We start from the raw sequence: 140,845 nt of genomic DNA on the forward strand, positions 1-140,845 counted from the left end.
TTCAATCGCCTCCTCTTCGAAGTTATTCAGTTGTGTTCTCCTACAGGCACAACCATCAACAAATTCACCCCCACCAAAGGCAGACAGCAGAAGACCTTCAGGGAAGCACGTCCTCCAGGAGACAACCACTCTGGAGCAGGCCATATCGAGGCAGAAGTACAGTGGGGAACTTCCTTTTCCAGGGAAGTCACACATTTCAACTTTTCCATCATCCTCACAACTGGTTTCCATGGCAATCTTGCCAGTTGCCAGCGATGAGAGAAGAACGCATCCCAAACAACATCTGCTCAAGATCCTGATGCATTCTCCCGTCACTGCCTGACACGGGAGACCTCAGGCTGGTTCTCCACAGAAAGGACTCCAAAAGCATCCACCAAGAACCAAAGGACTTACGGAATTATGAAAGTTCCATCAGGATGGAACGCAAAGGGTAAAACTAGTGGAAGTGATCACGAAAGAGGAAATGCCGAGTTTCTAATGGGCAAACAAGCCTCTTACTTTAAAAAAAAGGAAGTTTTCAAAGCATAACGTAGCTTTTTTACATCCCTTTTCTCTGCTGTTTCCCTGCCTTGTCCACCTCACGCATACATCCATCACGCTTCCCGTTTCGAGTTCAGCTTGTAGACAAACATCTACAGGCAACCCAAAGCCGAAGCCCGGTCATTGCATTTATTTGACAATGAACAAGGTACAAACGAACAATGATCAAAGCTGCTCTCACTTTTTAGAGACAACTCAACAGGCAACCACGCTGTCCTTCCCCAGTTTTGGAGACAGCACCCACGACAGCTGGCCTTTCGCCGAGACTCAAATGTGCATTCGGCATCTACACCACAATCATTGTGCGGGGCGGGCATGGCAAATGCTGATCGAAGAACGTTTCTGACTAAGAACTAAAGCCTGCTCCTGTAGGGTTAAAAAAAAAAAAATAGTTCTGCCATGTTTACGTTTCCAAAGATTTGCAGAACTTGCCCTAAAAGTCTTTGTGTAGCAGTGGATTAAGAGGAGATGACACCATGCTGGAATCAACACAAGACAAGCAGAATTTCCCGAAATGCTGGAAAGAAGTTTTGCGTGTTGGAACCAATGACTCCAAACGTCAAGAGCCTCCTTCCTCAGAACTATAAACACTGGATGCTTTGCACCCAGCACGAGCTTTATCTGACCGGCTGACAACGAGGAATGGTAGTGGAAGGGGTGTGAGTCAGCTTCGCCAGCATCCCTCGTGAAGAAATGGAGAGCGGGATGGATGATAATGCTGCCGGAGCGCAGAAGACCTGCCTCCTTTAAACTTGGCCACGCGGGACCTAATTTTCAGAGGTTCTGAGAAGTTGCAGCTCCTCTTGATCTCATCTGGAACTGCAGGTCCTCACTTCTCTGTGGAGAAAAGTCCAACAATCTCATATTGTTCTACAGAACTTTCTTTTTCCCCCCCCATGTGCAAAGAGAATGTTTGCTTTACAGTATTTCAGAAAGCAGGGTGGAAACTTTGTGTGACTCCAGACCAGCGTAAAATATCCAAACGCCGTCTTCAGATCACACGTTCTGATATATTACAGCATGCCCAAACAGAAAATCTTTACCAGAAGTAAACACTTCCCCCTTAGCAGAGGAAAAACACTACAATATTACCACCAAATAAGGAATTACTGCCACTTGTCACTAAATCTCTCAAGCTGCAAGTTTGACAGCTCAGAGTGACAGCGACTGTCAATTACCTTGGTAGCTGGTGAATATTTTTAAGTAAGTTAAACATAAAAAAAAATAAAATTGCAGCAGCTCTTCCTTTGTTTTGAAAGGTTCTACAACGGGTAGAATGAGGATGGGATGAGGATGGGTGCTTAAACAAGTTGAAGCGGACTGCCACTACCTTTCTTTGATTTGAAACACGCTTGATCATTGGCCTCTGTGCTTCTGTTAGGGAGCCACACAGGCACACCACGGATATTTGGAAAAAAACAACCCTGGGCTGCGTTATCTGACTGTAAGAAGACTCCCAAGCATCCCCTGAAGCATCAGCACGGCCCTTAAGCTCAGTTGAAAGCTTAAAAGCGTATTTAAGCAGCTCGCTGGCTTTAAATGAGCACTCGGCGAGGCAAGATCTTGTCATGACTCCAACACAACCCGATTTCTCGTGGCAAGGAAAAAGTCTGTTCCCGTGTATATTGGAGAATCTCAGTACCAGCAGGTTTTAGCACCTTCTGCTTCAGCAACGTAGGAAGCTGCTTTCCAGCCCTAGAAGAGCGCTTGGAAAAGCAAAGCGGCAACTTGCATCTAAACCGATCCCAAGGCCAAGACAGCGGAAGGAGCAAATAGGTAGAAAAAGATTTAGAAAAGTGGAAAGGTCTGAGATAAGCCATTCCCTGAGCTGATTTATCACAGCCGTGCGATGCTGGATTCTTTTTTTTTTTAACCTGCACTTTTAAATGCAGATTTCCAGCACATTAGATCGTGGTTTCATGGTGGTTGGGTACATCTAGATAAATTATAAATCTTACATCCGGAGATAGTCTCACACTTCATTTCCTCCTGGCTCCGGGGCAGGATACAAGCTGCTTTGCTAGCATGTGGTACCAGCAGCACAGGAGGCTGTTTGAAAAACACTATGTCAATTCTTTGTCTAGTGTAATTGAGTGTAGTTTACCGACCTTCGAGGGAATCACGTCGTTTCCCACCATTTGAAGATTTGACTCACTACATCCCAGTGCGAACTCCAGCGGTAACTGGCAGAGCTGGAGCGTAGCCACCGCTTCGCCCAGGGGTGAAACCAGAAGTTCTGTGAAATTCTTAGTGAACACAAAAGGTTAAAATATCGGAGTTGTGCCTCACCCTCCACAGAACTGAGCGTACCGTTACAGCTGTTCTTTGAACTAAACCGTTAGTAACATCTCAAACACCGAAAATAAGAAACCACTGCTCACACCCACCTATGTTTTCCTCAGATGTCTTTGCTGTTTGTACGTTATGCGAACTCTACCGTGACACGCTCATCAAACTCAGACTTCAGGTTTCTGCCACCGAGAAGCAGAATCTTTACATTTCATCTTTTACCACTCTGTTGCTAGTTCAGCGTAGAACCGAGCATCCTGGCAGAATGCAAGCAGCTAATGCAGCGGAGGGGACTCTCCTAGGCAAGGCTTAAAAATTCCCAACATCGTTACAAATTTATCTGATTAGAAAGATAGCAAACCAAGCGAAAGGACAGGGAAGTTATGAGTCCTACACTCTTTCAGGCGCTAAAAACGTCCATTTTAAACAGCCGCTACAGTTATCTTGTAATTTCTTAAGTTCTGCGTTGTGTAGAGCAAGAGGTGATTACGGCGCCGTTGCTTTAGATGTTGTCCGTACAGACAGCAAAGACACATTTCATGGTTGCTGCAAGGATTACTAGAAACTGATCTGATGTTATTTATTTCTTTTCTGCAGTACAAAACATTGCAAGTAAGTATTCTACATTGAGATAGAAAATTAAAAAAAAAATTAAATCATTGTTAAAAACAATTTAAAATAAATATCTAAAACTGCTGTTCCAATCAGGTAGTTATAAATACATCATGAACCAAGCGCTTCCAAACTATGTTACTCTGGAAGTGCAGAACACCACTAGAAAACCAGTCATTTATTTAAAAACCTGTCATTTGTATCAAATCATTGATTCTTAAATACAGCGAGGTCGTATTAGTACAAAAGTGACACAATTGAATACCACAAAAAGTACACTGCACAAGTATGTACGGCATTATTATTTTTTTTCACATCACAATCTCCTCTATGCTGCAGGTTTACGAAGCGGCATCCACCCTCGTCTGAGCAGATCTTTATCAGTCCCAAGGCACCTTCCTCCCCAAGACACGACTGGTGATTTTCTGAAAGACAAAAACAAAGCCAGAGAGATGAGTTGCCTCGAAAAACGCTCAGCATGAATCACAGAATCACAGAATGGTTTGGTTTGGAATGGACCCCTAAAGCCCACCCAGCCCACCCCCCTGCAAGGAGCGGGGACATCTCCAACCACATCAGGTTGCTCAGAGCCCCGGCCAACCTGGCCTGGAATGTTTCCAGGGATGGGGCATCCACCGCCTCTCTGGGCAACCTGGGACAGTGCTCCACCACCCTCAGTATGAAAAATTTCTTCCTAATATCTGATCTGAATCTGCCTCCCTCTATTTTGAAATCATTACCCCTCGTCCTGTCACAGCAGGCCCTGCTGAAGAGTCTCTCCCCACCTTCCCTGCAGCCCCCTTTGGGCACTGGGAGCCGCTCTCAGCTCTCCCCGGAGCCTCCTCTTCTCCAGGCTGAACAGCCCCAGCTCTCTCAGCCTGAAGATAAGAAGTTTTCTGAAGAGAATATCAAGGGGTAATACAACACTAAAAACGTCAGTTTACGCCTTTGAGGACTGCTAAAGCAGCCTAGTTGCTTCTCACTCATGGGTATGAAAAAAAAGCAGATATCCCTGTGCTGGCTGCTGTGGAAACTGTCAGAAACAAGGCAAAGAGTCGGAATTTGCTTGATATTAGCTGGCAGACTGTTTCCCCAAGCAACCACGATGCGTGTCTCTCCCTTCAGCTTCTGAACACCAGCTTCTGGGAGTCATGCACTCCCCGGGTCACGGCACATTTATGAAAGGACACAGGAAAACTAGAAGAGTTACAAAGGAGAGTAACGAGTAGGGTGGAAGATACAGAAAGTGTTTTCTGCAATAAACAACCGAACAAATTAGGACTCTTCACTGCACTGGGAAGGATGAGCCATGACTGAAGGGGAAGGGATCAAAGTCCATAAAATCCTAAGCAGCCTGAAGCAGGTGGGAAGGTAATGTTATTTGCAGACTCTTCCAAAAATAATCTGGAGAGGGATTCTACAAAATAACTGGTAATAGATTTTAAAGAAAAAAAAAAAAACAAAAAGGCACAAAATGCTTTGTGTGAAAAGTCACAATGGTGTGCAGTTAAACCATGGAACTCTGCCCTGCGGTGCTGCGAACGCGGGACGCTTACACTTCACAAAGCAAGTGGAGGAAGTAATGAAAGAAAAAAAAAATTGAAGATGGGGAGATGGATTCAAAGCCCCTTGGACACAAATCACACCAGGCTGTCAGAGCATCTTTGATACGCACTGCTAATGCTGGCTCCGTTACGCATCCTTCCCCGGGCACCTGCAAGCCTGACCCGTTCTTACGGCCACGGGCAATCCGGATAACGAAACACCACGTCATTCTGCTGGCTCAGCCGGCGCGTCGCCGGCGGTTTGAAGCATGGAATACGTATTACACGGCTTTACAGAAGTGTACCATAAAGTAAAAGCTTTGGGTAACTCATCTATTACTAACAGCAGCGGGAATGATACAGCCATTACCTGATGGGACCTTTTGCATCACACAGATGAAGGCAAGGCGCAGCACAGCTCTTTATACACGCAGAGGATGCAGCGTATGTGTATACAGTACACACACACACACTATATATAGTGTAGGGACCAACACAGCTTACACACACATATATAAAAAGCAGCAAAGCTGCTGAGGTGAATCTCAGCATGATGTCTATCCCAAATACTACATCACGGCTCACAAGGGCTCAAAACGCCTCACGTCACAAAACCTCTGCTCAGTCCTTCCAGCTCACAGGCCCTTTCGCAATCTAATAAGCAAAGCCAGTTAGCAATTAGATGCTATCTCCTCTCTGCTCCACTTCCTGGAGGTGACTACAAAACAAAAACCCCTGACATGTTAAAAATGTCCCTGCTCCTTGCAGGGGGGTTGGAGTAGGTGGCCTTTAAAGGTCCCTTCCAACCCAAACCGTTCTACGGCTCTACGACGCTGACAGAGGGGAAAATGTAGCCAAGGTGATGAAAAAAAAATATTAAAAAAACCTAAAATTACTGTAAAGGAGCAAAGTGCAATTCAGTTTCACGCCTCTAGAAGCACGCGCTTTTTCCTTTGGGGTAGTGACACCTTGTGGCCCCTGTCCTGCATAGGCTCTAAAGGACACGTCCCACCCACAAAGAAAATAGTGTTTAGTGCTCCTGAATGCTAATATCTTTTCTTTTTTAAGGGGCAGAGGGAAATACATAAATTAACTTTGCTATCCCCTTTACAGAGGTTTCTCTCATGCCCTCTATTTACAGAAATTACAAACTCACCATGTCTAATGGAAAAGTCTCCGTAATGGAACAAATTTATATCTGAAACTCATAAAATTCATTTTCACGTCACCGGGGTTGAAAGAGTTCTGATTTACGCTGCCATCAGATCAGAAATCTGTCTGGCCTATACAGTTTTCAAAATTAAAGGGCGTGCACCATTCCCTTATCTGACTAGTTAAATTTTTCGCTCTGTTTGAAATTAAAAGTACAAAAGCAAACATACTGGGACAGAACATCAGCCCAGACCCATGTGCATCCTGTGATAAACCAACTTTGCTATCTTAATAAAGTTAAGCATTTAACAATTGGAAAAATTAAGAACGCCTGTGCAACCCTCAGTCTCCTTCTAACACAGGAATTTTGATACCTTTCCAGTTATATATTCCGTATACATTCACTAATTCGGGGCCCTGTTTCGAGCCAAATAAACTTGGTTTCATCTCATCCCTCAGCCTGGACGCTAAGATCACCATCCTTGGTTCCCTACAGCTAACGACGAGGGACGCGCTGCCTCCAGAAAGCAGCACGGCCCACGTAGGAGCTGTTGTAGCTCACACTGGACATTGTTTGTCAGTGTTCCCCCCACAATGCGTTTCTAAGAAGCTGGTGTTTATTTTTCTTCAAAAGCGCCAGCCCGTAAATTACATCACAATGCAGTTATACCTAAGAGATCGTTAAATTGTGATGTGAGGATACTTCAGCAAACGCTTGTTCACGTACACACAGACAGGAGTGTGTGTACACGTGTAATTCATGGCTTCCTTTCCCAAATTTTAATCACCCCTCACCTGTGAGCCCTCAACGCCCCACAGAAACGGCACGTGCTCATCCTCAGAGCCAGCTGTCCTGCTCTGCGTGTAGGTGTATGCCTAGTTTTCCTTTTACATGTCTACTCCTTTGGTACCAGAGACAGAAACAGGTCCAAGCACTGTCCCAGCGCCGTATCATGGCTGAGATGTGCTAAATTTAGGGTACAAGCACACAGAGAATGAGTGCTATGCCCAGTGCCACCACTGACCCACACACAAACCTGAGCAAGGCACTTGACTCTCCGCTTCCCTCTCCCTTCCCAAGCTTTGTCTGGATACAGGCCAAACGATCCCAGAAGGAACTGGCCCCTGCAAGGTTTGTGTAAGGCACAACAGGACTTCTCCAGGTGACGGCAACCTAAAGAGGAGTCAGATCTACTCCAGAGGTGCTCAGACCGCAGCTTGGGTTCAGTGCTACAGAAAATTTAAACGACACAACCCTAGATTAATATTTTTAGTCTAACTTTTGCATCAGCCGTTTTCTTCTCCTAATACCCCACGTCATCTTTGGAGTCATGCCACAAAATCTGTCATTCTTTTTTTCATCCATCATCAGATCTGCTTAGAAACTGATGCTCTCAGCAACACATTAACTAAATTCTAAACAAACCATTCACTGTATTTGGAGCTACCCACTGCAGCTATTCTGTATCACCAAGGAAGACAAAAAGATTACAATATTTACGGCAATGAATCATCCTTCTTCCAATCAAAACCACATTTGTGTACGAAACTCCTGATTCGATTCCCTCCCTGCTTCCAGGTGACTACGCTACTTCAAGTCAATGACTGCCAGAGTTCGTTAACTCTTAAGGCCTTACTGTACTGACATCAGAGGTTCTCAGCCTAGTGAAAAAAATACAGCCTGAACATACTCCGCAAAAGCACAGCGTCAAATTCAAGTAATTCGAGCGGTAAGTACCCGCAATCAGATTAGGAAGGTATTCTGGATAATACATTGCGTTACAAGCCCTGGCTTTTAAATCCAATTACTGCACTTCCCAACAAATACCCAACCCTACTACTCCAGCTCTAGCAGGACAACTCAGCCAGGGATGAGTTGCAATGCTAAAACTGAAGTGCGACCTTAAGATTCAGAGGAAAAAAAAAAAAAGAGATGAAATTAATTTTTAATGCATGTTCTTAAACGACTGAGGCTTATAATGATGCACTGGTCAGTTCTGGAGATGCGTTTCTCACAGGGGACAAATGGGCCTCCTCTGTTTTATCGGGACATTTATCACATCTTCTTTCAATATCCTCCACAATCCCTCCGTTCTGCGTTCACAACTCTGCAACAGCGTTTTTGTCTGCTCTAATCAGGACCACGCTTCCTTGTCTTTTTTCCATGTGTAGGTCCTGGAAGGATTTCAGGTTACACAGGAGGATTTTTTGTTCCTCGTTTTGCTAGGCTTGACTGCTTTCACCTTGATTAAATGCTAATATATCCTAGCCACCTCAAAGTTGTAAAATAATACCACAGAATTAACATGTAGTAAATATTACTATAATGCTTGAGACCTCAAGAAAAAAAAAAAAAAATCTAAAATGTTCCAGTAGAAACACTTGGCCAGAACACCCACCGTTTTGTAAAGCCGCGCCTTCAGGCGGTACGAGTTGTATTCCAGTTTTCTCTTCTCTTCCTCTCGCTTCTTCTGCACCTCTGGCAGCTGCTCATAGATTCTGAAGTGTAAATACAAAAAGTCAAAAATAGTGACTTGGAAGGAAGGAACTTACTGATATAAAAAGAAAAAACCCTGCTCTGGTTTATCTTCATGTTCTGTTAAAGGCTACTGGCCAACCACATCACAGGAACATTGATTTGGGGGTTTACCAGTAACGCACAGGGAAAACGTGGAACACAGTAGTCGTGTTACCGGAAATTCCCACATCCCATAATGCCTTTCTCTTACAAGCAGCACCTCCTAAAAGCAATATTTATAACATTAAAATGACCAGAGAGCTGATATGATTACCCAGCTGTAAAAGGCAGAGCTTCAACATCTTCAGCACAGAACAACCCCGTTGCTTTTCTGGACTGGTTATGCTGACTCCACGTAACGTGTTTATCCATCGACAGAAAGATCTTGATCAGAAAAATAACCCGATTTAAGCTATTTAGGCATCTTTTCACCACAGCCAAACAGCAAGGGATGCTTCCAACTGCACAGGAGGTGACTGGTGCTCAGCGCAGAGTCAGCGCGCTATTCCAGTCTATTTTACATCCCACCATGGAAAGGAGGGACCAGAGAGCGGGGATGGCAGTGTACTGCTCACACTGCCTTCCCCAAATCTTCCTCTGAGCAAATAAAGCTTTGCTGATTTCATGAGAGTGGTTACCAAGAAATGTGCAGCTTCAAAAACACTGTGGTTTACAAGGGGTGGAAATGAATGATGTTCAAAAATTTCAGTCCTGTAGTATTTAAAGCAAGATAGGTCCTACTATAACTCCTTTCTTAACATGCTGATTTGATAACCAGCAAATAGAAAGAAAAAAAAAAAAAAAAGACTTGTTACAGATACAATACTGCATTACACCCTTTTAGAGACTTTCATTCTTATGTCAGTATGGTATCTTTCCATAATTACTGTTGGCACATCAAATCTTTTAAAAGACACAGCTACATTCAACTCGTATTATCTCTAAGTACTTCATCACTCTCCAGTTTGAACACTGCAAATCATTCCAGCCCACCAGGCAGGAGGGGTCATCTTTGACAGCTGTCTGGGTACGAATTCCAGCAGGAATCACAGAATGGTTTGTGTTGGAAGGGACCTTCAAAGCCCACCCAGTCCAACCCCCTGCAAGGAGCAGGGACATCTCCAATCAGATCAGGTTGCTCAGAGCCCCGGCCAACCTGGCCTGGAATGTTTCCAGGGATGGGCCATCCACCGCCTCTCTGGGCAGCCTGGGCCAGCGCCTCAGCACTCTCATAGTGAAGAAATCCACCACGAAGAAGTTTTAGAACAAGAGGTGGGCAATGCAGAATTGTAGGTAAATTCATTGAAAATTGTTTTCATTACCTCTAGCTAATTTGCCATGAGAAATTCCATTTATATCCTCACAAAGAAAAAGCTTCTGCACTCATTACAGGTGTGGATTTCAAGAGAATGGTGGAGAATAAACTGTTTCTCAGCTCCAACCAAGAGCTGCAGTTTGACAGCAGCAAGAAGGAAAAAAAAGAATATAACCAAGTGACCGCCTGAATCAGTCTCCATAGAAGTCCTGCTGACTTTGGTTATTACAAAATCAGAGTTTCTGAAAACGTAAGAGTTCTGGTACATTGATCTCACGGCCCAAGTGACCCAAACTCAAAACCTTCTATGTCCAGTAAAACCTGGGGTGACTCATTCCTTGAGGAACCGGCATATTTACCACTTCTGCCATCGTTCTCTAAAAATACTTTTAGATGCCAAAGGATGATGAAATAAAACACGCTTTATGGACTCCCCCAGCATATACATCAAGGGGACTATTTTCTATATTGCATATTCCAGTGGATATTTTATGGAATTACAGTACAACTTAGGCTGGGAAGGACCTCTAGAAGTCACCTAATCCAACCCCCTGCTCAACGCAGGGCTAACTTCAAGGCTAGATCAGGTTGCTCAGGCCTCATCCTGCCAACCTGTGACTGTTTCCAAGGATGGAGATTGTACCACCTCTGTGGGCCCTGGTCCAGCACTTCATCATCCTCCCCATGAAAACCTGATTTCCTTCTCTCCAGTTAAATGTCCCCTTACTGGAACACTTCTCTAAACCCCTCTTCTGGCAGGGAAGCACCACTGCCAGATTCTCACCATCACCATCCTCCTCAGGCCAAACAAACCCAGCCTCCGCAGCTTCTGCTCATGCACCATGTGCCCCCTGACTGGCCTGGTGGCCTCCACCAGCCTAAGGCCACTTTGTTGACCTCTCCCTTGCTTTGGCAGCCCAGGTGACAGGATCCAGCTGTGGGCCCACGAGTGCCAAGCAGAGGGAATATCCCCTTCCCTCCACCTGCATGAAACACAGTCTGCAGCTGGCCTTCATCCCTGCAAAATCACGTTCAATCTGCTGTCTACCAGCTGTCAGGTCCCCAGGGCCTTTCCAGAAGGGCCACTCCACAGGCAGTCTGTCCTCGGACACTGCCAAGGGGGCTGTCCTTGGCAGGGTTTTTTGTCCAAGGAGAGACTTGGTATTTATCATTGCTGAACTTCGTAAGATTCCTCCTGGTCCTTCCCTCCAGCCTGCAAAGATCTCTAGAAGCCACAGACCCTCCAGCATACTGACCGGTCCTCCCAGTTCAGTGTCACCTACAAGGAGGTGCGCTCCGTCCCGTTGCTCCTACCGATGAAGATGCTGTGAAATAGTCCTGGCGCACAGCATTGTCCCTTTCACACAGCACAAACCCTTCCCCGCACGTAGCACGTACATTCCAAAACCTCAATGCAACAAAGCACTTGCATCTGTGCTGAAATCCCAAATACTCAAAATATCCCTTGCCTCAAGGCACACTCTTGACCTTTGTTTTGTTTTGACTTTAAATAACTTACAGTATCACTGTATTTTTACATAATTTTACAAGTTATCAGAGACAACTTCATGAGTATCTAATTTACTTTTAAGTATTTACGCTGTTTCTCAACTGGTACTCTTCCAAACCACCTCTTCTTGATCCCACTACCCTTTCAGAATCTAGCTGCAATAAATTCAATTTTTTATTATACCTTCACATGCTCTCTCTGCAGCATTCCAAACGTTTACTACGTTGTTAGCATGCTGTGCATTTTATATATGAATTACTTGAGTCAAAAATCAGACAAAATCCCTCATAAGGTGGTTTTCTTCAAGGGTAAAAGCCTCCATAATCCTTTGAGGGCAGTTATTTCTTACATAAAGCTGCATTCATTTGGTGAAATGATACCTCGCTTCCCGCACCAATTAACTCTGTTAATGTTTAAAACTATACAGATGCTCCAGGGGTCCACACTCTACATCTCCTCTCTTTTCGGGATCCGGTACTTGCAGAGTTGCTGTAGTGCTTGGATTGCAGATACTGCAGCAGAATACTCTGGTTTAGTTACAGAAATAGTTTCAGAAATAGTTTTTCCAAAATCTGTTTCTCAGATTTTCTAAATAGGTGCTTTCTTCCTCTGATAAGGCGTCTACATCCTGCACCAAAAAAAGCTGAGTTATCCCCAACGCCCAGTTTTCTGACAGCATCCATCTCTCCCACCCACTTACTCAGGTCAGCTATCTACCTGAAAGAAAATTTTCTTAACCTCACCGTTTAGATCTTTGAACCATTTCACTCTTTGGAATTGCTCTTTTCTTTTCTTGAATCGGCAAACCTAAACGAAAAATTTGGAGATAAGAGGATGGTGAACAAGTCTACTTCTCACAAAGAATATTACTGCAACGATATGACTCCTTTACAATTTAGGGATTCTTATAGACAATAATGTTAAATAACTGTAACACTTTTATTGAAAATACACACATTCTTAAGTATAACGTGGAAATTAATTAATTCCTACAGACCACAAAGAGCAGAATGATGAAGGTACCTCTGTCGGTCAGCACGTGATTCGCATTCCCGTAGCCCTTTCCCTTCTCCGGAGGATCAAGCAACCCTTCCTGTTTGGACTGCGCTACGCTCTGTATCCTCCTCTCCTCCATTACAAGCTTCAGACGCTTCACACGCTCTCCGGAGCGGGAGATGAAATCAGGGCGATGCACTGCAAGAGCTTCCTAAGACGGGATGAGAAAAAACAAAGTCTGAAGTGGCCACGCTGTCTCCCTGCAGCTGGAGGGGAATAATCAAAATATCTAACACTATTACCAAAGCAAGGGAAAAAAAAAAATCCCAGCAAAGCAGTATTTGGCATAACATACAAAGTGTTGTATCTTTAATGCTGGGTAGATCCTCAGAGACCTTGTTTAACAAGCTATTTGTCAACAAACAGAAAACTAACTGGCCAGAAAGAAAAAAAAAGAAAATCTAAAATAATTCAAAATAATTCAAAAATATTTCTGTACTTTCCATCTCTATTTCCATGTGTATTTTTCCAGATATTTACAGTGATCACACCTGGCCCGGAGCGCACACCGTATGTGCACGTACGCACACACACAATGTTTGCACTGTATGAGTGAAAGCCCATTTTAATCACATACTGTACACATCACACAGTATTATTTCTGCATGGAAGCAAGTTTGACTTGATTTAAGCCCTAAAATATACAATTAGGTCAATTCAAATATATCAGCATATTGTGGAAACCCAAATTACCAGAACGAAACAGGACTGACAAATTCATTTGTTTTCTTGGGGTGTTTTTTTGGTTGGTTAGTTTTTCCTTTTTCCCAGCAGGAGTGGTCTGTAACACGATGATAAAGGTGAAATAACAAGACAAACAGGAACAAAACGTGTTTCCCCGAGATTCAGCGTAACTCCTGAAATCCTGCCTTTACCTGTAGCGTAAGCTTCACAAACGGCCGCACAGCCCTGTTCTCAGCATCTCTTTCCGGAACCGCTGGCTGAATCATGTTGCTGTGCTGCTGCTCCTGCCAGTTCTTCTCTCGGAGAGGCTCTCTCCAAGGCTTTGTGCTGGTAAACGGTTCAAACCAAGATGGACCAGGACCAGGAAAGGAACTGGAATGGTTTTCTTTCCGAGATTCAGATTTCAAGTCTCCTGCTTGGACGAACCACGAAATCCCTGCTAAAAGACACAGAAGAGAATAAAGATTTGTAGAGAAAATGTGTTCCTATTTTCCATCCCCATCTGTGGCCCTTCATGCCCAAGGCCTTACCTAAATAAATCGGGGGCCTAACACTGCAATGAACAGTCACCTCAGTTTAACAACAGTGAGACTCCGTACCCGACACCTTTGGCAGTTTCAAAAGAATTCCCCTGCCAAGCATCAGAGAAACAAGTCTTTACCAAACAACACTTTTTTGAAAAGGCACAAAATGGCTTAGTTTGCAAGTTTCTCTCTTTATAGAATGAATTTATCAGCAATTACACATTTTTAAGGAGCCTCTGCACTGTCCTACGCCCTATGGTTTTTTATAGATGCTTTACATCTTCCAAATGTTAAATACATACACAAGAATTAGATTACTCACAGTTTACATACAGAACAGGATTGGAATATATCAGCTAAGTACTCTGAGCAGATATTCTCAATTTTCTAAGTTAAACGGGTATGAGAGAGAATGATTTGTCCCTACAACAACAACAATGATGACTAAGGAAAATATTTTTAAACATTTAATCACGACACTGTGAAGATTGACAGGAATTTTTTTTTTTCTTTTTTAAAAAAAAAAAGTCTGGAGGCCATCAGCTCAAAAACGCAACTCTAGCTAAAAGAGGGAAACAAGTCTAGTTTTTCTGGTACCACAATCTTCCCTCAAGTACTCTCCCAAAAATACTTGTGCTTTGAAGGCTCAGTGCATCATAATAGAACACTAGAGAGGTCATTGACATAGTGCTTCTGTTTAAAATGTCATTGATTCAAACCAGAATACAAACGGACTGTACTAGTGACAGAGACTACTCTGTGCCCCAGCTAATCCTCCTCACGTGTTTTGCTGGTTGCTCTTGAGATGTACAGCTTCCCTAGTCCCTAGAGAAAGTATTTTGGGACTGACCTTGTGGTAAATGCAGCTTGCTCCTTCTGGTCCTTTTCTCCACAAAAAAATTGCCTGGCTGTCCCTTCTGCGTACCCTTGCTTCCTGCTGCCTGCTGATCTGTGACCACACCATCTGAGTCTCCGAAAATACCACCAACACACTGCCAGGGTTCCTGGGGCCGTTGACTTGGCTGGCTAGGTCTTGGGGTAGGAAAAGTCACACCAACATCTCGAGTGTTTTTCTTGGTTGCGCTGTTCACTATCTCTAAGTCTCCTGTAGTTGAAAACAAAGCGGTAACATCTTATTCCAGAGCAACTGGAAGCACTTCAACATCGGCACGTGTGATAGGCATAGCCCAGGGGGTGGTCCTTAACTTTTATTTTTATATATTTAGGGGATGGGAATTAAACTTGAACCAACTATACCCCTTCCTGGGGACCTGAGCTGAGCTTCTGAAAAGTCAGCTTAAAATTTGCTGTCAAAAGACACAATGGCAGGTCAACACACATTTTGGACAGTGGAACTGCAGGTTTTTCTGGACCTGTTAGTTTACGCAGTGTGTCCCATCGAAAATTACGTTTTAGGTATAGAAGATTGGTTTGCTCACAAGATTACAAATATTTAACAGAAACACCACCACAAATATTTAACAGAAACATATAAAGCGGAAGGTGTCAACTTGGGCTGTATCAAGAGGAGCGTGGGCAGCAGGTCGAGGGAGGGGATTCTGCCCCTCTGCTCTGCCCTGGTGAGACCCCACCTGCAGCACTGCGTCCAGCTCTGGAGCCCCCAACATCAGAAGGACGTGGACCAGTTGGAGCGAGTCCAGAGGAGGCCATGAAAATGATGAGACGGCTGGAGCAGCTCTGCTGTGAGGCCAGGCTGAGAGAGCTGGGGCTGTTCAGCCTGGAGAAGAGGAGGCTCCGGGGAGACCTGAGAGCGGCCTCCCAGTGCCCAAAGGGGGCTGCAGGGAAGGTGGGGAGAGACTCTTCAGCAGGGCCTGGTGTGATAGCAGAAGGGGTGATGGGAAGTAGATTCAGACTAGATATCAGGAATAAATTTTTTACCATGAGGGTAGTGGAGCACTGGCCCAGGTTGCCCAGAGAGGTGGTGGATGCCCCATCCCTGGAAACATTCCAGGCCGGGTTGGCCGGGGCTCTGAGCAACCTGATGTGGTTGGAGATGTCCCTGCTCCTGGCAGGGGGGTTGGGCTGGGTGGGCTTTAAAAGGTCCCTTCCACCCCTAATGATTATATGATTCTAAGTAACATTCAAAAAGTCGTAACACGATCTTGAAAACAAGTCATGAAAATACTTTTCTGATTCAGTCTACTTGCACATGAAAAAAGCAGTAATAAATAAATAACTGATATGTCTGATGAATTAAACAAAACCATTGGCCAACCTTACAATGGGAACTCAGCATGTAAATGAAAGCAATGGAGAAACTGGTAAGTGCCACCAGAAAAACTCAAATGCAGAACTGCACTAGTCCAGGATCAGCTTATGCTTTAAACAGAATAAAACATCTAAAATATTACCAAGAAGAACACGAAACACCACGGTTGCCTTCTGAAATAGCATATGCCTACAAAATAGATTCTGTGAGTAACAGATGTCTTGCAGAGAAAACAATATATAAAAAATACAGCTAGTCCACCTTTGCTGTTGAAATGGATTAGAAGCTTAAGTTAAGAAACTTTTAAGTGAGAAAACTGGCTACTAAAAGAAACCAAGAAAGGAAATGAGAAGGCTAATTTTAATTAGAACATAACGTCCTTCTCTAAAAGCATTTGAAGTGAATTTGAAGAGTGCTGCATGTACACGCCCATCACCAGAAACACGCAACAGACTTCGGAGAACGGCTTCCAAAGAGATGAAAGGCAAAAGCAAACCCAGAAAAGACAAGTCTGGAATTCAACAGCTCACCTGCCTGGATACCTTTGTTTAGCATCCGTATCCGTCGCTTGTTAGTAAGAGCAGAGCTTGGCCCCCAGGAACTGCCGCTTGCAGAAGTTGAATCCGATGAAAGGGAGACTGCGCTCTAGAAAAAAAATATATATAAATAAATTAGTAAGAAGAGTGCATGGTTTCTGCAGGCAAGAGCAAATTCTGTGCAGTGCGGAGCATCCTCCAATTTGTTTGTCGCAAGTTCGTGAGACAACGTGACCTGTCAAGACAGACTTACAAAAATCCTTTGCTGTGGCAGGATCATTTGGTGGCTGTGCTTTCATGAAAGACCACAACGTGTGAAACATTTCTGCTTTGGAAAGAGGGAGAATAAACAGCTACACTGAATCCCATATTCCTGCCCCCTCAAACCAAAAGCCTTTAAAGGTTGCTGGGTTTGCTGGAGGGACAAACTGCTTTGAAAGATTAGTAGAAGAGTAATGCATCTGTTTCACAAGCTTTTTGGTTACATAAAATCCAGAGGTTAGCGCTATATTAACAGCAATTAACTGACAGCGCTTCCCCAGGCATCAAATCCAACAGTGCAGCACAGACCAATCTCTGCAACTCCACTGAATTTCATGTTTAATTATGAAACGGATTTTTTTTTTTTCCTTGATCATAGCAATTAGTATCCTATTAGTAACTCATAACGCTGGCCGCGATGGAAATGAGCAGAGAATTTTTATTACCTTTTTACTATCCCCACTTCAATGCCAAATATAATTTCATTTCAGCATTAAAAGGAGGTAATTTTTACCCTCACGTGTCCTGGCAAGAACTGGTTTTTGGTTTCAGAGAGCTATTTCAGCGCACTAGACAGCTGTAGTAGATATCTATCTTCTTTTCAGAGACCAGGAGCAAATCTGAATGTGTGCTCAGCAAAAGGGAAAACAGTATAAGGAACAAAACCCCAACACATTTACACGCGCGTGCATATCAGCCCGCAGAAATAAATATCAGGAGCCATTCAAAGCTGGATACTGATATGGATATTCCTACTTAAACCAGAATATTCAGCGCCGCGCTTTCAAAGCCCTTCAGCAGCCGAGCAGCGCAACCTTTCGCTTTGTACCTGCTACCAGATGGCAGCTCGAAGAGCGCTTCAGCAATAACAAACTGGAATAGATAAAACCCTTCTGGGGTGGGTTCAGCATCTATATATAACGAAAGCTGTAAGCAAGTTTTCTGGAAGCAGAGCTGACAATAGGCTCTCATAAGAAAAAAAAAAAAAAACTGAGCTACAAAATGCAGCACTTGCCTGAAAGATTTGTACAGTCTCTCTAGGGGTAGGGCTGCCGCTATAAATAAATATCTGTCTCTGAATCACAGATAATTTGCAACTAATTTTAAAAAAAAAAAAAATTTCTCTTTATTTCTGTTCTGCCAAGCATCACAGAAATTACCAAAACCTGGATTTTAAAATTAAGTTCGCCATTTTGCCATCAGTTTTTTCCTCACTCCTTATCCGAGTTGGGTCACGTGTCTGTATGTATTTTGAAAAAGAACATTACATCAGCAGGTAAAGACACCGCTTTCTAAAGCTTGATGTCAACGCGACATCCAGCACCGGGAACAGCGAGCCGTCATGTTGGCTCTAAGGTCCAGACAGACACTGAAAGATTCTTCTTATGAATGGAACGTGGAATAAAATCACCTGCTGAATACTACAGCCATGCTAGAAATGTTGGATCCTCAGTTCGTTGATAGATGGGCGGGGTTCTGATTAATGGTCCTAATGTTGCAAAGTTTATGACAGTTTTATTTTACCTCTAAATAAATATTCTAAATTAAAATGTCACTTGAAATCTTTTCAAACCATTCGTAGTCTTGAAAAAGACTTTCTCCCTCAGAAATGCATTCATCAGCTTACCTGACACAGACTGAATCCGAGTTGTTTCTTTCAAAAAAAGCTAATTTCAATGAAATCTATTAGTAATGATGGCACTACCACTTTCTTCTGGTAACAAAACAAAAAAAGAGAAATTTTTCTCACTTGTTCCTGTACTTTTCAGCACCAATATGTGTTACAGAACACCAAAAGTCTGTAATTTCTTACTATAATCACCAAATTCATGCCAAGGCAATTAATTTCAGGAAATTAAATGTTCATTTTTCCTTCAAAGGGCAATGGGCAAATTCAGCTGAAGTAATTAGAAGGATTTTCTTGACTTTAAAAGCACTTTACTCCAGACTTTTCACCTAGAATCCTTAGGGCTGAGACTTGGTCTTTTAATATCCCTGAACTGATTGCTAAAGCCCAGAACCTGCAGGTAATGAGAAATCAGAGACAGCAGGATCTTGCTTCCCAACACAAATAAAGGAAGAGGGGGGAAAAAAAAAAAAAAAAAAAAAAAAAAAAAAAAAAAAAAGACAAATAGGAACAAAGAGAAAGAGCACAATTGATGTTTTAAGATATTTTGATCTCGTCTTTATTCCTGGAAAGGCAGAGAGACTACCATGTAAACACCATTCTCCGGGAAATTTTTAAATGATTCTGCAAATAACAAGCTCTACCACTGTACAGCAGCTCAGGAGGTCCTGTAAAGATTAATTAAAATTGTCTTTTGGTCTAACTGACCACATACCTGGATCTCTTTCCTCTTCCTGTGTCTCTCCGAAGGAACCTGTGGATATCCTACACCCAGTGCTTTGCCACTTCCCTTGTCCCACTTCTCAGAGCGACTTTTCTGGTGGTCGATGGTACGATAAAGCTGGGACAGTCTTGGTGACACGCGCACTCTTTCCTGCCCAAAAGCCCTGATCAGCCTGGCAGTGTCAATGGTGGAAACGGAGCTGCTCACGTCAGTCTGAGTAGCCGTTTCCATCTCTGTTTGGGTCACCGTATCCGATTCTGAGGTGGTGGAACTGATGGTGGTGCCACGATCTCTACCGAGCCTTGTCTCGGAAGAAGTGTCACTAGGAGTTTCCAAGTATTGCTGGTCCTCCAAAATTTTGTTCATGCGGCTGATGATTTTTTCTCCTGATCTTTTTTTCTTGAGTTCAACAAAGCTACTTTTATCATGGCTGATGCATGGTGTTTCTTCAACATGTGTTGCATTAGCCTCAGACATGCTCTTTTCTGGCAGCCTTGTTTTCTTCTGCCCTCTTTCCTTAACTTTCTTTTCAGAAACACTCTTTTCAGATTTTGTTGGTATTAGCGTATGCTTAATGGGATTCTGAAGGACCTTGGCCAATCGATCGAGGCGTTCAACGAGGGACAGCTCACCATTACTCCTAAAATCACAGTGCTGGTGTCTCTTCTGGCACTCCAAGAACTTAATCCAGAGTTCATCCAAGCTACCACAGGAATGGGTTCTCTGTCTCGGCGGTAGATCCTTCTCCACGTTCTCATTAAGGCGAGTTGTTTGGCTGCACGGTAAAGGATAATTTCTAGTCGTCTTGTGTTCTGCTTCTCTTCCGCCACGCTGAAGCGGCTCGTCTCCCGACATTTCAGTCCCCAAAGATGCGCTGACATTTAGATCCTCATTCTTGCTGTAATCTGCCTCTGCAGTGAGTGGCAAGAATTCATTTTCACCGTCCTTTTTATGATGAACAGAGAAAAACCGTTGGTGAGGATGTGCTCTTTTCCAATTCTGCAAGCCAGGGCCTGAGGAGAGTTGAGCACGTCCGACACCCGGCCCATCTTCCGGCAGCTTGTTGTTAGATAGGAAGTAGCTCTCACACGTGGGCATTGGATGATGAAGGTAGAACTGTGCGGATTTGAAGAGCGAATGAGTGGTTTTTACAGACTTCGAATGGTCTGTGCGTTCTAGAAAAGAAGAAAACACTTCAAATTTGGGGGTTTTTACACAGAAGCAAGTAGCAAACAGCAAATCTCACACAGGATTACTTTCATCCTAACACTTTCCAATCGCTTAAAGGATTAAAAGCGGGACTCATTCTACCCATTCGCAAAATGCCACAAACTTAGAAATGAAGTTTTGGCATTATTAAAAGTACACACATAGTATTTTCTATCATTTGGAACACAGAATCCAAGCGAATATTACATCCAATTGAATCTGAAGGAGGAATCTAGACACACCAGAGGTAATTACCCAGACTAAAATGTGGACTGAGTCTTTATATTTATGGAAAGTCATGACAGGCAGCCACAAATCATTTTGCTTCTTCTCAGACAAACGGCCAGGGAGTACAAACGTCCCCTAAGGCTATGCCTGAACATTGTCTCTTAACCAGCTCAGAACAGGATTATGTATAATCCGACAGCTCCTAAACCATCTCCGATAGCACACCATGATCTAGCCCTGCTTCGCTTTCAAGCTCAGATGACACATTTTAGTTCAAAGCAGCAATGAAATCCCCCCCAGAACATGCTACTCTCCGAAATTACAAAGCACTGTATGCAAAAATCCAATTATAAACTCATCCGTAACAGACACACATTAAGTACGCACGCAGCATGTCCTACAAGAAATACACTCTACAATAATTTTGAAGTCGTTTGTAATATTCTGGAAAAAAAAAAAATCAAATTTTAAAAAGTAAAAATGTTTCATGTTATGTTCTTTGTACAATGGACTGATTTATATAATGAACTGAAGGCAGAAAGCAGTAATCATAGATGCTAGTGCCAGAAGGATTTCCCAAGTCCCTATTGCTTATTGCAAGATGTTCCATGTCATTTTAGCCATTTCACCATGCCTTACAGAGCAGTAATAGCTTTAATATAAATGTAAAAGTCAATACAAAGGAAGAACAGTCCCTTTACAAGCACTAACACAAGGGACTAGGCAACGGGGAGCTGTCAACAAACGCGTATCGAGCTCCATTAACGGCAGGAATCACGCTCGTGCTCGTTTTCCTCCAGCTCTCCAACATTCCTCACAAGTTTGTGGGTTTTCTGTTTGTATTTTCTGTTGTTCTGTTTTGAACAGCCTTCTTTCCGTGATTGTGATCTATTGATGAAAAGAGAACTGGAAATCAGTTCTTCCTTTCCTCATTTGAGCAAGCTTTGCCACTGATTCAGCAGAAGTCCCACAACCAAACCCGGCCCTACGCCAGGAGCAAACACCTACCTACCTCACAAGCTATGCTTTTTACAAAATCTCAATTACAGACAGAAAAAAAAGTGATGCAAGATAAGCTCAGGAAGGGTTACGATCGTGCGAATTCACACCGTTAACACTGCCTCGTAAACTTTATTTTTATTTAGTCACTTGTTTTCCTTATATTTTATACATCTCTTCCCTTCCCAAGACAGAGACGCTTCAGTGTAATATCAAGATCATGAAAAGCATCACCAGATCCAGTCTCACTAACTCTAGAAAGAAAAATTCCTCCAATTTCAGACAAGACCAGTATTTATACGCTCATGTAAGAGGATTCCTCCATGTTCTCCTGACAAATGAGATCAGGCTTGGGAATACTACGCAGAATTTTTGCTATTTCTGTGGGTTTTTTTAAAGTTACCAGCGAAATGGAAGGAATGCAAACAGGCAAAAAAATAAAAATAAGTTTATATCGAGAAACTTTTTTTAAAAAAAATGCATAACTTGCATAATTTTGAGCTCTAGACAAGCTCTGTGGGTAGGGGTAATCTTCTATTAGACCATCTAAAAATATAATTGAAGAAGTCAGAGAAGATTTTAGACGTGCGAGTCTTCCTTCAGAAAGCTTGCTTAAATTCCCAGTTGTACTGGCTGGTTTAACACGGTATTTGGTTTGTTACTGCAGATTCTTGTTGCGACAGCTCACTTCTATACATGTGCTTCTTCAACTCTGCCACCGTGACCCAGCATTCTTCTTCTGAGTCACTCGTAGTAAATAAGGAAAAGGATTTTTCTACCTTACTCCACTTGTTTCTGTATCGCTGCATTTTACAAATGCTCATAGAGAATTACTTCTTCCATTAGAAAAACGAGGTTAAGACAATATTGTCTTCATTGTTGCACTTATTCAACTATTGCTCCTATATGCACTTACCAAAAGAGTAAAATGAGCGTAAAATAATCAAACTCAGTGTGTCTTATGCAATCATTTTACATTATCTTCTGGAAATAGCAAAATCTTTCCATTCTGAAGAGAAAAGCTTCAAAGAAAACCTCTTCTAAAGAGAAGAATTAGAATAATCAGAAGAAATTCCTATCAATACATCAGCACAGCCCTGTGGGGTGACCTTACCCCAGGCATATTGAGCTGGCTGCTTGAAAAGGACAAAAATAATCTCCAAAAATCCCCAAAATCCTATATAGTGACTGCCTAGAAGAGAGCAGGAACTCTCTAAACTAGAATCCGTTATTCTGTTCATGTTTCAAGTCCCATCCCTCATTAACAGCCACAATTAAATTACCTCCTCGCAATTTGTTTGCTCTTTGTTTAATATAGCACATGTGCAAAATCCTGTACTGCGCAATAAACAGCTTCCCTGAGGAATTAATAGCTGCGTTTGGGAGAGATGGCAACCACGCAGCAATTTTCTGTTGATGGTTACTTCTGTCCAGGAATGAGATGCAATCCTCAAACAGAATAAAAATCCTCATCCCAACTCAGACTCGAGGAAGTTCACCAGCCAGTCAGAACCACAGAAGGAGGTTTGGTACAAAAGGAGGGTCCATCAGGACTAATTTTAACTACTGTCATGACATAGAGTGGCAAAATCATCAGTTAGCTCAGCGTAATTTCATTTTGTCAGCATTCCCAGCAAATAAAGCCTTAAAGTAGGCTACTACAGTAGCAAACTGACCTTCATCCCTCAGGAGTACCATCCAACAAGGTTAATGGAGGGGAGGAGGAAAGATACATCAGGGAAATCAAATTAAAATTCAGTTAAATACCAACATTACAGAGTTACTTCACATGACATCACGAGACATCAGCGTATTTGTGAGCAGGAATACAACCCCAACCCACCGTACAGAGCCATCCCACCTGCTTTTATTGACCGGGGAATTTCTGTCATTTTCTACTTGGGCATCCATTGCACGCTGGCAGATAACTAATGTCCAAGTAGTTGGGCAGTCAGGGAGAAGCAGAAAGATTGGAAAGAGAAAAATGACTCAAAGTCAGCAGCTTCAGGCAGACTATCAGCAACACCATGAGACCAGAAATCATGCACCCTGAAAAGTAAATCTTTTGCTCTACTTTCTTTCACGTGTACGAAAACACAGGTAAAATCAAACAGACACTTTAACTACCTGGGGAAGCTTCCCTCTGCTCCTCAGCCCAGGCTAGCTTGGGCTTGGCCCTCTTACTGTGGATTCCTTCTTTATGCTTGATAGCTGCGCTGTCTGGAAGATTATCATCCCTTAAACCGAGCGTATTTGCCGGGAACCTTGGAGCAAGAACATCATTTGGTCCTGCAGAGAAAGAGAGCAATAATTATGAGTAAAAGGAAAAACAGACACAGAAATTTCACAACAACGTCCGAAAGAAAGCCTGTATCCAAGTATCAGTACCAGTATATTCACCAAGCAAAACCCACGATCCTCAGGGAGCGGCTCCAGCAACTAACGCAGCAGCAGTAGGTATTGCACCGCATGCTTTTCCACGACCTTTGGTGACAAGGTTCTCCCTGAGAGCTAGATGAATTTTTATCTATTCTACTAACGAGCAGAGAAGAAGACAGGAAAAGGAGCCTCAGACAAGCCAGACACAGGACTTGGAATGTCCAGACTCCCTCCTGTTCACATGAAGATTCCAGACGTTTTCACCGACTGACGTAAATAATTATTTTCCGAGCTCAGAATAGCCATGGAGAAAAAACTGGAAGACTAGAGTAGGTCTGTATAACCTCTAAACAAGAATTCAAGACAACAGCAGATCTCCCTTACTATCATACCGCTGTCTGCTAACATTAGGAATCTAAAGTGGCCCCTAACGGATTTATCCGCCTGGTTACCTTCAGCGGACTCACTCAACTCAATTTCCTTCGGTTACCACTCACAAGCTAAGGATCCTAGCTACAGCAGGGAGTTTAAAAACCAAATTTTGTTTTTTAATTCTGCTGTATGTTTTCTAGAACCTTGCGCTGCCTCATAGGCATAGTGAATTTTTATATCTAGCATCACCGTTTCCACAAAACAACGGACTTGGATCACATTTGTTCCTCTCACCTTGACGACATCGCCACGTACAGATTGGGAAAAGGTAACGAGCAGAGACACACACAAACGATTACAGGCACAATTTGTGGCTCTAATGTGCACTTACTGTCACCGCTGTATCAACCTACTTCCCCGGTGCACATCTGTGGGGAACTGGACATTTCTGGACTATTGGTTTTGTCTACAAACAATTTTGGATGTCAAAAATGTCGGACTGTAAACAAGCTGCAAATAAGACCTGTAACACTGAAGTGATGTGTTCTTTATGTATAGAACTGAAAAATAACAGCAGGCAAAGCAAAAGAAGTGGATGAATCACAGGTCATCCTCTCCTCTGGTAAGTGAGAAGTGTTTTTTACTGGGAGATGGGAGGACGTGGTGAACACATATTTTAAAACACAGTTATAAATTACATTGTTTAGAGAAAGGCTTTCTGCACTGGAATTCCCTAGCACGGAGGAAGGATACTCAGTACTGAGAAAGCTATTATCCAGAATGCGTCTTGTATTATGCAGGTATTTCAGAACACACACACAGACCAAATTAATTTAAAAAGGAGGAGAACGTACATAAATAAGGGAACTAAAGAAGAAGAACTGGCAGAGACATGAAAGAGTCCACACTGAACAGTAATTCCGGGAGGAAAGTAAAGAATTATCAAGCTGTAAAACACTGAGCCTTGTTTCTTTCCGCCGCCAGAACGGAGCACTAACGTCCCTTTCATCAAAGAAAACGAAACCGTAGCCCGCAGTCAGGACTCAGCTCTTTGTGCTATAAAGTGGTGTGAACACGAACAAAAGCATCTTTCTATTAAAAATCAACGCACTTACCCTAAACCGGTAGGACAGAAGAGTTCTGAGCTCAACAGAGACAATTCAGATAAATAAGTACCTGAGCGAGAGCTCTCCGCACTGGTTTCTGACCCCGCTGGAGATATTTTGGAGCCTGCCTTTAGGTAAGGAACATAATACATCCCAGTACTTCCAGAAGGTTTGTACGGCAGCAATAAGGGCGGATCTGCGGGGATGGAAGGCAAAGCAATTAGCAGAAGTCAGGCTGTAATCCTTTAACGGAAACGAAGATAAAAGCAACAAATCAGGACCCAAAGAGACTGCTGAGGGTGTTCACCGCGTTAAATCTGGAGAAACAGCATATTCTTTAGGAAAGTTGATTTGATGGACAGACCCCTCGGTGGATAAGGAATTGGCTGGATGGTCGCGCTCAGAGAGCAGTGGTCAACAGCTCAATGTCCAGGTGGAGGCCAGTGACCAGTGTGTTCCTCAGGGGTCAGTACTGGGACCAGCCCTGTTCAACATCTTTGTTGGCGACATGGACAGTGGGATAGAGTGCATCCTCAGCAAATTCGCCGACGACACCAAGCTGTGTGGTGCCGTCGACACGCTGGAGGGGAGGGATGCCATTCAGAGGGACCTGGACAGGTTGGAGAGGTGGGCCCATGCCAACCTCATGAAGTTCAACCAGGCCAAGTGCAAGGTCCTGCACCTGGGTCGTGGCAATCCCAGGCACAAATACAGGCTGGGGGAGAATGGATTGAGAGCAGCCCTGAGGAGAAGGACTTGGGGCTGCTGGTGGATGAGAAGCTCAACATGAGCTGGCGATGTGCACTCACAGCCCAGAAGGCCAACCGCATCCTGGGCTGCATCAAAACCAGCATGGCCAGCAGGTCGAGGGAGGGGATTCTGCCCCCTGCTCCGCTCTGGTGAGACCTCCCTGCAGCACTCTTCAGCAGGGCCTGTTGTGACAGGACAAGGGGTAACGGTTTCAAAGTAGAGGGAGGCAGATTCAGACTAGACATTAGGAAAAATTTTTTTACGTTGAGGGTGGTGGGACACTGGCCCAGGTTGCCCAGAGAGGCGGTGGATGCCCCAGCCCTGGAAACATTCCAGGCCAGGTTGGCCGGGGCTCTGAGCAACCTGATCTGGTTGGAGATGTCCCTGCTCCTTGCGGGGGGGTTGGACTGGGTGGGCTTTGAGGGTCCCTTCCAACCCAAACCATCCTGTGATTCTATTCTATAGAATAAATATCAATTATTAATTATTTAATTAATATTCATCCAAGGGTTAGAAGGTTGACTGTCACTTGGCTTGAAAAAATAGCTTGCTTACCTATTCAATATCAAATTTGTAACACTACGGTGACAAACATTGACTTTGAAAAAAAAAAAAAACCTCACATACCCACATAGCTCCCAGCTGATCCACGTTTAATGAAGTAATTTTAAATGAGCAAGGATATCTGTATCTCAAGTGAATAAAAACACTGTGCTGCCATAACAGAACTCCAGCAAATGTTTGGACCAGAACTCAGCTGACTTCTAATAGCAAAGAGAAGAAGCGATCAGATAGATTAAATGTTTTTTGAAGTCTGATATAACGGAAGAACCTGCTCTGTGGACTCATTCTATTTCAAACACCTTCAGGAAGGAGATACAAAGCCTGGAGCCCAGGAAAAATACTGGAAACAAGACAAGTCGACACACATCAGTAGTATAAAACACCACCGTGGGAAACCACTGCGCAACATCCACCTTCCTCTGCCAACAAATTTTAAAAGCCCTGCACATTTTTCTATTTATTCTATTGAAAACAGCAATGTGCATATTTTCCTCTTAGTTTTCATACTACCTTGACTGGAGAAGTACATCAGTAGTCAGATATCTCTTGATAAATTCTAAGCAGTGAACCTAATAAAATTATCTAGAAAGAAACGTCAGAAAATGTTCTTGAATCAGACCCAAGAAATTCAGTTCCAGGTAAGCCTGAACTGATCTACGACCGTGTTTATACAGCTCCCTACCCACCAGGCTGCAAAGCCCAAGTTTAAGGGTTGGGTTTTTTAAATAGCAACTTTTAATATCAAAACCAACTTGAAATATCAAAATTATCTCCAAATTATCCCACAAAATGGTTGGGTTTGGTTTTAATACCTATAAATATCTCAAATTTGAAGAGATGGAGGTCTACATCTACATATGAGGCACTAATTTACTCACCAGTCTGCCTTGGGAAAGAGGAAATCCTGTGAAGAGATGAAGTTGTATCGTTGGGAAGTTCATGTGCTTTCTGGAGAGACGACTGGCGGCCAGCGTTTTCACCAGCTTGTGAATTAACGTAAATTTCTGCTGAAAAGGTTGTTATTCCCAGATTTTCTGTCGTTATCTGAGTGCTAGCATCAGAAGTACTCTTCCCAGTTTTTGCAGGAACTACAGAGCTGAAGGTATTCGTCAGATTACATCCCCCTGAACCCGGAACAGTGACTTGTGGTCTGTCACCGCCTTGCGGAGGCGGCTCTTGCCCTGCTGTCCTTGCGACAGAGGGAAGCAGGAGGCAGGGATCCGCTGAAGACACCGGCATTGGGAAAGATGAAGATCTTTGATCTTCTGGAATAAGGTCACCAGATGATAATTTAGAAACAGCTTCTGTTAAAGTTTCTGGAGTTTTTAAAGACACCTGTTGAGTATTAACCTCAGGTTTATCCTGTGCTCTCACCTCATTTTCAGTACTCACGTTGCTGTTCAGCTCTGAGTTATTACACTTCGAGGAAAGAGTTATGTGGACACAGGACAGTACTTTCTTAGTGGGTGATGAAGGAGATGCAGACGCAGCGGATAAAACCTCATCTGCAGACGAACCGTGAAACGTACCGATTTGCTCTGTCACAACCTCTTTCTGAACGAAAGGAACTTCACCAGAAAGACTTTTCTTCTCTTCTTCCGACAATTTGATACAGCCTTTCAGCAAATCAGTTCGTACGGCTGGATCTGAACCTTCTAAGCGCTCATACAGTTGGATGCGACCACGTGGACTGCTTTTCGCCTCCTGGTAGGAGCTTATAGAATGAGATTCATTAAATCTATTCATTTCTTGACTGAATCTTCTGTTGCAGTCAAGACCCCCGAGTCTGGCGCTATGCCTGCCCAACTCAATCACATCTTGAGGCAGAACATGAGAATTTTTTGCACTAAGGGTCTGTCTTTTATCAGCACGGATGCTTACAGAATGCCGATCTGACAAACAGTCTGTTTCTTGATAAGCTCCAGCTCTGTTACTGTCGGTGGAGACATGATGAAACCCGTCTTTCCCAGCAGTAAAAGCAATCTCGTTAGACACCGAGCCAGCAAGCACTGGACTTGAAGGAGGACAGGTCTTAGATCTTTCCCAGAGTGGTTTGCCATAGCTCTGTTCCTCGGTGGGGGCAGAGTCAGGCTCCAAAGGCATTATCCCATCAAGACCATCTCTAGTAAGGCTACTGCCGAGCGCCATGGAAGTCAACGGCGACTGCAAACGTTTTCGGGACGAAAAGGTGATAGAAGTGATTTGCTTAGCCATTTCTTCCGAACACTTTTCCATAGACAGCTTCTTCTGAGCTGGTAAGTGGACTTCTGTTTGTATATCTGAAGCAGCTACAGAACTCATTGCGTCCCATTCCTTCTGCAAGGGCGGATGAAGTTCAACAGCAGCGTCAGAATGACTAGTCGCAACTGTTTGATGTTGGTTGGAGCCAGGTGTTTGAATGGTACTCAAAGTTTTAAACGGCGTATCCTTCAGCAGGCAAGAGTCAGAAGGCTCAGCTCCATAAAACGGCATGGCTTGTCGTAAGCTTGACTCCAGAAGCTCCTTCGTCTTCACTGCTTGTGTTGGCCTGACAGTTTGAAATCTTTCACTACCTGGAGCTTTGAAACACTCTATGTCCTCCTGTTCCTGATTACGGCTATACTCAGAAGCAGCTCCCAAACTGTATCTCCGTGAATCCTGAAAAATACAGAAGAATTCACACAGGTTACGGACAACTTCCTGCCCTCGCCAAAATCTGGATTGCAGAATTCAAAGACAGACCAGTGCTGTCAATAATCAAGAGCCTGTCATTACGAACTAGCACGCACTTTCTCTGGAACTCATCTTTTAATGGAACTAATTAAAAATTTGTCTTATTTTAAATGCCAGCAAATCAGCTAACGTGGTTTTGATCCTGTAACAAACAGCAGCAGTGAATGGAACCCTTTCGTTTTGTGAACTGTAAAGTTGTAACTCTGTTAAATAGGCTAAGTCGTAAATACCTCCTCGACACCACTCCACTCACCGGAAAACAAGAATAAAACTTTCTTCCTGTCTATCAGTTGGCTTCATACACAGCTGGAGACTTGTCATAAACGCAGTTTGTAACGTACTACCAAGAATTATTTTGAATGAATAGTCACTAAGATCAAAGGAATTTAGACAAACACACACACACCGCTAAAGTTTTGTAATTTCAGTGATAATATTTTAGTTAAAAAGCAAATTAGCCACACAAAATCACAGAAACACGTAGGCTGGAAGAGACCTGTGGAAGTCTCTAGCCTGACCTCTCACTCCCAGTTAGCCCAAGGTAGGGCTAACTTCAACAACAGAGCAGGTCGCTCAGGGCCTTGTCCCATCAAGTTTCAAAAAGCTCCAAGGATGGAGACCTTGTATACAACTTAACTACCTGGGATCTGTAAATTACCGATGAAAGGCGTCCCTTCATATCTCCACGGAAAAACAAAACAATGCAGAAATCCACATTTACTTCCAGTTGTAAGCACTCAAACGTTAACCAAGTATGCAATGTTTAGTTCTGGCGATCTCCAAGAAATCAGGCAGCAAACACACACTAAAACTCTTCTGGCTTGGACCAGAGTCCAAAGAAACTCCACACTATCCAAACGCTACATTACGTGACATTTTAGCGTGACGGGGATACTTCTGCAGCTGAACTTGATATAAAAGGTTTTCCCTTGCACTTGAGTTGTTTGACTCTAGCCAGAACTAAAACGAAAGGAGAGCAATTGCACAGGAACAAGTGGGAAGAAAACCAAGCTGTTCTTTACAAAGTATGAGAAAATATTTAATTAGAAAAGCTTTAATCTTCCATCATTTATATTTCTCTTTTTCCCCTAAACCAAGTATGCCAATTTCCCCCTCAGACAAGAGCTGCAATAAATCTTTTTATTTTTATGGTCACCGCCCACTGCTGACAATAATTAAAAAATGACTGAAAATAATCAGAGCTTTCATTTGCTCTTTAAGGTAAATGCTAACTTGGAAAAATTTTCCAGTTCTCAGGTGCAGATCATTTTCCCACCAAACCATGTCTGTTTGCCACAAATACCGCTTTTTTTTTTTGGTTTAAAAAGCTGGTGACAACGCTGCAGAAGAGGAGGTATTCTCACAACAGATAAAACACTAATCCCACCAAAACCAAGGAAGTTCACTGTCAGTTGTCTTTGCTCATAAAATCTTTTTAACACTAAGTTACATTTACAGCTCTGACCACGCACGTTGTCCCACATCTGTATCACCCCCCAGTCACACAGCTGCTATATTTAGGACTCTGCTTTGTGACTGCACATATTCAGACATCTCTGGCATGTATTTTACACACCAGTAAAAAATGCTGTGCCTTAAATTACCCCCCGTGGTCCTTTAGAAAACTGAAAATAATTATTTTCTGTAGTACTAACTTCTGTCCCGGTCGGTTTGCTTGATTTTACTAACCACTCTCAATTTCAGCACGCTCTCCAGTCATCATTACTTCATCTTCTCCTGTATTTCAAGCCCTATTCCACCATCAAAAAAAAAAAGTCTCAAGAGTAGCAACCAGCAGTAATTTATCATATCAGGTAAATAAAATTAAAGCAATATATGCTATAGCCCCTCAGGAGAATCAGACAAAGAAAATCCTCACGCTACTGTCTGAGCATTCTCATCAGATGGTGTTGCCTTTCAGCTGCCTGCGAGTGAGGCAGATCACTGACACTGGTTCACTGGAAAATTCCCAGCGCTCCAGCGCCTGCTCGCTGAGGAACCTACACCTGCTTCTGGCATCTCCAAGAGTAACCTGATTTCTTGACACACCTTTTGCATTTTGACACACAAATGCATTAAACATACTACACAGAGAGAAAAGGTATGAAGAGTTCAGCAAACGGCTGTATTTACTACGCAGGTAAAGTGGAAATAAATGTGTCTAAATATTTGATGATGCTTGGATATTCCAAATTCTTCTTTCAACCCACTACAAACAGCAGATACTAACAAGGCACATTCACTGTCTGCAGAGATTTACTGAGACCAACAAGACAAACAAAAGGTGATCCTCTCTCTCTGACTGGCTCACCACCCTGCTTTCTGCAACTCCCCGTGCATCCGGACGGATCAGGAGGTAGGGATGGACAGGACACTTGCTTCCAAGACTTTTCTCATTACAGCAGAAGCTCCCAAACGCTGACAGTTCATCTTTGCAGCAACTCACCTGCCTGGCGTAAGCAGAAGGTAGTTTGGAAGAAAAGAAACACAAATACCTCTAGATTAAAGATCACACGACAAACAAATGAACAGAACATCACATTCCCAGATGCATGCAGAAAACCTGTCACTCTTAAGAGCACAAAGAGAAAGCCTTGCAAGTACAACTGGGAAAACCTTACATTACCACTCACAGTAATTTATCACTGTCAGTGTTGATCAAAAAGCCACAAGAGATTTTGCCCTGAAGAAAATTAAGGCAACTACTCACCTGATCTGTTAACACTGCACCTGAAATGAGGGGCAACGACAAACCAACTGAAAGACCAATTTGTGGAATTAGTTGTATCCATGCTAGAGAAATGAACATTTATTTACACGCCGAGATTCCCCTCACTTAGGTAACCAACTAAAACAGGTATTGTAAAGTTTGGTCCCACTCCTGACACAAAATGCCACACCACACTTCACACAGCATGCGAGGAAGCAGCTCCCTCTTACATCAGTTCACCCCGATTCTTTTTTGATGGGGTCGGTTTAGCGTCAGAGGCGGTGTCAGGGTTAGTGAACACTGGAAATGGACAAGACAAGACAAAATTTCATCAGCATCCAAACCTTACATCCATATCTTTACAGCTCACGTTAGTTTAGGTGAAACTACAGGCCACTAGCCTTCTTTAGAAACAATTTGAGTGTGGACATCATTTTATTAATTTATATCAGTATCTGCACTTCCTTAATTCAAGTGTAATTAAAAATGATAATATTTCCATTGAGGTGCGGAGAGCAAAACTGAGATAAATGTACTGCCACGGAGATGGTCCAGATAAACTTGCTTAAAAAAAATTCTAGATTATATTTATTTTTTCCTACCAATTGGAACAACTGTGGAAACAGCAGAGTATATTTCATTTATGAAGTGCAACACAGGTCCCTGGATAATTACATCCTGAGCAGCTAGCATTAAGGAATTAGGAAACAAAAATCAACCAAAAACGTTTTTGGTGTAAGTTACAAAGTATGAACAAGTATTCCACAACAGATTTTCCATCCTTTCTACATCCCAGATGCCATTAGCAGGAAACTATTCCAGAAGGTCTGGATTATTATTCCAAAGCAGCACTTTTCTGTTGCCTTACCTGTTCTAAGCAAGTAAACCAGTTTATTTGGCTTCCTCTATTTCCTATAGCCAAGAGGGACAACAAGGGACGGCAGAAGAATGCAAGGGCACAGAGCAGCCCTGTGCCAGGGTAAGGGTGCTCCTGAGATGATCTCTTCCCTAAGCCATGTACCCCTCCGACGGCCTGAAGTGATACACAGCAACTCCTACTACTGAAAGCAAGCACAGAAGTTGCTATAAACTCATCTTCCCAAGCCTTTCACATGTTTTATTGTGCTTGTTATGTGTCATCTTTCCAAAAAAGATCTGTATGGCATATGATCCACAAGAGACTGCAGTGCAAATTTATAGCTACAACTCAGTGAACTTCCTGAAAAAGTGAGAAAGTACAAGGAGTGGAAAAATACAGCACACAGTGGAAGAATACAGTGTACAAAGGGAGAATGCTCTTAGGTAAGGCAAGAGATCGCTATTCGGCACCCATAAAATACAGGTGGGGGTCAAAACCCAAGAAAACAAAGTGATGCAAGTGCTCACCAGCCGCTGACGGACACTTAGCCAGTCCCCCAGTAGCGATCGCTGTTCCCCAGCCAATTCCCCCCAGTCCAAACGCCGAGCATGACGCCATAGGGTATGGAACATCCCTTTGGTCTGTTCGGGTCAGCTGGTCTCCCTCCCAGCCTGTGCACCTCCAGCCTTCTCGCTGGCAGGGGATGAGAAACTGAAAAGTCCTTGACTTTGCGTAAGCACTTTAGCAGCAACTACAACATCAGTGCCTTATCAACGTTATTCTGGCTCTAAATCTAAAACACAGCACTGTAACAGACACTAGGAAGAAAATTAACTCTATCCCAGCCAAAACCAGGACAGGCAATAAGGTCCTCAACTTCGAAGGAAAATTTGGGGGTTTAATATGCTGAAACTTTACTTAGATGTAAGAGCAACTCAAAAACCCTCGATCTCAACTGAGGGACCAAAATACGTACAAATGGCACAAGAAGAAGGTTAGATGTGAAAGACAATGCTCCTGGAACAGAAGACCACCTACAAGTCTTTGGCTTTTCCCGCTTTCTTATTCTTGGAATTCTTCTTATGTGGAAAGACCATCATGATTTCAGTGGAAGAACAGTAACAGGGCTGATTCCTGGCACCTAGGATCGACTTTTCATACGCTTTTCTCAAAAATCCCAACAACCCTCCTGTCGTTCTATGGTTCTCTCTGACTGAAGAGCACCACCCATCCTAGGATTTAACACCTCAAGCCTACCAAGAGTAAGCACTCTACCATCAACTTACCTGTTCTATTCCTAAGCATTTCTGCCAAGTTTTAGTGTTTATTATAAAATGTAACAGCATGAGTAGAGTATTTCTCTCCTTGTGCAAAGGAAGAGCTATAAAATCACCAGGAAGATTCCACGAATTCAGGGCACGGAAATCAGATTCACTGTGCGAGGTTAGTCAATTTTACAGAAGAGAAAGCAAAGCTAAGAAAATTCTGAGTTACACTCAAGAGCATTGCTTGCTCTTAGAGATAATTCTTCAAAATTAAGTTTTAGTCTTGAATGTTCCCTTCTTGGGGCCACTATTCAGCTGAGCACTTGAGTACACGTTTGGAGCCCACTTACGCGCTTATGTCCCAGCCACCTCCTCAAACGCTCTGCTCAGCTAGAACTTGAGAAATCATGATGATGTTGCTTTTCTAGAGCATCTGTTAATGCATCACCAGTGACAAAGCGCTATCAAACAGACCCTCAGCTATCTCAAAAGATGGAACAATCTTCAGAAGTAAAAGATCACCGAGAAGAACTCTCCCAAGCTGTCCTTCTACTTCGTTGCATCTTTTTTTTTTAATAGACAAGCTTCACATGCTTTCTGTGGGAAACAATAAAATATTGCAGTGGCACCTTATATTTCTTGAGTTGTCACCTATAAAAATGAAAGGCAGAGTCTAAAGTTTCTAAAAAGAACACTCATCAGAAGCCTGCATCTGAAGCACTAAATAAAGACGACGCTCTGACGTGAGAATTGTTTGCATGAATGCTAGGAACAGTTTGTCTTTCTCAGTTTGCCTTTAAAGTTTAGGAGAAGGAAAATATCTTTTCATCATCTTTGTTCTGTTCCGTTTAAGTCAGCGCATTGCCAGCTCTGCTCTATAAATTCAACAGGTATTTCACAGAACAGTTTCCATTAAATTTATAATAGACTATTTTGTCAGCAATAAAACTAGCTGCATTTTTTTCAGTTAAATAGTTTTCAACAATCTGTATTTTTCAGTGACATATTGTTTTTCTTAGAGGGAAAAACACATTTATCTTCAATATAAGGAAAAAAACCCAGCCAGCTTCATTCTGCAAATTCAAAACTACTTTTTTATCTGAAAATAAAGTCACTGTAGAGCAAAAATATTTCCAAGATTAAAGCAGAAAGTGTTGTGCTTGACCTAAAGCAATTTCTTGGAGTCTTGGTTTGCAACACTGATTTAATTTTTTCTTACTCTAAATTGGCATAAAACAATTCATAGCTGACACTGAATCACATAAAGCTAAAATAATGGGTTCCAGTCTGAACAAGTTAATGTTAGGGACAAAGCTGTGATCTAACAACATCTAAAAAGTTGGGGAAAAAAAAAAATAATAGCTTCAGAGCCTCAGGTTTGTAATGAGTAGATTGAAGCAAAAAATGTATGTGACTTTTTTTTTCTTTTTTAAGAACTGTCTGAATTTCTAAATTTCTAAAATAAATCCAAACTTTTTTTTCAGGCTCCCCCGTCAAAGATTACAATACATGAAGAACTGAGAAGCTTAGTCTGATGCTTTTTGGAAGCTGATGTCTGTATTACCAACACTGTTCATGCCCAAGAAACTACAAACACAGACTACTCTTAAAACACTACTTTTCATTCTTGCTGATGCAAAGCTTTTAATTAAAACAAACAAAAAAACCCTACTGCTTTTCCTGTGAGGCAGGCAGCCTACAAATAAAAAAAAAAAGTCTGCAACACTAGATTAAGCACAGATTATTACTGCAAATTTTCTACATTCTCCTCAGAAACTGCCCCAATTTTTAGCTCTGCTTAACGATCCAGTCTCTCTTCCACCAGCTCGGGGATCTCTGTCCCGCACACAGGAATAAATCATCCATCCATCACTCATGTTATACCAGCACCTCTGCATTTCTCCAGTCTGACCCTTTCATCAGAACACTCTCTATGAGCAGTGCCCTACCCTGGGACACACAGAGAGCCGCCAGAAATCACGACATCATTAGTCTGGACACCAGGTGAATGCTGAAAATGGATATTTCAAGCCAAACTGAAGGGAATATACTCTTGCTTAGACAAATTCCAATTTGGATACACTCTATATTATTATATGAACTAGAAATGTTCCAAAGGAGATATGCAAAGCATGCCAACAATTCAATGTCACGCTTTCACAGAAAAAGAGCTGTAAGAGACTGAGGACTCATCTAGTCTAGATCCCTGCCCCAAATCAGTATTAATTACACTTAGATTATTCTTTACCGATACTTGCCCAAGCTCTTCTTAAAAACAAAAAGGATGGGGGGACACTGGCCCAGGTTGCCCAGAGAGGTGGTGGATGCCCCATCCCTGGAAACATTCCAGGCCAGGTTGGCCGGGGCTCTGAGCAACCTGATCTGGTTGGGGATGTCCCTGCTCCTGGCAGGGGGGTTGGGCTGGGTGGGCTTGAAAGGTCCCTTCCCACCGAAACCATCCTGTGATTCTATGATTAACACTCCATAAGCTGCTTCTCGTCATCCTTACGGTTAACGAGTTTCTTTTCTAATAAGATTCTTCCTCGCACTTCAAGCCCGCTACCTTTGATACAGTCCACACAAAGGAGGAACGGTTTACTCCCTTCTTCCCTGAGGCATCCTTTCAAAAATAAACATCCCAGCCCTTTGTAACCATTTCAGAACACACGAGGTAACACAACATACACTGCTCTCACCTAGACGATACTGCATTGTGCGGTAAACTCCTTCCACAGAAGGAGGAGTTTACAAGGCGCAATCAGGAAATATTTTGTGAAAAGCAGAACTCATTGAGCCAACTAAGAATCGTGAGCTGTGTGCACGTTCTCACCACGATAACACAAATTCTCCCATCACATCACTGACCGCATCTCTGTCCTTCATATCTCCCTTCAGAACATCTTCAGTTGTGCGTCATCCCCTCCCCACCCCCCAAGATATCTAACTGCTGCCTGGGGAAAAACAAAAATGAGAAAAAAAAAAAACAAAACCAAAAAACCCACAACGGCATGTTCCATGGCCAGTCCTACAACACAGGCAGGAACCAACTAAGCCAAAACAAGCGTCTCCACTGACCAGAGCTCTCATTAGTTTGCATCCCCCCTCCTCTGTCTAGCCACCAGTCTTCAGAAATACTGCAGGAATATAATTCAGCATTTTAAGATCACAAGCAAGACAGCAGCATTTATTCCTCCTCTTCAAAACATTTTCTCCAGAGCAGCGGGTTTGTCTGGTCTGTACCTTGGCTACTGTGGATTTCTTGGCACTCAGAAGCAGCTCTGCCTTTATTTCCGCTATTCTTCGTTGGTCGTCTCCATTCACATCTGACACAGACTCCTGAGATCGGCTGGCCAGCTTCAGCTTCACCCATGCTACACAAAGAACAAAGAGAAAGCAGTTCCCTTTCCATTTTTTCACATCACCTACGATAACAGTTTTATAACTTAAAATCAAAACTTTGCTACGCATTTCTAGCTACCGTGACTGAGGAAACAAAGACCACTATCAAACAGAGCTGACAGACTGACCAGGAACACAATTTAAAATGGGTCTTCTGAGTGTTTCTTTGGAAAGATGGATCCAGGACCCATTGCCTGGTTCTGTCATCTTCACAGTCTCGGACTTAGGTCGACACTCTTTCACACAATCCCTTCCCAAATTCTTAACCTAGCGCATGCCTAACAGCTAGGTGGACAAAATACTTTCCTCACCAATGTTAGGCAAAAGGAGGTATTCAAACTGGAAAAGTCCCATTCTATCATACTACGTAAGATGACTAAAAAACATTGATCATTTAAGCCCTGTCCCATTAAAGCTTATCATTAATAATATAATATAAACACCTTTAAAATCAGGGGAACAGTCTCGGATCCTTACCCATTTCAAAGTCATTTCAAAGCAATCCCTTAAACATATTCCTAAACAAAGATTTGCCACTCTAACATAACACTTGATAAAACACAACCGAGACATTTTGTTACCTCGTGCTTTCCTCTCCTCTTCATCTGCGCTCTTCAGAATTTGTGTTGCCTGTACCCCAGGCAATCCGCTTCTCAGAAGGTTTTTGACAGCAGCAGCTAGTGAATCTCCACTGCTGCTGTCATCGCTCTCTCGCATGCCTCCCGCTTTGCTTCCAGCTACACTGCTTTTAGACAACGTGCTCTGGGAGCCTGCTGGGACATCAGTTGCACTGCCTGGAGGCTCTGAGGAAGGATTCCCCAGCTCTGAAGCTCCTCCAGTGCTGACTTCGCTACTTCCACTGCTTTGAGCAAGACCCACAAAACCAGGTTGATTTCTGTCTGTAGTTGCACTGCTACAGCCTTCTGGCTCAGACCTTCCTACAGATTTTCCTGTCCTAAACTCTTTGGACGTTTCCTTCATCATCTCTTCACTATTGCGCAAACTGACTTCAAAAGAATTTTCCCATCTCAAATTGCCTGTGTTATAATGCAGAGGCTTTGCTACTGACTCTTCTTCTTGCACCCTTTTTCGGGTCATAGTATAATCCCCTGACAATATCTTCTGAAACCCAGCAACACTGTCTTTCACTAACCTGGAACCTTCAGGATCATCCTCCTTTCTACTCAGCACTGGGAGAGATTCACCAGTTTCTCCAGAAGAGGCAGTGGAAGAGATACGGTCACACCACTCTGCCTCTGCCAAAAGCTTATTTATCTCTTGCAGTGCACCAGATCCAATCAAAGAACCACTTTCTTGACCCTTGTTTAGCTTACTACCTACACTTGAAGTGTGTGATCCTCTGTCAACTTCCACTTCATTTTTAACTCCAGACAAAGAACCGACAGCCCATCTCTGCGGGCTGCTATTCACATCTTTTGACTGATTTTTAGCTAGCAGATCCTGAACGCTTCTTGCAACAAGCGTGGGACTCCCTCTGTCAGAACGGAAGCCAGGTGAAACAGTCTGCAGCGGCTGGTTGGGTTCAGCTGAACGCTCTGCCTCCCAGTGTGTGGAAAGCGGAGAAGTTCTCTCCAGTTGGTGGCATGACATACTGCACTGACTCACTGGTTTGTCTCCAAAAGATCCTGAGAAGCCAGGAGAGAGATCATGGAGCGTCAGAATATCAGGGACAACTTCTAAACTCATTGGTAGAGACATACTGAGACTGGAAGTGCCATAGTTAAAACTTGTTTGTGTAATTTCAGCTGCTGACGGCAGTTCACCTACAAAGAAACAGAAGATTAGTTAAGTATGGGGCTCCAGAAAACAGTCGCATCAGTAAAGACTACTTTTTCTTGTACTAGAAGGAAAGGCAGGGAAGAATTCAAATACTGGAAAACATTTAGGAAACTGTTTTTAGAATGAGACTTGAACTAAGACTTCCATGGGAACTGGCTAGTGAAAGAAAGCTTGTTTCCCTCTACTGGTCAGAAAGGACCAAAACCAGACAAGATGCACTTTCAGCATCTGAATACGTAACAATTTGTTTCACGGCCCAATTACTGATATTTTCAAGTTCGTTAAGTAGTCCAGAGTCCAGCTGAGGAATATCTCTATCAAGGACAACTCCGTCCCTGTACTGATTGCCAAGTTGTTTTAGTTGCCAAGTCTCCCACAATGCTTAAAGAAAAAAAAAGATATAAGAAAAGAAAATAAGCAAGCCCAACAGGCATGAAAAGCGACGCAATTTATCAGTTCTAAGCAAAAAAACAGGTCAGTGCAGGATTCTTGAAGTCTTAACCCTAATGGAGCACACACTGTTCTTCGTACAGAAATTACTCAACACTTGTTAAAGTTATATCGATTTTTTTTTTTTTTTTTAATATTGAGATGGATGGATTTACGAACTGATCTGGTCAGTTATAAAACGCATAGGACTTTGTGTCACACTGAACACACCAAGAAGCCTCAGAAAGGAAGAGAAATCAAGACTTACTTCTTTCACAGGAAAAAAAAAAGCCTGGTAATATTTCTCTAACCTTCAGATACAAAACATTTCCTTCTGAAGAACTCTTGTAAAAATAGAAATAAAGAAAAATATATATATATATATATAAAATGCCACTGCACTGGCTGGAAGCAGCCATGAGTCCTTAGTGAGAAGGCATGTTTTCAAAGGTTTTAAAGCTTACTTTTCCAGTGCCAAGTATCTCACATTTGAGATGAGAGAAGCTCATCTCACATGAATGAAACCGAGCATCACGTGAGAAGAAACACACTTGACACCACCAGGCCAAGAGCAACCTCACAGGTAAGCCTGCAGTTCTGTGTTCTCCAAGATGTGCACAGCACAAAGTCTTCCTTCCCCGTACCTCGCGGCTGCGGAGCGGTCCGCGTCAGCGTGTCCGTGGAGTCCTTCAGCGTTCTAAGCTCTGAAGGGGAAAATTCAACTTCCCTGATTGGTCCCCGAGGTACAAACGGCGTCAGTATAGTTCCAGGTGACTGATCAATGCCAAGGTTGCGAAGATATACCTGGCAACAGAAGAAATAAGTAACACATGGCACTCCTACAGAATATCAATGGGTTCTGAAGTCGCACGTTTTCCATATCACCTTAAACGCAAACATCTTTAAAACATCTTGAGCCTCAGTCTTGTCCAACTTGCACTAACAGTTCACCCAGAACACTAAAGCAGACACATTTGAGACAACATTTCCAGCTTATTCTGTTCTTCGGACCATGAGCGACAAGTCCTATGTAGTAGACACCTCACAAACCATGCGCGGTCCAGCAGAACAGACACATCCTGCAAACCCTTTCTTCTAATTTATGTTTGGCAGCAACTCAGAAGAAAGTTGTAAGAACTGTTCTGGTGGCGACAGTTTGTGCTTGTGCTCACCAACAGGTTTTTCCTGGCGTTTTCCTGACCTTTCCTTCACCGTGTGCCAAAGATGGCAACCGGCAGTGGTCTGCTACCACCAAGCCTTTCCACAGAATCCAGAAATTATGGAAAAGGTCAGCAAAGAAGAGGCCACGTATCTTGTTCTTGTGACAACAGCTGACTACTTACAGTCTTTTACTTAAATGCTCCGCACACTGCGTGAGCACGAAGTCTGATCCTTCAGAGGAGATTGGTAAGCTTCAGCCTTGTTTAAAATGACCTTTGCCAGCTGGAAGGAGAACACAAAGGTTTAGCTTTAAAACCTTTTTCTCCCCAGGTGATTGCTGCACAGAAAACGTTATCAGACTTTGAAACTCAAGCTAGGCAGCAGGAGAGCTCCTCTCTCTCAAGAGCAAGTTCAATATGGGCTAGTCTTCTAGGCAAATAGTTGGGAACCTTTCGGTAAAAGTTGGCCAAAAGACATCATGAAACAGCTTTTGAGACATTACCTTGGGGAATAAACTTGTACTGCCCAAGGGGTGGAGCCACTTTCTGCTGTTGGTAGTTTTATGAAGAAACACCGGTAATCTGGTATATAATTGCCCACCTACTCCGTCGTATAGTGTGCAACAAACTAATTTCAGCAGTACCTCAAAAACTCCCTGGCTACGAAACCATTTCTGGATACAGCCTACTGCACTAGTTTAAGTCTGTAAAACGTAGAATACTCAAATGTATAAATTCAATATATAACCAAGCCTTAGTTTTACTAGCACAGCTAAAGCGATAACCTTTTCTTAGTAAAGGCGGCATAAAACACACGTCCTTCCCTTTTCCACACATACAAATACACACAAGCGCTATTTGTATACCAAGTATAACTTCGTTAACATTAAACAAAGCAGGTAGTTTAGAGAAGCCAAACAAAAAAAAGAAAAATCATACTCAAAACCTAAAACTCCGTGATGTACTACAGAAAAACGTAACGAGGATGAGATGGGCTTGCTCCGTGCCACACCCAGGAGACTGGCAGTTCAGACACACACAGCATCGTGCCCTCTATGACTGGATTTTTGAAAGCTGGAGGAGTTTCATAGAGGTAAGAGCCTACCAAAGGCTGTCTAGGATCTCCTGAGAAAGTAATTTCTTCCCTTTTAACAGAGCATCTAAGCTTACACACAGACATTAAATGCAGAAAAAAAAAATTCCCTTGACTAAATCACACGTAAGGGCAAGTTACTTTCAACTCATCTATACTGCATCCTCCATTAGTCAACAAAATTAAATAAATTACCTTATAGGTCTTAGCCAACTCTATTTCCTGTGATTTTAATATAAGCCTACATATTAATTCCCATATATGTGACCTGATCTCCTTTACCTTGTCAGTGGTTTACGAGAGCAGAATTCCTCAGAACTAGGGCTGGAGAACATGCCTAATTACAGTCATTTAAAAAGGAGGTAACGGATAACCTTTACATCTCACGAATTTCATTTAAACTATCCTCCCGCAATATTTATATTTGTTTCAACACGTATTTGCAGAGACAACTCAGAGAAGAGTGCTTCCAAAACCCGGTTCCAAAGACCTAATGATTATGGGAGTCATCTTGTGAGAGGAACAGCCACTTACTAGGAAGATAATTACATGTTTATCATTAACATACATTTGCATTTCATTTTCTCTACCGTTCAAGAGCTATTAGTATAGTTAACATGGCTGCCACAATCTGTCCTCCGTTCTCACCAACCATCCTAAAATGGGGAAGGGAGGAAAGAAATCTGCGTTAGCCAGATAAGATTCGGAGGCTTTGAAGATCCTTTATGAGCAATACACAAAGAATCGAGAAATTACGCCTTAGATACTGGAACAAAGCGAACAAGCACAACGAGTATTTATAGGAGAGGGAAAAAAAAAAAAAAGCAATTTGATTTGCCAAGGAGTTCTGCGTTGGTTTTGCTATTATTGCAGATCTGTGGGTGTGTGAAGTTCATCTCTCTCTTCTGTAGCCTAGCATCTCCTTAGTCAGCACTTGAGTCTCAGCCTCATGTTTGGATAATTACAACCTGATCTTTTGAGAGTATCTGGAAGATCAGAAATGGCTCATCAATGCTCTGCTCAAAGAGCTATAACCGATTTATTTACAAGTCTTATCAAACAGATTTTACTTTTTATCACTATGTCTTGTTCTGGTGTCCTTTATGTGTCACCACCACCAGCCACCAATCTTTACATTTCTCTTGCATTCCGTTACCATCTATACCTGCAAAAAATAAAAAAAATCTTTCCCATATGTAACCCTTTCTTTGCTCATGTTAAATATCACCTACAGGTTATTTCTTCCACCTCTGTATTTAAGATAAGCTGAACTAATATCATGGATTAAATTCACCAGTGGCACAGATCAGCATAAAACCATTTCATTTCGTCTGTAGTGATAGAAAAAACTGGGGTAAACTCTGAAACCAGACTTTAAATTAGAATGGGCTATAAAGGATCCTTTAAAATTTTTTTTAGGCTTACATAAAATACACATTTGCCAGTATTTCTAGAAGATTAACTATGGCATGAGAGTTCCCAACACGACCAGACATCAGAAACTAACTGTAAGCACGCTAGTGTCCCGTTCCTGTGACATCTTCTGCGCTCCTGTCCTACTCCCTCTGCGACAGCTGAGCGTACTCTGATCTCTTCATAATCCAAAGGTAAAGAAGAGTTACAAATTTTTGTTAGAAACTAACTCACTGGGATCCTTTCTTCAATATTAAGCTCTTCTTTCACTGGACTTTCCAAAGAAGTTGCTCCAATGGGGATGAAGTTATCATCTTTTGCACTGGTGAAGAAGGGCCTGGAAACCACCGAAGAAGACCTTGTAGACCCCAAGTCCCCCTGCCTGCTTTCCCCAGGACTAACAGGAAGATTCAAACTATCTAGAGAAATATCAACAAAATTATCCATGCTGACATGACCAGTAGGAATATTTAGGTGGTGAGACAGATTATCAAGAGCATCGCAATTCTTCTGGTCATCAGCTGGAGAGTTTCCATCCTCCCTAAGGAGCTGAGCAAGTCTTTCACCCAAAACAAAAACATTTGGGTCTGAACTTTGTCCTGTACTGTTACTTCTTGCGTCTTCATCACTAGATCCAGGAACGATCTCAGCGGGGAACTCTTGTATCATGGAGCCTCCTATACTATTTTCAGACACTCCTAAAACATTACTTTTTTCTTCTGGAGGCCGCACTGCCTCTGTTGAGGTTGCTGGCGGAATAACTTCAACCACGGACGTGTTCCTACTGGAAACATTTACTGCATTGTCAGAATGAGATCTAGTAAGAAGGTGGACAGGCAGTAAGTTTTTATTATGAAAATGCAAACTTCCCAGGGAACGTGCCTCTCTAGATGAAGCAGAAACATGATCTTTGGGGCTTCTAATGTTTTTTTGTATTGACAGAATATTGTTTGAAGAACTGGCGATTGCACTGTAGGCTTTCCTTCCAGGAGAAACTCCACCTGGGTCACGTGAAGTCACTGCATCACACATCTCCTCTGGCTGGCTCACGTTCCAAGCCCCTACCTTCTCCATGAAGCTAAGCAATGGGAGAGATTGAATTCTTCCAGTATGAGCATATTTCCATTTTAAGGACTCAAACTGTTCATTGTTTTCTTTCTGAGCACATGGGAGTGAATGCTGCTTCTCAACAGATACAGGTGTACTGGCAGATGAGTTCCCTGAAGTTTCTTCATTTAAGCAATAAGGAGAGGCCTGAATATCCGATTCGATCACAAGGACATCAAGTTCTTCTACCTTAGCTTTTTTGTTTAGAAGTATCCCTGGAGTGGACTGATAGCTTGGATGAGCAAAGTGTCCAGAGAACGAGCCATCACCCACAAGAAGATTAAATGAAGGGGAGATGCCTGTAACTTTATGTCCTCTTTCTATGGAAAAATCTGAAGTAGTTAATTCACTCCTGCTTACTCCAGGTTCTGCTTCCACTGGGGCACTCTCACTGCATGAAGAGGGAGCTTCCACGTCAGTCACAACCAGTTGGTGAGCTGCACAATCACTGGTGCTTGTCACAGTAGGGACAAACTCCTCTTTCGCAAATCTCACTGCAGGAGACAGTTGGTTCCGCTGATGATCTAGGAAAACTCCCTGGAGTTCCTCAGTAGCAGCCATGAACTTCAAGCTTTCAGAGCCATTTAAATTCACTCCACGTTCCTCCGACATTCCTTCGCCTGTTTCAGAAGCCTTTGCAGAAAAAACATCTTGAGCATCTGAATTTTTACAATCGTCTTTCCTCAAATCATTATATAAATTAGACAAAACAAGCTCAGGAACCTTCTTTTCTTTTTCCAGCTTCTCCAGCTGCCTCATGCACCCTTCTGACTCCCTCTCAGTCATTTTTACCTTTTCCTTTTGCACCTCGCTTTCACTTTTTTCTGAATTCTTAGTCAGTGCTGTTTTACAAGAGGAGTTTTCTGAAGATGAGAACTCATCATGCCTCAGTGACCCTTTTGCTTTCTCTGAAAGCTCAAAACCAGTAGCTGGTACGTTGCTGTCATGGGAGAAGTGTTCACCTTTTACAGATGTGCTACAGGTCTGCTTTGCAGGAGAGGCTTCCATTTGGCTATTTGCCTTGGTTAGCAACACCTTCGAAGTGGAGCTTGCTAAATTGTCACTTGTTTGGGGAATCAACACCCTCTTATCAGTAACATTTTTACAGTCTTCATTTTTCTCCTTGTTTACAACTAGTTGCCCAGAAAAAGAGGTTCGCTGAGACATCCAGCCACTATAACTGGTATCACAAGGTTCCACGTGTCTGAACGGAAGAGGATGCTGGGACAAAGTAAAGCGGTCACTGGGTTCATCAGAGGGAGATTCTATAGATTCATGGACGTGCGAAGGCTTTGAATGCTCCTCAGACGCACTAGAAACATCAGGGACTCCTCTGTAAGAGGCAAGAAAAAAGCAAGTGAATTTGTGAACCTAGTTTTTATTTCAACATCCATATTCTCGGCTTTAGTATAAGAGGTAAAAGTAGAACTTCACTCAAACAAACACCTGGGGTTTAGCAACATACACATAAATTCATCCCCTAAACAGGCCAAAAAGTGAAGAAGTTTAAAGAAAGTCCAAACAATAACAAAAAGCTTTACTGCCCTGTAAAATGAAGGTTTGAAAATAGTAGTAGTCTACTTAGTATGTCAACATTTTCCAGTCAATTTAGGATTGAAACATTTTTTACTAATACGATGTTTATTAGATAAATAAGAGTTGCTTACATAGATACATAACTTTGTGTGTGGGTTGTTTTGTTTTTTTTTAACATGAATCATGCACTTCAGGTTCCTTATATCAATTGTTTCTTTAAAGGATATAAAGTAAGCCAGCTCTCAGATGAACACAAGCAACAAATTTCTATAAACATCTAATATTTTTATTGTGGATTTTGAATTAATAGTTCTTCTCTATGAAAGAGATCAGCAAGACTCGATTACTGTTACTCCACGGAGCTCTGGTGGAACTAAATTCTGATCCACAAAGTGAAGTCACAGTGTGTCACATCAGGAAACAAACCTGTCTCCTGTCACACACCAAAAAACATACAAGGAAACCTAAACACCAATGGCACTGTAAATATGTGTGTTTATACACATACTTTGTTTTTTTCCTCTTTTTAATAAAGGGCAGATGATTTCTTGCCTTCTTTGCACAAAAGGAATCATTTGTCACACCTTGAAATGAAGGCCTGGACGAAGACTGTCACTGAAATAACTATTTCTTTATGTAAACCTTTGTCTTATTTCTGTGACCATAAAACTAATCCTGTAGTTTTCAGATGCAGGACAATTCATGGCTGCTCAGGAAAAAAAGGTCTGCATTCTGTCATGACACCAGGTAAGTTTATCCTACCTTAAGGGAATAAAATCCATTTCTGATTGCTGGAGGAGCGTGTCATCTGAAAATCTTTGGCCTCGTGTTGAATACGTCAGCAGTGGAAGACAGGGAGAGAATTGACTGTCCTGAACATCTGTTAAAAATAACAATAACACAGTGATAAAAGCTTGCCAGAGAGTCCCTTCTTAAGCTGTCCTGCCAACTGTATAGCCTTCAGAATTCAAAAAGATGACAATTGCAGTGAAAATTATGTAATCTCATCACTTAATTCCTTTGCTGAAGCATGTTCCCTCATGTATTAAGCTCATTTTTCTTATCACTTATAAAATTCAGCTTTCTCCTCATCAATCTCAAAATACTACACGGCACTGACATCTTATCCTTAAAACTTTTTTTTTTTGCGCACATCCCTATCCTTTCCCACTCACGAGTCAGCACCTCCCTCGTGATTTCCATGCAGTCCGTACACGTCAGAGAACGGTCACAGGGCTTCTACTCAGATCACCATTTACCTCTTTAAAAACCAAGAATCCTCACCAGCGCTTTTCCCACTCTCCATTTTTCCATAAGTTTTGATTACGGCAAAGGCTGCATAGGATTTTTTCTTTAAGGTTTCAAGATACAAGTAATAATAAAACTCAGCCAGCACAATTACACTGTTACTACTGACTACTGCTGCAGCAACAAATTTTAGTTTCTATCATATATTTCTTTGTTCCTTTCAGTCCACTGCTTACAAAAACCAAACTGAAATGTTTTATACCGTAAGAATAAAAACAACTATAAGCTGGTGTCTGATAAGTGTAAATGCCTACATACACGTTTGGCTAATGCAAAAAAAAAAAAAACTACTTTCAATACTTTGATAAGCAAGCTTTTTTTTTTTTACTTTCTGAAGCAGAATTCACATTCATCTAATTTAGATTCATTAGTTTGCAGCCATCTCAGACAAGCTACACTCGGTAGCCCTTACAGAAGGGATAAGATGAGATAAGATGACCACGACATACAAGAATCAAGTTTACATTACGTCAGCTTTATCCCGAGGCTCTCCGCAGCCTCTATTACATCACTTGACGAGCGGTATCCAACCACAAGACGACCTTTCTGATTCATTTTTAATTCAGTACTTCCAATTAACATTTTTAATTACTTTAGAACGCTACACAGTGAGAGTATAATTATATGGATAGAAATAATTCCACGTCGCGCAGCAAAGCTGGCTCAAGATCTGGATGCCCTCTAGTCCCACCCCATCAGCAGCTAGCAAAATAATAATATGATTGCTGTAGTTTTCAAAGATCCCCTTCCATCTCAGCAGCTGCCTCCACCACATGGCCAGCCTAATGTCTGCTAAAGGAAGCCAAATTTATACTTTAGCATCTGGAGTACAGATGGCACAAACTTGCCACAACAACTTAAGTGGGGAGTCTTTGTTTTTCTAGCGCCCGGTGCCTCTCTAAAGCTAATTTCTCCCCATTACTTTATTAGATAAATGCATGGCATTTGTCGCCACTTCATTTCACTTTTGTCCTAACTATTTGCAATATCAAACCTGAATGAAAAGTAAAAAAGCCACCTGGTTTTTTTTGGAAGTTTATAGGAAAGCAGATTATATGTATCTTAAAAAAAAAAAAAAAATAGTATGAATAGCTGAGCAACTTGACAAGAGGAGGCATTCAGAAGAGGCTCCAATGTAGACTGGTGAGCACCTGGGCACAGCTAGACCAAAAAAAAAAAATAATTATAGCACACACAGAACTGTTAAAAAAAAAATAGAGGAGAAAACTCAAGACTGGCAGCATCAGCACAGAGGGAGCAGGAGGCAAGAAAATAAGGAACAAGGTCAGGGATGTCTGATTTAAAATGTAACAGCGCCCCAGGGCTGTGTTATATCACAGGGCACAACCAGATTGATAGGTACTCACGTGATTTTAATCATCATTTGAATCATGATTTAAAATCATGGAACAGGAGACTGATCTCATTCACTGTAACCCCCTTAGGATTTATTTAAAATGTACTTTACAGGAAACAGAGAGGCTTGTTTTCAGTGGCGGATACTGACTTCGAACCAAATACAGCTTGCACATTTAGTTCCTTATTCCCACCCACTAACTGGGAGTAGACAACACTTACAATGCACTTGTTTTGTTTAGAGCACATTTACTCAAACAATTCTTCGTTGCTATACTTGAAAGTATCAAGTAGATTAACCACAGTTAGCTTGGATACAGAATTGCATTAAAGATGCAAAAGCACGTCTTTTAAAAAAACATTAAGCAAGCTGGAATCTAAACTATCTTAGATGTGTTGGATGCACTTTTCTTCCTCCCAAATCTTGCTTTACATTTGAAATGATATTAGTGAGCAAAGGCAACAGTAATTGCAGTTATTGAATTAAGATTTGTCATCTCACATCGTGAAACACTTCATGTTTTCAGACCCTGCATCTCATTTTTATTTAGACAACAGAAGAGGAAAATAAGCTTTTCTGATTTTCAGCACAACTTCTTCACCTTGAATTAAAACGTGTTTTCAAGCTAAACTGAAAATTAGGAGTGATTAAGAGCGAGCTTCTCCGCACAATAAAGACTGAGTATGCTGTCTTTGTAATCAAAGAAACAAAAAAGGCTGAGGGAGGGAACCAAAAATAATTGAAAAAAAAAAAAAAAAAGCTGTCAAATGCTGTCAAAAATAGGTCTTGCCAAACAGTTTTTTAATGCAACTACACATGTAATGATAAAATAAATGTGCATATTCACATATACACACACACAACATAAGTCACAACATTTGGCTGATAAATCAATGTTTTCAAGATATACTATATCAACAAAAATTCAAGTATCACTCAACATTTCTATTAAGAAAGTCAACCCAGCACTCAAGCAGATTTAAAATGATTTACAATTCTTCAAATTGAATTATAAACAGGAAATCCTCACTGCATGGGTATGTACCTAGTCAGGAGCCGGTTTTGCCCCTGAAACTTCAGAAATCCCCATGTTCTTACAGAGAAGGCCCACAGACGAGGCAGGTATCTGCCAAGCAATAAATATCTAACAGAGGCAAGGACAACCTTAGAAAGCAACAACTCGGACAAGGACTTGGGGCCACGATGAAGAATCCACTGACAGGAGGTCAGTGCAATACTGTATCCAAAATGGCAAGCAAATTTTTCATACTTAGAAAAAGAAGAAGTAGTAACAAGGACTGTTCTTTCCAACCTTTTACTGAAACTGTAACTGAATCGGAATTTGCAGGTTCTGATGACCGTAACTCCATATTCATAAATATCACAGGAGGATCAGAGAAAACAGCTAAAGAGATTGGAGAAACATACCTCATCACAAGAGACTCCTGGAACTAAATCTGTTTCATATAATAAAAGAGACGATTAAGAATGACTCAATTACATTTGTATGTATGTATGCAAGACCAGAAATTTGGCCATTAAGAGCATTTCAGTTTGGATAATACATAACAAGAATCCAACGCAAAACACTGACGCTGTGCAAACCTAGGTGACGAATGAGACGCTTTCTGAGTGCATCGACGCAAGACAACACCACAGCTGGCTTTCTACTAAATGTGCAAGATCATTAATGGCTTCAACAGTTATTCAAGCTGCACAATATTTTTTTTCTTCAATTCTCTCTCTTTCCTCCCTGCTCAGCCTCCTACACATAGTGCTCCACCTCCACTTGAAGCAGTAAGACCACTCAGCAAGGAGGGACAGTCCCAATCTCTGCCTCCCAGCGCAGAGATGTGTTTCCCTCTCCTTATTTTGCACAGGCAAGAGAACTTGGATTCAGCTGAAACGTAACCATCTCCATTTCCAGTCCCACCATTACCTCTCAGTCTGAACAGCAAGCTGATCCGATTGCACCAGTCCTCATGGTGGGTTTCGCAGAAGGGATGCAGCAAGAACAAGAATACAGGACAAGGAAACACCAGACTCTTCCTTTTCAGTAGGAGTCTTTAACCAACTAAATATACTGCAGAACTGTACCCTGAAACTAGCTTCCACTTCAGGTGGTCTTGCCCCCTCTCCAAAGAGCATTCTGGTTTTGCCGCGTAGCAGAAATCTGCCTTAGGCTGACAGTACACCTTCCCCAGAGGTTTCCAGTCACAGAACTGTGGTGGTGATCACTGACTTGAAGCAGCAGATGACAAGGCCAAGAAATAAGAGCGAGGAAAAAGAGAATAGGAAAAAAAAAAAAAAAAAAAAAAGGAAGGAAGAAAACATTCGAGATTCACTGCAGCCACATCCCCAGTGGAAACCCTCCCTCTCTTTCAGCTCGCCCCCTGCAGCAACCTGCAGAGATGACCTGTAGAAGCACTCTTAGGGAGTTCAATAGATGACATTTAACTGGGGCTATTAAACGTTTTTTTTTTTTTAATATATATATACAAAATATAACTCCAGCCATGACACAGCTTTTTTTAAACATTTCCTAATCTTACAGCACATGAACTCTAATGCTTTCAGCAAATTATTTTCTTTAGGAGGCAGAAAGATCACGGCTATCATATTTTGGATGCTCATGATGATTTAGGGGCTCATTACGCTCAGACATAACCTAGGTTTTGCCGGCAGAGGAGCAGGTGCTCGATGCTTAAAGCAGCAAGTGACGTCAGTACAACACTCTTTGAGCATCTTGTGTCAAAACAGTCATTCTTCCCGCTGTCGCTCTGAAGGTCAGAAAGCTTCCTCACAGTTGAATTCACCGAACAAGCAAAGCTGGGCATGCTACTTTATCTTACAGGCTGCTGACAATTCTGAATGCCAGACTCAAATTGCCATTTGTGGAAGATAAAAAAAGGAAGGCAAAACAAAAACAAAACCTTCTTGGCTTTGTCAATCTGTTCCACAACGTAGCAGGAGCCATTCCAATACAACTGTCATTGTGATTTTGTCCCCCTCCTCAAATGAAATTCAAAACACTTTTTGAAGAGAAGAAGGAATAAATTAGTATGATAGCTTATGTTTCTCCCTTCTTTCTCACCTTTCCTCCCGTATCTGGAAATTTAAGTACATCTACAAAAAGGCTGTAGCTACTGGCACGCTTGCTAGAGAGCAACAAATAAAATGCTAGCAGTATACAGAATTCTTACATCTTTAGATAATATTAAAAAGCCCTATGCTTTCTCTTTAATTCCAGCTGCATTTTAAAAAGCAAACTTTGACAAATATCAGGAAATTTTTCTTCATTAAACGGATTCCAGTTCTGTAAACCACAATAATGTGGACAAAAAGCTATAAAATACACAAAATACAACAATCCTACACAGAGGATGTAGGCAAAGACAAAGCATGCCTAACTTACCATGTCCTTCCACTTTCTAATATCTGTCTTAAACATGAATTTCCTACATGGCAAAACAAAAAACAAACAAAAAAAAAAAAAAAAAAGAGAGAGGATTTTATTTAGTATTAACCAACTCGCTCTGATGCACACATAGCTTTTAATTACAAAGCTGTCTGTAGACCCAAACATGAAATAGCCAAAACTGCTTTTTATTTCATAAAGCAGAGAATCTCTTCAAAAAGATGTTGAAGTAATTTCAAATCCACAATTAATTCAGCCACACCAAGCTTGTCTGCCTGTGTTGTTATGCTAGAAGAGAAATTCATCTCCTTGGCATGTTGTCTTTAAAAAAGGCTTAGGGCAACAAGGGACAGGGCTTAGCGTTCAATGTAGACTAAAAGCAATATATTAACTCTATATTGGCAAATGTTTAGGATTTTCAATAAGTTACTTGAAGTTTTAAGAAACCAAACAAGTGCTGGTCTTTCCTTTAATGCTTTTGTCACGCACAGGATTTTAGAAGTTACTTCAGCAAATCTATCAGCTCTACAAAAGCTAACCTTGTCCCATATTCTGCCTTTACACATAGAAGTGCTCTTGTGTCTCGTTTTTCTTCATGGAAATCCACGTATATTCACCACCACAAAGTTAACAGAGAACGATACACAAGAGAATCCCTGAACAAGAGGTTCAAGCAGAGAAACAGCAATTTTTTGGACCAGATAATCCAAGTTACCAAAACCAAATTCAATCTTTGAAGAAAGCGTAACAGGAGACACAAGGGATAGTTGCAGCCACCACGCCAGACCGATAGTGGAAGGGACTGAGGGTCAGACCTCAGAGGGGTTCGGTATGAAGCAGAACCTCTGGATCCAGATCCACCAGAGATGTTCTCTCTCCCCTTACAGGCTCCTTCACGAAGGATGGATCAAAGTGTTACCAAAATAACCACAAAAACAATGAAAATGAGCAAGAGCTGCACCTTGTAATAACAGCCAAAGTCATAAAACCCTCAGGAGTTACCCCGAATTCCTACCAGGCTATTCCCAGGGCAGTTTCAACTCCATCCCCTTAAGCAGTTGTTTAACTTCAAAACAAACAAAAAACCAAAAAGCCACCCACGTACAAGTAAGAATACACAAGCAGGTACAGGAACGGCAAATTGCAAGTTCAACTTGCGGTTAACCGGAAGCAGTGCAGGTTTATTTTAAATTATCATAAGCAATCATGTTATTTGCCTATAATTATTTTGTTTGTTCATGAAAAAAAATCTAGCCTAAGGGCGTCGTGAAACCAGCCTTAGAAGCAGCTTTATTCAGCAATTCCAGTTCCATCCTGGAAAAGTGAGTCACAAATATAATAACCTAATGGGCGGGATAACGCTTGATTGTGCGGAGCGATCCTCTAAGGGATAGCAATACAAAAAGAAAGACTCTGGGCTTAGTAACAGCAGTGTTAAGTTATGCGTTTCCAAGGAAGGGTATGAAAGTATATGCGTAACAGGAGCCTAGTTGGAGTACTGTAAAAGTAACGAGGGAAGTAAAGAAAAGAAAAAAAAAAAAAAAAAACCAACAGTGTTATCAGCAGGTAAGAAGTTAACAGATGATATAACAGTAAGTTACAGTATACATCCATAAAGGCCTGGGCAGGAAAAATTAACAATTCCGTTGGAATTGAGACAGAGCTGACTTTGAAAGCAAAAGTTAACGTAGTGCATGATCAAATTTGACATTTGAGCTGGCATTTAAGAGTTGAAAAAAAAAAAAAAAAAAATATAGAAATCTACGCCCGAATGCAACAACTGCTAATTTAAGAGTAGAACCAATGGATAACACTCACGTCTGGGGGTGTGGTGAGCAGTTTAACATAGTAACTTGGATGTGTAAGGAAACAGAAATGCAATAAATGTGCAATAAATGGCAAGAAAGGAAAATGTTCTGGCTTGGGTAACTAAAACAGCTCTCAATAACAGTCTAATTGTGTCTTCCATAGATAGCACAGAAGAGAGAGGAAACCACAGTTGAAGTTAAAAAACAAGAGAAAAATAAGGGCGAATAAAGAAAAACATTGTCTAGATTGGTGTAAATTCCAGAATACAACAATGTCATTAGGAGAAATAAAACCCAGGATATTTTATGTCAAAAATAAAGGTGACTGTCAAATAATAGATACACAAACCCTACCAGCATTACTGAAAATAACCCATCAGTCATTTTGGATACCTCAAGTGAGAGCCTGATGCACCACTAATGGTGCATTAAAAGAGCTAAAAACGTGTTACGAAAAATGGAGTTATAACAAATTCACCTGTCCTGCAGGAACATAACCTGAAGAATGCTGTACTCGAACGCAGCAACAACTACTTGCATGCAAGTAGCAGTTAATGTTTCTCTCACCTACGCTAGGAAATGGCTGCATGCATGTTCTTTCACATCAGAAACCTGAACCCCACGTGGAAAACACCGTAACGTTCTTCCCGTACGGATCAGGGATGAAACACGTGCGGCGTCCAGCCGTATCATGCATTAGCTACTCGGAATTATGTAACGTGGAAGAGTGCTACGCTGGGATTAGTATGGATGGAACAAACTTAGTGGTGAATCACAATAATTAGAACAAGAAGCTAACTACAAGGAAACACCAAGTCAGAAAACTCCGTATTATGTTCGAAAACCAACAGCTATTCCGATTAAGTGATGCAGAAACCCTAACTATTCACCACTAGGATGCTCACAGCTGTACCATAATTAGGTTTTTAACACCCCACGGGGTTTTTTTTGTGTTTCAAATTGTATTAATGATAACACTTGTAATACACCAACACACTTCACAAAGGTTTTCACATCTTGGAGCTAGGATTAGCAATACCGAAGCTAGCACGCCAACTGAAAAAGCATTCTGAGGTGCAGATGATCAATAAATTGGAAAGAATCAATGTCCACATTAACGTGGTACATTCCAAAATGAGTATTGTCCAAACCCTGAGAGAAATTTAAGGACTTGTAACAAAGATATTTCTACTGATATGAATGAAAGTAAGAACGTGTGTATAAACTTGTGTTTAAGCACCTGAACAGAGGACTCATTAGCAGAAGGTCCTGTGCTCTGACAACAGGAGGATGATGGCAAGGTTGCTGCATTTCACATGCACAGCTCCCTTCTCTGTTAGCCCAACAGGACAGCGGACCACAGCGGAGCACCGCTCCAGGATCCGATAGCTTGGATACATAGGCTGCTGTATTACAGGCAAGCTCAACCACTTCGGGAAAAAAAAAAAAAAAAAAAAAAAGAAAAAAAAAAACCACAAAGAAAACAAAACAAACAAAAACCAAAACCAAAAGAAACTGAAAGTGGGTAAACATCAATTTACTTAGACTTTTTGTAAATAATTACCACCTTCCCCTTCCATGTAGTCTTTGTTATGCTAACTTCCTACACAAGCAAATCCCCTTATCTGGCTAGTTTGGATTAAATCTTGCAGTAGCACAGTCCTAGCTAAAATTCCTCTGTTTTTCCTCTTATCTGAAAAGGAATACCTATACTGACCAGTTAAAGAGCTGTAACACTTATAAGACAGCTTTGTAAAGGGCTACTGAAAATCTTTTAAAACTGTATTTGGAGACGGTCTGTAAAGAAATTCTGTAAGAAGCAGTGAAACACAAGAAGCAGTACACAGTAGCCTTAATACATAGTAAGGGGTGCAAGCACGCACACACTTATCAAATAGCTTTTCATGTTATCAGTACATCCTTTTTACTATTATATCTACTATTTTGAAATCAATGAAGATTTTTGACTAACAAATTAATACAGATTTTAAGGACACAGAGAACGACCACCTTACCTAGACAGAACTCCAAAAATTTCTAACTTGGCTCAGGCTTACTGTTAATTCTAAAGAAAAACAAGACTAGTTTTCCCTGAAGCTAAAAACAATCAGTTCACGTGTTAAAAGATCCAAGGAAGGTACACAAGCTCTCTATCTCATTGTGAAGACGGGCTTTGACAACAAAATTACACAGAATGTATTTTGTAAACAACAGTTCTCCCTAAAAGATGTCAAATCCGGGTTAGGAATTCATTTAAAAGGAAAATTCCAGTTGTTTAGCAGTTAAACAAAAGGCAACTTTGAGCATACCCAGCAGTAAGCCATGTGCTGTATCTCCACGAGACTGCCTTCTAGATCCCTCTGCCGAAGGCAATGCTCCTTCCTCCAGTGTGGGGAACTCCGTCAGGTCATTTCTATCACAAGTCAGGCCAAGCTTTGTCTCTGAGGCAGCAGTTAAATGACTGGCATCCACTTCTGCTGGAAGTTTATACCATGGCTCAACTCCCTAAGAACAGGTGAGGAGAAAAAAAAAAAAAGTGCTCAAGCATCAAGAAAGCTTTATAAGACATATTTCCAAAGAAAATAAAACAAAACAAAAAAAAAACCCAAAGAAACTGAAAGTGGGTAAACATCAATTGACTTAGACTTTTTGTAAATAATGATCAATCATTTATAAGGCAAATCATTATCATCATTAACTTATAATCACGTATATGTTACCGTAAGCGAGAAAGTGTCCCAGTGAATTGGTAGGAGCACAGTACTATCCCTACTTAGTAGCTGCAAGCTCTTCTACCTTTTGAAACACTACTGAGGTATTACAAACTACTTTTCACACCAGAGTTTTGCTACATGAACTACAATCTTTCCACAAGATTCTTATAATCACTTGGAAATAGAATTTTTTAATCAACTCTGTCTTTTCAAAACAGTGATCTTATGCACTTCTCAGAGTAATTAAATATTTGGCAGCACATCCAGATAGAACTACTGTGACTGTAACACGATGGGAGTACAGTTTTCCTTAATCACACGAGGAACCTGTCATTAAGGTCTAAAAGTAGTCAAATTTCACGTGAACTGAAGCACAGCTCTGCGCTAAAACATAAATCGGCTATTTTGAGGCAGACAGGTCTGATAATTTAAGGGGCAGTAGCAGGACCAGGATTATAGTAAATTACAAACAAAATACAGATCAAAGATACTGTTGCAAAGAAAAAAAAAAAACACACAGAACAACAAACACATTACACTGGAAAATATACTAGGTTTATAATCAGAAAACAAAAAGAGGGAAGAGGGAGGGAAAAATAAATAAATAGAATCACTGAACTACTGGGGATTCAGTTTTGAACGATAACTGTTGAAAAGGTTTGTAGCACTTGGGTCAAGACTAGACTAGATGATTTGTCAGAGATCACCACAGTCCTATTTTTCTGCTGTTCCAAGACACACAAACACAGACCTTTGCAGGGCAAGGACGGTGAAGCTGTAAATTATACAGATAAAGTACTTAATATTATTTTCAAATCACATAATCAACCTTTAACCACAACCAAAACAAAGCACAGTACAAATACCCAATTAACAGCAGTTCTCTGACGTATCGCTTCTCCTAGGGAGATCCCACTGGTAACGGACGCCTGGGTTTCGCTACTGCTGCGGCTTAAGGATTCCTCCTTCCAGTCACGACGTGGTGGAGTTGTGGCAATAGGCTAAAAGAAATGATATGTGTTTTTAAAACAGAAAATAATTCCCTGGTATTTCAACATGTGTATATATTTAAGTAATGGACAATGAAATACATAAAATACTCAAGTCATCCCAAACCCCAAAAATTGGGCGTCTACATCAACGTACTTAGGCAGTGACTTAAATTCCATCCAGAGTCCCAAAACTTAACAAAAAAACCCCTACAGTGAGTCTGATTTTCTGCACATTATCATTTCTGAGGGCCAGAAATGTATTTCTCATTTCCAACCCATGTACACGCAGCCCTGAGTAAAACACAAAATACCAAAAAGACTCATCATCTTGGTCAAAATCAGGTTCTGGCATTTGTCCTGTCCGGTTTATTAACAGTGGTTGTTGGGTTTTTCTAATAGTAATTATTTTATTTAGATTGTTTATTTATTTGTTATTTTATCAAAAACAAAAGGCTTTTATATCAATTTTATAAACTAAATTTTAAAAGCCACCCTATGTAAATATCTTAAAGCAAGTCTAGGTTGATTTCTATATCATAATTTAGCAATACCTGACATACTTCGAGGTCATGAATTGAAGTTAAATTGGACTTCCACCTAGAGAAGCAGCTGTAACATTTTTTCCCCACAAGGGAACAGTTTTGCAGTCAGAATGAAATTTCTATGGTATCCCGTGCCTGAGGTCACAGCAACCGTGACAGCTTTCCCCAGACAAGACAGCCAGCCAGGTTCAAACACAACAGTATATAATTGTGAAAACAGACATTTCTGGAACACCAAGATTCAGCCCAAACAAAAAATGTCTCAAGAAAGTAGTTATGGGTTTTAAAAAAAAAAAAAATTCTGGAGAGGGTCAGTGAGAAAGACAAATTATCTCCCACAATCCTGCTTCTACATGAATAATTATAATAATGTCAGATGTGTGCCTTCTGTTATGAAGTCCTCCAGCAACAACTGTCTTTTTTCTAAATAGATTTTCTGATAAATTGGTCTAACATTCATTCGGAAGTCTCCATTCAGTAGCACAGACCTACCTTGACGGATGATTTGCAACCTTATCACAAAAAAAAGCAAGCCATGAGAGTTTTCATGAAGACCTTAATTACATTCTAAGAGATGAGACACCAACTTGGAGAAAAGTCCAGAACACAGACCTGTTTCAATGTAAAAGGAACATGTAAAATTCAGCATTTGAGATGTTTTCTTTAAATGTGAGTATTACGTACTAGATTAGCTAAATTGTCACCTGAACTTTGTTTTGTTCTCGTTAAACACTAAAAAGCTGGAAAGGATGTGAATGAAAGCTTAAGATTTTTTTTTTTTTTTTTTAGTTTATTACAAGACTTCCAGTCCATCCTGAAACTTCAGAAAGGTGAGCTCACTCTTGACCACGGCACCTCAGTTGAACGTGATTCTGATACAAAACATAACATCTCCAATCCATCTACCAAAAATAAATTACAGCCATCACAAACGAGTGTTTAACCATCTCTTCTGTTCCTAAGAAGCTATTAGTTCTGCCATGGAGACAGTGGATTTAAAAATTTCAGAGACAAGCTGAGGAAAACGCCTTCAGTTCTGACTCACTTGTTAAGAGACACCTGAACTAATCACTATCCCGTGGCTGGGTTGTCACCTACAAAGAGTTTGGACCTTCCCTCTAATTCCCAACTACACGGATCCAAGCTTGCGGTGAACAGTTTATTTGCACCCTTACTACCTCTGAGAACACGCAGAGCTGCAGACAGGCTGAACTTCTCTTGCATTTGGTCAGGGGGCTGCTAAGACTCACCAGCAAAGCTCCAGATGGGTTCCCATTAGCTTCATGCTCAATTCTGTCCATGAACAACAGGCAACCCCTAAACTCTTCCTCCCTGGAAACCGCAGTCTACTTCACTTGTAAGGTGGCATTCCAATGCAGGATTTTTCCTTTTACCCCTTAGATGCTCCGCTTCTCCTCTAAACTAAGCCACTTGCTCAAATGTCCGACTGCAAAGTAAAGAACATTGCTGGGGCAACACATTTTTCAGGCACAGTTACAAAAACTTCAACTGTACATAGTTATCTCACCAATTTTAGCTTTTGGAAAGACAACAATTTCCAGAATTCCAGTACCACATGCCATCTTAAATCCACTGAAATAAAACATGACGTAGTTCTCTATACAGGTCAGCACTGTAAATAAACTACTTGCAATGGCAAGAATATTTTTGTCCAAGTTCAAACAAGCTCCAGCACTCAAAAGGAAGATGTTTATTACTGATCATGTGTAAATCACACCCATGAAACTAGGACTCAACCGGGTAGGAATTACTCGTCCAAATGAATAAAATAATAAGTTTGTTTGGGCTTTGTATCGAGACTAAAGATAATCATGGTAGCCTGTATGCATATATTCAATTGCTATCGCATTCCCCAACTTCCTATTGTTCATACTAATCGAGTAATTAAAAGACGCAACGCAGAAGTGTACGTGACAATAGCTCTGAAGGCAAAGCATTCCAGTACCTATTTGGTAATTTAATTAAGGCCTATTATTGAAAATTTGGTTTTACAATATGTATCTTCAGAAAAGGGCAATTTTATTAATCCAACTGGAAATTAATAATGTTAGGTACTGGAAATTAATAGCGTTAGGTGAGGGACCCATAATATGGTTAGAAAACTAATTCTAAAACAGAAAAAAAAAGGTACTGGTTTTACTTGGTTTTATTTAGATATGCTGAGCACAGCTAATTAAGTGGGTGCTGTAGAGAATATTAGAATGGATGAGTAATGACAGCATTCAAGATGCACACAATGAACAAAAGACTAAACAACCGAACTATGTGTGTTATTCTTCATTCTCCCCTGTACAATGACCTTCTTCAGCCTACAGTGAGCAATTCCTCTCAAAATCATTTAATTATTCGGATACCTGTCAACCACTTTAATTAAAATCCTTTCCCTATGCTGCAGCAGACTTCCCTCACTGCCCACCAGCATGCCAGAGGAATCACTTCACATCAAGAGACTTCTTCAGTTCCCCAAACCTACTGATTAACTTGCTTTCAGAACAAAAAATAAAAAAAAAGTTGACTGGCAATCTAAAGAAAATATGACCAAGATAATAATTTCATTAAACCTTATAGCCAAACTCTTAATTTGAGCCTTTTTCCATACAGTTCCAATGCACCTGGAATGATATATTCTTTGTCACAATACTGCAAGAAAGATACCATGAAAAACATCATCTGAACAGGTTTCTTCTGCCTATAGCTTCATATCTTAATCTTTTACCAGAATATTTACTATAGAATGAAAAAAAAAAAAAAAAAAAAAGCACAACTCACTATCAAGTGATCAAGAATCTTCCTTGGAGAGAGAATCTAACTTGAACAAGTCTCGGGTGAACGAGGATAAAATGAGAGTAGAAGGACAAAGTACTACTGAGCCTCCACTTTGAGGAAATTTCTTTCCCAGAAGTACTTCTCCTCCCAAACGCTCCCTTAGCACTTAGCTTTCAAAAGCACTTAGCTTTCAAAACCCATTCATTTCACGTTGGAATCTGGAATAGGTTCAACCAGTCTTATTTTGGAAGAACAGAGCCAAAGATGTATCCTATGCAGATTTCTCAAGAAGAAATTGGTGGAGAAATGCTAAGGAGTTATGATGCGATTACCACAAATAGCAATCTACTAGAAGATTCAGAGTACAATTAGATCCAGAGCTACCAAAGCCTGAACTACCCAGTCACCCAGAAGAGCAGGAAGGAATCAAAGCAGCATTACTACTGCTAAGGGTACTTACATTGCACCTTCCATGCAAAGACACAAAAATGTTTCATAAAATGATTCACATGACTACTTTAGAATGTACATGATAAATATTTATCCTCCCTTTACTAGGCACAGAGAACTTAGCGTACAACAATACGGCAAATCGGCGGCAGAGCTGATTACCCGAGTAGTCTGGTCTGACCATAATGCACATCTCTTCTTCAGCGCTCTAAGATTTCATCTGTCCTTGCCTGTAGCTTATGAGAGAAAGTAAAAAAGAACACCTACAGCACCACAAGCCAAGGAGATTAAAGAATGAGACCGTGAAATAAGATATGAAATAAACGTTTGTATGACAATTAGATACCCTTTACCTACCCAAATATTTCATGTAATTAGCTGCTGTCATTGTCGCAGCATCGTGAACATGGGAAGTGCTCTGCACAGTGGCAGACTGTAGAGAAAACGTATTTACAGAGCCAATTCCAGTTAAAATATAGTTTTAATGATTTTGCAGCATGCACCTTCTTGATCTAAACAAGAAACATTCTTCTTTTTTGTTTAAGCAAGTAGAAAAAAACCACGATGACAGAAAATCAGCAAATACTTACTGTCAGTCTCCCAACTCCATCCAGGTTTACCGCTTCTGATTTCCGGCTCACTGTTTGTTAACGTTTCTTATCAAAATGCCCATAAACTATTGATCTGCCTGCAAAGCTACTGGGAGGTGGGAGGGGAAGAAGATTTGAACTGGGGATGGTGGGAGGGAGATGAAGCAGGACACCCATGAAAGGAATATACTCATAATTGGTCAGGAATTCTCCACTGAAACATGCTCCTCAGAAAACATGAGTTGTGTTCAACCCAAGAAATCCCATACGAAAGAAAAATTTACCATCAACGACTGATTCTCCCAGGAAGGCAACCATTCTGAAAAACCAGCCACTCAATAAACCAAAAGCTCTACAAATCAAGAAGCAATCCTACTGCCCCAGCTTCAGAGCAGCCCATCTCACAAATGCCCAGTGAAACCATTACATTTACCCATTCCAATACCACTGCTTAAACTGTTCAACTCTTGCACATCGCCACAAGAACAATGTCCATGGTTCTCACAAACTGCGTTAGTTATACATTTAATAAAATCTTCCCAGAAAAACCTAAGGCTTCTTTGGAGACCGCCCTTTCAAAATTTCCTTCAAAGAAAAGAAAACCATGCACGTTTTACACAACTGCATATATCCACAGCTGCTTATATCCAGATTTTATTCTCTGAAATCAAAGAGAATCAAAAGTTAATCATGCTTGAGATACTGAAGTAACAGGAGGACATTAAGGAAAGATGATCACTTCCTGAAGGCAAATACTTCCCACACAAGTAGGATTCTCCTCTGGCACCCGACCTTGAGTTGTGTTTTCACGTAACGAATGCCCCCGCTCAAAGTGGCACAGCTTCAGGGCCACACACTCATCAGCTGTGGTTTCTCACGCTTGCACACATAAGGCTGTGAGGCATTCAGCACCGCTCTTTAAAGAAACCTGAGATGGCATTAACAAACCACCATAAGGGAAATAATCTCCCCTTTTCAAAGACAGCCAAGTCGCCAGGACCTCGGGGGTTAGCAGCTGGAAGGAAGCAACGGAAACAGGCAACAGCACATTCTGTTTCGTTATTTCATTTTTAATCCTCACACCAAAGAGCAGTACTAAAGAAACAGCACAATGGAAGGGATCTGTCACATAGGAGCAGCGTGCACAGCAGGGCACAGGGTACATAAAGTCATTGCAAGCGAGAAATACATTAGGATTTAGTAAATTAGTATAATCATCTCTGAGGGCTTCCATATAATTAAACTCAAACAAAAAGTTTAACAAGGTTTTTCTTGTTAAATTTTTTTCTTTTTCCAATACAACACAAGTTAGTGTTTGCTGTTAAATAAATAGCGAGAGAAAGAGACAAAGATAAAGCTGAACAACCACAACCACCCCCAGACAACACAGTGCCATTAACTGAAACGGTGGGAACAGCAGATCCTGTTTGGCGTGCTCAGCTGATGCTACATTTCATGGAAAGAGAGAGGAAGGTTTCTCAGTTTTGAGCCACTGAAAGTCTGAATATCCAGGCTTAGCTCTCCTCACTTTATTCTGACCTACAGACCACTAAAAATATCCTAGTAAAAAAATAATACAATATAACATAGCACAACAAAGAAAAAGATGTAGAGAAACATGGGGGAAAAAAAAAACCCCTACCTAAATGAGTTATTCTAACACTCCGATCTTCCCAAAACATCAGAAATGCCATTCTTCCAAACACTTCATTTTATCTCATTTCTCCCTTCTAAAGATCAGAGGTACATGGCGCCAGAGCGGCCTTCCAGTACCGAAAGGGGGCCTACAGGAAAGATGGGGAGGGATTGTCAGCAAGGGCAGGTTGTGATAGGACAAGGGGTAATGGCTTTAATCTGGAAGAGGGTAGGTTAGATTAGATATTAGGAGGAAATCCTTCACTGTGAGGGTGGTGAGGCACTGGCCCAGGTTGCCCAGGGAGGTGTGCTGGATGCCCCATCCCCTGGCAGTGTTCAAGGCCAGGTTGGACGGGGCTTTGAGTGACCTGGTCAGGTGGAAGGGGTCCCTGTCCATTGCGGGGGGTTGGACTGAATGATCTTTAAGGTCCCCTCCAACCCAAACCAACCTGTGATTCCATGATCAGGTTAATTCAGTATACATCTGTGTTTGTTTCCTTATCCGTCTGAACACAGAGCTGTAAAATCATCAGCCCTGCAAAACCAGGCAGTGGAGCTCAGGACCAACTCCTCCAACATCAGTGAGCATTTACATCAAATCAGGTGATCACACAACAGTGGCAGAGGTGGATCCCCTCTCTGAACTTGCCTCTGCTGGATTTCATCTTGCTAACTTCAGGATTTGTTTTTCCTCATTTTGTTAAGAACATTTCCGATTCTGAAACCATTTTCCAAAGCACTTATCGCTTTCCCCAGCATAGTCTTATCTACTTATTTTCTAGGTCTCACCATCTACTAATCATGCAATTCATCAATGAAAATACTTAACAGGAATGAGCCAGAAAAAAACATCAAAAACCGTCCCTGAAATGCCTTCCAAACTTGCTGCATATTTTCTTGGCTTGTCCCAAGATGAAAACCTCTTCTGAGGTCACGATACAATCATGTGCCGCTATCCCTTTAGCTATTGGATCACTTACTGTCTCAAAGATGACAATGAAATGGGTTTGAAATCAATTGTTCTTGTCGAAGTCACAGTGGGTATTTTCTCAACAACTTATTTCAAGTGGTGTCAAATAGTTTGTTCTAAATTCTTGCATTTCTGTGGTTTTATCACCTACTCCTAGTGGATAACAAAACATACAACATAAAAACCACAATTAATGAATAATTAAACATTTTATTTTTCAGACAAGCATAAATTTGACTGTCTGTACACACAGTTAGTTTCAAATAAAAGAAAAGTCCTACAAACCCTGGGCGCATTTGCTGAATAACCGGACCCAAAGGATGCATGACCAAAATCCTTCACCGGAGGTTTCTTCATAGCTGCACAACTTCTACTGCATACTAAAAAGTTCTTGTTCTTATTTGCCCATTAGTTTACGTTCAAATTGTACATGGCAATAGCTTTTTTTAAAGCTACAAAAAGTTGTCAGGAAGCAGCAGCAAGCTGAGGTGCGAGCTCCCTGCCATCACCTGTACCGACAGTGCAGTGCGAGCCTCACGCCACACGGAGTCAGCAACCCGCTGCTGCAGGGCAAGGTCCTCCCCAGCTGCGGGGAAGGAACCGAGGACCACGGAGAAATAGGCAGAATTTACCTGTTAGTGGTCAATTCCACGTTTTGTGTTCCTGAAGATTAAAGGAACGACTTCTCCAGAACACAAAGAACGTAGGTCGCACTGTCTCGTACCTACCTGCTCATTTCACGGAGCAATTATCAGCTTGGAACAAACGGTCAAGGAAAAGCAAAGCAACTGTCGTGCAAAAGCACTTCAAAGGCCACGTGCAAACTCAGAATTCCCTTCACCCTACGTAAACGCGACGGCATTTCACAATAACCCAACAATTTAATTTATTGTGGCTTTATAGTCCATTAGCAACTCTACTTTGTGCGGCAGAACACAAGGTAAAAAAGCCTCTTCAAATACAGAATAAGTTTTTACATCAGAGAATGCTTTTGGCCAGAAGCCCAGTACCATCAGTTGTATGAAATTTGTTACCAGTTAAGTCCAGCTACCAAAAATCAGTAACAAAATTCCCCTTGTCTGCAAATGGTTCAGCACTAGAAGATCACATACAAACCTACCAGTACATAATACAGATTTCAAAAATATTATTCAGAAAAAAATGATAACAATGATTTGGTGCTGCCAGGTATAAGAAACAAATTATTTAAGCTGTACCTTGTTTTTAGATTAAGGGGCTAGCAGTACTTTTTAGATTTATGCCATTCCCTCCTGGCACGAAGGCACCACCAACCAGTACATCAGGCGCAATGGTTTTATTACTTTCACGCAACAAACGTTGGGCTCTCGAACGGCCGCGAGAGATCAGAACCAGCGCAGAGGATCAAGCACAACAAGGGAAGATTCAGGACGCAGTAAACTATCGGGTTTGTGCTGCAAGCGTTTCAGGAACTGTGTATTTACACAATATACACTGACATTGCAAAGATCGCTAGCACCTCATTTTGAATCTTTTAAAAACAGTTTCCACTGTCAAGTTTACAACATCAATAGCTTTATGGAGTGTCCTAAAATGACAAGTGGAAAATTAATTATTGCTGATCTGCAACAAGTCTGCCTTATTTTTTGCTCATTTTCCTAGGAAAGAAAGGCTTCCAGGGCTGACAGCACTCTGTTCGCAGCCACCCCTCAGCCATGGGCACTGAAAGCTGATCACTGTAATACACCTCAGCGCCTGAAGCAGAAGTTTTACTCACGTAGTCACAGCGTAACTTGTGTTGGAAGGTCACGTAATCCAACCCCCTGCTCAACGCAGGGCTAACTTCAAGGCTAGATCAGGTTGCTCAGGCCTCATCCTGCCAACCTGTGACTGTTTCCAAGGATGGAGATTGTACCACCTCTGTGGGCCCTGGTCCAGCACTTCATCATCCTCCCCATGAAAACCTGATTTCCTTCTCTCCAGTTAAATGTCCCCTTACTGTAACACTTCTCTAAACCCCTCTTCTGGCAGGGAAGCACCACTGCCAGATCCTCACCATCCTCCTCCTCAGGCCAAACAAACCCAGCCTCGGCAGCTTCTCCCCAGCACCGTGACTGTCCTGGTGGCCTCCACCAGACTCAAGCTGCTTTTGTTGACCTCTGTCTTGCCCTGGCAGCCCAGAACAGGAGACAGGATCCAGCTGCGGCCCTGAAGAGGGAACACTCAGTTCCCTCCAGCTGCCAGTTACACTCTCACTGACGCAGCCCAGTGCCTGTCTGGCCTTCATTGCTGCAAGGAGTGGGCTGTCAACTCGCGTTCAGCTCGCTGTCCATCAGGTCCTCAGGCTCTTCTCTGACGGGCCACCAGCAAGCACTGATGTATGAGGATTTTCTTGCTCAGTGAGAAAGACTCTACGTTTTTCATAGTTAAAGCTTGTGAGATTCCTCATGGGCTGTCAATCCAGCCTGCCAAGGTCCCTCTGAATGGCAGCCCTGTCCTCCATATCACCCACCCCCTCCAAGCTGCTGTCATCCGCCAGCTCGATGTGAGTGCACTCACCTGGGTCACCAGTGGTGACGTTACACAGCATTAGCCCAAGGACTGACCTCTGGCGAGTACCACCAGTTAGATTTTGAGCAGCTGACTAAGTGTATTGGGCTTGTGTGGCAAGGTTTTGGTGGCTACAGGGGTGGCTTTTGTGAGAAGCTGCTAGAAGCTTCCCCTGTGTCCGATACAGTCAATGCCAGATGGCTCCAAGACAGACCCACCACTGGCCAAGGCCAACCCCATCGGTGACGGTGGCAGTGCCTCTGGGATAACATATTTAAGAAGGGGAAAAAAAAACCTGCTGTGGAACAATAGCAGCAGAGAAAGGAGTAAGAACATGTGAGAGGAACAACTCTGCAGACACCAACATCAGTGAAGAAGGAGGGGGAGGAGGTGCTCCAGGCGCCACAGCAGAGATCCCCCTGCAGCCCATGGTGGAGCAGGCTGTCCCCCCGCAGCCTGGGGAGGCCCACGGAGGAGCAGGGATCCCCCCGCAGCCCGGGGAGGCCCACGGAGGAGCAGGGATCCCCCCGCAGCCCGGGGAGGCCCACGGAGGAGCAGGGATCCCCCCGCAGCCCGGGGAGGCCCACGGAGGAGCAGGGATCCCCCCGCAGCCCGGGGAGCCCACGGAGGAGCAGGGATCCCCCCGCAGCCCGGGGAGCCCACGGAGGAGCAGGGATCCCCCCGCAGCCCGGGGAGGCCCACGGAGGAGCAGGGATCCCCCCGCAGCCCGGGGAGGCCCACGGAGGAGCAGGGATCCCCCCGCAGCCCGGGGAGCCCACGGAGGAGCAGGGATCCCCCCGCAGCCCGGGGAGGCCCACGGAGGAGCAGGGATCCCCCTGCAGCCCGGGGAGGCCCACGGAGGAGCAAGGATCCCCCCGCAGCCCGGGGAGGCCCACGGAGGAGCAGGGATCCCCCCGCAGCCCGGGGAGGCCCATGGAGGAGCAGGGATCCCCCCGCAGCCCAGGGAGGCCCACGGAGGAGCAGGGATCCCCCCGCAGCCCGGGGAGCCCACGGAGGAGCAGGGATCCCCCCGCAGCCTGGGGAGGCCCACGGAGGAGCAGGGATCCCCCCGCAGCCCAGGGAGGCCCACGGAGGAGCAGAGATCCCCCCGCAGCCCAGGGAGGCCCACGGAGGAGCAGGGATCCCCCCGCAGCCCGGGGAGGCCACGGAGGAGCAGAGATCCCCCCGCAGCCCGGGGAGGCCCACGGAGGAGCAGAGATCCCCCTGCAGTCTGTTCCTAACAGACTGCACCCCATGGAAGAGACCTGTGCTGGACCAGTTCCCGAAAAAACTGCAGCCTGTGGGAAGGACTCACGCTGGAGAGGTTCATGGAGGACTGGCTCCTGCAGGAGGGACTTCACGCTGGAGCAAGAGGAAGGAACGGCAGAGACAACGTGTGAGGAACTGACTGCAGCCTCCATTCCTCATACCCCTGCGCGGCTGCACGGGGAGAAGGTAGAGAATCCAGGAGTAAAGTTATGCCCGGGAAGAAGGGAGGGGTGAGGGGAAGGTATTTTTGAGATTTGGTTTTACTTCTCATTATCCTATTCTGATTTGATTGGCAATAAACTGATCTCCCCGAGTCGACTCCGTTTGGCCCGTGACAGTAAGCGGTGAGCAATCGCCCTGCCCTTATCTCAACCCACAAGCCTTTCGTTCTGTTTTCCCTCCCCTGTCCTGCTGAGGAGGGCACCGATAGAGCAGCTTTGGCGGGCACCAGGCGTCCAGCCAGGGCCAACCCACCACACCGGTTAGTAGTTCTTCAGGTCCTCTTTCCTGCCCCTCTTGAAAAAAAGAGCATAACATTAACCTTCTTCCAGGCACCATAAAATTCCCCCAGGCATCTGAACCTTCCAAAGATGACAGAAAGAAGCCTTTCACGACATCAGCCAGCTCCATCACCACCCTCAGATACACCTGGTCCAGCCTTATGTCCAGTTTAACTAAGCAGACGCCTTCTTGAGCCTCTACCACCCCAGGCACTATCTCTCACCCCTAAGTTCTTCTACTGGGCACACAAAGTAAGAAGGAATATTTAAATGAATGGGTTTATCCCATTTCCTTGCAACAGAAGCTGAATTCCTCTTTCTGTTAATTCAAAACTAATTATTTTGGGTTTCACAGAATAGCTCAGTTGGAAGAGACCTCAAAAGATCATCTGGTCCACCCCCTCATGGGATAGGGAGCCTAGATGAGAGCCTAATTTCCAATTATAAGAATAAACTAAATTCCTAAATTCCTGCTAGAGCCACCTCAGCAATCTAATAGATAACAATCAGAACCATTAACTTTCCTTCAAGCATCAACCTCCTCTCTATTTAGTCCAAATAAAAGACAAAATTTAGTTTAAGCATGTACTTGAGATTCCAGAACAGTTTGCTTCGCACCAGGTAGCCAAGACATCTTATTTTCATTCCTATGCAAAAAATCCCTTAACTGCCTGCTCTCCAAATCATAACTCCGATACGAACACTTAACAGCATTAATTATTTTTTTTTTTAATGTAATGAGAAGGTCAGCTCCTTTTTTATACTCCCAGCTTTGGAGCACTGAAAAAGCAACGAGTATCCCCTGATTTTTTAGATTTTTGTTTGTTTGTTTAGATCATATTTACAAGAGCTGTAATTTGTATTGTATTTTTCTCTGACTTTTACAAAAATGCTCACTTCTTTATTTTTTCCACACTAAATTAGCACTGAAATAAAAGGTATCTCTGTCAGAAGTATCTCATTTTGATGTTTCTACTTAGCTTTAAAAAAAATAAATAAAAAGGAGAAAGAAAATTTTCTGTTAATGATGGACTTTTGGGAATGTAGCTATCGATTTGCAGCACTTAATGAGAACCAAAGGCTGGATCCTGCTGGATCCTGTTTGTAATAGCTATGCTCCGCTAAATGTAGAACCAAAAACTTTGCAGGACAGGGCTTAAATCATCTTCAAAATCAAAAATAAACTAGAAGAGGAAACAGACAAAATGTTTTCACCGATAAAACAAAAAATAGCATAAACGGTAAAAAAATCACTACGTTGGTGACTGAATTTCTTCTCACTCTTACAGTCTGATGCCAAAAGTTCGATAATGCCTTTAAATTATCATAAACGGGAACGCTGGCTGGAAGATACAGTCCCAGCCTCTCTTCAGGAAGCAAAAACTTGAGGTAAGAGTTGAGTAGATGTTTAGTAAACCAATTTTAACTGCAGTCAACAGTCCACTGCCTAGCTGCACTTGTTGGCTGTCTGTTTAAATACATGACAAAACAACACAGAGGCAACAACACGTAACCAGGGCACAGCAGCACAGGTGACTTCTTTTGACAGGTGAGCTGGGCTTGCTGATTTATATGGCACTGGTGAAGCTACAGCCTTGCCTGTTCCAAGTCACAGACACAGGTTTCCAGCGTTAGTTTCTCTCTGTCACCTGAAATTATAGCTGAAATAGCCTCTTGGAACAGAAACATACCATAAAGATGTAAGAGCAGCCACACTGCGACAGGGAGAGGATCTGCCTGGCTACCATCCATCCGCACCTGCATCCCCTTGACCCAGAGGAGCAGCAGTTACGCTAGCAACAGGCTTGGCTCAGCTCCACCTGGTGTTCCCAAAGCTGGGCTCCGGTTGTCAGAGCAGCAATTAAACCAGAGTGCAAAACAAACGCAGAGAAGGAAGCAGCGACCAGAGTAAAACAACATAACTTGACACCCAGAAAGGATCAAAATAAACTGACCTGTAATGAATATCATGAAGGTAGAACAAGAAGTAGGAGGCAAGTTCACTGGTCTATAACATCACATTCAACTTCAAGTCATAGTTAACTGTGAAATTTGTCTGTACATCAGCGTTCAAATTAACTTAATTTCTGCTTGAATATAAACAAGAACATACAGACGCGCAGGAACCATTCCTTCTATTCTGTGGCAAATTAGCCTTCCTGAAAACATATGGCGAAGGTCCTTCAGCAGAAGGCTTTTGAGAAATGAATTAAGACTACATTTAGTTCCTGCATTCACATGTTCATTAAGGCCAGACTTGCCTTTAACTTGTTATGCTTATTTACTTGGCTGTTTCCATTCTTTGTTTTAGTTTCTATTGTTTTTCTTGATATGACTGAAACCTGTACCAATAGGTGGTTCTTCCCAGGGAACGTTTGTAAAAATTGACATGACATCTACCATGACCACTACCATTTGGCTGTTGTGCCTCCAAGTTCCTTCACAGCTCTGGGATAAAGCTCTGGAGTGATCACTGTCTTGTAATTTTTAATTTTAGGTTGGCCCGTTATACACAGAACCGTGAATATGACATTCATAAACATCTCCAGACCCAAGTGTCCAACACCAGCTGTTCAAGCACCCTGCACAAAGATGCCTCCCAACAGTTCACAAGAGTTAGAACTTGTGCAGCTGCTACAAGCCCTTTATACTTCTGGAAACCATCATAAGAACAGTGGCACAGTTAAGACCAGGTGCCAGAACAGTGCAACACCACAGGGAGGAGGCCTCCCAATGCTCTCACAAGGGGCAAGTTGAGGAAAACATTTGATTCCAGAAGGTAGGGGGTGGTGGGATGTGATGGGATGCCCACGATCTCCAGAGATCTCTTCTTCCCCTCCTCCAGCACCGATATGAACACAGCAGAGTGCACAGAGCCACGTATGAGCCCTTCTAGGGCATGAACGGCTCCACAGGGCCACTGCAGCCCCACTGGCTCTGACTTCTCAGGAGGGTTAGTGACCAAGACAACTGCAACCATCCCCCTCCGGGGCAGAGTAAGGCACAAAGGAAACAGGACAATTACACACACGTCCTCCTGCCAGGAAGGAAGGAGGAATCAGACCAGTTACAGCCCCCTTTTCTCCAGGGGAAGAGAGAAGCGGCGGGGGGAACCTCAAGGCAGTTGCATTCTCCCTTTTCCTGAGGCCAGTGACAGCCCCTTCCCGGGGCAGAAACCGACATCAGGCCAGTTTCCACCCACACGGGGAAGGAGAAACACGAGCGAACCTGCCAGGCACACAGACCACCCCCGACAAGGCCGGAGAGGGGCTGCTCAGGGCAGCTACCGCCTCCCTGCCGCGCTGCCCCACAGGCCGCCCGCCCGGACCCCTCCGCGGGCCCCGTGCTCACAGGAACTCGGTCCTGGTCCTGGTTCTCGTTCTCTTCGTCCTCTTCGTCGTCGTCGTCCTCCTCCTCCTCCTCTCTCGGCTCCATGGCGGCAGTCAGACCGACCGGTTGCCCCGCTTCCCCTCAGAGCAGCCACGGCGGGCCGGCGCGAACCCGCCCGGCCCCGCTGCGCATGCGCGGCCGCCCGTGCCAACCCGCCCCGTCGTTAGGGACTCGCTCCCTCCCCGCGCATGCGCTGCCGGCGCCTCCCTCTGCCCGTTGATGGGGCGGGGCGGGGCGGGGCGGGGCGGGGCGGGGCGGGGCGGGGCGGGCGCCGCCGAGCGGCGGTTGGGGTTTGGCGCGCAGAGCGGCGGCGAGTGCCCGGATGAGAGCGGGGAGGGGCGGGGGCGGGGGGTCGTCCGCACAGAAACCGGTCTCCAGCCCCGGGCATTTCCCTCACGGGGAGCCCGTTCCCCTGCTCCTCCGTGCCGGGTACCTGCTGACGGCGAGCTTTGGGGCTTGGCTAGGCGCGTACAGTACAATCCGGCGGCAGACATTTGGAGATGGCGGAGGTGTGCCCTGGGAATGAGGTGCAGTTTTCTGGGTGGGGTGATCCGTTCAGCTCACACAAAGCTCTCCACCGAGAGAGGCGGTCTGTCAGGGACCGCCTTACCGGTTCAGGTTGGAGAAAGGACAGGCCTGGAGTTTGGGGGAGGTTCTCTGCTGCCTGGGCAGAGACAGGAGGCAAGATGAGCTCCAGTTTCAGGCCTGGGTGTCTTTGGACTCCCCATCGGGTGATAAAAAGGAAAGAGAAGCTCCATGTTTCCCCTGACACAGCCATAGTGCTCTCCGTGAGGCATTGAGGACAAGTACTTGTCTGTAAAGACTTTTTATATTTCACCTGCTTGTCAGCAAGGGCAAGCAAGGAATTTCCCCTTAGAATCACAATCGCCCAGCTGTATTTTATTTACCTACCCTTCCTCTAAAGCACCAAGAGCAGGTGACAGTTGAAGCCGGAGCAGCAGAAGATGCAGCTCATTCATCTGGCACGGTACTGACAGTCCTTCCCCCACGGCTCGAGAGGTACGGAGGAGTGAGAGGAGTCCCCAGGGTCATCGACTGCAGCTTCACGATCCGTGTTTCACAGACAGAACATCTTTTCATCTTTCATAAAGTTATTGAGCGCCTCCTCAAAAGCAATTAAGCTTTTCTAGTGTTGGCATAAGCAATACATCCAGCTGTCCATATGAATATAGCTCCAGACTGTCCACCTCTCTGCATGTAAGACAATAAATAACCGCATCCGTTTTCATTCTCTGCTAAGCAGAGGGAAGCTAATTAGACTGAAAAATAAAGGCGCCTCCATAACGTTTTCTGTCTCCTGAGTGATTTATTCTCCTCGTAGCAGTTATCTGCCATGTAACCAACGTAACATCTCCCAAAAGGCGCTGTGTGTTCATTTTTGTCTGCGTTGATTCTGCAGTGAGTTGGGTGTTATTTTTCAGCGCTAGATAAATCAGAACACTGAAGTGCATCAAGGCAAACGTTCATTAAAATAATTAAAATGCTGACAAGAAAATGCAGCTATGTATCCGAACCCGTCTCCTGTTACTAAATGCAATTAAATTTGCTAGTCTCAGCCTATCCTAATCCTTGTTTGTGCACATCCCCCAAAATCATCACCTAATAATTTCTGAGTGAGGCTTAAGAAAACAACACATGTGTGCCTGGGGTGGCTGGGTGAGGAGAGGGCAGCAGTAAAAAACTGAACACTGCTGCAGGAAGCAGAGATTCCATGCTTGCTTTCCCCGGGAATTACAAGGAATAGCCTGTTTGATTTCAGTGCCATTTTCCCCTAATTACAGTGATGCAAGGGAGAGCAGAATTTAGCCTGCACGTTGTAGCTCTAATAACAGTTCCAAATGTCATCTGTGAGAAAGCTTGCCATTTGCTTTTCTCTGCTGCGAGTGACTGAAGGGCTCCTCTTGTCATCCAATACAGAAATTCTGTCATTCCCTTTATTTTTAGAAGAGCAATTCACAGGCGGAGAGGGGAGGAGGAAGGATTTTCTGAATGTTTATTGCTTACACATCATCCAGGAAGCTATTCACGTTCTTTATTAATTTCCTAACGATATCCAGAGACTTACTCAGTCTGAGATGTAATATGCTAAAATCCTTTCCAATTAAATGTCACTTGAAATGAAAAGCGGAGAGGAATTTTTTAAAAGGCCATGGCTGTGGAAGATTATCAGAGGGAGCCGGGCCTGAGCAGCCCTGCCTGGTTCGGCTTTCCCTAAAACTCTGTCGAGCCCAAGGGCTTTTAAAGGTGAAATAAAAAGTATTAAAATAACAGCGATTGATTAATGTGCTAATTCCACAGGAGAATATAAAATACAGGTGTCCCTCATGGCTGTGAGTATCTTGTGAAAAGGAATATTTAAAAACCCGGTCCTGGCTTGTGCCGATGACGTGTTAATTGCGAAGCTTTTGCCGTAGGGATTCTTTCAGTGTAGCGCAAAAGCAGCCGGGCTCCAGAGGACTCTGGATGTGACCCCCATGGAAGTGTTTCAGAGAAGCAGATCCGCGGTACTGTGGATGTTACGACCTGTTAATTAAGAATCTCTGTCCTTTACCACAACTGTTGGTACCAGCAAAATACTGAACTGTTTTTCAAGTATTTCGCTGAAGATCTAACTGAGTTTTCAGACTATCGGGTTTGGACGCGCTGAGGTGGTTTGAAACTGGTCATTACTGGGAGGTGGCCAACGGGATCCTTCAGCTGGCTGGGAAAATCTCAGCAGTTTTAGCTTTTGCGTGTTTCAGTGTCGGGTGTCTCAAGAACATCTACTCCTGATGGAGGCAGCTCCACTTTGCCTTTTCCTGGTTTGTGATTGGAAATATGTCCGTAGCTGAGTGGGAGGGACCCAGGTAACCTCTACATCTAGTCTGGGTTAAAAAAAAAAGTGAAGGAAAAAGCAAGTAGAAGAAGATGAAGTGTGTCGGTGGGCAGAAGGGTGGGCAGCAAGGAGACAGAAAGTGCTCATCCGTGAGAAGACTGATGAGGTAGGTGAGTCAATTAGAGCAAGGACAGTGGGAGTGCTCCGTTAAAAGACGAGCTGAAATGTGTGTGTATTAGTGCAAGCGAAGGAGTTCAAGCTGGACATGAAACCAGGAATTAGGGTAACGATGACAATAATGAGTTAGAGCTCGTGACTAGAGCACAGGCACGTCAGCAGTGCTCGGGGAAGATGGAAAGAAATGTATGAATGGGGAGGCTGCGGAACATGCCGTGGTTTACTGGGCTGGGGAAAGGGTGGAACAGAGCCGGTGTAGGTCAACATGACTTCGAGCAAAGCTGGTAAAAAATTTTTCTCCTTGCTGTCCGCAGTAGCGCTAACAACCTGCCATGATTACTGAAATACCATCAGAGAAAGCAGGAGGGTTTATTAGCTGATTCTGTCTAAATTAGATTGAGGGATAAACAGAATCTGGGTTTAACTGCTGTTTCCGATCTCAAAAGAGCAAATCAGGATTAAACTGAGGAAGCTGTTTAATGAGATAAAATGATCTGAGAAACTTGGGCCCGGCATCGCTCCACCAAGCCTCAGGCACCTAACTGGGTATCTAAGTTGGGACGACAGTTGCCTTGCAGTCCCTAACGAGGTATAGGATCACAGAGTGATTTGAGTTGGAAGGGACCTTCAAAGCCCACCCAGTCCAACCCCCCTGCCAGGAGCAGGGACATCTCCAACCACATCAGGTTGCTCAGAGCCCCGGCCAACCTGGCCTGGAATATTTCCAGGGATGGAGTCTCCATCACCTCTCTGGGCAACCTGTTCAGTGCCTCACCACCCTCAGTGTTAAAAAAATGATTCAATATTCCTAAGTTCCACTTTCTGAGGGTACGTGATTCCTTCCAGCAACTCCAGAAGGTGCCTAGGATAACTAAAATAACTTAGGATAACCTAAGTTAGGTAAGATGCTCAAAATTATGTTAAATGGACCCCAATTTTGAAGACATGAACGTGGAGGAAGCTTGAAAATTCTTTCTGTCAGTGGTGCTTGAGTTGTTTAAAAATCTACTTCATATACAGGAGGGAAAACGCTGTGTTGAAAGGCTCTGGACCTAGGTAAAAAAAAAAAACAACCTCAAAGAGAGTGATCAAGAGGACTCATCACCAAAGACAGCCTTATCTTAGGGGTGAGAAGGCTTAGGATGCGATTACGAGTGTGAAAGGGTAAGCTGGGATGAGAAAAGGAACCCCAATGCCTTCCTCCCAAAGAGGAGGTAATGCTGAGCCCCCGATTTCAAGCCAAAGGAGAACATTTTAGTCAACCTGTCTCCAGTGACCCGAAGTAGGCTGATACCGCCGCTGCGAAGTGTGCTTTTTATTGACATCCCAACCGACAAGGAGACGGTGCAGCTCCTGCAAGTGTCGCAGCCGCAGATTCAGGACTGGTGTCTTGACTCATGTCTTATGCAATCCTTCTCCTCACCAGGAGGCGAGAAAGAACCTATTAAATCAGCCCACACAGCGTCTCTAATGCCTGAGCTGAATGGGGTAGGAAATTGGGATAGATGTATGGAGCCCTTCCCCGGGTTTCAGGCAAATCAGAGGAAGGTTCCTTCAGAAAAAAAAAAAAATGTACAACTAATTATGGATTTTCCAGCTGCGATAATGTTTGGAAGTCTAAGTCTTTCTTTAATTAAATCAGAGGTTTATGACTGAACGCTTCCATTTCTGGTAGGAGTCTGCAGGGAGTAGCCTTTGAATTGGTAAATCAGCTGCCTGAATAAACCACTTGTCAAGCGAAAACGTTACGTTCTTTGAGTTATGTGCTAAGTTTAAACGAGAAAATAAATAAGTTAATTTGGTGGGGATGAAAATTGACAACCTGGCAGTGCTGGAAACGGGAGTCTTTCTTTTTCCCACAGGATCAGAATAGCTCCTGCGGTACACGTTCTGTCTGTGCCGTCCTATCAGCGTGCTTCTACTCTGACAGCGAAATCGTTTGCACTCCATCACCCATTCAGACCTTGCTTTCTGTGCTGCACGGGGCTGCCAGACATATATTCATTTCTGCTAATTGCGCTGGTGGCTTTTAGACACCTCAGACCTGGTTGTGCCGGGGCAACCTAGTTCTTCAGGCTGATCTCCTCTATAAAACATGCAGTAGCGTCAGGGCTCTGTGGTTGTCCCCATGGAAGCCAAGACATGTGTTTTATGCTCAAAATGTTGAGTCTATGTAAGTTTTCCATCTGTCTTCTTCAGTAGCGTACTCCCGCGTCCGTCCACCACACCAATGCCCTCATGTGTTGCACCTGAATTACAGACCAAGGGTGGAGTTCAGTGGACAGATACCAGAGTTTAAGTCTCTACTCAGGGTTTCTACATGTTAATTGTGTTCTGAGATCCCTCTACAATCAGTGTCAATGCAGGATGGGATCCGGTTCAGTCTGAGGTACTCCACACCTGCCTGGAGCTGGTGGGGGGAAGGCCCTCACCCTTCCGCTACAGCAGCTTTCAGTGATTCCCAAGGCATTCAACTGCCAAAGAGTGGGTATCTCCTCTGGGGTCAGTTGAGTCAGTCCACATTTGGCTCAACTCTTGTTACTTACCCACAGACATCGAGTGCCACCTGAGATGTCGCAGAGTGCCCGAGACATCCATGCAGAGCTGGTGAATCCGACACCAGACCTATGGGAGACCGGTGCCCTTATGGAAATGGAGATGTGATACTGCTGGGCATCTCAAGTAGCACTCAATGCCTACGGCTGGGCAACAGAATTGATCTCAGATTTTAATCGACCATGAAGGGAGCTTAGACACTTCATTCAGATGCAGGTGTTCACATGTTCTCATGCTCCTCTTTCAGGAGCCCGTCTTGTACTTGCAACTCTTCCTCAACTTTCACACTCTTGAGAGGAGCCGCTCAGTGCTCTCCAGACACGCTACCTCTGATGGCATTTTCTGAAGCAACCTGCTGTCTTTCAGCATTGACCATGAGCCCATAGTCAGTTTTTCCATGACATCCAGATGACCAGTATTGATTAGTTGTCTTCTGTGCTCAGTGATCTCACCTCTACCTTGTCTCCACTCTTCGGTCTCTTCTACCTTTGACTTCTGCCCTTCTTTCCCACTGCAAGGTTGCCCAGTCTCGGCCAGTCCTTGATACCAGTTCTCTGCTCCCATCTTCAGACTGCAGAGTGTTTGAGGTGGCTGGCAGCATGGCAGTTACCGAAAGTTATATTCCTACAGTACAGACTTCTAATCTGAGCTCAGGTGTGTAAGCTCCCTTTATCATCTGTGGGGAAAAATCGTACTGTCTTAGGGCATGAGTCAGCTGATCTGTTTTAGATCTCTATTTTAGGATGAGATGAAGCATGCCCTCAAAGTTTCTGTTCTTCTGTGTTGACTTTAAAGGGAACCCAGGATGAGTTGCCTAAATGGAGATATCTGTGCTATCAAAGTCTATCTTTGATCTGATGAGTCGCAACAACGAAGAGCAGGGGTGACTTCATCCATTATATGTTCATCTTTGGAGTGGATTCACTCAATCTTGAGTTCTGCTACATGGCTAATACACTGTTGCACTCTTCACTCCTTTCTTCTTTGCCTCTGTTCCAGGACAGGATCTTGCTTAATACTCCCAGGAGTTTATAGACAAGATCTATTGTCACCCTTCCCTACCTCTGTGCTTCCCTGTCCTCTTTCTCATCTTTCTCATCCATGGTCACCAATGCAGAAGTTTCTTGATCATCCCCACACTTGCCTCAAATATCTCACACTGTCTCCTTTGCACTCGCTTTCATCCCGTCCACTTCTCTCTCCTTACACCCTCATTCTTGACTGCTAATTCCTTCTGATAATACAATCACACTTTAGGTTCTGTCACCTCCAAAAACTCTCACTCTGAAACCCATTTGTCACCTTAATTCCTGCCCCACCTTACCTTCTCTCTTGACCTCTAAGGTCATTGAACACACTGAACAATTTCTGCCATGGATTCATGGAATAGTTTAGGGCTGGAAAGGAAGTAATTTAGCAGATTCAACTAGATCAGATTGCTCAGGACTTTGTCAAGTGAAGTTCTGACTATCTCCAACGATGGACATACCAAATGTGTCTTGGTTCTTCTGGTGTCCAACACTTTCAATACCTAAGAAATGCTCATGCCAGAGTCCCTCATGACTTCTTTAAAGTTAAATCTCAAAATGAATGCTTCATCCTCGCCTTCCCTGACCTGTCAATCAATTCCAGAAGTTACACTGATCTCCTTGAAGCCTTGTCCTTCTCTGCTATCTTCCTATTTCTCCAGTGGGTCCTTCAGTACAGACTTTGGAGAATATTTCTCTTCTTGCTCCCAGGCTCTCTGTGTAGGTTTCATGGGGCTTTATATGCTACATGCTGCATGGTCTCTTCGTTAGGTCTCCTCCGGGAGAATCTCAGACACAAGCCCAGGTACTGCATCTGTGATAGCAACTGGCAGGGTCCAACCCTTTGCTCCACCTGCCCTCCTCAGCGTGGAGCAGAAGCCCAGCCTGTGTTTGGTATCCTCATGTTATGGATGTCATGGCTTCTGCCAGCCCTCCTCTGCTTTTTTTTTAGCAAGCCATCAGACCTTTCATGTGGGCCCCCGTTGACTTGGGCCTTCCTCTTGGTCCCTTCACTCAAGCTGTCTCCCTGTCTCTGACCCTTTCCACCTGAAGGCTCTGAGATGCAGCCACCCACACCCAGCCATCTCCCATCCCAAATGCTGCCATATCCCCTTCTCTGGGCTTCGCAGCCTAACCCCACCTCTGCTCACCCGAGGGGCGGCTGCAAAACCTAACATTTTGCTTCTGACGCCCTGCGTCGCTTGGCTCCTCTCCGTTGCCTCCAACTCAAAGCCTTACTCTTAATTTTCAAGGCCTTTTTTACTTACTCTCGGCACATCCCTCGCCTTTCATCAGCATCAGGAAGTCAGCGCTCACTGCCAGCCTTCGTTACCTCCGCGCTAGCGTGCGGACCAGCACCTTCATCCTCTTCCCCCGTGCCGCTCCCCGCGTTTTGCTGCGATTCCTGCAAAAAAACTGCCTGACAGACTACTGGGGCGCTGAGCTGACTTCCCGTCGCGCTGGCTGACATCGTGTCATTGTTTTCTCGCTTTCCTCCATCTGTCTGTCTCCATCTGTTGTACCTTGCCTTATCCTTAGACCATAGCCTTTGCGAGGCAGCGACTGTCCTTTTTTATTTCTGTGTCTGTGCGGCGCGTGGTACAGCGTGGCCCTTCTCTGCAGTGCTAAAAGACACTTTAATGATGAACGCTCGATAAAATAATAGTTTATTTTATTGAATGCATGGCAATGAGTGCCTAGCCTTCGACTCTCACGAGAAAGAAGACAAGACTTGACCTCGCCAAATATTCTTCAGGGAGACTTCCTCAGTTTTAACCACCGGATCGTCCTTAAATTCCTTATGTTACAATTATCAGCTTCCAAAGTAAGACTAATATCCCGCAACTGTAGTTCATTTTCAGACTTGGCTAGGAAAAGGCTGTACCCAGGCTGAGCAGTTTTAATGTAAGCAAATTAAGGATTTAAATTTAGCACGGTAACTAAAATCCCACGAATCATAAACCATCCCCTCACGTTAACTGCATGATCATCTTCTCCTGATACTTTGATGTTATACAGCGTCCTTATTTCTTGGTTTCTGGCCGGTCTAAAATCGTCGTTGCAGTATTAGTCATGCAACGAATGTCTGGGAACGTACAATGCTTAACATTTTGTTTCTTTCTTTCTTCATGGAAGCAGATTTTTTTTATTGCTTTACTATTAAAGTACAGTACAGTACTATTTTTGGGTAGAAACCTTTAAAATTAACTGAGTTTTTATACTTTGTAAAAATAAGAGACCTACATGAGGAACTGTCTATATAATGCTCGTTCCTCAATTTAATATTGAGGAGCAGAAGCGGTAAAAGAGTTTGTTCTTAATCATATTAATGAACTGGATTATTTTAGGAATACATGCTGCCAAGCAGGTTATCTATTTTAGAATGTAATAACATCATAAATTAAATGTAGTAATTAAAAGAAAACGTGTAGCAAATCACAGGTGGGTGAAAGTTTTCACAGGTGGGATGGTTGGGTAGGCGGAGAATGGTATGAAGGGAATCTAGTCCCAAGGATGTGGTTTATAGGATCCAGTCGTCCCAGTTGGTCATTCCCAGTACAATCAGGAAGGACACAGGATTTTCTTGAACGGAAATTAGGAATGTGTTATCAGAAGATGTTTTCTTCACAGGCTCCCTTTCTCTTTTAGTCTTGGCATATATCCCGGGAAACTTTGCAGATTCTGGATACAGAATGACTCTGGGGAAATGATTGCCTGGAGAAGCTGTGGATGCCCCATCCTGGAAGTGTTCAAAGCCAGGTTGGACGGGGCTGTGAGCGACCTGGTCTGGTGAAAAGTATCCCTGCTCCTTGCAGGGGGGTTGGAACGAGATGATCTTTAAGGTCCCTTCCAACCCAAACCACTCTGTGACTCTATGATTCTAAATCTAATAATAGAAATAAATATTTATGTCTTGTCATTTTAGAAGCCCCAGCCAGAAAGAAAGTGATAGGCACTTTCCAAGTGGAGGAAGATCTTTGCTGTGAAGAGTTACCCGCCAAAGTCTGAGACAAGAAGTAATTACCGAAACCTCACTGTGGTGGGAACAGTCATCTCTTTGGTGGCTTTGACTACTGAAAAGTGCCGTGAACCTTTACTTCACCGCCAACCTGCTGGAAGGAGCTTCCTCTGGAGTTCCCATCATGACAGCAGTTGTGAGCTTTTCCTAATCATCCTCCCGAGTTCTGCCCCCAGCTCCTCTTTGTGACAGGTCACCCATGCATTGGGGACAACAGGTTCTTGTAGAGGACAGAGCAGAGCACGAGGACTTGGAGCCTCGTGTGTGCTGCTTCCCATTGTGCATAAACCTGCCTCGAAGGCGCGAACCCATCAGTAGCTCTCTAGAAGGAGAATTTATGTGATTGTGCCATTAACTTCCCAACATCTTGAGAAGATTAGCCTTTGCCGTCACAGCAGTTTGCCAGTTCTAATGAAGAAAAATTACTGCTGGGGAATAGTAAATGTTTCCCATTGGCAGGTTTCCTTCTCACAGCCCACAGCTCCCCGTGAGCGTGGCAGCCGCTTGCTTTGCCTAAGCTCAGAGCCAGATTTGGTGAGGGAAATGATATTCAGGTCTCATCTATCGTTGGTTCTAAACCATTTGTGCTCATTTCAGCCCACAGATGGATTCCATTCAGTTTTACAACCTGGTCTCTTCGCTGTGCCATTGAGAGCCATCCGGTGATGCAACGTTCAACACGCTGTCCGTTTAGATGCTGTTAGGACTGCCAGCCTAGAGCTGAAGGGTGCTGAAAGAAAGATGAGATGAAACGAAATGTAAGACGATTGATAAAAATATAATTCCGCTGAGAATTCCATCTGCCAGTCTAATAACTCACTCGTAATGTTTTTTTTAATAATAATAACTTGTGCTTACATAACAGCTCCCGTTATGTGGCTTTTTAAGCAGTTTGCAAGTATTAATTAAAGCCCGAAGCAGCCGTGTGAGGCAGGTGGGAATTCACATTGAATATTGCTATCAACACTCCTTCATTCCATGGGCAGGGAGGTTGGCGGAGCTGGCTGCAGGCAAAGTCCCGTTCTCTCCGAACAAACGAGTTCCCCTCCACCGTATGTCGAGATGCAGGCGTGGAGGGTTTGGGCCACCTCTTGCCAGTGCTCCTTCATTCAGAGTTCAGATCCAGCAGCCCCTGGGGGGAACCTCTGCTGTCGTGGGCCAGCGTAAGCGGGCAGAGCTGTGGCTGATGCTGCAACGTTCAGAATTGCCTTTGTCTCGCCCAAAGCTCAGCTTCTGCTCAAGATAACCACCTACTTTGTGTCTAAAGACAGTGCTGGCAACTGGGAAGGAGCGCTGGGTCATAAATCTGTAATCAGCCCCAAAAAAGAGTGAGGTCTATTCATACACTGATAATCTTCCTCCTCACTGCTGTCCTACTCAGTGGACAAGAAAAATGCAGCTGGCCCTGAGGTGGGTGCTCAAACAATCAGTTCTCTGTAACCACTGTGTATGTGAAGCCAGGCCCTGTAAATTCTCATTTTCAGTCCCTAGACTCCCTGTGGTGACTTAGAAGTCACAATATGTGGTGTTGTCTGGATCAGTCCTTTATTTATTATTTTTCTTTTTAGCTGTTATTGGCTTGATATCCAACAAAGGAATGGTTCCCCTTGGACTTCAGGCTACAGAAACACAACTTCAAGTCATTTGGTCTAAGCTGAAAGAAAACAGGCACCCAAGATGACCGCGTTTTACTGGTCTACACATGGGTGCCCACTTGTACAACAGACATCCAAGCCCCCGTGGAGTCAACGGAGATCAGGCAGTGGAGCCTTGGGAGTGATTCCCCTAAAATGGGTGCTTATATTTGGTGTGCTCCCATCCGAGATCAGGTATACGTGGGACCACAGACACAGAGCCTGTTTATACCGGCGTAGATCTTCATCTGTTTATTTAAAACAGAAGAATTGTAATTGCCCTCTGCAGATGCTGTTCGCGGAACCGAATGTCTGCAGTGTGTTCTTTCTCAGGTGTTAAGCTGTCATTTCTGGTTGCAAAGACAAAACACAAACCCACAGTGCAGCCTTAGGAGGGGTCACACATCCACTTGCCTTGCAGAGGGTCGTCAGCTCCTCATTCGTATTCCTGAAAGCCCGGCACAGAAATTAAATGTATAGCCTGTCCCCACCTATTGACCTTCGCTGTCATGGTGAATCACCTTGTCTATGCTACTTCAACCTTTTCATGTTCTCCCCCGCTCCTTTCAATATAGAAACAAATCTAAAATGGTGATTGATTTTAGAAGTGCATTTTATTCCCTTTCATGCCTGTTCGGATGTTGCCAGGCTGGTATTTCACACACACACGCATTGTCAGAGCCTGTTACCAAGAAAGCGTGATATTGACTTTTGTCTGGCGGGTCACTCCTCGTGTGGGGGTTTATGAATCAACACTTGAGAGGTGGGAGATGTCCATCCTAATTCCTCGAGCTATCACAGACATCTATGAGCCTGGCTTCCTTGGAAACAAGGTTTAGGTGAATGTGCATGCATCTGTCTGTCCATTCATGTTCCTAATTTTAGAGGAATAAAGTAATAACTGGCTGATAGCCATCGGGCAGCTTCAACCGAGCATTGTGAACGTCCCAACCATGGAAGGATTTTTATAGAGTCCATTCATTCAAGCCTTGCGAGACACCAAGGGACCCAATTAAGAGCTACAGCTCTGTAGGACATCAGGCTTCCCTCATTCTACTTACCACTGCCCACCTTGTTGACTTACATGATTCATCACACTCGGTGAGCAAAGCTCGCCATGTTTGGAGGCCTCGCTTTCCCAGTAGAATCATAGAACCATAGAATCACAGAATGGTTTGGGTTGGAAGGGACCTTCAAAGCCCACCCAGTCCAACCCCCCTGCAAGGAGCAGGGACATCTCCAACCAGATCAGGTTGCTCAGAGCCCCGGCCAACCTGGCCTTGAAATAATATTCAAGTCCAACCTGAGTTAACTTGAGTTAACATTTAAGACTGGTTTTGAGCCCACTTCAGCATCTGGTGCAGAGGATTTGGTGATCTATAGTCGCCTGGCAGATCTAAGAGGGCAGTGCCTGCTTGTGGATTTAGGTTCAGAAATGCTGGGCTGAGGACGCAGGGTAACCCCTCTGAGGGCACTGATGCTGTGAGCAAGGTGCGTTCCTCTTGCGTTTGCTAGAGATGGTCTTCCTCTGAGCTTGAACATGGGCTACCACCCTGTCCCATCCATGACCGGCCTGCATTGGCACTGCTTTCATCTTCCAGCCTCTTCTTGATTTGAGAAGTTACCCCTTCCACCTCCATCTTCTTCTCAGCTTCTCCTCCATTACATTACCCTTTTCCCTATTTGGTTCTCCATTCTCCTTGACATGCCCATGAGATGCCAACACTAACTTCTTGATCTTTCACGGTGACTAACGCTTCCGTTTTGCCAACCCTTCTGAATCATTCTGGCTGGTTCAGCACATATTCGCAGAACCGACACACATCATTATTCTTGGCCGCGGAGTTATATGAAGGAATTGCGTCCCCTCAGGTTGCTTTTCTAGTTGCCGTTTTTGGCTACAGAATCACCCGGAATTTGCATGCAAGGAAGATACTGTAGCCTGTGTGTTGTGGGTGTGTTACAGTTTTCAGCAATTTTATCAGCGTGATTTCTGTATCTTTCCATCTGCGAAGCAAGATGCCCATGCCTAATGTGTTTGTCATCCATTCTACTAAGATTTTAGAAGCTCGGAATTGGTCTCCTTTGAAATTTCATGGATGCAAGGCTAAGGGTGCTGTACTTACTTACTTACTCCAGCTGCTCTGTTCATGAAGGCAGCCCAGCTTTTTCCATTTTCAACTCCTGCTTTTTGTTGCTCCGAACTTTTACCAAACTGTAATTGTTTGGACAGGAATTTTCCGGGACAAATGTCTCTCTCCAGCCAAGATTTTGTGTAAAGTTTCAGATGAAACAGATCTATAGTTTTCAGGAACGGGGGGTGGGGGGAGAAAAATATGTTGTTTTGCCAGATTAGAAAATGTTTTGGAGTGTTATAAAATGTGTTATAAAATCATAGAACGGTTTGGGTTGGAAGGGACCTTCAAAGCCCACCCAGTCCTGCAAGGAGCAGGGACATCTCCAACCAGATCAGGTTGCTCAGAGCCCCGGCCAACCTGGCCTGGAATGTTTCCAGGGATGGGGCATCCACCACCTCTCTGGGCAACCTGGGCCAGTGCTCCAACACCCTCAGTGTAAAAAAATTTTTCCTAGTATCTAATCTGAACCTACCTCCCTCTATTTTAAAACCATCACCCCTCGTCCTGTCACACCAGGCCCTGCTGAAGAGTCTCTCCCCACCTTTCCTGCAGCCCCCTTTGGGGACTGGGAGCCGCTCTCAGGTCTCCCCGGAGCCTCCTGTTCTCCAGGCTGAACAGCCCCAGCTCTCTCAGCCTGGCCTCACAGCAGAGCTGCTCCAGCCCTCTCAGCATCTGCGTGGCCTCCTCTGGACCCTCTCCAACAGCTCCATGTCCTTCTGATGTTGGGGGCTCCAGAGCTGGATGCAGCGCTGCAGGGGGGTCTCACCAGGGCAGAGCAGAGGGGCAGAATCCCCTCCCTCGACCTGCTGGCCACGCTGCTGGGGATGCAGCCCAGGATGTGGTTGGCCTTCTGGGCTGTGAGCGCACATTGCCGGCTCATTTTGAGCTTCTCATCCACCAGCACTCCCAAGTCCTTCTCCTCAGGGCTGCTCTCCATCCATTCTCAGCCCAGCCTGTATTTGTGCCTGGGATTGCCCCGACCCAGGTGCAGGACCTTGCACTTGGCCTGGCGTTCCCAATTTGGGACAATCTGTTCTCCAAAGTCATGTGCTGTGCATGCTGTAATGAAACATCTCTGCGAGTGGTCTAATAACAGGATTGGAAACACTTAATGTACACATTGCCTAATTTTCTTTCCAAATTATCCTGTTACAGCAAGTGCTGGGGGTAATAATGAAAAGCAAAGACAGACATTCTGGCAAAGAGCGCGAGAGGATTTTGAACATCGCTGGGGAGTTAAAGCCTCAGCTTTCGGTCTTCTCTGGAAGAGTAATTCAACACCAGCCAATTCCATGAGTCAACTCCTCGGTTCGTGTCAATTGGTTGGCTCCAGTGGCTGGCTTGGCCCCGTGATTCCATGGAAATCAGAATGTAATGCCTGTTTTTCATCGAGTTAAACATGACAGAGGGGAAGTGAAACCTGAAAGCTGGAAACAAACATTCCAGGTTTGGTTGAGGCAAGAGCCTGACATTTGCAAAACAGCGCGGTATTTTATTTAACACATCAGAGATATACCAAATATTATTAATCACCTTGTTCCGTGACTGCAGAGGAAGCTGGAGTGATGAGAGGTTGTAATCACCGAAGAGAAGGAGGAGAAAGTGCCGAATCACCCTTTGTGATGTACTGAACCTTCAAAGTGTTTCACCACGGGAAAGTCGCAGCAGTGCCAACGTAACGTGGCCTCATTTCATCTCCTGGAAACAGCAGACGTGTTTATTCCTCTGAAACCTTTGAGCTTCCAGTGCTTGGTGTTTTGAAGACCTTTTACTGAATCTCAAGTCTAAAAAGAGGGGAAAAAAAGAAGAAAATCATAGAATCATAGAAAAATCTGGGTGGGAAGGGACCTTTAAAGCCCACCCAGTCCAACCCCCCTGCAAGAAGCAGGGACATCTCCAACCAGATCAGGTTGCTCAGAGCCCCGGCCAACCTGGCCTGGAATGTTTCCAGGGATGGGGCATCCACCGCCTCTCTGGGGAACCTGTCCCAGTGTCCTACCAGCCTGTGCCGAATGGAAGTTAAAATAGAGAATATCAGCACATTCTGTACCAAAGCTGGTTGTGTTTCAGAGCTAAGAGTGAGTACTTGTGGTCATATTTGGACCCTAAGGACAGCTGGATTGTGCCTAGGAGAAATCTGGAAATGGGGATTTCCTGAGAAATCAGCTTTATTGATTTCATCAGGAGAGGAGGAAAGGAGAATTCAGACCAAACAGTCATGAAGCAAACAAAACTGTGTATAGCACCAAATGTCTCTGTGTGCGTAAAGTCCAACCTACCACAAGTGTCGGTGCCCGTGACGTCAACAGCCAAATTTCCGCCAACCGGTTCCTCCAGAAGTCAGCTCTTGCTCCTCAAGTCCCATTAGTTACAGCTCTGTGGGTGGCTGGCGGCACACACCATCTCAGGCAGAGGATTTTCACCTCGTAGCCCCTTCTGAGACACTTCTTGAGCGTTAACGGATTAAATCTCACCACCTGCACTGGGTCATTATTGTTATGATGGCAAATCCACCCCCAGCCTCTGGGGCCACCGGGCAGTCGCTCCATCCTCTCAACACCGCGGTAAGCAGTTGGTCCGCTCTTTCCTCCTGCTTGGTTTTATTAACAAATCAAATAAATCTTCCTGGGTTTGGCTCCTCTCTGATTTTGCACAGGTTGGGAGCCGGGCCAGGGGCCGTTCCCAGGAGGCGGCTTGCAGGAAGCCCCCGTGTTGAAGGGTAAGGAGTTTATCAACCAACTGGCCTCGGTGCCCAAGTTCCCACGCATGTTTAATTCACTGATATGTGTCGTGCGAGTTGTCTCCAGAGTCCCGGAGCCTCAGCCAGTTGGACCAGGTATCTACGTTCCTCCCTATGGTCCACCAGGTCATGGAGGGATGATGTATAATTTTGGGCAATTGAATGTTTGTTTAGGAGTCCAAATCTCACTATTCAGCTGCTAAGGTAGGTTTAGATTGGATATTAGGAAAAATTTTTTTACGCTGAGGGTGGTGGCACACTGTCCCAGGTTTCCCAGAGAGGCGGTGGATGCCCCATCCCTGGAAACATTCCAGGCCAGGTTGGCCGGGGCTCTGAGCAACCTGATGTGGTTGGAGATGTCCCTGCTCCTTGCAGGGGGGTTGGACTGGGTGGGCTTTGAAGGTCCCTTCCCACCCAAACCATTCTGTGATTCTATGATTCTATTATTCTAATTCCAGGGAGCAATTTGAAATGCCCAGATTTGCAACTGAACTCACTGGATTTTAATTTTTTTTTTTATCATGGGGTCCCAATCCCACCCCAACACCTCAACTGAGCAGTCAGAGCTCACTGCAGCTCGGCATCCTTCCTGGTGTACCTGGGCCGAGGGGATGAAGAAGAGGAGAGGATGAGGCCAGCGCGTGCTGAGGGTTCACCTTGATACGGAGCTGGGATGGACCCAGAGAGTGGGAGAGACCGGCCTCGGGACTTCCAGGGGATTTCCCAGTTAAAATACAACATCAAAAGCAAATTTTTAAAAAAGGAGAAATCAAACCGTTTTCTCTCTGTACAGATCTTACAGGCTGGAGAGTCACCTTTGTGTTTCCTGAGCGCTTTGGCTCCTCGGTTCCAACTGCATCCTCATCCTTGGTGTTTTTCCTGGCTGTATGAGAAAGGAATGTGTATTTTTCACAGGAACTCATCGGTTTGGTGATTTTTCCTGGGTAAAGGTTTAAATGCCCATCACTGAAGGAGGTGATCTAGCTTTAGAAACATCTCCACTCAAGAACACCGCTTTTTATTTTTATTTATTGCCTCACAGTTCCTTGAAGCAGACTCAGCTCCTTCTCCTGGCTATTTTTAGCTGTGAACTGGAGCAGTGAAGAAGAAAGCGGTGTGAGCTGAGCATGCATCTGTCATCACTAGCTGTCACCGCACCGGAGACGCCGTGTCCGTCCCTTGCCTTGCACCCAGCATCGTCTCCACCCATCACATCCCAGTTTCTTTAAAAAAATATATAAATAAAAGAGAGCTCAAAGGAGGACGTTTACAACACCAACCGGCTACCGCATTATTCCTGCCGTCGTTAAATTAGCGTCAGGTTCTCCTGTCAGGGGTTTCTATGGAGACATTGCACTGCCCTGGCAGGCGGTTTATGCTTTGTGCCAGTTATATTTATTTGTGCTTGTCCAGGAGCCAGAGTGGGCCAAGCCCTGCTCTGTCCGTTTGGAGCAACGCAGGATTTCCTCTGGCTCCGTCCGGCAGTGCTCTGGGCACCAAGCGAGGAGGCACGTCCTTGTTTTCTACTAGTGCTTCCTCGTAGGGTTTACGTAATTCTTTGCAGCTCTTGCCCAAGTCTTCTGCAAAGAGAGTCCTGGAAGAACAGCTGGCTGCCAACCTGTCCCGCGGCAGTGTTACATTTGGTCCTGTCCTGATGCGTTGGGGCTGCGGGAAGAAGGGATGTCACAGAGCCCACAGCACTGGGTGAGTTGTTTGGGATCATAGAATCACAGAATGGTTTGGGTGGGAAGGGGCCTTTAAAGCCCATCCAGTCCAACCCCCCTGCCAGGAGCAGGGACATCCCCAACCAGATCAGGTTGCTCAGAGCCGGGCCAACCTGGCCTGGAATGTTTCCAGGGATGGGGCATCCACCGCCTCTCTAGGCAACCTGGGCCATTGTTCCCTGCAGCTTCTTGACAGAGACCAGCGGAGTATCTACTGATGTAAATTTATCAGTGCACAGGTCTGACAGCTGCTGTCTTCTTCCGTCTGTCCATCTCTCCACCCCACTGCTGACAGATGCACGGCCCTTCTGCCAGGTGAGGGGAACGAGCAGGGAATGGAGGCAAAGGTGGACACAAGGCAGGGAGTCGGGAGAGATCCGTCAGGAGCACAACCACTGCACAAATGCAATATACAGAGTCCTCTCCTTAACTTTGTAAGAAGCTCTCCGTGATTTCCTCATCCTGCAGACTCCTGCGTCGAGGTGGGACGTTCAGCGTTGCTCAAATCCCTCTTCCACCAGATCCAAGGGAATGAAAAGACTCTTAACTTCAGAGAGGAGCTGAAATCAAAGGCACGAACGCAAGTGAGTACTCTCTCTGATGTGTGGCATGTGATGATTCATATGTTTATAGGAAAGTTTCAACCCCTGTCCCTCACTTTCTAGCTCAGACTGATGCTCGTGTACGGTTTCCTCACCACATTATTTAACCATCTGTTCCCAGCTCCAGCTAGTAAAAAGGTGATGTATGGCCCGGAAAGCCTGGTCCAACCACTGACATGGTGTGCTCTGTGCTCTATGCCCATAAATTTCCAGGTTGCCCAAGAGATGCTGGACTGTCACAAAACAACCCAAGGAGGTTTCCTTCCTCCTGCTCCACAGCGATGGCATGATGTCCTGGAGCAGGAACGTAGGGTTGGTCGCTCTGAGTCAAGCTGAAGACCAGGCTAGCCACGTACTTCATCCCTTGACCAGTGACCACTGATGGACGCCTAGAGGAAGGTACAAGGAGGTGTCCATCTGCATTCATATTCCCTTGGTGTGTCCTTCCAGGTTCTGGCAATCTGTAGCAATTGGCCACAAAATGCAGCTTAAGACATTTCTAAGAGCAGGTAAAAATGTTCTCCCACGGTATTTTGGGGTAAAAAAACGCACTGTAGCACATACATTTGAGAGTGACACTTGTCCCATTTATACCTGGGTTGGGGAGCCCGGTTCCTGCAAGTGAAATGCCAAGTTCTGCGCCTCTCATAGCCGAACGATATGATAGCTATAACTCGTGTTAATTTACACACCATACTATATTTAATAGCTTTCCTAATTATGTGCCGGGAGACCAGAGCAGTTCATTTGAAGAGTTCCATGAATTTCCACGCGCTCCCAACCTTTGGCGTGAATATCATTAAGTTTTATTAACACAACTAATGCTAATGGCAAAAAAAAAAAAAAAAAAGGACTGCTATCATCTCACTCCTGTATTTTGGATAGGCGTTGAGATCGCGCTGCTGTAACCACAAGCAACAAATCAGGACGTGATAGATGGATTTGCCTTCGTTAGCAGCTGACGGTGACAGTCTTCACATTCGCTTGGGAGGAGGAATTGATGGCATAGAGACCTGACTTGGGAGGCTGATGGTTTTATTACGTGGAGAAGAGAGTTAATAAATCTTCATGCTGCTCTGATTAATGATTCTGGAGAGCATCTCTTCGGATTCTTGGAAACTTTCCTGAACAGGAGCAGCGAGCTGGTCAAGGAAGCAAATCATTCTCGCAAATGAAAAGCTGTGGGATAAATCCATCGCTGAGCAGGCAGCGGGCCAGGCGCGCGTCCCGCTCTTTGCGATCAGAGGGGTAAGTAACTCAGCACGGTTCCTGGGCACGATTTCCCGTGGGGGGGTTAGAAAAATAACACGGGCTGCAAGGAGCATGGATGTCGCTCCAGTCTCTGCAACAGGCTGTCTGCAGCGTCCTTGGTCAATGCACTTCGTTTGCAGCGGCGGGTACGAAACCCTCCCCTTTAACTCCACGTCTCTTGAGGAAGCACCGTGCCCATTCCCAGGATCAATCCCAGTTCCCAGTAGCCCCTGTGGGCATTGGGAAACTGGGTCTCAAAACTGGCCGGGTGCCCAGGGAAGGAGGGATGTGTGGAGGTGAAGAAACCTTGAGGCTTTCTTCCTTTCCTTGGGTGAGGAAACGTGCTCCTCCCTCTCCGGCCAGCTTGGCTTTCCTTACCTGTCCTTCTCAGAAGGGATTTTATTCTAATGGTTTGTTAATGAACGCCTTTATCTGATTTCCAGGCGGCTCTCTTTCGGGTTGGTGACACCAGCGGTACACGAGCCAACGAGCCAACATTATTTCGCGTCTCATCCGGGCTGCGCGTCCCCGGCCCGTCTCCGCTGTGTCGCTTGCGAAGCCGCAGCCCCGAGGCTGCCGGGTGCCGCGCGAGCCTCTGCTTGCCCTAACAAAACCTTCCCCAGGCTGCGAGACGGCGGCGAGCCGAGCAGAAGAGGCCTGGAGAAGACAAACAACCCTCATTTAGTTTTTTTAAGATGTCCTGCAGCCTAATGAGGATAAAGCCTAACGATGCTCAGGGCTCCTTTTGCACCTCAAGCTCCTGTTCAAACTAAAAAAAATAAAAAGCCAAATGTTTTTCTTCAGGCTTTTTCTAAATAAAACAGTCCAATAATTTTGTTTAATGAATTATTTATTTTTAAATATGCTTTTTTTTTTTGTGAGGTGATTAAAACCAGTGTGAGAATGAGTGAAGAAAGACTTATTTGGGGCTCAGTGAATCATTTCATTCAAATTGGAAGAAAGCTTGCTTGGAAATATTTGCAGCTTCCCAGTCAATACATGAGGGCAGGCAGACTTTTAGAAAAAAAAAACCCGTGAATTTGGAAAGAAGTTGAGAAAATTGTCCCCTCCTGCTTTATTACTTCATTAGAGCCAAATCATTGCGTTCCCTCAGCCCTGAGGCCGGTTATTCCTCCTGCCCCTGCCCAACGCGTGTGAAAATGCGCTAAAAATATTGTGGTGAGGACGCGTGATGGAGGAGAGAATAGAAAAACCACTTCTGCTCTCCGCCGGCTTCTCTGGGAGCTCCCAGCGTTAGCGCTTCGCCTTTGGTACCGGGTTTGAGCTGTTATTCGAGGGGCAGGAGATGGGATTGTTTCTGACCGGAGCCTATTTTTAGGAGGCGACGCGATCGCAGGCGCTTTGGCAAGCTGCTCTGCCGTTCCCCTTCGCAGTCGCTGCCAGGCTGTAATTCACCCCTGGGCTAAACTGCAGGTAGCGGCCAAATTTGAGGGATTTTACCCCAAAGCTCAGAAGCAGTCTGTCCTTTTTAAGGGCAGGAAGGGCCGTTGTTGTTAGCCAAGCGCCTGGAGAATATGGTGATGTGCAGCAACATAAAACCCGGAGCGAGATAGCCATCCGCCCCGACCTCCGGCCGTGCCCAGGCTCTGAAATTCCAGCCAGCGACTCTGTTGTGCCCGGTAATTTAAAAAAAAAAAAAAACACACCCTTTTGGCAGGCATTTCATAGAGCCTCACAAATCTGCTGAGCAGCCTGGGCATGCCTGAGGAAAGCAGCTTTTCGGTAAAATATCCTCAGAGCATCCCTTCGTCGCCGCTGTGGGGTTGGCGATGTGGCCGGTGATCTCCTTCTTGACCTCTCTGGTTGTCTCCTCGGTCACACCAGCATCCTCTCCACTGTGCCAGGAATAGGTACGCCCGTAGATGCTGGTCGCGTGCCAGTTGCCATGGAAATGCAGAGCGATGGATTCTAGAAGTTTTCCTGGAAGGGGAGGTGATTGGAGGGGGAGATGGAGGGCAAAGAGATGAGAGATCCAGCAGCTGGATGGTGACCCATCAACATGCCGTCTCCGGTGGCAATCCCAGGAGGAATCACTGCTCTGTTGCATCATGCCATCCACTCCCCTGGTGAAGTCTGCTGCGAGCTTCAAGATTTTGGGATGCCACACCCTTCTCCACCTCAGAGGCTTGGTGGAGGGAGGTTTGAGGTGGTTTATCAAGAATCTGGGCTTTGTGTTTGGCTTTTGGTGTGGCTTTTGGTGGGGGTGGTTTAAAGGAGATGCTATGCATCCAGAAGATGGGAATCACGAAAGGTAATTCAGGGATTCACTTGGAGCACGGGGTGGTACCGGCAGGTGCCCCTTTGGGTGCCCGCCTCTGTCCCTGCCCCTGACACCATGGGGGAAATCAACCCATGAGAGAAGCCCTTGGAAGAGGTTAGCAGGGAATTTCCCAGCTGTACCCATCACCACAGAGAGGTTTTGGTCACGAGGAGGAGGGAATTCGCCACCCCGTGTGAGCAGCTGGCAGATTAATCGCACGCGCACCCGTTTGCTTGGAGGCTCTTCTGAAGCTGCAAGCGTGGAGGCGGTGGGCGGTGAGTTCTTCACCTAAAACTTAGCTCATCTCGCAGCGCAGAGGATTCTAAGGGTTCAAAAAGGAATCGGAGAGTGGAAAAAATCCACTGAGGACTGTTACATGTAGGGCATCAGGTCAAATGGAGAAGATCCATCAGCCATGAATACTTGGGCTTGGAGAAAACACGTGGAAATTACACTTTTCCCTAGACATCTACCGATTTTGGGCACACGGGCCCAAGTTTGGCTGCCAAAGTAGTGTTGCCATGAACCGATACTCAGCCCATCCCTTGGGAAAAATGAATTCCAGCCTCAGATCAGTGCTGTCCATCCCTGCCCTTGCCAGTGGCTCCAGGGCTGTCTCCTCTCGCGCAGCCTGTGTGTTGCGATGGGGAAGGTGCTCCCCACACCTTCTCCCAGCTCCTTGCTGGTAAGGCAGGAGGAAGAGGATGATTTGCCCCCTTTCCACAGCAGCTTCTTCCTTCAGCAGGACTGGGAGTCCCAGGAGCGTCCAACCTTGAGCCAAAATCTCCCAACTATAGGGCAGACCACAGCCCCCAAAGATGAAAGCCAGGGGAACAACATGGGCCAAAGCCAAGAATTAAGGCTTGATCTCCATGCTGTAACCACAACTGGGCGCACAAACCAGGAAACTGGGGAGAAAGGGAGGCTGATGATAGAAATGTAGAACCATAAAGGTTGAAAGAGACCTCCAAGATCATCAAGTCCAACCATCGATGTGTTGGCACCGTGATGTGCCATTGCAATGGATTCCATGCAGCCTGGTGGGACGATCAGCAGAAGGGTGACCCCCTAGGACCAAGCCAGCCCCCGATTCTGGTTGGGGAAACATCTGGGTGGATCAGCAGGAGCTCAGCGAGGAGCTCGCCGAGCAAGCGCTCGCCCTGGCAGGCACCCGGGGACGGCGGCTTGTGCCAGCCGGTTCCAGATGGCGGGTGACTGGGGGAGTCCCGGGCTGGCAGCCTGCGCGCTGCGGCACGCTCGGAGGGCTGCAGTCCTGGGCGAGCTCGGGGATGAGCTTGGGGCTGAGCAACCTGCGCCCTGCCAGAAAGCTCAGAGATGGTTTTCGGGAAACCGCGAAACCACTCCTTCCTTTGGGGTCATCATTTGGTGCCCCAAGGATGCTCTCACTGCAAGAAGGGTGTGTGGAGGGAGCAGGAGCCCAAAACTCTTCTGCTTGGGTGAACGTTTGCTGCAGGACACCCCGCAGACATGCACAGAGCTGCCGCAGCATCTTTCCAAACCACTTCAGTTCTTAAAGACCTTGAGCGAAGCTTCCTGCAGCATCGCAAGGACCGGAGAAGGAGAGAGAGGACCCGAAAAGCGGGGCAGAGCCTGAGCTCCGATCCCTCCCCGGGGTGCCCTGGCCGCTGCACGGATTTCCTTTCCCTGTTTTTATGACGACACCGTTTCGCCCCGGGAAGGCTATCCCGCCTCCTCGCCGGCCAAGTGCCCCTTCTGGGAAGGGAAACGCTCTGCCAGCACCAGCCGGTCCCGGAGCTTGGCTTTGCTCGCGGTCACGTTTCCCCATTACCTCATGCGCCGTGTCACCTTCCACGGTTGGAGCCAACGCAGCCACGCTCCTCCCATGGAAACTGCCATCCGACAGGGTCACTTTAGATCGGGTTTGGTTTTTTTTTTTAATATAAGTGGGTCTCTATTTATCTCAGGCTTGAAAAGCCTTCATCCAGAGGAAGAGGGGACACTACATCGCGCCTGTACAGCCACCCCTGTAGAGTCAGCAGCGCTCTCCCAAAAGGACGAAGCGTAATAAACCACACAATATTGTTTATTTTCTTGTCTGGGGAACTGAAATGTCGCCGCTATTTTAGGATCAGCTCTGAGGATGGAGAGAGGTTTCTGAGTGCGGCAGGAGCGGGGGACCTTCCCATGGCATGGCAGGATGGCATGGTCTAAAAGGTGGGAGGGTTTTTTCTATCTCCAGAGGAAAAGGAGAGCGGCTGGTCCCGGGGATGTGCATGGCAGCATGCAGGAGCGAGGATCTGGACTCCAGCTCCGAGACTGGAGGCCCTGCCTGACATCCCGGTTTAAAATGTGGCCCAGCCAAATGAAATAAGAGCCACCAAGGTCTGATGGGTCCATGTAACGCAGCCAAGGAGAGGTGAAGAAGAGAGCAAGGACCCAGAGGTCCATCCCTTGGTCATAGAACCACAGAATCACAGAAGGGTTTGGGTGGGAAGGGACCTTCAAAGCCCACCCAGTCCAACCCCCCTGCAAGAAGCAGGGACATCTCCAACCACATCAGGTTGCTCAGAGCCCCGGCCAACCTGGCCTGGAATGTTTCCAGGGATGGGGCATCCACCGCCTCTCTGGGCAACCTGGGCCAGTGTCCCACCACCCTCAGTGTAAAAAATTTTTTCCTAATATCTGATCTGAATCTACCACCGGTATCCAGCAGATCCCCTGAGCAGCAGGCCGGGGTTGTGTTTAGCAGCTGCAGATGGACTATTTTGAACCTGTTTGTCATTTTCATCCCCACAATGACCTCAAGCGCCGAGTTCCAGTTTCCCTGAGCACCGCAGGGTGAAGTTTTGCCTTTGGTTTTCTCACAACCCTCTTTCTGGCCGTTGTACCGGGCTCCCCCCAGCTCCTGCGAGATGAGAAGTGATGAATAACTGGATCCCACTCGCCGTTTCCACACTCTGATAATTCCCCAGCTGTCTCTCTGTCCCCTCTTTTATTTCCAACCCGAACCTTACAGCTCATCCCCTGACCCTCCCTGAATCATGGCCCGGGCTTAGTGCTTCTTCGCGCCTCTTCGCCAGCCGTCTGGACCACGAAGAGCCTGCCCCCAACGCGGGGAAGCGCTCCTGGACACGTTGGCGAGTGCTTTGCCCGAGGTTAACCCAGCGAGTCATTGCTGGAGCCAAGACCGGAGAGGGGCCCCGCTTCAGCCGCTGCCCCCCGACTCGAGCGTCGCTTGGCCCCGCAGGTGCTGCACGTCCCCAGTGGATCCAGCCTTCCCATAAGGAGGGAGGAGAAACACGTGGCTGGCAGGGCTGGGGAGAGGTCCTCTCCTCTTTTCTAGCTCCTCTGCACCCCACAGCTTTGTCCTACAGACCCCGTTATGGAGGTCACCTCCTCACCACCCACCTTGCACTCAGGAACGGCGCGTTTGTGTCATTAAATGTCTGCAAAGATGCGTTTTGTACCGGGCTCTGAACCCAACAACGTTCCCCTCCCCATCCGAACTGGGGTGGCGATGCCGAACTGGGGTGGTGATCCGCTCCCCAGAGCGTCGCCGCTCATCCAGGATCGGCTCCGAATCGATGCTGGAAATTGGGGAATCTCCAATCAACCAAGCAGGGAAAGCACCAACCTCCAGACTGGCTTCACTGGAGGCTTCACCCCGCGGCAGCGACGCGGGGAGGGTCGGGAGGATGCGGGGGGCTCCACGGCAGGGTGGAAGCACCGCCAGCATCCATCCGAATCGCTCCTCGTGTCGAGCCTGCTCTTCAAACATCCCCCTTCGACAGGCCGGTGGGATTTGCAGCGCGGATTTGCCCCTCTCCCAGCCCAAATCCGTGCTTCTCGCACGCCGGCCTGGGCGGGAGCCATGATCTCGGATGACTGAAACGCGGCGAGGGAGCTTCGCTTTTTTTTTTTTGGCCGCTTGCTCGATCGCAGGAGGAGCCGGCATCCACTTCACGGCTGCGAATGGAAGCAAATGCGAAATGCCAGCAGAAAATATTGCAAAATCAGGCAGGGAAAAAGGGAAAAAAAATAAAATAAAAAAAAGGAGGGAAAGGGAAGGGAAAGGGGGGAATAGGAAAAGCAGCACCTTTCGTGCTTCTAGAAGGAACAAGAGCAACAAAAGGCATTCGTGGGGAAAAAAAAAAATAGCAGAAGGCAGAAGGGAGCCTGGGGAGATGTAAATCTGGAAGAGCAGCCCACGATGGGAGGGGAGCCAGAGCCTCAGGGCACTGCTGCGGCGCAAGGGCCCGATCCTGGGGGGGTGCCCAGCATCCCCCCCCCGCCCCCTTTCACCCCAGCTCTGGGAACTGCGGGCAAAAGCTGAGCCCGCAGGAAAGCAGAGGCTGCGGGCACACGCGTGCGTGTGCGCGCGCGCTTGCACACGCGTGTGCACGGGTGTTTGGATGGAGAAGGTGTGATGGGGGGATGCTGTGCACACACACGCACAGCGATTTGTTAAAAATATCGCGATTATTGGTTAAAAAGAGAGAGATGGAAAGGGAGGAGAGGAAAAAAAAAAACACAGGGAGAAAAGGGGGAGGGGAAGGGAGGGGGAGGGGGAGGGAGGGGGGCAGCGCGTCACGGGAGAGATTTCCTTATTGGGAATCCCTAGCCTACATCCTGAGTCCATATTTGGGCATTTACGTCACGGCAGCCTCACTGGGGACTCCAGAAATGGCTGCGGCGGAAGGTCGGGAGCAGCCCCTCTCCGGCTATAAAGGGGGCGGCGGGGAGGGGGGAGCCGGGCGTCCGCACGGGCTGCGGCTGCTGCCGGCCCCCCCCTGCCCCTGCCCCTGCCCGGGACCCCGCCTGGGGACCTCCCCTTCCCCCACTCCGGGGCACGGCACCCCCCCGGATCTCTCCCGTCACCCTACCTGAGCATCCCCCGCATCGCCCCGAGCGTCCCCCGCATCTCCCCGAGCATCCCGGAGCGTCCCCTGGATCATTCCGGAGCAACCCCCTGGATCGTCCCGAGCATCCCGGAGCGTCCCCTGGATCGCCCTGAGCATCCCCCTGGATCACTGCGAGCATCCCGGAGCATCCCCTGGATCACTCCGAACACCTCGAATCGCCCCGAGCATCCCGGAGCATCCTCCAGACGGTCCCTGGTACCTAGCCAGAGCATCCACTGGATCACTCCGAGCACCCCAGAGCATCCCTTGGATCGCAGCAGGAATCCCGGAGCATCCTCTGGATCTCCCCAAACATCCCCTGGTTCGCCTCAAGCATCCCAGAGAATTCCCTAGACGGTCCCTGGTATCTACCCAGAGCATCCACCGGATCACCCCAAGCATCCCAGAGCATCCCCTGGATCATTCCGAGGACCCCGGAGCACCCCCCAGCTCACCCCGAGCATCCTTCGACTCATCCCATCCCAGCCTCCGCCACTCCTGGCCGTGCTTCCAGGAACGATGCTCAACGTTATGGATTTTTCCTGTCCGGATCTGCTTTACTCCAAATATGAGGAGAGCTGCGAGATGAAAACCGGGGACCTGCAGGGCTTGGGGCAACCTGAGCAGCAACTTCTGGCAGAGGCCGATTTCCTCGGAGGTAAGGGCAGGGATGAGGGATCCCGCTGGTAGCTCCAGCCAGGAATGGGGCCCCTCCCCATCCCATCCGCCCAGCCCCTGGCTGTGGGTTCAACAGTCCCCCACTAGCCCAGCATCCTGGGGGTCCTGCCGGGGAAGGGGGGGTGACCTGGGGACCCAGCTAGGACAGGGACCTCGTGGTGACGCAACACCAGCCTCCCGCCGTTCCCCCGTGTCCCGCCCCCCCGCCATCCCCGCATCCCTCTAACCGTGTCCCCTCTGCGTCCCCAGGTGAGCTGCTGGGGCCCCCGGCGGGCGGCGGGGCGGTGGATTACTCCCTCCTGGGGGGCCAGCCCTCTCCTTCGCTCAGCTACACCGGCAGCTTCTTCATCAAGGCGGTCCCGGAGCACCCCCAGGACCAGGAGTCCCTCTTCAACCTGATGTCGGGGATCTTGGGCATCTCCCCCTTCGCCTCCTCCGAGGGCCACCAAAGGCACCCGGATGCTCTTTACCCCTGTCCCGAGGTGGCTCAGAGCCAGCTGGACCTTTACGCCGCCTGCCAGCCCGAAATGACCGGATCTGTCCAAACCCCCTTCCCGGAGCAGGGCTACGGCGGATTCCCCACGACGGAGGGTGCTCCACCTCTCCAAGGACAACCCACCTTAGGAAACACCTCGCAGTGCTTCTTCCAGCCCAAGCTCCTGGACAACAAGCAGGACATCAAGCTGCCCACCGGTTCCCCACCCCTGGACAAGTTTAAAGCCTCCTGCGCCCAGTGGGAGCCCGTCACCCAGCATCAGGCCTACTTGCCCACCGGCTACCATTCACCCGAAGCCTTCCCAGCTGGGGAGAGCGGCCAAGGGCTGTTCCACCCGCTGGGCTCCAAGATGGAGAATGTCTTGTCCGTCAGCTGCCAGTCGGAGCTCGGCAGCTTGGCAGAGGAGGCCGCCTGCTTCGGCACCCACCTGGGCTTCAGCTGCGAGCCGGAAAACTTCCCGGCCCGCGGGGACTTTGCCGACTCCAAGATCCACAACCTCCCTCCTCCGTTAATGCCGGAGTTCGATGCCTCCTTGGCCCAGCCCGACGTCCTGCCGGGTCTGATGAGCTCCACCGAGCTCCTCCATCCTCACCCCTCGCCCTCTGTTCCCCCCACGGACTTTTTGGGCCACCCTACGTCTTCCTCCATCCCTTCCCTGCTGCCCACCAACCCTCCGGCCTTGGCCGAGCCCAAGAAGAAGACACGCCGGACCAAGTGCTCATCCAAATGCTTTTGCCCCAAACCCCACGAGAAGGCTTTCGCCTGCCCGGTGGAGAACTGCATCCGCAGCTTCGCCCGCTCCGATGAGCTCAACAGGCACCTCCGCATCCACACGGGCCACAAACCCTTCCAGTGCCGCATCTGCCTGAGGAACTTCAGCCGCAGCGACCACCTCACCACCCACATCCGCACCCACACCGGCGAGAAACCCTTCTCCTGCGACACCTGCGGCCGCCGCTTCGCCAGGAGCGACGAGAAGAAACGTCACAGCAAGGTCCACCTGAAGCAGAAAGCCCGGACGGAGGAGAAGCTCAAAGGTTTGGGGTTCTTCTCGGTGGGTCTCTCCTTCGGGACGCTGTGAAAGCCCAACCGGAGCGTTGGGAGACGGCGTTTCCTGAAGTTCCCCCCCGAGCATCTCACAGGAGAGCCGGGGTGGGAATATCTTCCTGGGGTGGCCCCGGAGGAGGCGACGGCGGATCGAGCCGTGCCGGGGAGGAGAAGGGCACGCGGGAGGTGGAGGCGATGCCGCGGTGCCGGAGCGCCGGCCGCGGAGATGGGATGGGGCAGCTCCGGCCGCCCGGAGCCATCTCCGATCTGCGGGGACCAAGTCATTTTTCCAGCTCCTCTTCCAAGGAGGGGAAAGAAAAAAAAAAAATCCATGTACAGAAAGAAATCGCCACCGATGACTTTTTTTATATACCCAAACCCACGGACATCCTGCGCTTGGGGCGACCGGACCGTGACTTCCCCCGCGACGCTCCCGAGCGGTGATTTAGCAGCCGGCACGGTCGGGGGGGGCTGTGGCTGCACCGGCCCCTTTCTCCCGAAGGAGAGAGATGCCACCGGGCTCCGGCAACCGGTGCGTAACGGTCCCTTTGGAGAGGTGATGTCCTTAGTATTATTATTTTCCTGTTTGTAAAAAAAAAAAAAAATTATTCAGGATTGTTAGAAAATCGTGTCTATTTTTCTAATTAAAGATTTGAGCTGATCCAAGACCTCGCTGGGGCTGCTCTCTGCCTTCCAGTTCCACACAGCAGCCGACGCCGCTGGTATTTCTGTCGCGTTTTCGCCCTCTAACTGCTGCGTACGGGGAGGAAAAGGTGCTTAAATAATTAGCAGGGAGCGAAAAATCAATCGGAGCCTCCTCCTGGCATCCCCAGGTCCCCAGGGTGGGCGGCTCATCCCAGGGATCTTGTCCCGGGGAAGGGATCCCCGCTGCCCGCCCCTGGGTCCCCCTCTGAAAATGGGGACGCCGCTCCGGGTTTATCGGGCGGAGGCCGAGCGCTGGCGGGATCTGCGCCGCTCGGGTCCGGAGAGGCGGGGTTCGTTCTGGGGACCCCAAAGCCCAGCCCAGAGCCCCCCCCGTCCACCCACCCACCCTGGGCTCTGCTCTCCCGTGGGGGCTCACCCACAAAAAACGAGGTGAAATCCGGCCCCGCTCCCCGTCGCCAACCGGGCTGGAAAAGATCCAGGCTCCGGAGAGGAGGCCGTTTTCTCCCTCTTTTTTGGCGTTTTTGACACCCAAGAGACAGCATTTCCCTTCTCCCGGGCCCGGCCAGCAGCCGGGTGGCTCAGGAGAGGATTTTCCAGCCTGGAAGTTGCCGTCGACAGCAGAAGCTCCCTCCTCCAAGCAGCTCAAAATCAACCGAAACCGTATATCCCCAAAATCTCACCCGTCTCACGTGGGGTGCCCCCTCGGGTGGGGCAGGCCGATGTTTAGTTTGGATTAATTCCCGTGGGGACGGAGGGAAGGGGGTGGCACGGCCCCGCATCGGGGCGATCGCCGTCAGCGCTCGCGCGTTTTGGGGATTGGCAGCCTTTTCTTGCCCGGGGGAAACTGAGGCAGGGAAGGGGTGCGGAGCACGGCTCTCTCCGTGGATTTTATCCCTTTCCACCCGGCCCGGGGAGGGGGGATCTTCCTTGGCCGACGCTGGCGAATGAGGGTGGGAGGTTGCACCCCAAAATCTGGGGCTACTGAGGGATGGGGACGACCCCCAGGCTGGCAGCGTCCTGGTCCCAGCGCTGCCGTCTTCCCCCGCGTCCGCGTCGGAGAGAAGAGAACGCGTCGGTGCTGGAGGCCTTCGGTGCTCGGGACCTGAGGTTCTGGGGATGGGATCAGGGCCAAGCCGGGACTAAACCAGGGTGACCAGGGACCAGATCAGGACCAAGCCAGGGACCAACCAGGGTGACCAGGGACCAGATCAGGACCAAGCCAGGGACCAACCAGGGTGACCAGGGACCAGATCAGGACCAAGCCAGGGACCAACCAGGGTGACCAGGGACCAGATCAGGACCAAACCCAGGGATTAAACCAGGGTGACCAGGGACTAAATCAGAACCAAGTCAGGGATTAAGCCAGGGTGATTGAGAATCAGATGAGGACCAAGCTGAGGACGAAGCTGGGGACCAAGTCAAGTAGTTTGGAGACTAAATCAGGATTAAACCAGGGTGACCAGGGATCAGGTCAGGACCACGACAGGGATTAAACCAGGATGCTCAGGGACTACATCAGAACCAAGCCAGGGTTTAAGGCAGAGTGATCAAGAACCAGATCAGGACCAAGCCAGGGATTAAGACAGGGTGATTGGGAATCAGATGAGGACCAAGCTGAGGACCAGGCCAAGGTGCTTGGGGACTAAATCAGGATTAAACCAGTTTGACCAGGGATTGGATCAGGACCAAGCCAAGGATTAAGCCAGGGTGACCAGGGACCAGATCAGGACCAAGCCAGGATTAAGACAGAGTGATCAGGGACCAGATCAGGACCAAGCCAGTGACTAAGCCAGGGGGATCAGAGACTGGATCAGGACCAAGCCAAGGGCCAAGCCAGGGTGCCTGGGGACTAAACCAAGACCAAGACAGGGATTAAGCCACGGTGATTGGGAATCAGATGAGGACCAAGCCGAGAATGAGGCTGGGAACCAAGCCAAGGTGCTTGGAGACTAAATCAGGATTAAACCAGGGTGCTCAGGGACCAGATCAGGACCAAGCCAGGGATTAAACCAGGATACTCAGGGACTACATCAGAACCAAGGCAAGGATTATGGCAGAGTGATCTGGGACTGAATCAGGACCAAGCCAAGGATTAAAACAGGGCTTCTGGGGACTGGATCAGGACCAAGACAGGGTTTAAGCCAGAGTGACTGGTGATCGGATCAGGACCAAGCCAGGGACCAAACCAAGATGTGCTTGGGGACTAAATCAGGATTAAGCCAGGGTGATGAGGGACCAGATCAGGACCAAGCCAGGGACTAAGTCAGAGTGCTCAGGGACTAAATCAGAACCAAGCCAAGGACTAAACCAGGGTGATTGCAGATCAGATCAGGACCAAGCTGGGGGCCAAGCCAGGGTGCCTGGGGACTAAATCAAGATTAAACCAGAGGGACCAGGGACCAGGTGGGGATCAAGCCAGGGACTAAGCCAGCGTGCTTGGGAACTCAGTCAGGACCAAGTCGAGGACCATGGGAAGGTGCTCGGGGACTGAATTAGGACCAAGCCAGAGATTAAGCCAGAGTGAGTAGGGGTCGGATCAGGACCAAGCCAGGGTGCTTGGGCACCAGCTGAGGACCAAGCCAGGGTGCTGAGGGACCCAACCCGGACCCAGCCGGGGTGCTCAGGGGCTGGATCAGGCCCAAGCCGGGGTCCCTGCGACCGCGGGTCCAGCCCGGGCTGGGGATGGAGCAACGCGGGTGCCCAGGCTCGGCCCCGCACCGCACGCCGGCTGCCCCGCACCCCGGGGGGATGCTGCGGGGGGGACAAGGGTGGAACTGGGGGGCGAGGGGAGACGCCGGAGGGGCCCGGGGGCTGCCGCATGGCAGCGGGGCCGCGGTGTTCGCGGGGAGACAGGCAGAGGGAGCTGTGAGGGAGGAGAGCGGCGGAGAGAGCCCAGCCCGGGCTCCGGCTGCAGAGGAGGAGGAGGAGGAGGCTGCTAGCGCTCGCCCTCCCTCCTTCCTCCATCCCTCCTTCCCTCCATCCCTCCCTCCCTCCATCCATCCATCCCTCACCCCTGCCCCCCCACCCCCGGGGCGCCCAGCATCCTCCCGCCACCCCAACCGGGGCCTTCAGCCTCTGCTGCCTTCCTCCTTCCTCCTCCTCTTCCTCCTCCCGCAGCCACCACCCTCCCTTCCTTCCCCAGGGCCTGGCTGGCACGGAGATGCCGGCAGCGGGGAGCCGGATGCTTCCCGCTGCTCCTGCCTCCTCCCCGGGCTGCGTCCCTCCGGCTCGGCATCCTTCGTCCGGCACAAAGCCCTGAGCCGCTCGGCAGCCGCCTCCTTTGTTGCGCCGCCGCACGCTCCATCATCCCCCCGTCGCAGCCCACCAGCTCGTTCGGGTGGCCCAAGACAAGAAGGTGACGGTTGGCCCAAGACAAGAAGGTGACGGTTGGCCCAAGACGGTGACGGTTGGCCCGAGACGGTTGACGGCCAGCGAGGGAAGCGGGAGCGATGCCGCCCTCGCCGCAGGGTCCGAGCGCGGGAGGCGGACGGCGAGAAGCAGGTACGAGGGACGACGTTGGGTTGGGCGGAGGTGGCTTGGCCCCATCTGCTCCTCTCCCAGGGGACAAAGCCGCTGCCGGGAGGTGAGGAGGGACCCGCTGCTCCTTGCTGCGGGTGCCGTGGGGGGCTAAAATGTACCCCGGCTTCCCACGGCCACCTCCCGCAAGCGCCCTGCGCCTTGTCACCGGCCACCCTCGCCCCCCGCCCCGCTCCTTCCCACCCCGCTGCCGTTGCGGGGAAGGATGGGGACCGGCGGCACCCGACACCCCGCCAGCATCCGACACCACCCCGCCTCTTCTCCATCCCCCGCTTCCCTCCTCACCCAGGCAGGGGAGCTGCCTGCCGGTAAAATTTTTTTTTTTTTTCTCTTTTCTGGAAGAGGGGGTGCAGGAAAAATGTTAAACAATGCGAAGAAAGGCTCCATGATGGATGGCAGGTAGCGACGCCGAAGCAGCCCGGGGATGGGTTTTACCCGCTGCTGCAATCTCCCGGCTGCCGGGAGCGTTTCCCTGCTCCGGAGGCTTGATATGATTAGTAATGACTCCGCTAATAATTTCCTTCAATCCTGGGGGTGTGGGAGGGAGGAGAGGTTTTGCGGTCAGGGTAGGACCTGCTCAGGACGGGGACCTGTGCGCCTGGGCCGGATCCTGCCTCGGATTAGGGCTGGGAAACAGGGAGCGAGGCGGATCGGGTACCCCGGGAGACGCGGGCAGGGATCCAGGCCCGAGAGATCGGCAGCACAATGCTGGGGCCCCGTCCCCGGGTGGAAAAGCGCTTTCTCACCCCATCGGCGGCCACCGAAGTTGCCACCGGCGCTTCGCGTTCGCTGGGTTTCGGCCGGGCCGGCGCCGGTGATCGCCCAGGCGGGGTTAACGTGCCAGGGTGCATTTTGCGATGACCCAAAAAGCGCGGTTCCAGAAATCCGCCCCACGCGTCTTATTTTTCTTTTTGTGCATGGGTTTTTCCCTAAAAAATGGTTTCCCAAACCTCGTTGCCCGGTTGCGCCCTCCGAGGTGGGTGCTGAGCCGGGGGGACGCTGCCCTGGGGACGAGCCATGGGTGGAGGTTTGGTTCAGCGCTCACCACGGCTGGTGGTGATGGGGTGCAGGGGGGCTCGGAGGGGTTTTAGGGTGCTGGGAAGAGCCCTTTGTGCCATATCGCAGAGGGACAAGCTCCCACCCATGGGTGCCCTCGGTGCTTTGGGGTGAAAGCACCGCGAAAATGCACCCCGATGTGTGCTCCATGGTGTGGAGGAGACCGTGGTGACCTCCCAGGCTGGATTTTTGCTGGTTTACCCCATTTCACAAGGGTGGGAGATTTCCCCCCGCGATGTCTTGAAGGGTTTTGTCAGTGGGGGATGAACCAGGTCCCCACGGGGACCCTCACTTGCCATGTCCTCTCCATTGGCCAGCGTAAGCGTCCCATGGCCTCGGAGGGTGAAAAGTAACTCTTGGAGATGAATCCTGCTGCGAGGCCGCACGGGCTGGTCTAGAAGAGGTGGCTCCCAGCACCCCAGCCCCAGTGTCAGACACAGGGATGCTCCTGGAGCCTGGAGACCCCTGGCACTGCAGGGCCTTCGTTGCGTGGTGGTTGGGCAAGAAAGCATACAGGTCACCCCTCTGCAGCAAGCTCAGGGTGGATGGACAAAGATTTCCCATGGGATTTCCATCTTCCCAACGGTTGCACTCCTCCCAAATGGTTGTGAACCTTCTGAATGCTTTTGCACCTTCCCAATGGTTATGGACCTTCCCAAGGGTTGCGGAGTCTCGCAGGGCTTGCGGATCTTCCCAAGGGTTGTGCACCTTGCTGAAGCTTGTGGAGCTTCCCAAGGGTTGTGTGTCTTCCCAAGGGTTGTGGAGCTTGCCAAGGGTTGGGGATCTTCCCAAGGGTTGGGCATCTTCCCAAGGGTTGTGGAGCTTCCCAAGGGTTGTGTGTCTTCCCAAGGGTTGTGGAGCTTCCCAAGGGTTGTGCACCTTGCCAAAGGCTGTGGGTCTTCCCAAGGGTTGTGGAGCTTCCCAAGGGTTGGGGATCTTCCCAAGGGTTGTGAACCTTCTTGAGCATTGTGCACCCTCCCAAGGGTTGTGCATGAGTGGGAGGAACACGAGGAGGCAGGACGGAGGCAGAGAAGGGACCAAGAAGAAGGACCAAGGAGGGACTTTTGGGCACCTGTGTCACTAAACCCCCTATCTCTTCCAGCGCCTGGCACTGGCCGATGCTGACACACCCCCCAGAATTGCCAGATCACCCACGTTTGTCCCAGGGCTCTCACCTCACTATGTCCCAGCGGAGCTGCAGCCCCACCGTCTGGGGCTCCCCAACCCATCCCACGAGCGGCCTGTCCATCCATCCCGCGCCATGAGCGGGGTCATGCGGTTCCCCTGCGTCAGGGCGCGTAGCTGAGGGATGGCCTCGCTGGACCTGCCCTACCGGTGTCCGCGGTGCGGGGAGCACAAGCGCTTCCGCAGCCTCTCCTCGCTGCGGGCGCACCTGGAGTACAACCACACCTATGAGACCCTCTACGTCCTCTCCAAGACCAACAGCATCTGCGATGCCGCCGTCTTCCCCCTGGCAGCTGACGGGGCCCTGCTGACGCCGGCCGCCCGGCGGGACTACTTTGAGAGCACCTCCTTCCAAGGCAAGGACCAACGCTTCTCCTGCGACCTCGTCCCCGCCGAGGAGCTGGAGCCGGCCCCGTCCTCCTCCCCCTCGCCCCGCTATGTCCACGAGATCGAGATCCCGCTGACGGAGATCTTCACCCGCGGCAAAGCTGTGGCGCCGGCCCCCACGCCACCCGCCGCCATGGACACTGCCTACGAGGAAGGCTTGGCCCGCCTGAAGATCCGCGCCTTTGAGAAGCTGGAGGTGGACAAGCGGTTGGAGAAGCTGACGGAGGAGGTGGAACAGAAGATCGCCTCGCAAGTGGGCCGGCTCCAGGTGGAGCTGGACCGCAAGAGCTCGGAGCTAGAGAAGGCCAAGCAGGAGAGTCTGCGGCTCAGCAGGGAGAAGCAGGAGCTGGAGGACCGGGCGTCTGAACTGTCTCGCCAGGTGGACGTCAGCGTGGAGATGCTGGCTTCCCTCAAGCAGGACCTGGTGCAGAAGGAGCAGGAGCTCACCCGCAAGCAACAGTGAGTCCTGTGCCCCTTCTCCTGGCTGCAGGGTGGGGGGAAATCGGTCCCCAATGGCGAGCCCCAAGAGCCCAACACCGTCACCAAACCCTCAGAACAAGTCCTAGGGCATAATCCCCCTGGCAATGCTCATTAGCGTCATCTCTCATCAGGTTTTGCATCTTCTCCCACGTGAGCAGTGTCCACATAGACCTGAGCCTCTGCATGTCCGTGACCAAGCTGGGTCACGTCATGCCAGACCTTGTCCCAGAGCCACCGGTGCCCTCAGGACATGGCCAGGCTGGGGATGCACATGGCCATCCTGCTGTCCTGCCAAGGAACGTGGTGGTGACCATGTTGCTGCAACTCATCTCTAGTACCAAAGGATGTCCCCCCAAAACCAGGGCTGGGTCATCCCCTCTGGCTCCACAGCCGAATTGTCCAGCCCTGTGCAACCTGAGCAATCCCATCAACCTGTCCCATGTTCGTAAATATGAGAGGAGACAGCTTGGCCATGCCTAATTCAGGGTTCTTCTCGCAGAAAGAGGATGGAATAGCCCAAGCAGCATGACCTTCATTGGCTGTTAGGACCATCATCCTTATTTTCATCCCATGTTCCCCACTCAAGACGCTTCCCACCCCAGCACTGCTCCTCAGTTTCCCTCCAGTCAAGTGTTGGGTCATTTTGCCCATCGGTGTTGCTCAAGCAAACCAGACCTTGTTCCTCAGGAGTTTCTTAGCAAAGCTGGAGACCACCGCAGGGTCCAGAAAGTCAGTGAGGAGCAGGTTAGTGGGGGGCGGTCATCGCTGGGCTGGGCTGGGAGCACTGGCGGAATTCCTCAAGGGCTTGTCTTGATCCCTGCCATCATCAGCATGTTCCTTAATGGCTTTGACTCCAAAATAATGACTGTGGCTCAGAAACAGGGTTCACGGGATTTGCTGGTGGTGGGGATGGTCTTGGGGTGAAGAGCGAGATGACGCTGGGGCTGGAGAAGGGCAGCAGCTCTTGGTTTGGATGCACGTGTATGGGACAGGCAACGGGGAGTGACAGAACCGCTTGCCAGGCTGCAGAGGAAGCACACGAAGAGCCGATGGACAGAGGTGATTATTTTTTCCTAGATGTGGGAAAATCATCAGAAATAATTTTCAACCACAAAGCCAGTTTCACCCTTCCCCAAGAAGAAGACATTCCCAGGACATTTCCCAGTCCTGCCAGCTCTGAAACACCACGAGGCCGTTGTCCCCATGGGAAGCTTTTTGCTCCTGGGCTCCGTTTTCTTTGCCGGCGGTGTTTTTCCACCCGGTCCACGGGAACGAGAGGGGTGCCGGTGATAACCATCGGCATCACCTTACACCCGCCGTGCCCGCGCCCCATTTGCCTTCCAGATCTCCTGGGTGCCCTCACCGGGAGCCTTCCCAAATCATTACCGGGGAGCTCCTAGGCTCACGTCGCAAATGGCGGGTTGGGGGGGCAATTAATTAGTAATTAAATGGTAATTAATGGCCAGGAATGAGAATGATGTCGTTAAGGGCTGCCCCTTCCTTCTCCTTCACGCTCCTGTGGAGGCCGGTGTGGTTGGGTGTGCACGGTTGGGCGGGTCTGGCCACGTGTGTTTTCGGGACGCGTGTGACAGCTGCGTGCGCCCGTGTGCGCACGCCCGTGGTTTTGGGGAGCGGATGAGGTCGGAGGGTGTGCGCGCGCCTGGACACACACACGTGCGGGGCAGGACAGGGCCACCTCGGGCCGCTCCACCCCAAAGCTGGCCGCATTTTGGGGACGACTTCTCAGTGCCTCAGCAGGGCAACCCCTGCCCATCCCCACGCTCGAAACTCCCAAGCGCCTGCTAATTAATTTATTAACGAGGGAGCTGGGGCCCCGCAACCACTGGGCTTATCGGGGTACGGGGCTGAGCGGGGTTTAAGGACTTTAGGCTGCCCTTAAGGTCTTTCCTTTAAATCTGTCCTGAATGAGGCAGGGTACCACTGCCATCCCGCTCCGTCATCCCACCGAGCCATCATCATCCTCCTCCCCCTGTTCTGTGGCACTCATGGGCGTCACCCTGGTCCCGGCAGCGAAGGCTTGGGCTGGGATGTGAAGGTGACCGAGATCAGGCTGATGATGGAATGGTCCGGATGCGCCCCAGGATCCTTGACCCCACCACCCCAGCTTGCCCCAGCTTAACAGGGATGGGTGGGGAAGGGTTGGGGTGTCACCCACCGGTCCCTCCACGCAGGGAGGTGCTGCAGATCGACCAGTTCCTGAAGGAGACGGCCGCCCGCGAGGCCAACGCCAAGGTCCGCCTCCAGCACTTCATCGAGGAGCTGCTGGACCGGGCGGACCGGGCCGAGAAGCAACTCCAGATCATCAGCAGCAGCTGCGGCACCACCCCGAACGGCAGCCTGGGACGCTGCGGCACGCCGGGGGCCAAGGCCGCCAGCCGACCGGTACCTCCGCGGGCACAGGCACGGGCACCTCAGCGGCTTCGGGCGTGCACCCGTGTGGCTTCTCTGATGGCTGCAAAGGGTTGAGCGGGAAGGTGTAGGGATCCCGATCTTGTTCCCATGGGGAAACGGATAATCCTGGGAGGGCGATCCCCAAAAAAAAAGTTGCTTCTTGGTGGGTCTGTAGTCCTGTGATGATCATGCAAGGCACTGGGGTGACGCTGGAGATGCGCTTCTGCATCCCGCTTGGGTATGGCCTCACCCCAAAGCGCAGCTGGCACTGGGTGGGTTATGGGGGTCATCATTTTGGGTTTCGCCACGTTGGCTTCTCTTGTCCTGTCTCCCTGCAGAGAGACCGGCACCCGGGGCCGGGGGCAGCCGTGCACGGTCCTTACGGCGTGTCCAACCAGCGCTCCTCCTCCAGCACCGGGTGAGTCCCCTATCGCTGCTGCCGGTTTGGGATTTTAATGGGATGCTCGTTTTTGGTGGGTGAGGGGCTGACGGGAAGGGGATGAACACCCCAACGAGCGTTGAGGTTGGGCATCCCCGTCCCCCAGCGCCTCAAGCCGGGCGAAAGCCGTGTCGCAGAGCTCGGGCTGCTACGACAGCGACAGCGCGGAGCCGTGCCCCACCGACGACACCGCCGACGGGCACCCCTACCCGGCGCGGGACGGCACCCGAGGCTCGGGGCTGCGCCGGCAAGCCATCCAAAACTGGCACCGCCGGCCCTACCGCAACAGCACGGAGGGCGAGGAGGGCGACGTCTCCGACGTGGGCTCCCGCACCACCGAGTCAGAGGCCGAGGGCTGGGAGCCAGAGGCAGCCGGATCCGCCGCATCCCGACCTGCTGGCAGCTGCCGGCTGACGGGTGAGACCGCGCCGGGCGCTTCGGGTGGGGTGGGAGGACAGGGGGGCTGGAAGGTGGGGGACAGGACGGCTCCTCGGCTCCGCAAAGAGCATCCCTTACCCGCTGCCCTCCTCGGCTGCTGGTGGCCACTGACGGAGGTTGTCCCACAGCCAGGAGCGAGGCAGCCGGCGGCAAGGCGGGCCGGCTGGAGAGGGGCAGCCCGGGCCACTCCAGCGAGGTGATCAGCCCCGAGATCCTCAAGATGCGGGCGGCTCTTTTCTGCATCTTCACCTACCTGGACACCAAGACCCTGCTGCGGGCGGCTGAGGTGTGCAAGGATTGGAAGTTCGTGGCCCGGCACCCGGCCGTGTGGACGCGGGTGCTGCTGGAGAACGCCAGGGTGTCCTCCAAGGTACTGGGAATGGGGATGGGACTGCTCAGGGTGAGACCTTTCTTCCAGAAAGGTGCAAGCATCTCGCTTGTGTTGGTCGTCATGCCATTGCGGTCATGGGAACGTGGGTGCGTGCAGCGGTGTGCTTGCACCAGCGGTTGGACGCGTTGCGCTTTCACGCACGTGCATGCTGGGGGTTGAGGGCGTCCCCCTCGGTGACAGCCACCCCTGTCCCCCCAGTTCCTGGCCATGCTGTCCCAGTGGTGCACCCAGATGCACTCCCTCACCCTCCAAAACCTCAAGCCGCGCCAGCGAGGGAAGAAGGAAAGCAAGGAGGACTACATGAAGAGCACGCGGTGAGTCCTCGCGTCCTGGCCACCCTCCTCCCACAGCCAGAGCCGCTGCTCCTCGGGGATGACGATGCTCTGTGAGCCCCAGCGTCCCGTTTCCACTGATGGACGTTCATCACACATCAGCTCCTGCTGTGGGTTTTGGGTGTCCAGGAGCCACAGGTCCCCATGGGACGTGTCACCCTCCTGTTGTGGCCATGGGGAGCGTGGGTGCCTGTGCCTGACCCTGCCTCCATCCCCGGCAGAGGCTGCCTGGAAGCCGGGCTGGAGTCCCTGCTGAAGGCGACGGGCAGCAACCTGCTCATCCTCCGCATCTCGCACTGCCCCAACGTGCTGACGGACCGCTCCCTCTGGCTGGCCAGCTGCTACTGCCGGGCGCTGCAGGCCGTCACGTACCGGTAAGGATGGCCACCGGCGTCCCCCCTTGCCCGTGGGGACCATGACAAGGCTGGGAACATCCATGGGATGTGCTGGGACCCCTCTGATGCCCATCCCCATTCCCTGTCAGAATGCAGCCCGTTTGGCCAAGTGTGAAGGACCCACCTTTCCATGTCCCCAGCCCAGCAACAGCCCCAGTGTCCCCAGTGCGAGCTGTCCTTGCAGCTCTCATTCTCTTCTGGAATGTTCTCATGCAGATATTTCCCTTCCAACTCCATTCCCACCATCCTGTTACTGATCTCACCCCAGCTGGAGGCACGACCAAGGTGTTGGTAATGGGATGATGCTTTATGATAGAGAAGGGTGAAGAAGAGGTGCACCAACACCTGGGCCCAGTGAGGTCCCACCTGACTGTCATCCCCTGGCGAAGGCTCCTAATGGGGAGCAGAAACTTTTGGGTTCCTCTGTCCTGCAAGGGAGGAACGGCTTTGAGTGCTAAGACCCAACTTGAAGACCTTGCCCAAGAGCAAGGACACAAGGCCCATGATGGTGTAGGTCCTGGAGGAGGTCACAAGTCCTGCAGGAGATCACTGACTGCTCCTTGGTCTTGGCCATCTCCTGAGGAGTCTCTGCCTCTTGTGAAGGCAGGATTACCTTTCCTACACTCTCAAGGAGGACGATCCTTGCTCTGCTGCGCCCTGCAGATGACCACCTCAGCCTCTGCATCCATTTTACCTGCAGCTGATGGGTGTCCTCATCCAGCCCAGGATGGAGAATGCTTCAGGTGGGAAAGCACACCCAGCCAGATGCTCCAGGTTGGACCAAGAAAGCTCAGACAACAGCTCTGATCTGGGGATCCCACACCATGAGGCAGCCCGGCGCTGCCAGGTTTAACCCCAAGACTCCTCCATCGGCCCTTCCAAGGGCGTTAGAGCAAGCCTGAGCGCTCCTGGCACGTTGCTAACCTGTGACTCTGACTCACGCGCTAATTAACCCGCCGCGCTCGCAAGGGGCTCTTGGCAGGTGTCTTGAGTGGAGACGTGTGAAATGCTCAAGATAACACCCATCACTTATTTTTAGGCTTGCCTGAAGTTTCAAAGTAGGTCATTTAGAGTCAGGAAGTGCAACCTCGGTCTTCGGGAGGGAGCCCAGGGTGGTGGAGGAGCTGGGGCCCTCTATCTGGGCTGGTGGCACCAGGACAACGCTCTCTGACATCTCTCCTCTATTGACTCGGTGCGGGGAGCCAATGGCATCAGTGAAAGCTCTTCTGAGCCAGTGGCACAAAAGTTGTGTGGCAGGCAGCGTGGTTGCGCCCGAGCAGTGCCATGACTCATGATGGACTTACACCTCCACTGTGCCCCTGCACAAATCCAGCAGCACCCCGTGAAGCCTGTTTTGATACCTCCAAAAAGACCAAGGAGAGCCCACAGCAAACCTCTGCGGAGACTTTTGGCCAACAGCTACCTACAGATGTGGTAGCACAACCACAGAGCTGGTACAGAGCCCGTGGAACGGCCACTTCCCTTGGCTGGAAGTTACCACCCGGCAGCTGAAACGTCTTTACCACCTCCTGCCACCTTCCCCATCCAGGCTGGATGGGTGGCAAGTGCAACCAACCCAATGGGATCTGCGGGGACGTTGTATTTGCTCTGCAAGGGTACACGGCCTGGCAGCTCAATCACTTGCCACCTTTGCATCTGGAAGACTTATGCCCTCACCTTCAACCTCACCTTCAACCATCAGCTTCACCCTCAACCTTCAACCTCACCTTCAACCATCAGCTTCACCTTCAACCATCAACTTCACCTTCAACCATCAGCTTCACCTTCAACCATCAACTTCACCTTCAACCATCAGCTTCACCTTCAACCATCAACTTCACCTTCAACCATCAGCTTCACCTTCAACCATCAACTTCACCTTCAACCATCAACTTCACCTTCAACCACCAACCTCACCTCCAGCCTTTACCTTCCACCTAGACTTACCCCCAAGCTCATCTTCAATTTCACTTTCAGCCTCACCTTCAACCTCATCTTCTTCCATTTTTCTTGACATTGCACATCCGTAGGCACAATTCCGGATGGAAATGCCTTCAGCCTTCCTGCATGGGTTGGTGTTGGGACTGGCTGGTTCATGGGCTATCAATAACGACCAGATTTGGGCCTCCAGGTGCAGAGAGGTGTAGCACCGTAGAGGCTGCAGACACAGCCCCCAGAGCAGCATCACTGCCGGTGGGACCCACCACATGTCCTCTGTGTTGTTCCAGGAGCTCTACAGACCCCGTGGGTCATGAAGTCATCTGGGCCCTCGGAGCAGGTTGCAGGGATATCATCTCCCTCCAGGTCGCACCTCTACATCCGTGGTAAGAGCCATGCTAGGAGGAGGCCAGGCTCAGTGTTAGGGGCACCACTGGAAAGAAATTGGGTGCTGGGTCCAGATTTGCTTTTGGGGGGTCCTCGTGGGACGAGCAGCAATCCTGAAGGCCAGTTTTGGGGACTGGGAGCTGGGCCTCATCCCTCCCTGCGAAGGCTGGGAGCTGATGGGTGTAGGCACCTCCCTGCGGAGCTGGGAATGTCTCCTGGGAGGCTGCTAACGCCGGAGATGAAAGGGGAGCCGTGATGGGTCTGGTAGGCGACGGTGAACATCAAATGCTTGTCTGAGCTCCTCACTGCTCACATAACAGCAGCTCTGATGGAGCTCTGGAGACATCTTCCAGTGTGGCCACCCTCAGGCTGGTGGGGTGGGAGAGGTCCCATCCCCAATTCCAGTCGCAGGATCACTCGTGGTGGGAGCCTGGGGCGAGCTTTTCTGCCAGCCCCCCCCAGCTCTTTCTTCTTCATCTCCCCAGCCAGCAGCCGACGCGTTTCAGCAACCGCTGCCTTCAGATGATCGGACGGTGCTGGCCGCACCTGCGGGCGCTGGGCGTTGGAGGGGCAGGCTGCGGCGTCCAGGGACTGGCGTCCTTAGGTAGGCAGCTCTCTGATGGGACAAGAAGGGGACCTTGCTGGAGGCAGGGCATGCTCTAGGAGGTGTCCCATGGGGATCTCAATGGAGAAGCCCCCCCAAGGATGATGGGTGCACCCATCCCTCCTACCACCACCCCATTTCCATCGGCTGTCCTCACCCCTTCCCTGTGGGGCGCTGACGGTGGCTGCTCTGTCCTTCCAGCCCGAAACTGCATGCGGCTTCAAGTCCTGGAGCTGGACCACGTCGCGGAGATCAACCAGGAGGTTGCGGCGGAGGTGTGTCGAGAGGGGCTGAAGGGGCTGGAGATGCTAGTGCTGACCTCCACGCCAGTCACCCCCAAAGCCCTGCTGCACTTCAACAGTGAGTAGCAATGCCAGGGAGGAGTGCGTTGACCAAAAGGCCACCAGATGTCCAGATTCATGAACCAGACCCTGCCTTCCAGCCCCACCCACAGGAACCCACTGCCAACACTGGAAGGTGCTGGGAGCTCAACTGTGGAGGGTTTCTAAGAGGGGATCCCACATCCCCCTGCCAAGGATGGGTTAAGAAGAGCTGCTCTTGCCTTGGCCCATAGTGAGGATGGAGGCTCTCCAGTGTAATGGAGGCCTCAATGTCTGTAGCACACCTGAGGTTCACCCTGGTGCTTCCCAGTTTGGAGTTACACCGTTTACTGAAGTCATTTGCCAAGACAGGAGCTCCGGGGGAAAAGAGGTCTGTGCCCAGGCAGGAGAGTCTGTTTGAGGTGCCGTTCCTGGTGGTCATGGCGCACACGGCTGTGGTTGGACTTGCTGGGAACCCACCCCTCTGGGTGGAAGAGTAAGGGTTTCCCAAGGAAGCCATAGGACTGTTGGATTGGGATAGGACAATCAAGGACCACCTTGTAGACCACTATCCTCCCTACAGAGGTCTTGGTCACCAAAAGTGGGTCTCCTCCATCTTCAGGGTGAGATTTTCCCAAATGCATAAGGCTTTGAGGAGCACTGGGTGGCTCCTAGGGTCCATCCTGGCTGCGGGGAGGCTATCTGCCCACCAGGTATGGTGAGGCCAGGAGATATCTCTGCCCCTAGGTGTGTGCCGGAACCTGAAGTCCATCGTGGTGCAGGTGGGAATTGCGGACTACTTCAAGGAGCCCCACAGCCCCGAAGCCAAGAAGATGTTTGAAGAAATGGTGAACAAACTCCAGGTAAAGGATGCAGTTCCCAGGTCCGTGTGTCACCAGTCTCGTGTCCCCATGGGGTCTTAGGACAAATTCTTGCCCACTGGTGAAGTTCCTCACCAGTGCAGTTGGATAGGGTCAGATGGCTCACATGGTTCCTGCTCTACCACCAAGCCCTGGCATGGGGTCAGTGGTGGGCAGCGAGACAGACCCACGTCCATCCCTAGGCTGGTGGATCACTTCCATGATGGAGCTTCGAGATGTCTTCTCCTCTCCTTTCTCTTGCTCAACCTGTGGGACAGCAAAACCATCAGGTCCTGCACCGACCATGCTCTCTGCTCCTTTTCCAGGCCCTGAGGAAGAGACCCGGCTTCTCCAAGATTTTACACATCAAAGTGGAAAGCGGCTGTTAGACCTTCAGGGAATCGCAAAGCACATTCCCTCCTCTGCCCGACGGAGCCAGAGGCCCCGCAAAAAAACCAAATCCACCCTCCGCCGCTCATCCGTTGCTGGACCTGGAGCACGGAGACGCCGGCCCATGCACAAAAAAAAAAAACCCAAACTCTTGCAGGCCTTAGTGACCGGCAGCCGGCGCTCGTCCCCGGGGACAGCTCGTGGGCGAGAAGGTGCTACTTAAGGAAATTTTTCAGCTGCCCAAAGAGGTAGGGCTACGCTCTTTCCCGGGAGGGAAGATGGCTTCAAACCACCCCTGCAGCTCTTCGTTGCCAAGGATCCTTGTTTGGGGGAAGTCTTTTTCTTCGAACTCTCTTTCTGGGGGTTTTTTGGCCGTTTGATGGTGTGGGAGATGAGGACGGCTCAGCCCATCCCCATGGGCTCTTGGCAGAACACTGGGTTCGGCGTCGACACGTCACGGCTGGACCATCCCCGTCCTTTCCGTGAGCTGGTGGAGGTGGGGTGGGAAGGGGTCGTTCCTCCAGAGGAAATGGTGCCCAGCGTTCCTGCAGGGTTTCCGCTCGTTTCCATTCAATTTGTTAACAGAGGGGCACCCAAACCTGGGTCAATTCTGCCCAGAAACCAGCAGCCACAACAGCACAAGCCCAGATGGCAGAGCTGCGTCTCGGGGGCTGTAGGAGCCAGGGGACACCAGGAGAGATGGTGGCTCTTCCAGAGGTTTCCAGCCTCACCTCCTCTCCACCCAAACCTTCCTGCCAAGGCAATAAACCATCTCCAAAATCCTCGTCCATCAGGAAACACGGGTCATGCTTCTGTCCCCACCAACATCCACCATCCGGAGGTCCCATGCGGAGGGCGGGACTGGCGCAGGACACCCCGTTTGCCATCTCATCGCCTTCCCAAGCAGCCTGAAGGAGAAACCCTGGCCAAATACTCAAGAAATCCAAAGCTGCCGCTGAAAGCACCAACCACCTGATAGCATGGCTGTTTTTTAAATTTTGCTTTATTTCTTCTGGGTGTCTTCTGCCCACAAGGGCGTTATTGCCTCCAAAATATCCTTCTTTTTCCCAAGGAAAAGGCTTTTGAAAGGCGTCTCCGTCCTCCACCCTGGGGAGAAGGTGCCAGGAGGTGCCCACACCACAGGGACACCCATCACAGCACTGCCAACAGCAGGGACACACCGGCCTTAACCACCACCCCCCACCACCCCCAGCCCCGACCAGGCGTGCTTGGACCCAACGCGCTGAGCTGAGAGGAAGCGACTGGGAAAAGCCGATTTTGGGGGTTTCTCCTCTTCTCTGGACCATGGTTGGAAGTTTCGGTGCCTGTTGGCCAGCGTGGTTGCGAGGAGACAGCTCTTCCCAGGACACCTCCCCTTCCTCCAGCCCTCCCAGGGTGATGGGCCACCATGAAGCATCCCCCCCAAGGAGGGAGAAGGCTGCAGATCCATCCCGGTACCACCTTCCTCATCCACGTCACGAGAGCTGCAGGCGTCAGCTGGGGACTCCCGGCCCCTGACGGAAAACAATCTGTTCCAAATCGCTGGAGCTGCTGGTGGGCTGGAGGCAGCTCCTGGGTCTCCAGCCCCAGAAGAAACCTCAGGAGACCATTTCATCCACCCCTCATCCCATCTACGCTATCTCCTCTGAAACAGGGTAGGGTTTTTTGGCCATAAGCCCCCGTCTGAAGCACCTCCGTTCCCCCTGCAGCTTTCCAGGAGAAGGCTGTTCCCTGTATGCACAAAATATGGGAGCCCAAAAAAAAAAAAAACCAAAAACCACCACCTCCCACCACGGGCAGCATCGGACGAGCTCCCCGGCACCGGGGCCGAGCTCCCCGCCGTGCCCACCGTGGGTTCACCTCCGTCCCGGGGAGGCTGGGACACGCGTAATCCAGGGGCAAGAGGCGCAAGGGATGCCCCGACCAGCAAAAAAAAAAACACCTAGAAAAGCTAAAACCATCCCCCCCCCCCGGGGACCACCCGGCCCCCATCCCATGAGTGTGGTCCCAGTGGAGAAGTCAGCATTCAAAACGGCGCAGAGACTTGCAAAATTCCCTTAAAAAAAAAAAAAATAATAAGTATTTATTTCTATAAAGAAAAGAAGGAAAAAAAAAAAAAGATTTTAAAGGAAAATTATATACTCAGCATGTTCATACACTCTATGCTTAAAGACTATCGTGGTGGAGAGTCGCATCCGAAGACTGAAGGTCTTGCCGCGTGCCCGGCCCCTCGCCCGGACCCTCCAGGCCGCGGGGAAGGCGAGGACGAGGTGATGGAAAGCGGGAGGAGATGTTGAAGACTCTTGGAGAAACCTTCCGTGCTCACCAGCGAGGCCAGAGCGGCGGCCGGTGGCCGCGGCTGCCGGTGGCCGCGGTGGCGTGGAGCGTGGGTGGGCGTGCGACGTCCCCGTCACCGCGCTGCCACGAGGGTTTTGTATGTCACAGCAGGACAAGCTCACCCAAATTTGGTGCTTCGGAGCGTCGCCGAGACCAGACCAAACCATGCGCCTCTTCCGGGGCCGTTCCCAAAAAGTCCAACTTCTGGCTTAGCAAAGCCACGTTTTTATAAAAAAACCCTGCCGTGACACAAGACCTGGAGCAGGATCAAGGATCGGAAGACGGAAAGTAGGGGCTTTTCCCCATTTTGCTTGACGCCTGGGTTTGGGTGGGTCCCTTCCTCCTCCTCCTCGGCTGGGGACGAAGGCGGCCGGCACAGGCTCAGTGGGAACGAGAGCCCGGTGGCTCCTAATTGCCCAGGTTGTTCATGGCAACGAGCTCATTAACGGCTCCGTATTTCTTCCGCTGAAATGTCACATTGGTGGTTTCCCTGCTGCTTTCCCTCTCCATCCTGCCGGCGCCCGGCCCGACAAACCCCCGTCGCCCACCCCCATCCCTACGGGATGGCTCGGGCGGCCCTGCCCACGGCCGTAGGATTCACCGCAGCGTCGGTCGTGGGGTTTCAACCCCCTTTCCTCTGGAAATGATGGAGATGCACAGAAATACCAAATCCACTGGAAACGCCTTGAAATTACGCGGCATATTCGGGTGCTGGTAGGGAAGGGACAGCTGCAGCGTGAGCTCAACCCCATACTAGACCCTAGAGAAGCCCCAGCGGGGCTCTGCGATGACAATCCCCAGCAAAAGCCCGACAGTGGCCCGACCCCCGGGGCGAGCGTCAGCGGTGAGCAGCTTTCGCCCGGGGTCGTGGTGACGGCCGGATCTGTCAGGGGCTGGATGGACGGCGCTGCTGGTTCCTGGCGGATCCATTTCCCGCGGGACCAGTTTTGGGGAGATTTATCCCTTTTCTAGTGAGTTTGCCCAAAATTTCCCCGTGGCCAACACTCGCCACATTCCCCTTCTCTGGAATTTGGGTGCCGGTCAGGGATCTCAAGAGGAACACCACCAGCAACGCCAGCTCGGGGGCCAATTTGATCCCAAATCCGCGGTTTTTCCGTCTTCTTCGTGGGTTGGATTTTGCTCCTCATCCGTGGCTCCGAGCCGCAGGGAGCCGGGGATCGGCTGCCTCCTCCTGCCTTCATCCCTGTGCCGCCAACCTGGGGGGCTGCGGGGGTGCAAGGTCTCCAGGAAGGGGGCAATCCCCCAGGTTGGCTCCACCCAAGGAGGTTTTTAAATCTTTTTCGCAAAGAAGGGAAGAAAAAAAAATCCCACTTCTCGCCGTGCGTCACGGTCCCGGCTGCCACCCAAGGCACAGCCACGGGCAGGGCTTGGGCAGCTTGATCTTCTAAAAGGCTCCAAATTTCGTTAAAACAGAACAAAAAAAAATTTGGAAAGCGTTGATAGAGGCTCTTAAAGCTGCTCAACGACGCTTTCTCTCGGCTCGTAGAGCTCACCCCAGGAACCGGCGCATCGCTTCAGCGTTTTGGGTTGAAAACCTGCAGGTTCGGGTGGAGCGAAAGCATTTGGGAATCGGTGCCAAAAAAAAAAAATAAGAGGGGAAAAAACAAACCAAAAAGAGAAAGCGGGGAGATTTTAGCAATCGGAGATGGTTTGTTGCAAGCGAAGCATCGCAGGGTGGTGGTGCAAGGTAAAATAATCCCCGCGGCGCGGGAAACCGGCCCTCCTCCGAGGAAAAGCTGCTGCGGATCCTTCTCTGGAGCGCAGCAGCAGGGAGAGGAGGGAAAACTGCCCGAAAACAGGAAAAACTGGGATTTTTCTGATCCAGCCTGGGGACTGAGCCCCGCGGAAGGAGGGGCGAGGTGGGCTGGGGCCGGGGACAAGCAGGTGCAATGGTGCGGGACGGCTTTTGGGAAGGGAGCGCGGTAACGCACGCTTGCTAAGAGATAATCAGAGGGCGCGCTCCCCGCAGGGAGAGGGAAAAAAAAAAATATAAATGAAAAAAAATACAGGAATTGCAATCATTTCCCTAAAGCACTTCTGCGCGGCTGCTCCGGCGGGAGCTCGGCCCCAGGGGCCCTGTGCAGCGACCTCCCCGTCCCGAATGGTAGCGAGTTTGCCTCCCGAGTTATTTTTTTAAATCTCTATAAATTTCGGTCTATTTTAGTCTTTCGCAGCGATGTGCCAGTGTCTGGAGAACCAAACGGCCCCTTTTCCCCGCTCCCCGTCCCACGGTCCCTCGACGTTAAACCGGGTCCTCGATGGTAAAGGGCGGGGGAGCGGCGGGGACGGGGGGAGGGTGGAAACGGGGGCGCAGCCCAAGATTTGGGGGTGGGGGAGGCTGCGGGCGAGGCGAGGGCGGGAGACCGTGTTTTTAGCACTTTGGTTGGTACTATCACCTGTAGACGCACTTTGATGTTGTTGCTTTGAAACTTTGCCGAGTGTAAACAATGTGTATTTAAAGAATTACAAAGAAAAAAAAGAAAAAAAAAAGCGTGTAAAGAGGTATTTTATGATTGAGTGTTGAATAAAGACTCCGGAGATGAGGTGGGGTTTTCGCTCTCCCAGGGCCACGCTGAACAAGGCCAGTGCCGGCCAGCTCCAGCACCAAACCAGTGAGACCAGTGGTTCTTTGGGGCTTACTGGAAGCACCTCTCCTCCCACACCCCTCTCCCTGCAGCTTTGGGGTTCACAGGAGGCAGCGGCAGGCAAAGGGAAGGCTCACAGCGCAACCGGGGCACGAGAGAGACGTGATTCCCATCCCCACATCCCTGGCAAGTTCTGGGATTAATTTTTGGTGAGGACATTTTCCTCCGAGGAGAAAGGCAGGATGAGCCCCGCCGCTAGCTCCGCTTTCACCCCTCCCGGGCGGCAGAGCTGCGTTTTCTCTTGGCAGCGTTCCTCTTTAAATGCCACCGCTAAGAAACAGCGAGGTTTGGAGTTTTTTTTCAGGGCGAGCGCTCACGCGCTGCCAAAAACGCGCTCCAGAGATGAAGGGGCCGCGGGGGCGAGGTTAAGCGACGCGCCGACGCCGCTACGCCTCTAACGGGGCCGGGAGCGGCTGTGGCACGGCAGCGCTTTGTGAACAGAGCAAAACAAACGCATTTTGTGATGTAACAGACACAAACCTGCCTAATTAATGAGATCTCACCGGGCCGATACCACACAGGTACCACATTTCTTCCACCGTCGCTTTCAACCTGCAGACCCACGTCTCCCCAAGAGAATTTTCCTGCCAGAGACGCCCCAAGCAGCAGGATCCAGCCTTGAAGCACTGCCAGCCCGACGCATCCCCTCCCCAGCACAGCGCCTGCTCTTAAACAGGGCAAAAACCAGTTTGAAAGGTTAATCTTTAAACCCTAGCCACGAGCTTCCGCCCTGCGGAGCGAAGCAGGCAGCAGAGAACAGAGGAACACCCCAGTTTGCCACTGAAACACCGTCATTTTTTTTATTGTGTTTGAGCCTGGGTTCAAAACCCCCAGGAAAAAAAAAAAAAAAAAATTAAAAAGTATAAATACGAACAAGCCCCAGACACGCCGCACCACCTGCCAGCGTTGAAGAGCGCTCCGCTCAGCGCGGCTTCCGAGTGGAAACGCTGAGGCAAGCCTAAGGGGATCAGTGCTGCGTAGGAAACGTCGGGGCAGGGCATCTCGCAGGAGGCGGCCGCTGCCGAGGCCAAGATTTGACTCTAATTAAATACGACCAGTGGTTGCCTGCAAGCCCTCGAAATGACCATCTGGTAAACGGCCCGTTAATTAAACTAGAAATCAATTCTTTCTCACTTTGCACGTTGGAGGATGGCACGAGGAACGAGGTCTCAGTGGTTGTGGGGTCTGCCTCGCCCCCGGCCCCGTCCGCTGGGCGCGGCGTCCACGGTGGACCGGGGATTCTTGATGGTTTCGTCCACGGAGACGATGAGGCAGGCGGCTTCGGAGGCTGCCGTCAACGCGTTGATGCGCACGACGGCCGGCTCCCACACGCAGGCCTCGAAGTTATCGGCGATGTCCTCGTTGTTCACGTCCACGCCGTACCACGTGCCACCCTGGCGGGAGAGAAGAGGGCAGAGGGTCTCGTTATTGGGCCGGTCAAGACTTCGGGGCCAGTGAAGCAAAGAGAGGTGGAGACTGGACTCTGCTGCATGAAGGAAGAGCATTTGAGGGAAACGTAAAGAAGAAAAACCTAAAAAGTCTTTGTTGTCAGCAAACAGTGTCAGCGAAGTCTCATAAAAACTGGAGGCGTGCTCCATTTCAGAAAGAAGCTGCAGGAGCCTCACAGGACCCACAGCCCCAGTTTTTGCAGCCCAGGACACAGCCGCTCGTTTCGGGGCGTTCCCACTAACCCCACAACCATGAAAGGTGGTGGGAGGGAGCCCACAGAGCAGCAGCTGCTTCCGAGAGAAGCCAAGGGGCAACCTCTAACTGCCCGAACGGGGACTGCCTCTGCACGCAGATGCTCCGCAAGATCTGAAGCGATCGCAAGGCAATCGGGACCTTCAGTCTGCAGCTCCTCTGGAAAACACACGGCTCGGCCAACTTCTGTACCCTCATTACTTTGATGTTTCATATAGAAGCCTCCCTCCTGACACACGATGCATTTTTAAAATGAAAATCAAAACTCCCAGCTCTAGAAGTCACCCGACAGCTGCGATCAAAGGGAAAACAGATAATTTCCTTTTATAGAAACCCGCAGCAAGCCCACACTTGATCTGAAAACACGGCGTTTAATCAAAGAGAGCACGAGTCTAACACGGGCTTAGCTAAATTCCTAAATCCATCTGGCTCAAGAAATACAAAACAAGAAATCACAGACACCGCTGGTTCTGCCTAACTGCCCTCGGTCGGAAGGTGGGCACCCACCTGCGCGTGCTTGGCTCGGAGCTTGTTCAGTATGTTGGTGGCATCAAAGCCGGCGTTGTCGCAGAGCTGGCGGGGAATGATCTCGAGGGCTTTAGCGTAAGCCCCTATCAGCAGCTGCTGCTTGCCCGGAATGGTCCTGGAATAGTCCCGGAGGTATTTGGAAAGCTCCATCTCTATCGCACCGCCGCCGGCAACCACCGAGTCGTTCTGAAAGAAAAGAGGAAACTGGTTCTTATCCCAGGAAGAGGCAGAGCAGGAAATTCTCCTTTCCTGCAAATCAGGGTGATGCAGACGGACCAGGCCCGGAGGAATCTATAGCCCAGGTTGCTGCCATCCCTGGGAGCTTCGGAAAATAGGCCGAGAAATTCCAGCTGCAGCCGCCAGAAGCGCTTCCCAGCTATTCACAAGATAAAGAGGCGCTTTGGGGACGCTGTACCAGGGGAGGGACGGGACACCACAGCCGCCTCGTGCTGCATAAGCTTCCCCTTTTACTTTTGTAAAGCATTCCAAATTAAAATATATTTGCAGCAGCACTTTGCAGCCAAGTTCTGCTATTTTTTCCCCTCTCCTTGTTTGTTTCAGTGGGGAGATCAGGATGTTCTCTCCAAAAGCAAAACCGTTCCAAAAATCTTGACGTGCTTCTTCCCGTCCCCTCAGGGCGCTCAGCCTCCAAGCTGTTTTTAACCAGCAAACACCACGTTAACACCTTATTCCGCATAACCCAGAAACGCCCACAGTTAGGCAGCATCTAGCACGCAGGACCAGCGGCTCCACAAGCAGAGCTCGCGTCCACACGCGTCTCAGACTTCTCTCTCCGTGCTCCCAGCTTCCCTTCACAGCCACCCTCAGACTGGTCACACAGAGAGGGAACAAGCGGCCCTAACAGGCGCTGACGCGCAGGTGAAATCAACCCTGCTACTCAAATCTACTGAAGATCTACCCAAAACTCCCAAAATCTTGTGTTGCCTTCAGGATGGAGGTGTTTACAGAACACATCACAGCCCACCAAGCACAAGTTACAGCTGGACTGGAGCGAAGGCGAAAACCAGGCGTGCCTTGGTTCCTCGGCCAAGAAACAGCACTGGAGTGAATCAATCAGATGCTGCCCATCCGCAGGCTCCACTCTGCCGGCTGAGAGCTCCCAGTCTCCCTGCAGAGACCTCAGCCAAACGCTGGTGTGTGAAAAGGTTTCACGAAGGAGTTACAGCTGTGCTGGATTTGAGCAACAACTCCAACGCCAATCCAGCAGGGAATTATCGCCACTGGTCCTTACCTTGATGGCTCTCCTGACGATCATGATGGCATCGTGCAGGGACCGTTCCGTCTCTTCCATGAACTGCTCCGCGCCCCCTCGCAGGATTATCGTGCAAGTCTTCGCCTTCGGGCAGCCCGTGAAGAAGTTGTACCTGCCAACGGCACGACGCAAGAAGGGTTAAGGTGACGGAGAAGCAGTGTTGCTGCTTAGCAGGCTTTGCACAGTACAGAAACAGAAATTCTTCACAAGCCAGATGCATTTTTACAAGGCCAACCTGTAGATCCTAACTTTTCTAACTACTGTTAGAGTGCTTACACAGGACTACGGGTTCACAGCTGGTGCATTTACCTCTCTCCTCCAATCTGAGTCTCCTCAAAGACCTCGCATCGGCCCAGAACGTCATCTGACAGCGCATTGACACTCGTCTGAATGGAACCGCCGCAGGCCTGCAGGGAAAGGAGACAAAGCTCAGCGTTACCAACGCTGCCAAACAAGACAAATTCGCCCTGCAGGCTCCTACTCTTCAGAGACAGTCCAGCCTTTCAGCTGATGCAAAACCACGCTGCAGGCCAGATTCAGGAAAAAATAATCCACTTTCCCTCCCATCTCGTGCCTCTACACAGGCTACCAACAACAGAAATAATCCTCGACTGCAAAATGAGATTGTGCTGCTTCTGAGTGCTGACTCACAGGCTCTAGAGTCCAGCAGCCACACAAGGAAAGCTCAGAAAAAAAACCACTCATGATGGAACAGGCAAGAACTGGGGGAAATAAACCTCCACCGATGCAACGTACAGACCCTAACATATAACATCAGAGAAACAAAAAAAGCAGCGCAGATGCAATTAGTGTGCGATTGCTCATTCCATCAAGGAACAGCTTTCTAAGTGTATGGCAACTTTACACAATAACCACATCAGCAGGAAAAAAAAAAAAAATGTAATTTTAGTTTTAAATCTTTGTAAGGACGAGTGTGTCCAGTCACCGATTGCTGCTCTGTTTTGGAGATGACCAGCCTGGCACTGTTAAAACTAAATAAAAAAATCTTTATCCTGAAACAAAGCAGCTCACCATCATAGTTCTCTTGAGATCTTCCTCCGGGACACGGCCAGCACAAAACATGTCTCTGTCCGCAAAGTACTGAGTAGCCACATCACCGATAGGAAGTTTGGACAGGACGACTTTGGCTCCCGACTTGTGGATTTTGTCCAGTTTGTCGTACAAGATGTTCCACTCGGCATCCACAATGGCCTGGTAATCCTAGCGGGGAGGAGAGAGAAAGGGAGAAGAGCTCAGGTTACAAAGGACCGCAACCATCATCCCGCATCGCCTGCAAAGGGAGAGCTCTTCAAAAACAAAGGCAGCGGCGACGCTGCTCTGTGCTGACAACTGCTTTTCCAAGACTCCCAAGTGATTTTAGGTCACTCCATTTTGTGACAAAGAGCCACGCCTGCTAAAATGCTTCCAGCAGCAGAACTGAGTGGATAAAGGGGCTGGATGAACTGACAGAGAGGCAGTGACGGCTCAAGAGAGAGCGGAAGGAGGAAGAAGGGAAGATACTGATGTCTGAGAGGGGCGTACAGAACTGCGCGTGGATGTTGGGGCGCAGAGACTTCGTGTTCACCACGGCAGAGAGGGGAACTTTAAGGAAACAATTCCTAAGCTCACAGCGGGGCCAAGACCCCAAAAGCAAAGCACCCAGAGATCTTTAGATACCACAATTACGCAGGAAGCACTGTGGTACTTTTCCAAGAAGGTGTCAGAGAATAATGTTTCATAAAGGTATTTTAACGAGATGGAAAGAGAACTACTGTCCAAACGACTGCCTTGTTTGCTTAAGCACACAGAGGCTCTTTCAGCATTTAAAACACCGCTTCGTACGCCCTGAGCCTGCTGTAATTCCAAGTCTGCCGTATCCTACTCCCAAACAAGGCAGCATAACCCACCAGCTGTTCTCGGGGGGGAAGGACGTGCAGAAGTCAATCCCATTTCTCCCACCGGCTCTCATGCAGCCACCACGTCTTGCGGGCAGGAGGAAGCGGGACAGGCTCCCCTTTCGGCTCTTACCTCCACCGTGTTGACTCTGACTTCGGCGTTGTCCTTCTCGGCTTTGAGCTCCAGCTCCACGTTCAGCAAGGCGATCTTGGGAGACTGATACTTCTTGGGCTGCATTTCAAACCCAGCGTAAGAGAACGTCTTCTTAAAGGCAACTCCGGCCACCAGCTGAGAGTCCTTGAAGACAGGGATCTGTGTTAGGCTCAGCCTCTCAAGGTTTTCACAACAGGGTTAATAACTCCCACAGGAGACTCCTCGCTTTCAGAGTCCTCATTTACAAAGCGCTCACCAACAGCTGTCTCCTTTGACTAACCCACTTTTAAAGAAAATAAGCAGCAAATATTTTCTTCTCTCTGTTCACAAAATCAGCTTCTATCACTCCCTTTCTACCCCTCAAGACACCGCAGCGGAAGATGCTATACAAAACCTGAAGATCAAGGGACGGAGCAGTCTGTTCTCTGATGTCTCTCCCATTTCTGCCCTTTGAAGATGGATACTCCTCATCCACAGCCTCAAACTCAAGAGGTTTTTTTTGCCCTTGTTTGATTTTCCAAGCTCTATCAACACCTCCCGGATGGCCTTGCGGCAGGACCGCCCTGTCCAACACTGCCCCCTGAAGTGAACTTCTAGACTTCACGGCTGGGAGAGAAACCAGCACCTAAGTCTCCTACTCCACGTGCTGCAGACTTGGCTCTGCCCAGCCTCTGAAGCCCAGAGGATCCCTGTCCCTCCTAAGCCAGGACAAGCACAGAATTTCTGTGCTTTAGCTGACAGGGTGAAAGGACCCAAGCCAATCCTGAAAAGCAACGGGCTGAATTATTTGCTTGATTCTTTTATTGGAGACCCGCAGAAGGGCCAAACAATACGGAGCAGGGAGAGCCGCTTTTACCCAGAACGGCAGACACCACGCTCCCCAGGGGACCAATTTCTGCAAGCTTCAGAATACCAGCAGGCCTAAACACCACAAAAAACAGATGCTGAAACGTTCCTAATTCACTAAATTAGTTGTCTGGGCAAGATAATGGTGTAATTATAATGTCTCTTCTCAATGAAAACGCTCATGCAGAGTGTTTACAGAGAGTAACAGCCACAGAATAATAATTCACAGAGACTGTGGCAGGCTTTAGTTTTCAGCAGAAAGGTCCCAAGCGACGCGCCAAACCTTACAGAGGATAAAGGCAGGAGAGAGCACGGAGACACGGGCTGTCCCACAGCCCAGGAACAACTCCCTGCCACGTACCCACCTGCAGCGCACGACAGGTATTCCAGCACTGTGGTATAAACCACGCAGCCCAGCTGCCCTGCCCAACCACTAGATCAGCTCCTTCACTACGTTTGCTTTGCATTTTTCCAAATCTGGTACTCATGCATACAACCAGGACTGTTTGGTTCTGGAAGTAATAAAGATTTCCCCCCCAAAAAAAAGTTCACTATTTGCAGAGATATAAATGGAAAACCTGGCTCAAAAAATCCTGATTCTCTACGAACAGAGAAGAAATCCACCCCTACTCACTAAGCTTTTTTCCTTCACTTTTGTAATTCCCAAACGGGCATTAGCAAGCCAGGCTGCATTTCTGCTAGAGTTAACCCATCGCTGCCTCCTCAGGACAGGCTCCAACAGAACTTACTTCCAAAGCACCTCCTTGCACCTTCTTTATTCCGATCATTTTGAGTTGTAACAAGTCGTCTAACATCATGACAGCATCTACGACCATCTTGGAGAAAAATTCCTTGCTCTGGGAGATCAGCTTTGAGCTCAGGGCTGTGGCTGCACACTTCTCCAGTAGGCTTCTCTGCTCACTGCAAGAAAGAAAGGAAAAACAAGATCTTGTTCACATGCTGATTCTTTTCGTAAGCTCACAAAACACAGCGTACGGCATGATTAATCCACTCTGACAGAGGCAAAGATCAGCTCCCTTCTTTCAACAGGGCACACGGGCCAAAGCACAACTCTCCCCCTTTTACAGCCCGAGCATCAGACTGGTGCTGACCGAGTCAGCTGGCTTTTAGACACCAGAGGCCTGAGCAAAACAGGAGGGCTCAGCATCCCTTCCCTTCCTATTAGCTAGCTAACTTCATGTATTCAACAGCTAAAATGGGATCAGACTCTCAGAGAAGTGCTGAGCATTTAACACTGCCACTGGCTGCAGCAAAAGCTCATGTCTCCACCGCCACTGGAAAAAAGAAATCAGGCCACTTATTTTGGTGCCTGGCTTCCTCCACGTGCTCTGGAAGACACTGGCCTACGTACTCGTGGAGCAGGGAACTCCAAAAGCTCGAGAATAACCCCGGTGTGGGGCTGCAGCTGTTCCACCCGACCTCGAGAACTCAGCAGCAGTCAGAAACGCCCTCACACCAGCTAACTGAAGCCCAGCTACACAACCAGGTCATCTCTAAGGGCAACTTACTCTTTATCTTCCTTCTTCACTGTAACAGCAATCTCTTTGATCTTGTTTACAGCCTGTCAAAACACAAGCCAACAGCTGGATTAATGATTCATGCCCGTAAGCTGATCAGATCTCAATTTTTTCTCTTTGTATTTTACGTTACCTTTCATTCCCTACTTCAGCATCACCAAAGTTTCAAGCATTTAAGCTATTCCACCCCTTCCAGCACAGTAATTCCGAGAAACACACCGGCATAAGTTTAAGAGGATCGGGAAGAGGCTCAGAGCTGCTCGACTGCTTTCAGCAGAGATCTGGGGAACCAAAGTGCTACTGAGGGAGTTAACGTCCAGGGAAGGTTCAGCTTAAGAGCACTGATGTGTTTCACGACATGTAAGGTTTTCCAAGGAGCAGCAGAGACGAGAAGAATGGGAAAGGAATTTTCCCACTTACTTATTCTTCCTTGGAGGAAAAACAAAGGAAGCAATAGCACTCAAGTGGTATTAGCTGGTAATAACAGCTCACTGACACCAGAGAAGGCAGCTGACGTTTGCAGTAAGACATCAGCAGATCACTCCCGTCACTCCTCACGTCCATCCATCACTGAATTTTGCCTGGACGTGTGTTACTTTTCCTCTTTGGCACAGAACTCCTCTCCCCAGGCGCTCTGGTGGAGCCCAGTACACCCCCCAGCTCTGCAGCAGCAGCCCAGCCCTCCCTCGGCTGCCTTACCAGCTGTGTCGCTGTGCGGAAGGCACGGATGATGATTTGAGGATGGAGGCCTTCCTCCACGTAGGGCTTCACTTGTTTCAGGAACTCGGCAGCGAGCAGAGTTACGGACGTGGTACCATCACCAACCTGCACAGAGAGGAAACACTCTGTGGCTTCACAACCATACAAGGGCTCGCAAAGAAAATCAGATTTCACAGTTTTCTCCGCTCACAGATTCGCGGCTGGATTCTTTAGTGATTAAGAAGGGCTGGGCTGAGACTGACTACATCCCATTTGAGGGTGAAGTCTCATTTCCCAGTCACCTATGTTCATGAAATGTGAACTTTTTATCTCTGAACTTTCCAAACCCCCCATCAGACGGGGCTGAAACAGTGCAAAAGATACAAAAGTTATCACAAAAGACAAGGTCTCAATAAAGAAATTAGAATAAATGCCAGCCCTCCATGAGCTATTCCCACCTGTTAACACAAAGCCCACAAAGCTGCACGTCACGCTTCTGAGCGCAGCCGGGCTACCCTCCTACCTCTGCGTCTTGAGATTTGGCGATGTCCACTAACGTCTTCGCAGCCGGATGGACGACATCGAGGAGCTTGAGGATGGTGGCACCGTCGTTGGAAATAGTGGCTTTGCCTAGGGTGGATGCAGAAAGGCAAGTCAAGCTCGACTGCTGCAAATAAAGCCCTGAAAGGGCACCCCAACAGCCATGGGAGCTTTTCAGACCTCAGAGAGACGTTAATACAACAGTAACTTCAGACCAGCCAGTCCCACTGTGCTTCACCACAGCGGTGAAGGTCAAATTTGGCCCCAACTTGTTACGGGGCCACAGCGATCAAGTCCTGATCCAGCACCATTGCGAGTTCTGTGACGTCTAAACACCACAGGCTCTCATCCCACACTTCCAATTAAAAGTCGTTTTTCATCAGCCAAATGATCGTTTGTTTCGTTTCTGTCTCCTATGCGATTTGAGATGCCATGACCACGATATTTCAATACACTCCTACAGGCAGATGCACGACTATAAATCGGCTGAAAAGGCAAGCGCAGCGGTCGCCCCCACGGAGAGGGAAAGTCCAGAACCGCTGTTTCACAGAGGGTGTCTCAGCAGGTGCCTCCATCCCATATTAACAGCGCCTTTTTAGTCCATTTTTGGAGGTCAAGTGAATTTAGTCTGAGTGCACAACAATTCTCCACACCAATTAAGAGGGGCTTTAAATTAATTTCCCTCTTACTTCTCAACAGCCTCCCCAGACAGATAAAAACAGATATTCCAGTCTGAAACTCACGCAAAGAAAGAGATTAGAAATCATACTCACTATTAGGCAAATTTAAAACCAGTGATCCTTTTTAAACAGAAATTATTACAGTCCCCATTTGTACTTAAAGGCAATTCTAAGACCTTCCACTCCACCTTTCAGTAACAGCAATAAAAAACCCACAAACGATATCTTCGTTTGATGACTTCATACGAGTCTTTTCAGAGGGAGGCGAGTCTCATCCCTAAATCACATTCTAAAAAAAAAAAAAAAAAAAAAAAAAGAACCCAACCCAGTAACATCCACTGACCACATGCTCAGCCACAAGTGGTGAGGAACTCCACACAGATGGTGAGCGTCATTTAAAAAATAAACAGGTAGAGATGGTCAGGGATAGCTGCAGACCAAGTTCAAGACACCGTTTCTCCTTTCTGGTATGGCTCTTCTTGTATTTAGTCCCACTAATCCTCAGGCAGGACTGACAATTATCTGCTCTCCAACAGCGGAGGCCAGACTCGGGGCGTTAAACTGAACGCTGAGACAGAAGCTGAAGCTCTGTCACGAGAGTTAAGTTTAATCCGGGGTGAGGAAGTTGCATTCTGCACACATGCAAGCGCTGGTTTTAAATCGTATGAAAAGATGAGTAAATACGCACGCAGTCAGCGTGCCGCGCGCTTGGAGATTATTTCTGAGTGGCTTTTCCACACGGCTGCGAGAGGTCACCGCTCAGTGCTTACCCTGGTCGTCCACAATGAGCTTGTCCATGCCCCGAGGGCCCAGGGTAGTGCGCACGGCTTCGGCGATAACCTGGCAGGCATTGATGTTGCTGACGAGCTGGGGGATCCCCTGCGAGGTGTCCGTCCCCTCCTTCAGCAGGATAACCGGTGTCGGCTGAAGAGAGAACCCACAGCAGAGCCGTTACTCCAGTCCCAACAGCCGGCAAGCAACCCGGGGCTAATTCCCATCACGCGAAAAGGCCGAGAATAAAACCTGCGGCCTCCTTAAAATTCCTCTGCCTTTCACACAAACCGCTGCCCATCTCCCACAGCACAACCGGAATCCACCCAGCTGCCTCCAGCGCTCACTCTGGGACCACACTGTAACTGATCCCAAAAGCGGGCTGTCTCCGTACAGCGTAGTTCAGGGAAGCTCCGATTTCGACGCTAGACTGGAGGAGACAGCAGGGAACTGCAGGAGTGCTGCAACTGGATTTTTTTTTTTTTTATTTTATTACATTATAAGATGTTCAGCAGAACAGGCACAACAGCCCCTTCTCCTTCACAAAAAGATGCTTTCGCAGGGAGGCAGACGAACGCAATTTGAGTGATTACGCCCGCCTGACAGTGAACTGTGCTGGAGACAGCAAGGCCAGAGCAGACCAGGGCTTCCCACGGCTCTGAGAGTGCCCCAGCCCTCTTCACAACGCAAGCGAGCCTTGCAGGCGAAGCTGCAAGTTCAAACACAGCCAAAGTTTGGGAGGCATCCCGTTTTAAACGGCCACCAGCGGGCAGGGAGCAAACTTATACTGTGACTGCTGCACTGAGGGGTGACAAGGCTGAGGGTCTGATCTGCGAGTAGGAGAGAGGCGTGAGGATCAGAACGAGGCCTCCCAAAATCCAGACAACATTTTGCAGGAGGAAACGGACTGAGTTCTTTCACACCCACCAGAGCAGAGATCTTAACGGAAAAGAAACCCTTGCACCTTCTAGAAAAATCAGGGTAGAGGCAGACACACCGCCCTTGTGCTGCAGCCTGCGTCCTCCTGAGCGACAGCAACGGAGCTCCGAGCTGGGGAGCGCCGGGACCGAAGGGGACCCGCGGCCAAGGAGCGGGGAGCTGGGCCCCGGGGCTGGGAGCTGCCGGGGCTCCGGGACGGCCAGGCACCGGGGTGCAGGACTACAACTCCCAGCTCGCACCGCTCCCACCCAGCCCCTCCGGGCCAGGCCCAGGAGCCCAGCGGGAACCGGGGCCCGACTCGCCCCCTCCCGCCCCGGGTACCGGTAAGGCCTCCGCGGCAGGGCGGCCTCCGCCATCCCCACTCCAACTCCCCCAGCACCGGCCCCGACTCGCATCGAGCCCGCCAAACACGGTCCCCGGAGGGCGGCGGAGGCCGAGCAGCCCGCCTCCGGGCAGAGAGACGCGGCAGCGGGCGAGGATGGCGGCGGATGGCGGCGGATGGCACTCACCATCATCGCGGCGGCGCTCCTCGCTGCGGCTCCCCCCGCCTCAGACAGGCCCCGCCCCACAATGCACCGCGCCCGCCGAGAAGCTTCCCCGGGGCGGGAAGGGAAGGGAAGCGCGCGTTGCTAAGCGACCACTTCCGGCCGCGCTCTATGGTACCGGCGCGACAGAGCGGCCCCGGTGAGGTGCCTCTCCCTCCCGAATAGCCATAGAGAGGCAGGCCCGGGAGGACGGCTCGCTATTTGACAGGGGAAGGAGCGGGCACAGGGCCTGGGCAGAGCAGGGCTGGCGAGTGGAGCTTGATTTGGCAGGGGACACCGAGCCTCCGCCGCCCCGGGAGCTACCAGGGCCCCGGCCGCGCAGGCCTTCGCCCCCGCCCTCGTCTTTCCACTCAGGATTGATGGCGGCGCTGACCAATAGGAAGGCGGGAAGCGGGTGGCGCCGCCAATGGGCGCGGGGCGTGGGCGGAGCTTCTGGCGGCGCCGGGCGCAGCCATGTTCCGCCGCTCGCTGTGCCTCTGCCTGTGTCTCTGCTGCTGCCCGGCCCGCGGTGAGTGCGGGCGGCCCGCCCGGCTGCCTTCCCCCCCGTGCACCCCGGCCCGGCTGCCTTCCCCCCCGTGCACCCCGGCCCGGCTGCATTTCCCCTCCATGCACCCCGATCCCGCTGCATTTCCCCTCCCGCACCCCATCCCCATTGCATTTCCCCTCCGTGCACCCCATCCCCATTGCATTTCCCCTCCCGCACCCCATCCCCATTGCATTTCCCCTCCCGCACCCCATCCCCATTGCATTTCCCCTCCCGCACCCCATCCCCATTGCATTTCCCCTCCCGCACCCCAACCCCATTGCATTTCCCCTCCATGCACCCCATCCCCATTGCATTTCCCCTCCCGCACCCCATCCCCATTGCATTTCCCCTCCCGCACCCCAACCCCATTGCATTTCCCCTCCCGCACCCCAATCCCGCTGCATTTCCCCTCCCGCACCCCGGCCCGGCTGCATTTCCCCTCCCGCACCCCATCCCCATTGCATTTCCCCTCCCGCACCCCATCCCCATTGCATTTCCCCTCCATGCACCCCATCCCCATTGCGTTCCCCATCCCAGCTCCATTTCTTTTCAGGACGCCTCAGTCCCAGTGCGTTTCCCCTCCATGCACCTCGATGCGGGTCGCTGTCGGCCCTGTCCCCTCCGTGGTGCGGCCGCATTTTGCCCTTTCCCCAGCGCACCGCAGTCCCGGTGCCTTTCTCCCGTCTCACGCCTCCTCACAGCACCCCAGGCTGAACCCTTGGGCCCTCTGCCCCGGCACCCAGCCGGGAACGGGCGTTGCCAAAGGATGCATTCCCTTGGTGCAGTTCAGGAGCAGTAGTTGGGTATTTTCCCTTTTTTTTTTTTTTTTCTCAGGAGTTTTCTTTTTTGTTTTCTCTGCCTCTCACCTCTCTCCCTGCACACCCAGGTTTACGCGTCCATGAATATTTGTATTTCCAAGTGCTGAGCCCTGGAGACATCCGCTACATCTTCACTGCCACTCCGGCCAAGGATTTTGGTGGCGTGTTTGTAAGTATGAAGAACTAAATTTGTCTTGGGTCACCCCTTCCTAATATTTCTCCATTGCAGGGCCCAGTCATTTGAAGCCTTTTCTGAAAATTGAGCTAAATGCTCTTCCGTGAGCTTTCCCTTAGGAAGGAGGCACACGCTGGGCGCTGCCCTCGGCCTCAGCAGGCTTTCGGAGGGGCAGTTTGGCCCCACGTGTGTTCAGGGAGCGCGTGCCCCCCTCTGTCATCCTCTGAGGGGTCAGACAGGCCACGTCCCAGGACGGCTGGTCGGGCTCCCACGAGAGAAACCAACCCGTCTGCAGCTGTAAGACGCTTCCCTGAATAAACCTGGAGTCAGGATGGGGGTGCAGGAGCAGATCTGCTAGGGACTTTGAGGACTGGAGGAAAATACGCTTTCTGGCTCTGCACGGGTTCCCCGGGAGCACTTGTGTGTATGAACGGTGCCGTGCCTCAGTTTCCCTTCCCCGCAGTACAGCGAGACGTAGGCACGGTGTCGAGCGAGGTCGGGATGGCTCTGCAGGGGCTGGAAAGGGGCAACCAGCGTCTCTGCACCTGGGAGCCCTAAATCTCCCCAAAAGCGCACCCCGCCCGGGGACGAGCAGGGCACGGGGCAGCGGGGACGGCCGCGGGGGAGCAGGGGAGGCAGCCCCCGTCCCCCCCGGCTCATCCCCGCCTGTCTCCTGCTCGGAGAACACAAGGTACGATCAGATCCACCTGGTCCCGGCGGATCCTCCCGAAGCCTGCGGAGAGCTGAACAATGGCGTCTTCGTCCAGGACCAGATCGCCTTGGTGGAGAGGGGGTATGTCCAGTGCCGCGGGAGCTTTTTTGGGGGGGGGGACTCTCAGGCAGGAGGGGACGTGCCCATGGCATGGAGGGCGACAGCGCCACGGCCATTTTATTGGATTTTTTTTTTTTTCTTAGGAGAAGGCAGCAGAGTGTGGGCAGCCTGAAACACAGACTCAAAGAGGAGCGGGGTTTGGGGGAGGCACGGAGCCAGGGATTTGTCCCTGGTTTGGGCATTTCCAGGCAAACTCTGGCACTTGGAGGTTTCATCCCTGCCAAGGATCTGCCGGTGGCCGCCAAAGGTTTGTCACTCTCTGCCCCAGGGCTTGCTCGGTCCTGTCGAAGATGCGTGTGATCCAGGAGCACGGCGGACGGGCGGTGATCATCGCAGATGACGCCTACGATAACGACGGCTTCTACGCGGAGACGATCCAGGACGGCGCCAGGCAGACAGCCGACATCCCCGCGCTCTTCGTGCTGGGCAGGGACGGGTAGGTGCCTCGGCCAAGAGACCTTCTCATCTTCCCACGTGTGGAACAAGCGACAACCTTGTCCCCTCAAAACAGGGAGGTCCCAGTGATCAGCGCGTCCCACCTGGGCTTGGTGAAGCAGATTTTTAGTGGATTCGGTCATAATTAATCCACAGAGTTTCTCTTTGAGCTAGTTTGTGGTTTACGCTGGCGTCCGGGCTCCGCTCTCCCAACTCACGTGCGCCTGTCGCCTCTTTATCCTTCCAGGTACATGATCAGACGCTCCCTGGAGCAGCACGGGCTGCCCTGGGCCGTCATCTCCATTCCCGTCAACGTCACCAACATCCCCACGTACGAAACGATGCAGCCCCCCTGGACCTTCTGGTAGCAGCGGGAGACCGCGCGTGGGTCAAGAACTTCTCGGTGGATCCCAGGAGCTGACCCCAGGGACCGGGTTTGAGGAAAGGGTCCCGCCGCGCTCCAGAGATCCCGCCGCGCTCCAGAGATCCCGCCGCGCTCCAGAGATCCCGCCGCCCAGCCTCGCCGGATTCAGCAACGAGATCTTTCTGCTGCCGCCGGCGTTGTGGCTGACAGACAAACACGGTGGGAACCCCGAGCCCGGCACCCGACACCTTTTGTAGCCGCTTTCCGGGAGGGAGGTGACGGCCCGGAGCGGGCCAGCGCTTCCCCAAGAAACGTTCTGACGACGCGTAAGGTGCCACCGGTAACTTGCGCTGCTGATGTAGAGGGGCGCAGGGTTACGTGGATGTGGTCTGACAGGGATGGGAGGGAGGGAGACACAGCCTTGGTCTGTACGAGCAGCGCTCGCCCAACATCTGTATATTTTTGTCTGAGACCGAATAAGTTTTGGAGAAATGCGAGTTTCTCTTTTTTTTTTTTTTCCAACAGCTGGGGGGTGAAAGAACAAATTTCATCCCCCAACGACGTTTTTCTTAGGAGACTTCCCAAGGTGTCCCCTGCATCCTGCACAGCAGGGTTCAATCACGCGTGACGGGACAGCATCGCCTCCGGCACCCGTCCCCAAACCTCCCTGTCCCCACCGGGACCAGCCCCTGGGTCGCAGCCCTCCCCACCCTCCCGTTACCAGTACAAACGACACGGCCCCCCGCTTCTCACCGGTCTCGGTTTATTACGAACACTGAAGGGGACGCGGCCCCGGGACGGCTGGGGACGAGCAGCGGGGCGCAGGGCTGGCGGTGCCGGCGGTGTCAGAGGGGCCCACCTACAGCGTCGCCCTCGGCCTCGCAATCCAGCTGCCGCAGGCTCCGAGGAAGCGGCGGCAGGAAAACAGCTCCCCAAAAATCCAGGAGGGGAGGAAAATACCCCGGGTGCATCCCCACCGGGCTGCCCGTTCGGCACTCGGAGCCGCCCTCTCCCTCCCGCCGCGCGGTCCAGAGACGGGGACGCCGCGTGGGATGGAGTATGTGTAAGGGCCCCGGCTCCTTAGCGTGTAGATAGCGCTAACATAGACATTAAATAGTACCCTCGTGCACAAACGGACGGACGCACACGCACGCGCCGTCCCCTCGTCCCCGCGGGGCAGGAAAAGGCCGCGCTCCTCCGCGCCCACGGCCAGCACGGACACGGGGGAGCGGCCACAAGGCGACCGCCGTGATGTCCCCTACCCCGGCCCGGGGGCTGGCAGGATCCCGCCCCGCTCCAGCGCCAGCCGGCCTCTCCGGGGACCGGGACGCGGCAGGAGGCCGCCGGCTCACGGCCTGTCCCCACAGGGAGGACGGGGACGGCCCGACGCGCGCGCAGACACACACACACACACACACGCACAACAAGGACAGGCGGGAGCAGGGCCTGCCTCCGGCTCCCCCGAACCTCCGGCACGCGGCCTCCCACCCGACCCCACAACACAACCCTGGTTTTAGTATTAAAGCTGCTGCCTCGCGCAGGACCTCCCGGTCCCGTCGCTTTTCCTCTCTCCCGGGGCCAGGATCAAACGTCAGTCATCTCATCCTCCAGCTCGGCATCGTCCGTCTCGCCTTCGCCCTCCTCCTCTTCGTCCGACGTCACGTCGGCGTCCTCGGCTTGCGCTAGGCACTTGGGACACGAGCAGGTAAACAAGTAGTTCTCCCTGGAAAACGGGAAGGAAGACGGAGAAGGAGCGGCGGCGTTGAGACAGGCACAACCCCAGCGCCGCTGCTGGGCACAGAGCGGCCGGGAAGGGGCTGAACGCATGAAACCCAGAGGAGTTTGCGGGTTCAAGCACGCGGGGTGGAGCAGCCTGGGTGGAGAGGGGGATTTCTCCGCCCTGCAGGAGGGTGGGACACCGGGATGGTGACCATCAGGAGGAACCCCCGCCCCCCCGGACTCCTCCAAGCAGCCCCTACCTGAGTATCTTGTTGCGGCTGTGTCTGCTCCGCTCCCTCTGACAGCAGTCTAAGTAACTGATGCAGATTTCCTGCGAGCAAAGAGAAACGAGCCGGGCTGACAGCTGCTTCCCGCGAACCCAAAGCAGCAAAATTTGCACCGGTTTCCCTCAGAGTCGGGCAGAAACACGGGGTCTGGCAGCCCCCGCGTGGGATGAGCCATAAATTCCTCTGCTGAGACAACGCAAAAGGTGGGAGGTGTGGGGCTGGGGTCTGCGGGGACCCTCTGCCAAGGTGCAGTGCCACCCCAGGTTCAGCCGGGCCCCGCCGTCTCACCTCTCCTGCTTCGATGTCCTCCAGTGCCGTCAGATGCAGGAGGAAGTTGTTTTCCGGGAAGGATGTCTCGGCATTGGGGATGCAGCTGTGGTTACCTACGGGGAAAAGGGGACGCGGCTGCGGGGTCAGGGACCCCACGCAGCCCACGGGGCTCGTGCCCGCCCTTCTGTGTGGCCCGCGTACGCAGGAACCAGTGCTTCCAACTGGGAGAGCCATGGCCTGGGAGCACAAGAATAAGGCAGCACAGCGCTGCGGCCGCCCCATCTGCCTTGGGGACACCAGCATGACACTCTCCACTCGCACTGGGGACCAAGGGGTCCAGAGGAGCAGGGTGCAGGGCCAGGGCTCTCCCCGAGACCCAAAAAAACCACTCGGAGAGAGCGAGCTGTCCTGGATGAACCCCAGGGATGCACAGCACCCCCCCCAGCCTCCACGTGCAGAGGGAAGGATGGACAGGGCAGCACTTATCCCCCACTTCCCAGCTTCCAAGTTCACTCAAGCCAGGACTGAT

General features: G+C 48.5%; 6 protein-coding genes across 12 annotated transcripts in view; 3 read left to right on the forward strand and 3 right to left on the reverse strand.

Annotated features, from left to right (window-relative positions):
• Positions 1-3,372: 3,372 nt before the first annotated feature.
• ALMS1 (ALMS1 centrosome and basal body associated protein) lies at positions 3,373-72,581 on the reverse strand. 4 transcript variants are annotated; one of them, XM_086746520.1, is made up of 19 exons: positions 72,433-72,581; positions 57,684-57,818; positions 56,413-56,608; positions 46,975-47,092; positions 43,804-46,009; positions 40,548-40,707; positions 38,256-39,458; positions 37,516-37,646; positions 27,608-29,366; positions 25,486-25,611; positions 23,686-23,847; positions 19,114-20,297; positions 16,505-16,619; positions 14,670-14,849; positions 13,412-13,656; positions 12,504-12,687; positions 12,224-12,287; positions 8,537-8,636; positions 3,373-3,866 (listed from the first exon to the last, which is right to left on the reverse strand). In XM_086746520.1, exons 1-19 carry the CDS (start codon positions 72,514-72,516, stop codon positions 3,822-3,824), a joined length of 8,397 nt encoding a protein of 2,798 aa, XP_086602646.1. In that variant the 5' UTR covers positions 72,517-72,581; the 3' UTR covers positions 3,373-3,821. The 4 variants fall into 4 exon arrangements, with proteins under 4 accessions (XP_086602646.1, XP_086602645.1, XP_086602644.1 ...); XM_086746519.1 differs by having other exon boundaries at positions 13,412-13,659; XM_086746518.1 differs by having other exon boundaries at positions 14,595-14,849.
• A 26,766-nt stretch (positions 72,582-99,347) lies between these two features.
• Positions 99,348-102,230, forward strand: EGR4 (early growth response 4). The gene is made up of 2 exons (XM_086747066.1): positions 99,348-99,998; positions 100,268-102,230. The coding sequence occupies exons 1-2, from the start codon at positions 99,860-99,862 to the stop codon at positions 101,593-101,595; spliced, it is 1,467 nt and encodes a 488-aa protein (XP_086603192.1). The 5' UTR covers positions 99,348-99,859; the 3' UTR covers positions 101,596-102,230.
• Positions 102,231-105,179: 2,949 nt separating this feature from the next.
• FBXO41 (F-box protein 41) lies at positions 105,180-121,775 on the forward strand. 2 transcript variants are annotated; one of them, XM_086747503.1, is made up of 13 exons: positions 105,180-105,728; positions 107,923-108,851; positions 111,065-111,293; positions 111,623-111,702; positions 111,830-112,140; positions 112,290-112,531; positions 112,751-112,866; positions 113,106-113,258; positions 115,508-115,603; positions 116,090-116,208; positions 116,410-116,568; positions 117,276-117,391; positions 117,715-121,775. In XM_086747503.1, exons 2-13 carry the CDS (start codon positions 108,130-108,132, stop codon positions 117,775-117,777), a joined length of 2,406 nt encoding a protein of 801 aa, XP_086603629.1. In that variant the 5' UTR covers positions 105,180-105,728; positions 107,923-108,129; the 3' UTR covers positions 117,778-121,775. The 2 variants fall into 2 exon arrangements, with proteins under 2 accessions (XP_086603629.1, XP_086603630.1); XM_086747504.1 differs by having other exon boundaries at positions 111,065-111,275.
• Positions 121,776-123,554: 1,779 nt separating this feature from the next.
• Positions 123,555-134,993, reverse strand: CCT7 (chaperonin containing TCP1 subunit 7). Its single transcript, XM_086746764.1, has 12 exons — positions 134,855-134,993; positions 133,406-133,559; positions 131,939-132,045; positions 131,416-131,541; positions 130,708-130,760; positions 129,928-130,099; positions 128,312-128,476; positions 127,316-127,504; positions 126,593-126,690; positions 126,263-126,395; positions 124,990-125,196; positions 123,555-124,175 (listed from the first exon to the last, which is right to left on the reverse strand). Exons 1-12 carry the CDS (start codon positions 134,858-134,860, stop codon positions 123,951-123,953), a joined length of 1,635 nt encoding a protein of 544 aa, XP_086602890.1. The 5' UTR covers positions 134,861-134,993; the 3' UTR covers positions 123,555-123,950.
• A 125-nt stretch (positions 134,994-135,118) lies between these two features.
• PRADC1 (protease associated domain containing 1) lies at positions 135,119-138,534 on the forward strand. 3 transcript variants are annotated; one of them, XR_015258425.1, is made up of 6 exons: positions 135,119-135,398; positions 136,251-136,403; positions 137,093-137,202; positions 137,510-137,677; positions 137,924-138,123; positions 138,162-138,534. XR_015258425.1 is itself a non-coding variant. In XM_086746765.1 (5 exons), the coding sequence occupies exons 1-5, from the start codon at positions 135,297-135,299 to the stop codon at positions 138,042-138,044; spliced, it is 654 nt and encodes a 217-aa protein (XP_086602891.1). In that variant the 5' UTR covers positions 135,119-135,296; the 3' UTR covers positions 138,045-138,534. The 3 variants fall into 3 exon arrangements, 2 of the variants coding, with proteins under 2 accessions (XP_086602891.1, XP_086602892.1); XM_086746765.1 differs by having other exon boundaries at positions 137,924-138,534; XM_086746766.1 differs by having other exon boundaries at positions 136,303-136,403; positions 137,924-138,534.
• A 252-nt stretch (positions 138,535-138,786) lies between these two features.
• SMYD5 (SMYD family member 5) overlaps positions 138,787-140,845 on the reverse strand; it is a 6,808-nt gene continuing 4,749 nt past the window's right edge. Inside the window, exons 11-13 of the mRNA XM_086746759.1 lie at positions 140,335-140,429; positions 140,020-140,090; positions 138,787-139,763 (exon numbers count right to left, since the gene is read on the reverse strand). Of these exons, the coding sequence (XP_086602885.1) occupies positions 139,625-139,763; positions 140,020-140,090; positions 140,335-140,429 (305 nt within the window). The 3' untranslated portion in view covers positions 138,787-139,624. The remainder of the gene's footprint in view (positions 139,764-140,019; positions 140,091-140,334; positions 140,430-140,845) is intronic.

Source organism: Chlamydotis macqueenii, chromosome 4 (assembly GCF_036417535.1).
Source record: "Chlamydotis macqueenii isolate bChlMac1 chromosome 4, bChlMac1.mat, whole genome shotgun sequence".
Taxonomy (NCBI): Eukaryota; Metazoa; Chordata; class Aves; order Otidiformes; family Otididae; genus Chlamydotis; species Chlamydotis macqueenii.

Bases quoted from the DNA above. Each gene is read 5' to 3' on its own strand.
- ALMS1 (XM_086746517.1), bottom strand. From the start codon at position 72,516: ATGGAGCCGAGAGAGGAGGAGGAGGAGGACGACGACGACGAAGAGGAC. The intron at 56,609-57,683 runs GTATTTGTACTG...ACCTGTTCTTAG, and splicing joins AGAGAACTGCTGTTAATTGG to GGAGTTGAGCCATGGTATAA. The intron at 14,850-16,504 runs GTGAGCTGTTGA...TTTCAACTACAG, and splicing joins AAACAAAGGTATCCAGGCAG to GAGACTTAGAGATAGTGAAC.
- EGR4 (XM_086747066.1), top strand. From the start codon at position 99,860: ATGCTCAACGTTATGGATTTTTCCTGTCCGGATCTGCTTTACTCCAAA. The intron at 99,999-100,267 runs GTAAGGGCAGGG...CTGCGTCCCCAG, and splicing joins AGAGGCCGATTTCCTCGGAG to GTGAGCTGCTGGGGCCCCCG.
- FBXO41 (XM_086747503.1), top strand. From the start codon at position 108,130: ATGGCCTCGCTGGACCTGCCCTACCGGTGTCCGCGGTGCGGGGAGCAC. The intron at 108,852-111,064 runs GTGAGTCCTGTG...CCCTCCACGCAG, and splicing joins GAGCTCACCCGCAAGCAACA to GGAGGTGCTGCAGATCGACC. The intron at 112,867-113,105 runs GTGAGTCCTCGC...CATCCCCGGCAG, and splicing joins GACTACATGAAGAGCACGCG to AGGCTGCCTGGAAGCCGGGC.
- CCT7 (XM_086746764.1), bottom strand. The intron at 130,761-131,415 runs GTAAGGCAGCCG...GTGTTTTGACAG, and splicing joins TCCGCACAGCGACACAGCTG to GCTGTAAACAAGATCAAAGA. The intron at 124,176-124,989 runs GTGGGTGCCCAC...CTCTCCCGCCAG, and splicing joins TCCGAGCCAAGCACGCGCAG to GGTGGCACGTGGTACGGCGT.
- PRADC1 (XM_086746765.1), top strand. From the start codon at position 135,297: ATGGGCGCGGGGCGTGGGCGGAGCTTCTGGCGGCGCCGGGCGCAGCCA. The intron at 136,404-137,092 runs GTAAGTATGAAG...TCCTGCTCGGAG, and splicing joins AGGATTTTGGTGGCGTGTTT to AACACAAGGTACGATCAGAT. The intron at 137,203-137,509 runs GTATGTCCAGTG...TCTCTGCCCCAG, and splicing joins ATCGCCTTGGTGGAGAGGGG to GGCTTGCTCGGTCCTGTCGA.